The 144,179-nt window shown below is 38.3% G+C and overlaps 6 protein-coding genes across 8 annotated transcripts; 5 read left to right on the top strand and 1 right to left on the bottom strand.

The window, feature by feature from the left end:
• Nucleotides 1–606: 606 nt before the first annotated feature.
• On the top strand, nt 607–3,109 carry LOC121637486 (transmembrane protein 233). The gene is made up of 3 exons (XM_041981679.1): nt 607–1,259; nt 1,667–1,801; nt 2,059–3,109. The coding sequence occupies exons 1-3, from the start codon at nt 1,086–1,088 to the stop codon at nt 2,068–2,070; spliced, it is 321 nt and encodes a 106-aa protein (XP_041837613.1). The 5' UTR covers nt 607–1,085; the 3' UTR covers nt 2,071–3,109.
• Nucleotides 3,110–15,403: 12,294 nt separating this feature from the next.
• On the bottom strand, nt 15,404–38,627 carry dnai1.2 (dynein, axonemal, intermediate chain 1, paralog 2). Of its 2 annotated transcripts, XM_041981678.1 has the most exons (21): nt 38,591–38,627; nt 38,439–38,508; nt 38,212–38,271; nt 38,029–38,124; nt 37,256–37,336; nt 35,690–35,816; nt 35,359–35,414; nt 35,046–35,201; nt 34,815–34,874; nt 34,566–34,694; nt 34,211–34,295; nt 33,991–34,108; nt 33,682–33,725; nt 33,324–33,571; nt 32,787–32,876; nt 32,533–32,620; nt 32,331–32,410; nt 29,902–30,050; nt 27,264–27,363; nt 18,467–18,652; nt 15,404–15,710 (listed from the first exon to the last, which is right to left on the bottom strand). In XM_041981678.1, exons 2-21 carry the CDS (start codon nt 38,478–38,480, stop codon nt 15,609–15,611), a joined length of 2,097 nt encoding a protein of 698 aa, XP_041837612.1. In that variant the 5' UTR covers nt 38,481–38,508; nt 38,591–38,627; the 3' UTR covers nt 15,404–15,608. The 2 variants fall into 2 exon arrangements, with proteins under 2 accessions (XP_041837612.1, XP_041837611.1); XM_041981677.1 differs by having other exon boundaries at nt 38,439–38,627.
• A 471-nt stretch (nt 38,628–39,098) lies between these two features.
• fam219aa (family with sequence similarity 219 member Aa) lies at nt 39,099–51,235 on the top strand. 2 transcript variants are annotated; one of them, XM_041981224.1, is made up of 6 exons: nt 39,099–39,317; nt 44,105–44,201; nt 44,920–45,013; nt 45,650–45,730; nt 48,040–48,115; nt 48,533–51,235. In XM_041981224.1, the coding sequence occupies exons 1-6, from the start codon at nt 39,258–39,260 to the stop codon at nt 48,689–48,691; spliced, it is 567 nt and encodes a 188-aa protein (XP_041837158.1). In that variant the 5' UTR covers nt 39,099–39,257; the 3' UTR covers nt 48,692–51,235. The 2 variants fall into 2 exon arrangements, with proteins under 2 accessions (XP_041837158.1, XP_041837160.1); XM_041981226.1 differs by having other exon boundaries at nt 48,040–48,094.
• Nucleotides 51,236–51,604: 369 nt separating this feature from the next.
• zgc:109965 (uncharacterized protein LOC619266 homolog) lies at nt 51,605–59,968 on the top strand. The gene is made up of 16 exons (XM_041980800.1): nt 51,605–51,639; nt 51,915–52,077; nt 53,841–54,031; nt 54,248–54,392; nt 54,602–54,699; nt 54,828–54,905; nt 55,004–55,107; nt 55,333–55,421; nt 55,528–55,667; nt 55,766–55,944; nt 58,118–58,205; nt 58,307–58,345; nt 58,652–58,824; nt 58,919–58,972; nt 59,057–59,135; nt 59,597–59,968. Exons 2-16 carry the CDS (start codon nt 51,939–51,941, stop codon nt 59,651–59,653), a joined length of 1,653 nt encoding a protein of 550 aa, XP_041836734.1. The 5' UTR covers nt 51,605–51,639; nt 51,915–51,938; the 3' UTR covers nt 59,654–59,968.
• Nucleotides 59,969–60,876: 908 nt separating this feature from the next.
• On the top strand, nt 60,877–62,847 carry LOC121636985. Its single transcript, XM_041980849.1, has 5 exons — nt 60,877–60,996; nt 61,880–62,040; nt 62,117–62,167; nt 62,305–62,424; nt 62,514–62,847. The coding sequence occupies exons 1-5, from the start codon at nt 60,877–60,879 to the stop codon at nt 62,605–62,607; spliced, it is 546 nt and encodes a 181-aa protein (XP_041836783.1). The 3' UTR covers nt 62,608–62,847.
• Nucleotides 62,848–63,216: 369 nt separating this feature from the next.
• myorg (myogenesis regulating glycosidase (putative)) lies at nt 63,217–70,014 on the top strand. Its single transcript, XM_041980600.1, has 3 exons — nt 63,217–63,322; nt 65,697–66,062; nt 66,224–70,014. The coding sequence occupies exons 2-3, from the start codon at nt 65,800–65,802 to the stop codon at nt 68,013–68,015; spliced, it is 2,055 nt and encodes a 684-aa protein (XP_041836534.1). The 5' UTR covers nt 63,217–63,322; nt 65,697–65,799; the 3' UTR covers nt 68,016–70,014.
• The last annotated feature ends 74,165 nt before the right edge of the window (nt 70,015–144,179 follow it).

Below are 144,179 nucleotides of genomic sequence, written 5' to 3' on the forward strand. Positions count from 1 at the left end.
ACCTCAGGCCACTGGATCCACTCGCAGATGTCTGGAAGAATTTTCGTCACTGACAGCCACCGTACATTAACAACTGCACTTGGCATTTGTAGTAATTTCTATACCCATCTTTACCACAAGATGTCAGAAACTGTTACACACTGTACCTGTAAAGCAAAAAGTATGCATTGAGGAGATGTTATTGTGTGTTACCTTAAATTTACATTTAGTAGTAATTACATTTAAAATACATAATTTATTTGTATGTGTAATTCTACGTGGAACATTGGAGTGGGTGCTGGCCTGAGCCAGGTGCGGGGGTGGGGGTATTGCTGCTGATCGCTCGGGTCTCTGGGCTGCCCTAGTCTGCCTCTAGCCTCCATAGAGGTGTGGTTGCATTTGCATGATCACACTTATCTCTGATCACTCCTCATTCCTCATATTCTGCATGCTGACACAGTCACTGAGTTGTCCAGTGGGTTTATGCACTAAGAGCTACTTTTTTCTTTTTCTTTTGTGTGTGTGTGTGTGTGTGTGTTTCTGGTACTTTGATTGTTGTGATACATGTTGTTACTGTCTTGTTTTTTTTTTTTTTTTTTTTTTTTAGGAACTCCTGATGATTGTCAGCTTAGTTTACCTGTAAAAGCAGTAGGAAATTCTCTGTTGTGTTTCTGTTGAGAAACATTGTTTTGAAAATCTTAACAGACATACAAAAAGAGGGTTGCATATGCTGCATCCAGTATATACTTAATGTGGTGTTCTAACAAGATACATCATTCAGCACTGGTGTGAGGTGCCAGGCCAGCAGTGGTAAACAGAATCTGATCCCTCACAGTTGTACTCAGGTCCTGGATGGAGGCCAGAAAGGTTAGTGATCCTCTCCCACCTCTCTGCTTCTTCCTGGCTGTCTACAAAATTATAATTTTCCATCATGGAAGGAGGTGTAGAACCAAAGGACAAGATCAGATTTACTAAGCAGATTTTCAAGCTTCTGATTATTTATTGTAGTTTATAGCTGGACTTTGGCTTGATTTATCTCCTTAACTTTTCATCTTTTTCATTTTAGTTTTTTTTTCCTTTTTTTTCATCCCTTGGCATCAGGCTCAATGGCACAAACAAAAGAGAAAAGCTCCTTAAGTGGGAGTACATTTTTTGACAGGGTTTCTATAGAAGTCCAGGAACCTCCGCCTCCGCTCCATAGCTACCTTTGTTTGGCCATGTTTGCTTGTTTTTGTCCAGCATATCCCATTAACATTGTGGCCCTGGTCTTCTCTGTCATGGTAAGCACAAACTATGCCATTTAGCTAAGCTAGCTTTCATAGATTATTTCAGACATAACGTATCAGAGAAAAAAACACATTCTCATTCAGGGTAATTTGAATGTTAGTGACAGTGTTCTGATTTGTTGTGGGTGAATGTGTTGAACACTAAGATCAAATCTAACCTTATCTTCCATTTTTGATACTTTTATTTTTGAATACTTTTACAGGAAAACTATCAACTAGGATTTGGCCAGTTTTAGAAGACTGGAATAACTTAGATTAGTAACAGGACAGAGAGCTGCAGTGTCATGACAACTAACTAACACATTAAGTTTTTCTTTTTCTTTTTTTTTTTTGTGCCAAACATTTAGATCCTAAAATGTCTTCATGAAATTTTACGGTTTACAATGATTTCTTTGTTTCAGTCTAGAAGCAGCTATTACCAAGGGGACTACGACGGCTCCCGGCGACTGGGCAGGAACGCCCTCTATGTTGCTGTTGCTTCCATCATCATCGGCTTTCTCATCATCACCATCAGCTGCATTGTTCATTTTACTACGGTAAGGCCGAGTGCTTGGGTTGATGAGCATGAGATCATATTTTGTGTCTATAACCCTGTGATTCTTTTTCAAGGATTCTGCATTGAGAAAATTTACACCTACATGAGATCTGTTTCAAACAAGACAACTTTAAATAGAACTTTGATCCATCTGTAAAAAAACACTCATTGTCTTTGTGGACACTGACCACTATAAATATTTTTTTATTATTTATTTATGGGAGTCTTTTGTTTAACGTGATTCTCTCTGTGTTTCAGATGGAGTATTAGGCCTGAGGGAGCAGAGAGCAAGGAAAAAGCTATAAGACACTTAATGAAAACTTTGGATGATATTCTCTGGATTGGCTCAGGTGATGCCAGTGAAAGGATTTAAATCATGTTTACTTCACTCTGTCCATCAGCTTCTTATTTATTTATTTATTTTTTAAATATTTTATATGTACAGTTAGTAATTATGAATTATCGTGGGTATAAACATTGTAATATTTGATGTCACTGATGCTTTAACTAAAAGGCAGCTCTCTTGGAAAATGTAGGAAATACATGGATTTTTATTTGGCTGTAAATGTGAGAAACACATCTTTCACTGTTTATGTTTCAGTAGAAGCAGAATAAGAAGTAGAATTTTTCATAGAACTCAAGAGTTCTTTTCTATTATCAGATAACTCCTTTAAACTGTAAAAATAAATACAGTGGCAAACTGTTCAAAATGCTTGGGGTGAAAAGCTGTCGTCATGTCATATTTAAAAAGTACAGCGCCTGAAGCAAATATTAGTGCATCCTGCACAATCAGTTCTTAGTAACACCCTTTTTGGCACATATTGTAGCTCGTAAATGCTTTTGTAGCTAGCTAAGAGTCTTTTAGTTCTTCTTTGGGGGATTTTAATCACTTCTTCCAGCAGAAGGCTCCTAATGATCCTGCATGCACTGCAATATTGAGGTCTTAAAAATGGGGTGATGTTTGTTTCATCTGATATTTAACTTAATCTAATCTTCACACTATCAGTGGGAAAAATGTTCTTTTTCTGTAATTAACAACAATTTTTTTACTCATTGCAGGCTAATATATATATTTAACCTCATCAGTCTACAAGAATGGTTGGCTAAATGTTTATAAAATTGATTATTTGTAAACTACTAACACAAAATTTGTGGCAAGGAAACAGGAAATGTGTTTTTTTTCCCCCCTCTGATGACTCTCTTATGAAGATGATATCTATGCAGGTGTTGCTCTGGAGCAACGGCGTACTGTTCAACTGCACTCCAGCATCAGCTAAAAATACCTGAAGAAAGTCAGTGTTTGTTTATTATATATATATATATATATATATATATATATATATATATATATATATATATATATATATATATATATATATATATATATATATATATACACACATCTGATACCATACATTTTGCATATGCATTGCATACCTGTACTGTTAGACAATCTATTTGAAAGCATAACATTCTTCCCTTTGCTGGTTCTGGCATTCTTAATTATGTAGAGCAAATATCTGCCCAATGATACACAGTCAGTAGTTCTTTTACTGACTTTGTGAATCTATTTTACTTTGGCTGTAGTAGCCAGTTTTTTTGGAATGTGATGGATGTTTTGTGAGTCCCTTAACTAATCCATCCCTCCAAAAACATAATAAAACCTATTTCAGAACTTTTGGTGAACATGCTGAATTGATTCCATCAGCGCTATTGCGGCAGTCATGTGCAAAGCTGTTTCCTGTGTGGATTGCGATGCATGCAAGACACAAGTCTGTTCCAAATGTGGCTTCAGGGCTATCATTTAAAGTCAAACCAAAATATTATATTACATGTGTGGGACATCTCTACACCTGTTGTCTATTAGAGCCCCACAACTCAGCTCTTTTGATTAATTTAAAATGAGGATTTAAAATTCTCGTCGACTTTTTATCGCTAGAAACATTTTTAGAAACAAGCAGTAATGCCTGTTTAAAATGTGTCCCTTATACCTTTTTCTTCACCTGGGTACTTCCTTGAGCCTTGGATTACAAACTGCCTTAGTGGGACATTTTCTTGTAGTTTGATATGTCATAGTATATCTCAGACTAAATATAGCACATTTCCCATCCAACTTGCAGGCTGCCCACTCTGTCACATGGTCAAATAAAACTGACACTGCTGCGGGGGGACTGAAACATGCGAAAAGTGGCTGAGAAGGTAGGAGGAAATAAAGTGATGACTCAGATGGGTTCAAGCAGGAGAGTCATGATCCTGTACGTCCATTTCAGTCTCATCTCATGACTCATCTCAGTTTTCTTATTGTTGCTGTTGAAAACAGCACTTTCAGGCTTTATGTATTTCACGCCTCTCCGTGAGCTAACAATGTGCCTGGTGGACCTTGATGCCATACAAATTACACCTACATGCAATGCACAAACCAAAACAAGAATGTCTTTCACATTTCATTTGTAGTAGGTATGATTCTCCATCAAACCTGTCTCCTTAATGCAGGTGCAATTCAAAGCAGTTCATCTGATGAATTTGGCTTGATGCCACGTTCCAGTAGTAGTCGTAATGCATTGGACCAATCAGTTTTGGCAGTAATCTTGCACTATTATCTCCCATTAGTTGAAAGAAGACTGCAGTGTGGTTGTTGTGCCACCTCTTTGATGTCACACTAAAGCAAAAGAAAAAAAAAAAAAAGAACAAAAAAACTTGAGAGGTTGAGATGAAAAATGAGTGCAGGGATTAGGCGACTTGAAAGCATTCATTGAGATTATCAAGAGATCAAGGTAGGCTTTCTGGCAGGAAACTGATTACTGTACTATGTGAAGAAGAAAATTTCACACAAACAAAACTAATTGAAAGTGTCTGAATTTTAATTTTTCATGCTACATGAAAACAAGATGTCTATCTTTGCGAGAGAATTATTTTTATAAAATTTTCCAGTTTGTATTCCCAACAAATCACCTGTTGCTGTGTTGTGCTATTGCCAATATCTTTGGAGAGCAGAACATGACTCATATGAAGAGCTCATAAATAGGCCACTCAAACAAGCTGCCTCCATTAGCGGCAGATAGTCTCCATGCTCACATATCCCATGACACATTCCTCCTATTGAGCACTTTCATCCAGTCTGAATAAATGAAAGAAGATAACTGTGGGACGTATGCAGACCAAGAAAAGAAACAGAAACATCTATCTAGGTATCTGAATTCCAAGACTAAAAACCTTTAAAGATTTTTTTTGCATACAGGAAAAATGAGATTTTTCCATGTTTTTAAATTTAGCCAGTTTATCTTTTGAACAGATGTTTTTTCTTCTGTAACTGAACAGTGTGCACAGCAGTGACTAATCATCTGAATTGAGATGTATTGTCAAACAACTGTTACATATTCAGACAATCCAGAGCAACATTAAAATTAATTTGGTCACATTTCTGGCCATTAAATCAAACACTGATTTGTTTTTAAGGATGATTTTTCAAAGTAGTGATATAAATGTCTGTTTATTCATTTTTGAAATGGTCCACTATGTTCACCTGGCAGTTGCTAAAATTGTCTTTCAGCCATCTGATGCAGGAGGGCAGAGTGGAGAGGAAAGTTATTTTAGAGCCTGCTTCTGGAAATGGTGACACTCACTCTCTGTGAGAGTGAACCAAAAACACTTAATGGCCTGAAAGTCACATCACTGAGCAGAAAGATTAAAAAACTCTCTGCAGACTTGAAGGAAGCTGCAGAAGCAAAGAGTAATCTGTATGTACACTTTTTGTTTAACAACCATTTAAATTAGCATCTGTTTTAATCCACATCCAAACTACTATAATAATTTCCTTCTTAGATTCATAACGTATTTGTCTGTCTCTGTAAAACAGTCCTACATAGCAGTTGTGTCAGTCACAAATGCTAATGCTGAGATGTCCCTGATACTGAAATCAGAGCTGCTGTTATACAGTAATTTCTGAGACTGAGGCTTGCCTCTAATCAGCTAATCCTCATTAGAGCCAGGTTCATCACAGCATTCCACCCTTTCCTGCAGCGGCACTTGAAGACATTATTGACCTTCATAGTTTTTAAGGTAGATTGTAGTTTTTCTTCTTTAGTGGGGCAAGTTTTGACATGATATGGATTATTGCAGAATAATTTTAACAACCTTGACATAATGCAAATGATGGTGTAAAATGCATTAAGAATGCAAGAGGCTCAACTAAAGGGGTGTTTCATTGTTTAGTTGTTTTCACTTTTGCTCTAAAATTTTAAAATAATCTAAATAAAGGAAAACTTCATTGGAGAAAGTGAGCAGATGTGTCAACATGATTTAAAGGTAATGTATTTAAAACCACTGTGCTATTAATAGAAACTTATTAGAAGTCCCTGTGTCTGACCTGATGCCATTTTACTTTATCATCACAGGAATGCCCTTTAAAAACACACATGTGGTAAGAAAATGGGTCAGGACTTCTGGCTGTGCACATAAGAAAGGCTTGGATGATCAGCAAATCATAGCTCTAAAAGTCTGAGAGCACCCTGAAAACTTGTTATAATCAAAAAAGACCTGAAAACATCTAAAAGCACAATATGCTCTGATATGCAAAATGGCTTTGCAGAAATAGTCAACTTCATCTGAATCGTACCCTATTAATGAACCAACATCCAGATCAAACAAAGTGGGATGAGACCCTCAAAGGTCTGCTCAAGTAAAGCAGCTCATGGCTAGAGTGAAACTGAGAAGAAACTTCAACATACAATTAAGAATTTGCTAATAATAATAATAATAATAATAATAAAAAAATAGATTCTTGTAAAAAAAAAAAAAAAAAAGGCCATCAAGTAGCCTCTGTAGAAGATGACCTCTGAGGAGAGAAAGAGCTAGAATGGACTAAAAAAAACTAACAAGATCTTTGCAAAAATGTTATTTGCTGATACATCCAAGTTCAGGCACTAACAGAAATGAAACAAATTGGAAAGAAAATTAAACTATCAAACAGAAAGTGAATCGTGGTGAGTGGGAACCCTTTTTTTCCGGGTGTTCTGCTACTCTGGAGACTGAACCGGGGAAGGAGTCACATCACAACAGACTAATGAGACCAAACACACATCAAAACGCTCCAAGAACTCCTCCACAAACAAAGACTAGCATAGAGTGCTGCATGCCATTGATGTTCCCCTGCAGCCACCTGACCTCAACACTGCTGAACATTCCTGACATCAAAAGAAGCTGCTTGGATCATTGTCATTAAATGTGTAGAGTCCGAAAGGAATCAACTTTTTTTCCAGAGACTCCACTTCCAATTCAGCTGAAATATAAAAGCTACAAGCTTCAGTTATGGGTTCAGTTCAATTTCTCCTGAACATTTTATATATATATGCAAGATATATGCGTGAAAAATACAATACAGCCACATTTTTCAGTCTTAAGTTTGTTGTATGAGCCATTTCCAGCAGCTGCTGAAAGAAATTCAAAACAGTACAATGCAAAGACATCCACACTCTTAAAAGAAACTATAGGGATGACAAAGTAATCAATGAAAATGATAGTGTTCTTAGAAACAACCAAATTAATTATTTATTATCTTATAATCGGTGGAAAATAAGACCACTGTGAAAAAAAGAGTATCAGGTCGTATAAATTATACAAACGGATCATATAAATATATATATATATATATATATATATTTATTAACCTTTTGGGGGTGATCTGGATCACCACCTGAATACAGCATTTTTTTAAAGATAGGGATAATTTTGCCATTTGACCTTCTAAGCCAAAAATAAAGTCTTCATTCATTCTCTCTACCGCTTAGTCCAAATCAGGGATGCTTAGTGCTGGAGCCTATCCCAGCAATTAGCAGGCGAGAGGCCGGGTACACCCTGGACAGGTCGCCAGTCCATCGCAGGGCCGACGCAGAGACACAAAAGAAAGAAGAGAGTTAACAGAAGAGGAGGGTGAAATGGAGCGTGAAGAGAAGAAAAAAGAGATAAAAATACACTAAATAGAAAGCAACAACATCAGCTGTTCAGTCAACACAGAAAAATCAGAAAACCAGTAAGGGAGAAAACAACCTAGTGTCTCTGCAAGAAAATAAAGCTGGCAATCGTTGGGAGCAAGAAGAAAGCTGAAGAAAAACATGAATCACAACAAGAACATCAGCAGCACAAAAAAAAACAAAAAACAAAACAAAAAACAAACAAACAAAAAAACTAACAAAAAAACAACAACAAAAATACAAAAAACAAAAACAGAACTGCAGTTATTGGTAATTAAACCCACAGAAAAACACAATCACTCTTTAAGCAGGATAGTGAGTGTGGGTGCAAAATATCAGGAATAAAAAGTGTTCAGAGATGAGTGTGATGCGACTGCGCCCCTGCAAAGATCCAGAGGCGAGCAGAGTGCAGAGACCCACCAGTTAACATAAATGAGCACCAAAATCACTGAGTCTGAGAAATTGTAATTAAGTGTTTTTTCTTTTTTTATTTACAAGTGACAAAGATAACAAACAAACAAACAAACAAACACAAAACAAAAAAAAAAACAAAGAAACAGAAGGGTTAGAAAATGTCTATGATGTTTAAAAGAGGAAATTAGATAAAAATTAGTCTTTTTTTTTAAATCGATGACATATAAGTGAGATATATTTTAATAACAAGTAGCATTTTGCCAACAACTGGCCATGCTATGAGCAGAGTGACAGGTCTTTAATATTTATCTGCTTCACAGACTGTGTTGTTGCTTCTGTTTCTCTGTAATGATACCTTTGGCCACTAGAGGGGCTTCAAGCTAAACTTTCTACTGTCCCTTGTACTTAACAGGAATGAAATTAATGAAAATATTAACATCAAATTTCTTCTAAGAGTTTTTTTTATTGGACTAAATTAGCTTCTGTAGACTACAATCATGTAGTTTGCTGTATAAATGCAGATGAAGATTTGTCTGTCAGTAATAACACAAACCTGCTTTGTAAATGATCAAAGTCCCTCAGGGTTTTTTTCCATTTTACGTGCACCTGAAACAGCAGTAATCCTTTTAATTTCTCAGAGGACTGTGCTTTGGTTTGAACTGACTTGGATTATACCTGACATAATCAGGCACGTCTGAGTCTTGCCTACGTGACGGTTTTAAAGCAGCTTATTTGATAGTTTAACTAGACTGCCACTGTGATGACGCTGCAGCCCACTTATATTGTAGTATTGATTTAAGCAGCTGAAGAGAGGACCTTATGCTCTAATTTAAAGTTTAAATGCATAACGTGTTTATTGTAACCTTACAATGATGACTGATTTTTCATTCTACTGTTATCTGTCAGCAGAAAACAAACAACCCCAAAAATGCTATATGCTTTACTGCAGCTTTGTCGCACCCAGAAAGGTACAGTACATCATTAGTCTGATCAAAGCAGACAGAGAATGGCAGAAGAAAACAAACGCAGCATCAGGATGACGAGCAGAACAGAAACTACAGGATTCGGCTACTTTCTTGAATTATATTAAGGGTACCCCGGTAACAAATACCTTCTCTTCAAATGAGTCATAATTTAGTTTCTTTTACCTAGTAACTTATCATGGTCCCCATCTGTTTCCAATCATGTGTTGAATGACTGAAATGTATTGTTTTGTCATCCTCTAAACTGGCGCAAGTCATTGTTTTGTCTGACAGGCAGCTTTGGTTGCTTTCCTTCCTCCTGACTGCAGCAGGAGACCTGTGTAATTGCATCCAAAGCGTTCCCCTCTCCCCTACGCTTGATATCACTGCTGACATCCACATGCACAGCCCCTCCTCTCTCTGTCTCCCTGCATCTCTTCGATTGGAGAGCTCTTGTGCTGGCAGTGTGCGGTCCTGCCTTGTCATGTGTATAGAGCATTGGAGCAGATGGAAAACCGAAGGAAGAGGCAGAGATGGGAGAACACGAAGAGTGTGGCAGACAGCTAAAGAGGGATCTGTGATGTGACTGGAAATGGAGAAAGGGAGATGCCCGAATTATACACTGGGACATTTATTCAAGGACCAAACTGTTGGCTGAGTCTGCCAGGTAAGTGTGGAACTAGTATGACTATAAGACTTATCTGTCAGGTTTCAGCACAACCAAAAAATTCAAGAGTCTAAACATTTCTGTGACACAAACTTAACACTGTTATAGGAACTGTGTTATTTCAAAGGACTGAAAGCAGTCTGTCCTTAAAATGGGACATGATGAGACTGTGAGTTCACAGATGTTGCATAACAGAGATCTCAACTATGATTTCAACATCCTCCTTAATCACTAAAGGGTGAAAAATAGGACCTTCCTCATTACCTGAGGGAAGAAGGCTGAATCTAGGCTAGATCAAACACTGGGTGACTGTATCAGATTCACAGTCGATCACGTTCTCTGGTCTGCATGGCTTCCTATTGTGGAGATTTTCATACCTCCACAGTTGTGAGATTATAGCATTCGGTGAGGCAGTGAAATCTGATAAGAGATGATTGTGAGTTTGTCTGTGACAATGCCAGCACTTATACACAGATAATGGAGTTTGTTTTCTTGAAGCCCTTCAAACTCAAAATGCTTCTCAACAGTGAGATGGAGTTTCATGTTTGAGGCGATGTGGAAGCCAGTGAAGGAAGGATAAGCTCTTATACTATTTATCACATTTTTAAGAATGTTGGACAACAAATCTGGTAAACTAATTCACAGAGTAATAAGATCAGCTGTTAGTTAATATGCATTATTCCTAGCAAAGGTAAACTTAACTAAAAAATGTTTAGCTGTTACCGGGACACAAACGGAGAACATATCAGGAGCAAACTGTAAGTTGACCAATAATCAACGAGTAACTCCAAACTATTTTTTAATAAATAACATTAATCAAGAAGTGATGAATCAGGAATGGCATTACAAATGATGAACTAACAAACTGGCCATAGCAACTGTTCTTATTTTGTGATTTGATCAGTCAGAGGGATTGACTGATGAAAAAAAGTCTCAAGTAATAACCTGTTCTTCTGACATTTTACCTGGTTAATATTTTTAAGAAAATTAGGAACCAAAATGTTAAAAATGTTTTAATATATTTGTGAAATAGTAACAGAGGGTGTAAAGAACTTTATTTTCAGACATTTGTGTGGCATTCTTTTCTCCAGGGGCTCATGTTTTGTTATTAAAAACACAACATTAATAACTTTGTACTTTTGCAGTTATCATTGTCAAACCTTACCTGCAGATGCCAGTTTAACTTGATATTAATTTATAGATTTTCATTTGCACTACAAGTTACAGAAAGAATAATTGTGTAAAAAACACAAAATATTATTAACTGAATTATAAAAAAAACATAACATCACACAAAATCGTTTTTCAGGTGGCGTGTCAAGGTTTTTATGGATTTAAAATGATGAAAGCTCATTATAAAATTAAAGAAAATACTCACGGGAACTAAAGTGCATCTTCACCTGTTCACACTGCTGAGTGCTTTTCACATGTAAATGTTCTAATATGCTAATTCGCCAAATGGTAAACTAATGAGAATGAGTTTTACTTGAGTATTTGATGGTGTTTCCACATTAGCATACAGCCTGTATGTATTACAGATGTAAATTAGAAGGACTATGAGGATTACGAGCACTCTAATGGCAGCCCACTGCTCCTAGTGTAACTAGTGACGGGTTAAAAGCAGAGGACTAATTTAAGTGTGATTTTTTTTTATATATATATATACTGACAAATAAAGATTACATTTCATTCATTCACATCAAGTTTGCAAATGTGTGTGTGGAAGAGTGGGCTAGGGGATAAAAACAGTAACAGGCAGTTTTACAAAAACACACATTAAACTCAGTGAATAAAAGGGCACAGTGCAGCATTTTTGAGTGTCTGTAGCCCTAAATTGAACTATACTAAAAAAAGAAACCAATAACAAATGCAGCACACTGTCCTAGGTTGACTTCATGAAGCCACAAACAGACGTCTAAAAGAGTCAGACTAGTCATTTTTACCAGGGTTTGCCAAATGATCTAATTTATTCCTGTAGTGGAATGTTGCTTAATTTGAGTTAATTTGTGGAAATTTGATGAAATACTATTTTTTCTGGCATATTAAGTTTAGATAGTTTAAATGGTTTAGTTTAGATTTTTTCCTTCTTATTCCTGTTGGATAAGTAGAATGTGAAAAGAATAGAAACAAAATATATAATGTTCATTCTTTGCTCTGAATTCATGGTATGCACCATGTTTTATAACCCTAATGTTACAAAAAAAATACCTGGTTTTCTGAAGCCCATTTTTTAAAGGGGTTGCAACAATAAACACAAATCCCATTTCTAGAGATGTGCAAAAAGATCTATCATTTGTAATTTGTCTGAACATTTTACAAACATACACAAGAACAAAGGAAATTATTTGTTTGTCACTGACAAAGTAAACTGTGTTTCTATAATTTGAACAAATCTGAATGCCAGCAACAGATTCACATTCATACCCAAATATGAGATGGCATCTTAATGCTGCACTTTGCTTTGAATTGGAAAAGCTGAATTTCTTCAGGGAATTTAAAAAAGTATCAGCAATTATTTCTTTGTTTTTTTTAAATATGAGTTTAACTGAGGTCTTGGATATGAATAATTTACAATTACCAGAATGGTTGTTTGAGCAAAAGAACCTTTAGGATGCAAAAATGGATGAACATAAAAGTTAATAATATTCACCACTACTGAAATAATAATAATAAAAACAACTGGACTAGAATCTTGATCAATACATGGGCGCTCAGGATGATGCTCTTGAATCAGTAATAAGTAAATGATGATCTAATGATTCTTAGTAGGTTTCTAGTTTGTATTATTTAAATCTAAGCTCTAGAAATCAACCTGATTTGAATAAATTCAGTTCAATGTGAACCAAAGAGCCAACATCATAAAACTATAGAATATTTTTTAATATAATGATGTAAAGCAATGGTTGTCAAACGTTTTGAGACACAATTTCACAGCCCTAAAAAAATGACCAAATTTATTTGATAAATATAGTATATAAATATAGCTATACTATATATATACATATATATATATATATATATATATATATAAATAATCTGATGACTCCTGAAATTCTCTTGGGTTTGAGTTACTTGGCCAGTTTGAGAAAGGCTGATGAAAAATATATTCATACAAATGAGAATGATCTATGGGGAAATAGTGATTTTCAAACAATAAAAATAAATTAATACATGAAAGAAAGAATGAATGAATGAAACTACTGACATGCAAATTATATAATGATGCAGTATATGTCACATTTACTAAGCTACATATGTGCTCAGTCATTCATAACTGTTTTTTTATTCCTCTTTCAGACACTGGCAGGCATTTGCTGGAAAATAAGCTCGTTTTCATGGAGCAGACCACACTGAAAACATCACTGCCAGAGAATACTGCAAGGCTTATCTGTATCATGGCATGGTGATGCGACATATTAAAGAAGCTATCAAGATAAATGAAGTCAACATTCATCTCTGCAGGAAGACGTACAGACAGATGCTTCCTCACCTAAATATAAATCACGGTGGACAACGTGTGACCGAATCCTTAAAATAATCATACTATATACAAATATGTGTGCAGAAATATGCAAAAGAAAATGAATTAAGAAAATGTATTAGTGAAGTCAATTTGTAGCTGTGAGTAATTGTGATCCAATGGATTCAAGTTTCTATAAATAAGTTTCAAGAGAAAAAAATATTGTTGATACTGTCTCTGATGAACTGACAACATCATGGATCCGACTTAAAATCTATTGTGTAAATTGCCAGTCATTAGAAGCAGAAGCTAGTCTTTGTTATGGAATCTGTAAGCACGACAGGACTGTCAACAGCTGCCTTGGTGGCTATAGCCTGCAACACATTTCTTGCTGTCCTCCTTCTCCTGCTTTGTGTAATTGTCTACCGAGCCTGCAGAGTCCCTTCTAGCCCAGAGAGGCTGCCAGTGTTGGCGCCGAGTGAAGCGGGAACCCAGCAGATGAGTGAGCACAAGTACCTCTTGACCTCCTGACTGCTGAATGATGAGTCAAATGTAGCAACAAGTGATGGTTTCGGTGTGCACCTCCACGTCAGTGGAGCTTGAAAAAGCACGAGGACTAAGTGCAAGAAATAATAAGACATGCCATTTACTAGTTCTTTAAGCCGATCTAATGTCAGAAGTGGCTGTGCCTCACAAAGATGGCAAAGATGAACTGTGGTGAAGAAACTATTTTTAAGCACCCATCACTTGTCAAACTAGCCCTTGGTTTGACAAAGGACGCTGGAGAATGCCAGTCTGAATGTATGGTTAACACAGAAAAAGGCTCCAGGACACACACAGAAGGACTGATGCAGATTAACCAGCGATGGAGGAAAAACTACCAGCATGCTGTTGAAGAATTCTAAATATATCACCTAATTTTGAATGGTGGCCTGAAAAGGAGAAGGAGAAGACACCAGTCTATTGCAAATAACAGGGACTTGAACTTGTGTTAAATGTGTGTGTGTCATTGTCACTCACAAATATCAGTGAACTGTGAGGCATGACGCCTTGCTGAGGGTGTTACATAAGAACTAGAGAGGTTTATTTGAAATTTTGTCCTCTTTAATACAACCCTCACACTCACACCTGCTTCTGGCACTTGGCAATGAGCCATTTGCTTTGGACTGAGTCAAGGATACTCACATACAGATCGATTAAATCTACTGGACCCTGAAGATTGAAACAGAAGCATGTGATCAAAAATAGTTATTTAGCCAACATCACTGGTGCTGCATGTTGAGACTTAATAAGGCATTTTCTGGAGGTTAGAGCTTGTATGACATGTACTTTAAATTTTACAACCTTTCAGACATTCAGGTGACATCAGAGATGCAGCCAATGAGATGAAATAAAAAAATGGGTTTCACAATATATTACAATTCACCTCCATATCAGAAGCTTTTGAACAAATATATCACTCTACTGCTCAACCCGATTATAAAACATGGAGCTATAATATACCAGAAAAGTTCAAGATAAAGAACTTTAGCAGTTTTTAGTCAGCACAGCAGTATGTTCCTTGTTACTGCCATAATGATTTGAATGTTTAACTGCTGCTGTATTTCCATTACAACCACAGAGGACTGAACAGCTCTCTCTTACTGAAGTTGAGGGAAATGCTCATTTAATGAATCACACGAGAGGGAGAAGCTGCTGTGTGTGATCACAGCAGGACATGAAAGGCAGAGAAGCTCCCTGTGGCATTGAGAAATCAAGCAAGTTTGGGTCACTGTGGCAACATTTGATGCCAGTTATGTATTAAAGCTCTGGGTGGTACTTTAATGAAGGATTCAATGCAAAATTCTCACTGTGGATGGGATATTAAATGGCCTCTAGTTCATCCCTGGACAGGTGCCCAAGAAAGTGTATGCTTGCCAAGATGAGTTGTCTGGATGAGGTCCACAAGCGCTCAGTCAATTATGCTGATTTATCTCTCCGTTCACTTGCAGCAACTTTCTGCCTTACTTTTTAGCTCAGTCAACTTGTACAGTGCATATGGAAGGAGTTAAAGAGATCCTTGTAGAAAAGCTCAGCCAAGTCATTTGAATTCCAAGGTTGTCTCTGTGATGTGTATCAAGTAGTGCAGAAACAACGAGTGGGTTTTTATTTGAATATGAATAATTAATCAACATTTAATGTTACATCCAGAGAAAGCATCCTAATAAACATACACAAATACTTCCCTTGTCATGTTGATGTCATTTACTTCAAACACTGAATGGAAGAAGTGGGGCTTTCATGAATGAAAATTGTACCATGCTGCAATGCTGAGCAGAGACGCCATGCTGGCCACCTTAAACTGTGATGTTCTCCGGTTCTCTCAGCAGACTGAGAAGCTTCTCCATCTTGGCTACTTCCACTTCTGGACCCTTAGGCAGCTCCTGACCCTTCTTGCTCTACACACACACACAGGTACATGAACACACAAGAATGAGAAGTTACTTGGCCTTTTGCTTACCATGTAATATGGAAAAACTAACCTCAGTGGTAGGCAGCAGACAAAAGGACAGTAAAAAAAAACAAGATGTTTAGATGAAGATTGCGTTATTACTTTATTGCTTAATGTTTTTTTTTATCTGCATTTTGTTAAATCTGCTCCAACGTCACGGGCCTAAAAATTATGGTGTGAACAGATAAAAAGCAATGAGTGATTAAAGAAGAAAAGCCTCATAAGAGTTCTGGCTCAGCATTACTAGACATTGCTGTAGGTGTTCATTCCACCTCTGTAATAGAATAATTTAATAAGCCTATCATTATCAAAGCTCCTTTACTACAATTACAGTTTTTTGTCCTACTGAACTAGACTTTGATTTAAGAAGCTCAATAAAATCAAACAAGTTCAAAAGCCTCTAGTGATTTTAACTGTCTTGATCAGGAAATAAATTTGAGTTTAAGCTTTACGAGGGGACACACATTATATCTTATAAGAATTAATTAACACAGTCACAAATACATTTATAAATATATGGATAAACTGCAAAAAAATCATTTTAGTTTCTATTTTAAAGAACAAATAGGTGTTTGGGTGTTTGCAGATACAGATTTATTAGAGTAATAAGAAAAAGAAGATAGTTTCTTTTTCTAAAAATAAAAACAGGAGGTTTTTATAGAAGTTACAACACCAAGAAACAAGAAGCACAGCTTATGCTGTAAGGAATGTTCCCGGTTGTCCTGTCTTCTGCAGTAGATTCAAGATAAATTGTTCAAGAAATCAAGAAAAGACAGCAAATTTCCAAATTTGGTTTGGTTTAAAAAAATCCTACTGCTCTGGGCTTACTGACAACAAATAAAACGAGCATTAGCTGGTAAAAAGGTCTCCTAGCCACTCATGCTGAACAAGTTTACAAAAAATAATCTGAAACTAGAGCTTCTGAATGCAATGCAGCCATTTTGATGTTAATGTTCACAGCTGTGCTTTTCTTGCTAAGACATCATGTCTGCAGGGAAAATTTAATTCAGATAAAGTTACTGCATTGTGTATACTATGTTTATCATGAAAAAGAGACAAATGTATTACATTTCTAAGTCCTGTATCAGTATCAATATTAGCTGTAAAAAATATTAATGAAGATTATCTATATTGCAAATGTATGGGAGTTAAACACAGAAACTATGGCATATTCAGAGCTAACTACTCATTTAAAGCATGAAAAAGATGCATTTTATGACAGTGTAATTATTTCAAGGTTAATAAGACAAAAGGTGATCCAAATAGATCCTGAACAAATTCACATAAACTCTTGATGCAGCATAACTGGCAATCTTCTCTTTAGATAGAAAGGCTAACTGCACATCACATCATAAACAAAACACTACATACCTTCAGGTTTAAAGAATTCTGCATCCAGAATAACAGCACATAACAGCATATTATGGTTCACTGCCATTATGGTACAACAATAAACACAGAGCTCAGAGTATTTCCAAACATATTTTCTAATTTCTCATACAGCTCATTTACAAAAAATTCCTTAATCAGTAATCAGAAGAAATACATATATTTAAGGAGCATCACATAACAATACAAGCAATGTTGTGCTTCCTTAAGTGTGAAAGGCAAAATGACCTTGTTAACTTTAGAATTATTTCCAAACAGGAAAATACAACACACTTGAATTGTTAAACATTTTGATTCCTTAGATACTAACTGAATTTTTCAGTTTGACTATTGACTCCGGTGCTAACTGTAGCTTATTTAACAGGCTTAAATGTTAACTTGGTAAGATATTGGTAAAAAAAAAAAATAGTTGTGGGTTTTGTCTCCTGATGCTCATGTGCCATGCTGTATCCAAAAATGCACTAAGCACTTCAGTGGTGCTGAACTTTGCAATTATTTCCCAGTTGCACTCGTATGGACTACAGTCTGAGGTTGCTAATGAAGTAGAACGGTGTGTGTGTGTGTGTTAATGTGTTGTGTTGCAATTGTATAACTATGTTTGTGGTTGAGGGGGAACTGTTGCATGACACCGTGGCAACACCATGTACAATGAAGTGTGTGAATGCATTTTTTCTAGTCAGTAAAATTTCTCCGGGTTTACAAGCAGTGATGTGAACAACAGAAGAAGAAAATAGAAAGGCTGTAGTGCTAACTCTTAATGGGCCATGATTAAAGTGTTGTGACGCAGTGTGCCATTTGGTTTCCTCCTGTGCTCAGAAGGACTGCTGTGATTACTTCTCAGGTCAACTGAGCTTGCAGGCACTCATCAGCCACAGACGGATAAAAGTGGATTGTTTTTTTCTAATTGTGTCTTGGTATTTTATTTGGCAGAGGAACAGAGGAAAAAATATGGGTGATGCTAATTGCAATACTAATGGTGTGATTGGGAGTTGGGGGATTATGGTTTGGTAAAATTTACACGAGTTCAGGACTCTGCAATAATTGAATCATCTGATCTGCATTCACTGATGTGGATCAGTTGGCAGTCATAAATAATGCCAATGAGCTGTTATACTGTTCAAACGGTACAAGAAAGAAGTATTATAAGGTCAAAGGAAAATAAAATTCATGTGTTAAAACAATACTCAGAATAGTAAAACAGATAGCAGGACTACTGCTGGTATGTGCCAATCAAGCCTCATAACAACAAGAGAGTGAACAAACGACTTAAAACTGGTATCACAGATTAGCTTAACTGACTGTAAGGACTCTTACCTTGGGCTTCTTGCGGAGGTTAGGAGAGAGTTTGAGGCTGGTGACATACCCTCGGTCATCACCCACTATGATGACAGGATAGATGGGATTGAACTCGATCTGTGTCAGCTTGGTTTTCTTTTTGGACACCACTGCCTGCTGGCAAATAGCCTCATATTTGTTGATGTTGAGGTCAAAGACGTGAACCTGAGAGAGAAAGAGGACTCATTCTACCAGTTTACCAGTACCTCTTTGTTGTATACTTGTGTTTTTTATCATCTAAATAAATTAATGTTTCAGTGTTATTACAACAAATAGTACGAGTATAGGGTTTTTTTCTTATTTGAGAAAACTGAACACTTAATCTTCAGATTTATCTCCAAACTAATCTTGTATGGGTTATCTTATGTGAAAAAGAGGATGATGGTGAACAACTCAATGAGCATTCGGTGAAAAGAAGGGTGTTCCTGATAATGCAATGAGTGTCCACGAATATCCATTAGTTCACACACACGTGTTAGCAGTGTGTGTCTGTGTGTGTGTGCAAGCAGATCCAAGATGCTTGTGATCTTTTTAGGCATCTTTATTCAGTAGAGACCAGATGACAGATTTGCTGTTCTCAGCCTAAGTGCGTTCAGACAATCTGTTGACATCAAATGAGCCCATCACAAAGAACAGCCCATTTCTTTTATCAGAAAAATTACTGTGCCTGGCCTGCTAAGGTTAACACTGTCTTAGTCTATTAGCACCTAACAAAGCTTCACAGTTATCATTTGTAGGCAATCAGCAAACTGCTCTTCTCCCTACAGCCATTAACAACAGAGTTTTTGTCTTTCATATATAAAGACTAATGTAATAGTCACATGTAATAGTGCATTAGTCACGACTGATTGCAGTGCATCTGTCATGCATGCAAAACTTGGGAACAGAGAGACAATTTACTTTTGCTTAACTCACATTAACATATATATAAAGTCACTTATTACAGAATTTAGCCTTTTCATTTTAAGTTTCATAATTTAAGTTTCATGGCTAATGAATTTAATCCTTTAGAACATTTTGATATTAGGATTACGATGAGTCCCAGTAGACTAATAAAAAGTTTTGATACCTTTAGAACTAGATGCTTTCTCGTTATGTTTATGTGCTTAAATTAATGATAAGAGATGGAAATATTGACAAAAATCACAAAACAGCTTCTACAATAAAGAAAGAACACTTATAAAAGAGCTGAGCTTGATGTATGACTGAAAGCTGCCTACCATGTAATCTTATCTGGGCAACTTGTTGACCTATCTAATAGTTGGAATATATTAATTATGACTTATTCATATAAACCATCTGGTTTGCTGCAATGTTGTGTGGGTAATTATTTGATTATTGGTTATTTGGGCTGAAGTTCACAAACAAGGAGTTGAGGCAAAGACCAAAGAACAACAGATCCATTTGGGAAAATGAACAAGAACAATATTGCATTCCCAGCTTTTACAAAAAGTGTTTCGGTCCCCTTAAATGTTGAATTTGACTAAATTGTAAACAGCTTACTGGCATTCTTCCAACCATCCATAGAGGTTGCAGCATTTGGCACATTAAGCCATATTGCTCATAGAAGTCACCTCTCAAGCTGTGTACAGAAATTTTCATAAATGTTGCAGCTGGCATCATCATCCTAGAAACAACACCTCCAGGATCACACTATCAGTGGTAGGTCAACCTACCTCGTATTAAAAATACAACCCATATTAACAGAATTTCAGAGTCAAAGTTATGAGCAACTGACCAAACACTCACCTGCATGTCAATACAACCATCTCTGATGTGAAAAAACTCGATTTGGGACACAAGAAAAACAAATAAAAAAGGGAAAAATTCAACATGAAGCTAATGCTATAATGAATAAAACATTATTTATCTGCGCACATTTGTTAACAGAATGATATACTTGGAATATAAAATAACACTACTTTGCTCAACGTGAACAATAAAACGTTTTTACTAATTCTAGTACTTATTTTGGAGTATTCCTGATAAAAACCACAGCTGTGGTACTATGTTAAGGAAACACAGGTTGCTTTTGTACCGACCATGGGGTGGCAAAAAAAGGAACCATATAGATAAATGGTGCAGTGACTGTTTCACATGTTGATACAACACCTGCTATTTAACAGTTAAGACATCCAATGTGGAGTTGTGACTTTGTGCCATGAAATGTTTCCCACTTTAGGAATGCATCAAACCTACTAGCAGTGTGAGGTTGCTCCAAACAAGTCTGGCTTTGATTCTACTAAAGACAGCACTATTTTTAGTTTGTCTTTGTGAAGACATTTATTTATTATTTGTGCACACTTCCTGTATGTTTACTAGAAAGGATTTTGTACAGTCATGACTGAATCTCATAAGCCTTTCATTGTCATGTCTAGAGTAATTAACCTGAGGGCATTTTTCAGAGGGAGAACAGTTCACTGCAGCCTGTGTGTGTCTGTGTGTGTGTGGGTATATTTTTACGTCCATGTGTTGATAATATTTTTCTGGTTGATGTCTCAAGAGCCACCACATCTACGTACCTGTTCTGCCTCTGTGTTGACCTCCTGAACAGCCTTGCCTGAATGCCTTGCCCTTAGACCTTTCTGCCAGAAATTTTCATGGGTTTCGTGCTTTTATAACCACGCATCAATTTTTGGATACACATAACCTTGCAAAAAAAACTATCTCAATTACTTCCTGGAAGAGAGTATTTAGTTGTCAAATTTGGGGAGTTGTTGTTATGTGCATATACTCTGATATATATGTGTTTATAACTGCGCATTAGGGAGGTAATTATAAAAAAGGCAAAGCAGAAAACAGCCTTTGCCACAGACTTTTTAAAACATATTGAAGGTCAGTCTTGTACAATAGCTCTAAACTAAACTCCAGATATAATTGCAGAGTACATTGTAGTTACATGGTACAACATCTCAAACACATTTACTGGCCATCTAAGATGCACATCAGAGGGTTTTCTAATTTGGATTTTTTTCATCTATTAATTATAAATAACAGCTTAGAAAATGAAATATAATGAACATAAAATGAGAACTGAACTTTTGCATTTAATGTTTTTGTAGCAGGTAGTATTTGTAGGCTCTAGATGAAAACTGATATCATGACTAATAAATGAGATCACACACCCAATTTTCTAAGCTGATATTCCTGTGGACTATGAACTTTGACTACATACAGATAAAAATGCTTCAGACTTACATCATGCACAGTGTGCGTCTGTCTCTTAACAGTCACGCTGAGCTGAAAATTCAGTGTTTTATACTGCGCTGAATGGACTGGGTCTGTTATACTTGGGATGAATCTACTCGTGTTGTGTGTACTGCTGTCTGCCACCAGCTGCTTTGCTGAAAATGGTAAAACTTTTAAAAAATAGTTCTCTTTATCTATGAACAGAAAAATTATGTGTTTCTATATTTTCTAAGAGACAGTTATCTTAAAAGCTCTCTGGGACCCATAACTTACAATATCTAAGCCAGGGATGTCTAGTTCTGGTCCCAGAGGGATCTGTCCAGCAGATTCTAGATGTTTCCTGTTTCCTCATACCTGACTCAGACTAAAGGGTCATTTACAGGCTTGACAACAACCTGCTGAGGAGAGCAGTATAGTTCAGAGATGTCAAACTCCGGTCCTTGGGGGCCACAGTCATGCAGATTTTAATTGTTCTCTGCTTCAACACGCCTGACTTCTTGTTCTTACTCTCAAATGTAAGTCGCTTTGGATAAAAGCGTCTGCTAAATGACTGTAGAATAGAATACAATAGAATAGAATAGAAATAAAATCAACAGGTCATTGAGCAGAACTTGATAACAAACTGTTGGATCCATTGATTTTAATCAAGTGTGTTGGAGTAGGGAAACATCTAAAGTCCACAGGACGATGGCCCATTAGATATCCCCAATCTAAGCTGTTAAGCTGAATGTATTGTTACTGTGAAAAATAAAATAAAAAATAAATCAACTGAGAAAAGACTTTGGCCAAAACTAAACCAAAATCAACAGATTTTGTTGAAATTTTGAGTCAGAATAAAAAATATTTTTATATTAAACTGTCTCTTAATAAAGATTTAGATTATAAACAGTAAATTCTGCTAAATATGTTTCTGATTATCTTTAAATACCCTTCTTAATCATTTTTAATATCATTCACAGCAGCAGGATCTAAATCAGTGACTCTTAAACCGTGGTTGGTGGGTCTGACATGCGTTGCTGCTTTCCTCTTCATCGTCTTCATTATTGCAATCATTAAAAAACTTCTTAAAAGAAAAAGGTTTGTTGATGACACACAGTCTTACACATGCATGTCTACCCTGACCCCAACTGATATTTTCCATATTTCTCACTATATCTTTGTAACTGATGGTCTTAGGTGATAATCTGTTGCAGAAAAGAGCATTTTGTTATGGGCAGCAGATGATTTTAAATTGCCAACCTAATCTATACTTCCTTCTGGGATGGCAAACTTCAGGTGGAGCTGCAGGGAAATTCTAATTCCTTTTTGTAAAATACATAAACAATACAGTGTTGAGTTAAATTAAAAAAGTCAATTATTTTATTGGAATATTGGTTTAATTTCGTTTTTATTTGCCTCTATGTTTAAATAAAACTCTCAAATAAATAATAACTACAACATGGAGTAAGGGTGGAGGCATTTTCTCCTTTTGTTGTTTTATAACTTTGCACTTAATCTTTTTGTGTGTAGCTACCTGTTCTCTTAAAATGACACTACAGTTGGAATTCTGACACAGATACAGATGATCTACTTTTACAGAATCAAAGTTTGCAAATGTGAATGCATTATACTGTGAATTTCACTTTTTATGTTGTTGCTCTTCCGGTGCATCTGAGCTTTTAACTCAACAACCATTTTCTGACAATAAGAGCATACTTACACTGACATTCATGCTGTGGTAGCGTCACATAAAATGTAAAAGTAAAGGGAAGAAAAATTATACAAGAAATTATATAATATATTTAGAATAAAAAAATGTGACTTTGAGTGCTGGTTTATATAGCATATAAAAGTGTAGATTTCAAATCTAATTGGAATTTTAAAGAGTGGTGCACACTAATGTATGCATGCATACTATCTTACACCATTTGTTAAACCTCAAAGATTATCAGCTGGTGTCACCACTGAGTGTTCAAAGCATCAAGAAATGAACCCCTTTTCAAACATGTGGTTGAAAAGCCTCAGAAAGTACTTCAAGATGCTTCATCACATGTAAAAAATATATAATGCAAAGACCCTAAATGAGCTGGTTGATCAGAAAAATCAATTTTTCACTCATGGTTCCATTTAAGATTGTGATGTTGTCCTCTTGTGTAAGGATATATTATCCTGCTTCATAACATACTTTATTTCCATGCTAACTGCAACATAAACATCTAACCAGTCTGCTTATTGTTGTCTTGTGTTGCAGGGAGGTTGAAAGGGGATTACGTTATCAAAAGGCCCAAATGATGGATGAAAGTGATGCTAAGGAAACTAGCCTGTAGAAAACCATCTGAAAGCACCACTTTGCTGAGAACCCCAAGTCACCAGACCATGTGTGAAAAGTCTATCAGTACTTTCTTATATATGTGCATTAAGCTTACTGTCATATTAAGTTAAATGATAGCTACTGACTATGTCTGGTATCTTCTATAAACTATGAAGCTATTCCAGTTCACTTTGTTCTCTGTGGATCCTCATTCCTTTCTTTCAGGGACAACTGTGCTTTTCATTTTAAGATATAAAATACAGAACTTTGTGCTAGAATAGTTTGTTCAGTTCAAGGTCCTAGCTCTATCCTGTTCTTCACATTAATGAGCTGCTGTTGGATAGTTGGACATGTCATAATAACTACATGACTTTGGAATTCCAGCATGTTTTGCCTGAACTAACCCTCAGACACACCAAAATCAGATGAGGGTGACGAGACTATCTATATTAAGGGAGGTAAAATGATCTTTGTCAAGACAATTAGGTAGCTTTGAAGAGAGTATAGATGGATTTATCAGCTTCAGTTTCTTGTTTTCAAGGTAGCATGAAGCATTGACATACTCTAAATAGTACTACTTGCTATTTATTTTAGGTGGCTAAAATTATTTTGCTGTTGATTGTGTTCGCAGCACAGCACAAAAATTTATCCCGATTCAAAATGAAAAACAATGTAGATATTGTTTAGACTCAGATGGAAAAATGAGATTTTCTCTGAGTAATACTTACAATTAACTTTCACACTCCTTTGGATCATTGCTCTACAAGTATGAAATCTAGCATTGTAAAACATTAAATTAAATACAAAGCAGTCTCTTTGCAAAGGGTTCAAAGGACGTGCACTAGACGGAGGAAACATGGATCTGAAGACGAAGAAACTGGCTTCCCAGACAACTCATCATTTCATCCATACACTTGATTTCCTAAACGGTCAGCTCAGACGGAGGACAGAGACAGAAAGAATTTGTTGGCACCACACAACTGTGTGTTATTCTTACACCTCAGCCTACCAGGCAGTTCATTAACCTTCTGAACATGTGCACGCAATCATGCACAAACCCACACAACACTCACACCATTGTGTCTCTGACACTTTGCAGTGTGACAGAAGTAGCAGAAAGCCAGGATGTCATCAACAGTACACGTCAAGGAGCATGCATCTCATGATGAGTCAGTTGAGCTCTGTCAGATACTTGTCACAGAAAATGACAAATGTACTGCAACAAACATTTATGCTGGGAGGTTTTATGCTGATTAACATCATGCAACAAATGTGAGAACACTGACAGCACTCTGTCGTTCTTCAAAATCTGACCAGGCTTACAAATAAAACTCTCTTGTGATCTAGCTTTGAGAATAAATTACAACACACACACAACAATTAACAAGCTTTCTAGAGCATTTTGGTACATGATTTTAAGAAAGAAGATGTGTAAACACGCTGTTGGTTTTATTTATGCCGCTTGCAGTTTGTGTTCTATAAAATTGTTGTGGCTTATTTATGTCCTTATTTGTGTCCTCTCTTATTAACACACTAGCTTGGTTGTGAAATAATCTACATAACGAGTGATGAGTGTATCACGATGCATCTTGTGCCTCTGGTGACAAAGTGCTGGCACTGAAGAGGACATGACACACATACATGCACTATCACATAAGGTGTCTCTCAAAATTGCACAACTCTCATTTCCTCTCTCTCACTCGACTTCATTTGGCACACTGGACAGGAAACGTGTCAGACACAACACTCTGGACTTATATAGTGTGGCGCAGGCTGTGAAGACAAACAGATGGGGACAGCTTGCAGCCATTCTAAGAAAATATGTGGCGATAGGCAACAAAGCATCCACTAAAATTACTTTTTGGCTGAAATCAATAACTGCTGTCAGAGCATGAAGCTCATTTGTTACATGAAACAATGTTTGAACAAACTCGATTGCCTGAGGTTATTCAGAATTAATCTAAGGCTTACCCATGATTTGGCTAGCTGAGTCTATAACTATATTAGGATTATAATAAAAGGGTGGGGGTTGGGGGGGTTGCAGGTGGTAGATAGTGTGACTATTTGCTATTTCGCATGTTCAGTCAAATAAGCATCAAGCTCATGTTATTTTACACGGTGACTGTGTGATCACAGCGTTCAACCAACATCCTATGGGCCCAGATATAGGTGTGAGAATGGTTATAACATGGATTGATCTTCATACATTGTCTGCCATTCAGCTTTAGACATTGTGAAACATGATTAGTCCCGTATCCCCTTTTGTAGCCCAAATTAGGAAGCAAATAAAACAACATTTCAGATTTTACAATTACTAGGCTATCAATAATTAATTTAGTCTAATTCAACAGTTATGTCACAAATTCTGCTTTCATTAAGGTGATAAAATTAGGCTTTTAGTAAAACTGTTGATTGAATTTTTTTTTGTTAATTTTCAAAACTGCAATTATTGATGTAGTTGTAAAACATTACAGTTCTCAACAATAATGTTTGTATTCTTGCCCAGGGAGACTAAACTTTGTGTTTGGCCAAGTGGAATGTCTTGTCTTTATTTATTTCTTCATATTGAAAACTAGCATTAGCTATCAATCACAGAGCACCTTCATGACCAGTCGGAGTCTGTTTTTCTCACCCCTGGTGTTTGTGATACCACATAAAACAATGAAATAACACGCAACAGACTGGATTTGGGTTCAAAATGCGCCTCCAGCCACATACATCTGAGCAGGTTTCTGAAAAACAAAAAACAAAAAACCTGACAAAGAATAGGCCACTGAAGTTATGGGCTTGGGAGGCGACCAACGACAGTGACAGGCGACAGTCATCGCCACCCAGGTGAAACAGAACAGAAAAATACCCAAATATCAATGTTGGGGATTTTATTTTAGCACATTGTTCTTTCACAGCCATTGGTTGCTTTTTTATGTTAATGAATTATAATAAGTGCCACATTCCAGTTGGAATGTTAAAATTGAGTCTTGTTTAACACATTCAAACAAATTAAGAAATTTATGACAGAACAAAGTTTTTTTTTCAGAATAACATGTTATTATAAATTAATATAAATATGTGGCACAGAATTTGTTGGATGCAGAATGTGCAAAATCTAATTACAGCTAAAAATGCGAAACATTTAAATGCAGAAGGAAATGCAAGTGCTTGATAACTCTAAAAATATTCTTCACATGCAAAAGAAAAATCTGAAGGCCAAGACAACCAAAATAGTTTGGAAATTTTAAAAGTTAAGTTATGCTGTGATTTGTTAAAAGTAATACAAAAACAGAGAATTACTCTTACTGTTCCAACTGTTGTCACAGCAGCAAACACAGTAGAGGAATACGGAGACCAAGCTATGTCTCCAACGCCTGCACTCAGGTCAAAGGTGAACATTGGACTGCTGCAAACAGACACAGAGGAAAAAGAAAATGAAATCCTGTCCAAATTTATTTATAAAGCACTTTAAAACAACCACAGAGGACCAAAGCACTGTACAGAAGAATAAATGCAAAGTGAATAAAAGTTATCAAAGCATTAGGAAACAGAAAAATAAAAAAAATGTATTTATTTATTTATGGCTTCTATATATTATAAAAGCAAAATATCAACATTTCAAAAATGTCTAAAGGCCAAAGAGAACAGGTGGGCTTTAAGAAGAGATGTAAAAGCAGGCAACAAGGAGGCCTGTCTGATATGCAGAGGCAAGACACAATCTGGAACCAGCAACAACAAAGGCCTGATGTCCTCAGAGCTTCTGCTTCGTTCTCGCCACAGTTAAGAGAGGCTTGACCATGGAGGGATTTTAAAACAAATAAAAGAAACTTAAACTAGATTGCAAAATGACCAGATCTAAATCTTTAATTATATTGTTCTGATTATTGAATGCAATTTGGGATTTTGCAGAAAGATTAGCAGTCACAGTGCTTTTCTCTTTGCTTCCTACTGGTTGTATGCAATGTGGAACTCAGATCTGATTATCAGTGGTCACTGTAAACATTTTCAGAGATGTGTTTTAGTTTTAGGTGTAAGTTGAATTACTTAATGCTGCACTTTTGATCATATCATCCAAGACATGTTATTGCCAACTGTAGCCAGGACTTTAGAAACAACCCAAATACCTCTGTGTCCTGAATACAATACATATATACAATTGCATTTGAATGTTGCTTTTTCATGTTCAAGTTCTGTGTTTTATGTTTCTTCTTTAGCTTAAATAAATCCTCCTTTTGTATTTCAGCTCTGCTTCCCGTGTTCTGTTTTACTCAGTTTTCAGCCCTTGGTTCTTATCTGTTTTGTTTTTCCGCTTCCGTTTCCTTAGATGTCCTCAGTTACCTTTATCTTGTGTTTGTCTTGGATGACAAACCTGATTTTTTGTCACTCATCTGCGTATGTACATGCTCATGGTTTTCATTGTTCTGTATTTTGTTTGGTTATTTGTTTTTGGTCTTCCTCCTCCAGCAGTGCTTTTTGGCTTTCTTGTGGATTGTCTTCTCAACTTCTGAGAGCATGGTAATTTTAGTATATAATTATTACAATTAAATGAACTTTAATAAACAAACCAGAATGTATAATCGATCACAACATATGCAAGATATTAGAGCTTAAGTTTTGGGTTGGACCCAGAACATTACTTTCAAACTTCAGCCCTTTATAGAGATTGTGGCTAGTTATTTTCAACAGCTATAACCAACACTGTCCAACTGTCACTGGCAAAAAGAAAAGATTCTGGAGTCATCTCCAGTATGAGGCAGTTTATTTATGTGTAGCCTACTGCACACACCTTGAGCAAAAAAGAATATTTTTGTTTGCAGAACATTCCCAACTCTCACCCACTAATCTTACTCTCAGCGCAGCTAGTTTAATTGATTATAGTGGACATGTACGGTTCCAGCAGCCTTTTTTTAAACTTCTTTACATCTGCTCAAAGTGTTCAGCATTAGCAAATGACCAAAAATCACTCTTGCATTCAGTAACTCACAGCTCACAATGGGCACACAACACTTTCCTTAACAGAAAACACCAAATTGAGATTTTGGTCACTCTCTTATTGGTAAATTGCTTTCTCCTAGAAACAATGCATTTTTTATCTTTAGGATGCTGCAGATCACAGTTGAAAAACGTGTTTCTCATAATGGGCAAATGATTACTATCATTATTCAGTCAAGCTGCTGGTGCTGACAAGATGTGGGAGGCACTGTGGGTTAGTCAAATGAGCCAGGAAAATTATGCTGGACCCAGAACAAGTATAAGAAGGTAATAAAGACTAATACACTGCAATATAATGGGGAGATTATAGCAATAGTAATTATCTTGTACTTACTTCACAGTGTACATAAATATTTGCACAGAGTATTAGTGGTGTTAATAAAGACGATGATACAGCACTAAAAAGAAAATGTTGCCATTCTGTAACTAACAGCAACATTTGCTTTCCATAAAAAGTGAGATGTAAAATGTGTCTTCAATTTTCTTCCCACTAAATGACAGAGGAACAACAACTTTAATAACACTCAAATACAAAACTAACCATTCATATACATCTTACATGACACCAAAACATTAAAGGAGTCATTAAATGAAACTCTAATACTGAGTATTTCTCATTCCTTCAAGTTTTCACCCTCTACAGCAAATGCACTCGTGCCAAGCAAAATCCAAAGCGCAGCAACAAGTACATGATCTCTCAACAGCTTCATCGCTGCCACCTTTCTACAATGGGAAGCTCCTTTAAACCAGTGGTGTTGCAGCACCTCACTGCCACAAATGTTTGTTATAGACTTGTGTTTATACTGTTCCACACTTGACACTGTAATAATGTAGAACTAAACAACTGCACAGAAACTGAAATTGTATGTGACAGAAAGGTTACATATGGCAAAATGTATATTTTATGGTTACTGTGAGATAATATGTGCAAACCCGTTTACATGTCTCTTACTTTATGGTATGGTCCCAAATCTTGGCAGTCCAGTCTGCACTGCAAGAGAGGAAAACCTTTGGATGGAAGTGGTTCCATTTTACAGCATCTACTGCCATGGTGTGGGCATCATATGTCTCCAGGAACTGGCTTGAATAATTCTTGGAACACTGGGGAATAGACACAAAGTCTGTACTTTAATAAAACAAGTTGAAAAAACATCTAAAAAACCAATATTCCTGAGACAATGTTGTCTTCGGTTTCTGACAGAGGTTTGATATTAAAAATACACAATCTGTAAGCTGAGGCTGAGATAGGCCTGGGTTCATGTTGCTTCCTTTAGTGCAACAGAGAAGAATTTACCTTTGTTTTTATAGCTAGAGAACTGGTCTCTATGATAAATTAACATCTTTAAAAAGACATACCAAACGTAAGCCATATTTTGAAAAAATACCATGTGGAGGAACTAAAATCTAAGATTTTCTACTGAATGCTTAATTCATGTGGGCATAATTTTCCACTGACAGCTGTGGAAAAGTCTTGTGCTTAGACAAGCAGTAAACCAACCTGATAGTTTTAAACCAGCTTGTTTGCCATTAACAAAATAGGTTTCATGAAAGCAGCAGAGTTCCTCTGCAGGGATAAATAAATGACACAAACCAGGGTGAATATGTTAATAGGTTGTGGGGACAGCTGTTGAATTTCCAAACACTGACAATTTGATTTTTGACCTGTACCTAGGTGAAAGATTTATTAATTTATTAAGCTGTCTTTTATGAAGGTGTCTTAGCCACTGAAGCTTGAGGTATCAAATGGAGCAAATTGCATCACACATCTGTGTGTCGGCAAGTTGGCAGGGGCAGGAGGTAAGAAGGGCCTTGTTAATCATTTCTTAACAGATGGAGCAACATGGCTTTTTTAAAATATCAGTTCAAAGGTTGAATGTCTCAGAACAGAATTGTACAGACAAAAAATTGGTCCTTCGCATGGCCTAAAAACAGGTAAATAGAACTCAGATCAACAAGTCATATCAAATGGTGTCATTATTTACACAATAAAAACAAACCCAAATTACAGAAACAGTGTGATCCATTGCCACAACTCAAAACTCATGAAAGGAAAATTAAACGTGGAACATAGGAAAAAGACAGCACTCTAGTGACATCAGTAAACCGCTCTATCTAAGTGAAGCATGCAGTATATTTATCTGTTGCTGCATTGGGGATTAAACATTGTATTAGAAATATTTTACTGGTTGCAAGATTCAAATACATGAAATTTTTTAAATATTATTTTTAAATTAAGTAATAAATTTCCCATTGGTATGTTGTAGCTCTTTAATGTGATTTAACTTGTTTATTTGGAACAAAAAATAAAGATGGGGCACTATTTATAAAATCAGCAAGCAGATATAATCAGCTGTTGTATTTAACTAATTATGAGTGGCTCTTAATTAAGTTACACTAAATCACAAAATTGTCTCTAAGGCAGCATTTTTCATTTAATTTAATGAGTGTCACCTTTTTGTGTGCTTAAACAGATAAATGTTTGTTTATTTGGACACAGTCACACTTTAGGCAGCCAGTTTTTGCACTGCTTGCAAAACATGGACAAATTTATGAAAGTACTAATGGACAAATGATGGTCAACAACAGACACTTCAACAACCCAAAAAACAAAACAAAACAAACAAACAAACAAAACAAAAAACAAAAGACAAGAAAACATGATGAGGCATATCTCCTTGGACTTCCTCAGTACAACTGGGGGTTATGTGTTATATGTCTCAAAATATTATCATCTGACAGTATGAAACCAAACCAGTTACAAGCCCCCTTGTGGAATTCTTAAAGAGAATGCCCAACTTACCTCAGTGTGCAGAGTTTTTTAGTCTGTTTACTGAGTCAGTCTAAAAAGCCTCACACTATAGGAGGAATTAATACTTCCCTCCGCCACAGATATTGTATTAACTAAAGTAGCAGCCAGTAAATTAAAGACACCAGACTATTTCTCTGCCAAACTATACTTGTTTGTGTTGCATATAAAAAGGTTGGGCTTAAATTCATAGTTTATTATTATACAGTGACTTAAGAAAATGCAAAATAAGCAAAACTTTTGGCCACATTTCTTAGATGTTTTAACTATCATCATAAAGTTTGTTTTTGATCTGTAATCAAACCTGCTTGAAGAGTGTGACATTACAATATGTTGAAATAACAGAATTGTTCATATTTTTATTTATCTAAACAATACGTCAATGGTGTAAAACATTTTAGCCTTTGTGGTACTGCCAGGCACACCCAGTAAGCCAATTTAGCTAAAGGGAATTTTAGGTCTTTCTCTCTCACTGGAGGTACGACTGTCAAAATGAGTCATGTCAACAACATGCTTGATGCAATTTTAGAAGTGTCATCCAGCCAAACCAGTATGTTGAAATGTTTGCTACATACCTTGTGTATTTTCCCCTCCTCAGTGCCAACCAAGAACAGATAATCAATCTGCTTATGGAAGTCGAAGGATGTACCACAAGCTGTACACAAGAAGTGTCAGGACACACACTGTTAAAGACACCAGCCTGACCTGACCAGAGCAAATCAAAATAACTAGCAGATTACTACCAAAATGTTTTATAAGTTAGTTAGTGAGTCTTACCAATGCTGGGCAGCAGTGCACCCTCTGGGTCCTCTGAGACAGCACCATTCACTGACAGTCTGATAATGTCTGAAAAGACCAGCTCATTCTGCAGTCATGCAACACACAGTGATGCAGTTATGTATAAGTACAAATGCTGGGAAAACCAACACAAAAACAAACACACAAATACTTTTATCTGAAGTGCATATGAAAAAAAATTAATCTAAACTGTACAAACAGTATCAGTGATCAAATATATTTCTTTATATAACCTTGACTAGTGTCCAAGAGAGGACTCGGCCATCAGATGACACAGAATAAAAATTGTGATTGTTGTCCATGTCATCACTCTGCCAACGCACCTGAATAAAACATGCAAAAAGCCCAATGAAAAAACACATTTAAAACTTTTCATTTCTGAAAAAAATTAATATTTGACTAAAATATGTCATGCATTTCCATCATTCTCCAGCATCTGAAATTCTGTATTAAGACAGGATATTTACATAACTCAGCATCAGATTAGCATGTTTTACCAGCCTATTCTTTCTTCAAACTAAGTTTTACCATAAATCTTTTTAATTGTCCAACTTAATGCAAAAGCATAAACTACTAGTTAAATGTTTGGACACACGTATTCATTAATTTTAATGTGTAATGTGTGTCCAAGCTTTTGAGTGGTACTATATATGGACACAAAGCAAGCTAAGGTGAAGTGGCTGACATCTGCTCAAACAACACACCACACACACACACATACACAGAGTTCTCAGCACCTTGTCCACTTCTGCCATGCCCCCTACTCTCACCTGCCAGACAGGATCAGTGTGCTTGCCAGTCTTTGCAGTACTTTTGTAAACAGGCTCTACTCCTTCCACCTTCAAGTTGTAGACAGCCACACAACCATCATAGAAGCCTACTGCCACTAAGTAGGTGTGTTGCTCATGAATGTCCAGGCACAGGATGCCAGACGTTGTTGGGTAAATGTGTTCTGGGAAAGCAGAGTTCTTCATTGAGTAAAAGATGAGCATGCCATGACCTTGTTTGGTGAAGTCATCTATTCAGGCAGTAAGACAAGGCAGAAAATTGGAGGATGCAAAAACAGATTAATTTATCTAATGAAAACATTGGATGAAATTAGCCATGTTTACTATCAGTGGTACTTACATGATCCCATTCCCACAGCAAATAGATCCTGATACTTGTTATTCCTGTTAAGAACAGATTGCTCATATAGTCATTCTCCTCTTTTTTGTGACAGCAAAGGTGATATCTGCCAATATATATATATATATATATATATATATATATATATATATATATATATATATATATATATATATATATATATGTATATGTATATATATATATATATATATATATATATATATATATATATATATATATATATGTATATATATATATATACATATATAATTTGGTAGAGATTTTGGCAGAGTTGATAGCAGAACATACCAGCAGAGGGCAGTGACAGAAAGTCTTTTGGCTTTGTCGTACTGAAATTTCCACAAAGGCAAAAGGGTGCCCTCCTGGTCCCTAAACTCATCAGAAGCATCCTCAAAGTATTTAAAATCTAAAGGGGCATAAAAAGAGATAAATTATAAGAGAAAGGAGGATGTGTTTACCTATTCATCAAAAAGGATATTAGTTCACTTAGTGTATTAAAAGAAAATACCTTGCGCTATGTCGTCAAATGTATTTTGATTGATCATTCGTTCACAGATCTTGGACGCTTTGCCAACTCTACTGATATCATCAATCTGTAACAAAAATAAAAATATATATGGAAACTTTGAAAAAACTTAATATATTGCTACACAGTAATTCAATTTGATTTATAATAACATAATAACACAGAAATTATAATAAATCTAAAAAAACCGCCAAATAAAGGTTAGGACTTGGCATCTATTGCAATATAAAGATTAAATATTTGATGTGTAGGATCAGATGTAAATGTGATCAAATTAAATTATTAGATCATGCTATAATCATGCAGGAGTGTCAGTAAACAGATAACAATAATGTACCTGAGCCTCCGTCAGCATCACCTTTCTCTTAATTTTTTCACTATCTTTCTTCAGCTGTGGAGCTTTCTGCTTCTCTTTATTTTTTTCTTGCCTCTGTAGCTCCTCCAGGTAGGCATCATAGACCTCCCACTGTAGAGAGACCAGATATTGAAGTCATCCCACGCAAGAGCAAACTTTCACTGATGCTCAGCAATGAGGAAACAAGTCAAGCCAGAACAGATCTGTCGAACAAGTCGGGGACTGAAGTACCTGATTAGCAGTAGCAGAGAAATTGCTGCGTGGAGGAGGTTCAGTCTGGCACCCTCTTTCCTGGAAGAGAAAGAAAATTAGCTCATGTACTACAATCAACAACTGAGACTATGAATATTTGACTATATACATATTAAGTCAGTTTTTTTCAATCCCTTCAACATTAAAACTTCACATTTTAAAATATTAGTTCAGCGTTAGGAAAACACTAAATATTCTGCTCCTACCAACCCTTAAAGGATTATTGAGAGTTTGGGAGGCCCTCTCACTGAAATTGAACTGATTTTTAAGTTTCAGCTCTTCCTTGTCAGTTTTGGAGACAGCGCTGTCTGGTCTGTCTTCTTCTGCGGCTTCCTCAACCTCTCCTCCATCCTCTACAGGTGTAGCCTGTGGAGGTCAACAAAGTTCAAATCCAAGTTGGGATGTAATTACCTTGTGCATTAAAATTGTTCAGGCCTATTTAACACATTATATAAATGGAACAAAGACTATACGTGCAACACAAGACAGTGGTGTCAATCCTGTAAAAGAAGTATGTTTTTACCGGAGTCTCTTCATGATCTTCATCAGATCCTTCTCCAGTTTCAGTTGTTGTATTCTCTGAACACAGTGTACACATTTGACAATTTAGAAAACACTTTTTACATGCAAATTCTGTGGATATTTTCTTTTATCATTTCATCACACAACTTGAAGGTGACATCTAGTGTCTCAAAGAAAGCACTACAACATAGCAGAAATAAAGGAACCCATTTTGCAAAAACACTGCCTGGAGTTTATATGAAAGAAAATAGAGTCTTGTTCCTTTACATCTACAACAGTCATTATGTGCTCTGTTCACATAGACTAAAACTCTAGTATGCCTCATTAACTACCTTCAGTGAAATCCTCCTTGACCCTCCACCTTCGAGCTTCATCAGAGTCTTGATGCAAGAGGCTACCCTCCAACACAAAGTGAACAGCCAACTGATCCACAACACTGATTGCTTTGAAGGAACGTTCCTGAGACAAACATTAAACAAGCAAGCAGAGTTTGTTTAATTTGGTTTTATTTAAGTGATATTAAAAGCTACAATAATGGGTTAAAATAAGGAACTAAAAGTGAAGCAAGAATGTCTGCCTGCCTCAAATAAGCTACTGTATATACATTTATTCTAAGGCGACTAAATTTACGTTAGCAACTACAAACCTCGTTCCAGATAAGTTGGGATATTTTCTAAAATGCAAGAAAAATCTGCACATTTTTTCATAATCTTTTTAATTTAACTGTGGTCAGATACTCCTTCTATTTCATGTTGCAAAGATTTAGTGTTTCAACCCAAGGATGGGTTATTACTGCTTTTAGATGCAGTCTATCAGAGTCATTGACCACTTAAAACAAAGAATAATGAATAATATTTCCAAATTGCAAAAAAAGAGTTGTTATTTAAATACATTTACAGGGTATAATATTGTAGAAAAAAACATTCAGAAAGTCTGGAAAAATCTCCAGAAAATACATTACATGTGACCTTCGAGGCCTCAGCCAGCAACACATGAGAACCCATTACACAAATCAGTAAACCCACTCTGTCTCCAGAGTACCATGAAAAACTGTTATAACTCAATATAATTGATCCGTGGATCCGGAAATATAACCTGAAACAGTATTGCACAGGAAAGCAGCTTTATATCAACTCTGTTCAGAAACACCACTGAGGTTTGTGGACATATGCTCATCTTATTAAGTACCATAAATGACCATTGTGAAAGGTGCAAAATCAGCACCTGCGGCCGTATAATAGTGTATCAGTGTCTATAACATGTGATTGGCTTATGTGTGAAGGTATCGTTGATGTAGAGGCAGATATTAGAATTTTAGACATCGGTTAGACAGCTTTCCCCTGGGAGGCCTGTGTTTTTTTCAGGAGATTTCCTTCTGCAAGAACTTCCAACAGCATAGCTTCATATACACAGTGTGAGTGTGTGTGTGTGTATATGTGTCCTTTAATAACTTGCCTGCTGTGCAGATCTGTCTCGATTGAAAATATATGATGTATCATGAGGAAGAGAATCAGACAACAATGACCACAGACCATTGAGCAGCAAAAATCTTGTATTCAGAAAGAAATTATGTAGATGAATCTTGGACAATGTAATAGTATCCTCAGCTCCCACATTTAAGCAGTGTAGTTAGTAGGGAAGGGCGATGTAACATGATGACAAGGATCCCTCTATCAAAACCTTTTTGAGTGTGTTGCTGGCATCAAATTCAAGATTTGTTTAAACATGGTCAGTGAAGACACTAAAAAAATTTCCTTTATATTTGTAAATACAGGTTCAATCAAATTACATATTAGGGGTTTTGTAACATTTTAAAAATGTTTTTAGTTTTCTTTTTAAGAAAAAGGGATTCAAACTTTAATGGTGTGACTGCATGCATCAAGCTGCAACCTTCTTACCTTGAAGCTGTAGCGGACAATATTTTGTGGAGCATGTGGGTTGTTTGCTGTCAGGACTCTTGTAATTTCCTCTTTCAGCTCCTAGTCATATCAGTAGAGATGTTGGATATAAAAGGCAATGAATAAAATAACTCACAAAAAGAATGACTGAATAAAAGTCAATTAAAACAAAGTCCAAGATACATCAGTTAACACCATGTGTTTGTCTTAACGCAGGAAATAAATGTTTCTTTGGACAGATTATTGACCAGGAAAAATGTACCCAGGGTTTCAAGGAGTCACGGAACCCATGAATTTATCTCAGACATATAAAACATACCAATAACTAAATAAATAAATAAAACAGAATAAGAAAAAAAGAAACATTAAATGACATGATGAAAATGACAAATAAAGATAATCAAATTATCACAATAAGACAAAATGTGGGAGAAAAAGAAACATTTTTTAAAAAGCAATGATTGTCACTAGAAGGGAAAAACTTAAAATAGTTCAAAACTAGGTTAAAATTACCACACAGCTGGAAATAATTTAAAATGAGTTACAAAAATGCTAAGAAATTCTTGAAAATGTGGTAAATAAACCCAAAGTAATTAAAAATCTTATAAAAGCCTGTTGTAATTTTTATAACCATAAAAAGCATCTTGAGTTTGCATCGTAACTTCTTCTTTCTGGGTTTTTCGGTTCTATGTAGGACTACAGTAATGTCCTACATAGAACCGTCGGTCTATTATGTGATAATCCATCCATGAATATTCCTATCCTTCTCTTACAGTCTCAGTAAGTTCCAGCTGATCTGCAGGCTTAAGGAGTTTCCCAGGAGCCCACTCGTCCAATCCATCACCCACGTCCGCGGCCACGTCCTCATCCTAGAATGACTCACATAGAAAGATTTATGTCTGTAATTACATACTCTTCACGCAGTTCTATATTGTGAGCCATTGAGTAAAACGTACCTTTTTCTTACTTGGGGCTTTGGTTGACTTAGCGACGGGTCCCTTTTGAACACTTGGGCCCTGTGTTAAAATAAATAATAATAATAAAAAAATAAATAAAATAAAATAAAAAAGGCACATCTAACTACATGATTTGCAAAGTTAACGATAATGTTAAGAGCTGCTTTTTAACATCAAGACTAAGCTAGTTGGCTAATTAACGTTAGCAAAAATAAGATACCAGTTACCTTTTTTGCATGTGAAGCATTGTTATTATTAGTCACGGGCATTGTGAAAATCCGGTTTTAAACGCCTTCGCTTTATAAAAAAATAAAAAAATAATTGAGTCAGGCAAGTTTGTTTTGTCTATACAATGCAATTTTTAAAAAGAAACTTTTACGTCGTAGTGACGATTTTCCTCCAGCAGCAGCCGTGAGTTTATGGGTTGCCAGGGCAACCACTTGTACAGTTTTGTGTCGGTCCTCTCCAAAGAGCCAAAGGGAACAGTCAAGATAGTTCCCATTATGTTTTTCTGGTGATAGTTGACCGTAAACTATTACATTCTAACTTAATCATCTCATTATTTTTTTAAACTGGATATAAGAGCCACTCGCCACTTAAACATTTGAAGCAATTTTGTATTATACCGTCTAATTATTACTACTCTGTGTGTGGAGAGCACCATGTTACAAACTTAAAATCCACAGAAGTGAGTATGGCATTTTTTCAACAGATAACACAAATTAGCTGAAACAAGTTATGAACTCTTTAGGTGTCACTAGTTGATATTTTAACTAAAGGAGATTGAAACAGTTCACAACGTATTTCCGCGTGATCTCCTCTGTGATTGGATAGATATATTCATGAATATTCTTTAGACCCGGAAGTAGGGCGGTACTGCTGTTTTGCTGTCGAGTCACCTCTGTCAAGCAGGATGGAGGAAAGCGAGCTGCTAACATGCTGATGAACGAGGGATCCCGACAGCCGAGCATCATTAACCGGGGTAGTTAGATTAAACTCAACGTTTATTTTGAGTCACTATATCGTTTTTATAAAGCTTCGCCAAAATGATGGAAGAAATCGACAGGTTCCAAGTGCCTCCTGTCAACGGAGAGACTCAGCCTTTGGTAAGAGAGGAAAGACAAAAACACATCATATTATGCAAATCAGTCTTTATCGAATGCAGATTATAACATTCTTGTCTGGTCTGTATTTAATCGTGACAGCTGTGTCACATAATCTGCGCGTGAGCTAACGGATTGCTGTTTGCATCTTCGGAACAAACCGGATCTTTATGGTGTGTGTGTACAGGGATCAAATTAAGATGAAAGAATGGTTTCCCTATAGAATATTTAAATGGATACGCCTCTGACATATTAAAAATGAACAAGCCTTCACTTTATTGTATCGGAATAATTAAACTACGCACTTTGCCAAAATGGAGAGTCCGTTAAACCCACGTCAGTATGCGCTTGTTTGCATCAACTGCTGTCAAAGCTCACTGTTTTTACATTTCGTCATTTGGTGACGTGTTATTTGGGTCGGGATGGGTGTGAGACCAAAAGATCGCGTGAAGTGGATCCCTGTAAATCCCTGCCAGTGAACCGTTAAGAGGTCTCTGCTCCTACATGTCCAAGGATCTGTCAATAGCTGTTCAACACAAACCAGCCATTGCAGCAAAACGACTATTTCTCTGTTATATTTGAGTAAGTTATTCAGAGACAGTTGACCCCATTCCTTTAGTTTGCTTTCGTCTTGTTCTTAGATTTGAGGTATACACTTCCAGCTATAAATAATCCTGACAGCTGACCTTATTTTCTGTATTTTAAACCAAATCGTCTATAACTGCCGCCACTTTCTAAATGTTTGCCTCACTGATTTATGCAAAAGCAGACCTCCAACTTCTCCTGTTCATCCTATCCATGCTTCCCCTTGTCCTGCTAACATAGAGGGAAGATTTTCGCAGCTTTTTTTTCTTTTCCTTTTCTTTTTCTTTTGTTGAAAAACATTTTTTCCCCATGAAGTTTTATTATTATTGGTATTATTATTATTTGTATAGTCTCATTTTTTTTTTATCTGCCAAGATTTTGTGGAGTTCAATCTAAAACCAGAGATACTTGGGCTGTGCCTGCCAGTGATTAATTGTATTACGTAAAATGAAAATATTTTATTTTATTTAGAATATATTAAATATATAATATTTATATCTCAAACTGTAATACCCTGTGCCACTCCATGAGGATTGTGGGACATTCTGGTTGTATGTTTTACAATCACAACCTCTCAAACACTCCCTCCTGGCACATCTACATAGTATCTGGCTATATTAGGATCCCAGGTGCTGTGGCTGTGCATTTTAATGCTAATAACTTAATTATAATTCCCAAACAGGATGAACACTTCACACCTGCCAATTTTACTAAAATAAAACAGCACTGAGTGATACATTCAAATAATTGTCCCTTTTTGTTTTTCCCCTGTGAAATAATACATTTTATAAGCTGTTTTGTGTTTGCAAACAATCCCACATTGTTCAATATGAGGACATCTGAGATGGATAACTAAAGGCTGCATCTATTCGTGGCACAGCACCCTGTTCACACTGAGATTTCACTATGCATTGCCTTGTAGACATTGTCATGCATAAGGATAGTATTCAACAGTTTTAATGGTCACCTGATCTATCAGTCTTCACTGCTATTGGCCAGAGGGCAGCCATGATGCATAATCCTACCAATCGCTTGGTGTTTATGCCGTCTCAGCAGCCTTGTAGCCCTTCAACATCAGAGACAGGGAAGGAGTTACCAGTGGGACACAGATGAAACTGATAAGCTGAGCGGTCATTTCTCTAACCCACGGATGCATTGTGATCATGAATAAGTAGAGGCGTATGTGAACACATGCTGAAGGTCAGGCTGATGGGCCATGTTTTATTGCTACACATAAAATGTGTTGCCCCAAGGGTCATAGTTATAAGGCAGCACTTTATGATTTTTACAGGCTGTCAGCGCTCAGCATGTGGTCCTTTAGGAAAGTATAAGCTCTTCTTGAATATCTTAATCTGTATTGTTTAATTTGAGACATTTTCTTAATACCTCTTACCTGTTCAAAATGGCATAATCTTAATTTCATTAATTATTTTAGGGGCTACAATACGTTTCTCACAAATATGCTGCATTTAAAGACTCAGAAGGAGTCTTAGCTTTTTTTATTAGTACACATTTTTTGTTAATGGTTAAGTTCTGCTTCTTAGAAGTGGCAGAAAATTCTGTCACAAGCAGCATCATAAGGAATCCCTTTAATTTTTCACCGCTAGCGCTCCTGAAATTTCTTTCAAAAGAACTTAATTGACAGACGGTGTGATCCTGCATCATCACAATATCTTTCTGAAAAGGAGGGTGAAAAATCCAGAGGATAAGCCTAGTGATCTAAGGGAAAAGCCTGTCATGGAGCAGAAAAGGCTTGTGCTTGTTACAGTGAGAATACATCATCTGGGTGCTGTGATTTCACAGCATCTACTCTGCTAGTGTGTATTGTATTGACTGTTGGAGTCTTCATGAATGATCTCACTTAAATGAGCAATGCAGTGTCTCCAGATATAAATGAGGCTCTTGATAAAAGTGATATTAGTAATTCATCCCATGTTCTGAGAAGTGGAAAGAGGTAACTTTTCTGTTACAGTATGCAAATCGTTTTTAAAGGTTGTCCACTGACAATAGATGTTAAAAAAAGGAAGGCTTGTGCTTTACCTGGCCATACTTGCTGTTTTATCTGGATTTGTTGTCGTCAGGGTTTTTGTTTTTATTATTTGGGAGGTGAAATTAAAATCTGAATGCAAAATACTTCTGAATTTTTATCAACTGTCCTAAATTGTTGCAGTATTTCTCAGGAATTTGATGAAACTCATTCAGTCTTAAATAGGCTTCAGCTTACCCGCGACCCTTAATTGGACTAAGTGGTACAGAAAATGAATGAATGCATTCAGGCTTATCTGTTGTTGGATCCCTCTTTTATAATTATTATTTTTAAATCTGGATTTAAAATGTTGCCTGTAATATTTTTCATTCAAAGGACAAGTCTGAGCCTGTCTGAATGGAGCGTCTTCAGATATTAAATTACTTTAAGAGTCCTTTGTAAACAGAAGCAGAGATGCTGGATGTATTGAAAACTGAAAACCGAATGCCTGGCAGCTCTTGCCCATGTGACGTGTGAAGTTGCTCAGTGTGCAACAAGGGGAGGCCTGTAGGAGTGACATAATGTGGAGCTCTGTCAGTAGAGCAGGCCAAGCACGGCCCAGCTCCCTGCTCTTAGTCTGGGGAAACCATGGCTCCAACAGCAACCCCCTCTGTTCTCACACGGCCGCCTCTTTAAGCTATCACCACTTGCTTGCACATAAAAGACACCGAGCCACCAACACAGGCTGAACACTCGGGCCTATTGATGTGGCAGCCCAAGCAGCTATAGTAGGTTAGTGTGATCTTGCCAGGTCATACACAAACAGGTTCTGAAGCAAGCTGTTTTTTCCTGGCTGTGCTGGCTGGTGATAAATCGTATTGGGAACCTTACTTGTGAGTTTGTTGTGCCGCCAGAAATGGGTCCAGTTTTACTGACCCTATGGATGCAAAACACAATGTGATTGCAGAGAACTGCAGGCATTGAAATCCATGTTGCCCAGAAACAAAACCCTGGTGATAATAGTAATCATTTTTACTTTATTAATCCTGATTGGCAAATTAGTCTGTGTTTTATCTGTAGATATACTCGGAGAGTACATCCATGTTTTGGCATCCAGGGAGCAGTTTGGGTGGGGAGGGGGGTTAAAGGGCTTCTTATGGGACCCAGAGTGGGTCATATTATTGATACTATACCTTCTTCAGTCATTTAGCCTAATATATGATACTGTGGTTTATTTTATATATTAATCTATGATATACATCCCTACACTGATTAAGAATTGGAGCAGTATGTAAAATGTAAAAAACAAAACCAGAATGCAATGCTTTGAAACATTTAAAACTCAGCATTAATTAGGACATTACATTTAAAACAATTCTTGCAAAATAAAAGCTCTTTTATAATTTGATACCAGCAAGGATGGGGTAACAAAAACTGAAACGTTGTGTCTTCCTTAGACAAACACATGGGGGAAGATCTTGCAACTAATATAAATCAACATAAAATTAGCTTGGGTAAAACAAAAACAAAAGCATCTCAGAGTCTTTACGAAGTGAAAATGCAGTCGGATTTTGTGCATCATCTTTTTAAGAAACTCAGAGAATTTAGAAAAATCTATGTATACGTCTGACAAAGCTGAAAACCAGACTGAATGTCTGTTGGCTCAGGAGCACTAATGAAAATCATTGTCGGTGACCACAATTCATCGCTACATCCACAAAAACAAGATGCAACTCGGTCTTAAATGCAACATGGAAAACCTTTCTGTGGTCTTACAGATCAAAATGTAAACATCCTCTGGGCTAAAGCGGAGAGGCACTGCCCGGCCTGTCATCAACACATAGTTCAAAATCTGTCATACAAAAATGAAGGTGTTACATTAGTGCACATGGCATGAGTAACTGGTTTTATAGGGAGGATCCTGCAAATTACTACTCCGTAGTAAATGATTCGGGGTGTTAAAGTGGCCTGCATGCAGTCCAAACCTGTCACCCAATAAAAATATCTTGCATAGGAGGAATAGATCTGTGGTATAAACTGGAAACCTCTTTTGATTATAGTGTTTAAGCAGTTTGCAATCATGTTTTTATTTACATAACATATTCACTCTATGCTCCTTTTTGTAAACAGTGTTCATTGAGGTTCTATGTAAGTGAGATCAGGTTATACGATAGTGTTGAAAGCTGGAATGTTAGTGTACAAATTTAGTGTATTCTTAATTCTGTATTTCCTTTTCTAGGACCCAGCAGCATCCTCCACTTCAGAGGCACAGCCTGACACTAAGGGAGAGACTGTGGCCATGAACTACAAGCCCTCACCACTGCAGGTCCAGATAGGTATCTGAACCAACACACTACAAATGCACATCAATAGATGACATGACGTCACATATATCAAAGGTTCATTAATAAGCAGTGGCAAAGACCAGAAGGTTTGACTTACTGCATCTTACAAGGCTGGTATAAGAATAGAAAACAATCAGTGTCACATGATCAGAAATAAATTTATATGTCAGGAAATATCTGTTCCTTCTTTCATTCAGTCCTGTGCAGAAGGTTTGCTGTACAGAATGTTCCCTGAGTCTCACTATTCAGCATCTCAAAACTGTTTAGTAAAGCCATATTCATCCATCTTCTCAGACATATTTATTTCTAAAGACTTTGTGATGAACTTATTTCATCACTTGGTTTTATTATCAATTCCAGATTTTTCCTAATGTCATGAATAGTAATCCTGATGAGATTTAAAATGGTTATCAAAAGGCAACCACATCATTTAATGATATTAATACAGGTATATTCACATGATAATGGAGACTCACTGACTGATTGTTTCATCGGTATGAATTACCATAATGGGTCGATGCCACATTAAACCAGCCTGATACCAAATTGTTGCATCTGCTAGACACATTTTTGACAACAGCAATAAAAATAACTTCTTATAAACACTTGATATTTAAAGAAATAAAACTGTCTGACAATTCCTGTTATGGGAAATGGTTTTAGCTCAGCTGATGTATTTACTGATGACCTCATATCCTGTGTTGCCCAGAGAAACAGAGAGATCTCGCCAGGAAGGCATCAGTAAAGAATGGCACCGTGGGAAGTCCTGTCAATCAGCAACCCAAGAAGAATGCCAGGACAAGGTAACACCTTCCACTGCCTCTTTTCCTCTGTTATGTCCACTAATTCAACCACAAATGTTACATTCTGCATCTATTAGCATCACAAGCATTGTATTTTTGGACCCTCTGTTCACCATTCAGTTCAAAATACTGCAGCCGACTCAAATGCAAACAATGTGTCCTGCTTCTTTAAGCTTTAATTGCTGCCAGCCTGCCTGGGATGCCAACAGACTTCCTAATGTTACACACAAACACAGTCACTACTAAACAAGGCTTCTTAGAGAAAGGAAATTACATGATTTGTGAGCATGAATGCGGGAAGAAAGTCAAAACCATCAAACATAAACCCGGTTCAGCCTGCAGCTCATGTTTTAATCTCACTCCCTGGTGGATTAGCGGAAATAAAAGAAACGCTACCCACTGGTCTGAACCCTGAAACTCTGAGGCGGAAAGATAATTTAGCTCTGCCAACAGTGCGAAGGCTGCAGATTAATTTGGGGCGACTTAATGTCATATTTAGAGGAAACACAGTGTGCTGTGTTTTCTGATTTAATGATATACACATTTGTAAGAAATACTTTGTGTATCATCATGGAACTTTTTCACAGATGTGATGTTTGTTGGTTGTCTATTAATGTGTGCTGGGCTCTTTTATAGGCTGGTGGTACCAAACAAAGGCTACTCCTCTTTAGACCAGAGCCCAGACGAGAAGCCTCTGGTAGCGCTGGACACTGACAGGTAAGCACAACGCAGGCCATGACATAACTTCTATAACAGTGAAATATCACTCAGAAAAAAACAAACATATATTTTAGGAACAATGGAGATGACCTCAAGAGAGAAATTTGCTTGTTTCTGTAGACCTCTTTGTCTGTCTTCACGATGCATTAATCTAAAGAGCAACTTGACAGAGTTCTTAACAGAAGGGATCCTAAAAAGGGGGCAAAGCCTCTCCCAGGGCTCAGGATTAGAGGACAGCGGGGTGAGGATTTGGGCAGGCAAAAGCAGCTCAGAGAGAGAGCGCTCACTTCCCCCTCTGTACCAGCAGGTCTGTATTTGACACAGATGAGCCCCCCACCCACATGTCGCTATGAGGCAAACCCTCTCATGTAAAATCAGATCTCTGGGAGCCTACTAAGCTTACATCATGCATTGCATCATTTACACTCTGACAAGCTGCTTGACTCATAACACCTCATTATTTTGACATTTTTTCATTTGTTTATTGTTCATATTTTAAATTAAAGTGCAAGACTTTTGCACAATGTCTATTATTCTTGTTTATAGGTCAGGAAAGTCAGATTACTCGGTTATGGGGAAAAGACAATTAACTGAATTAACATGACTTCACAAAAACCTTAGAAAAATAGACTGTTCAATAGAATCTGGTCATTCATCCATTTTATTGAAGCTAATAATGTTCACAAAATCCCACTTGCACAAACAAATATGCTCTATATTGGCTGCTATGAATGAAGTTGTGGCTAATTTCCTGCATTTAGATTCTTAAATGCAGCTTTGACTCATGAGTGGTCGAGATCTGTTGTGCGACTGATGTGCAGTAAGTTTAACTTTGTCTTATGGAGGTAAAAATATTGATTTAACATAAAATAATAAGACTGCAGTCTGGAATAATTTAAAGTTTTTGCCTCACTTAGAAAATAACATATAAATAAAACAAACAAACAAAAAACTTCAAACTGAAATATTTTTAAACCACATAATGTATGTAATGCTTTCCATAATATGTCATCTGTGTCAGGGAAGTATTTTGAGAAAATTATTTAGATTTTTAGTGTAGTTAATGTAAGAGATTCCCCCCCTACCTCAGTTTTTTTCTTTTTCTTTTGCTGCACATCTCAGACTTGTTACACATTTGTACAGTATAGCACCATTTACTGTAGGCTTTGATCTTCTCTTTTCCTACATTTTTAGAGACAAATGCTTAAAAAAATGTCGGTTTTTTTTTTCTATTGTTTTTTCTATTAAATTCTATATGTGCTATGTGGGGTCAGTGTCTCTTGTTTTTAAGTATGACAACATGACATGACCACATGACATATTACACCTGCTTCACACTGGGAGTGGGAAATGTGTGTGGTGTGGGTAAAACGGGATAGTTTTCGTGTCAGCTCTGGTTTTAACAGATTTGAGCATCCACACCGGCTGTGTGAGTCTCAGCCACAGCTTGAGCCTCCCTTCAGCTGCAAAACCAAATGTTTTGGTGTGGCCCTTATTTTAGCAGCGCGAGTTAAGTGTCAGGAAAGCGGTTCTCAGCAATATACAGACCAGTAACGTTTATTAGTCATCATAACTACCTCATGTTCACAACAATACACCTTTCACCTTAGTTTTAGTCTTAAAGCATTATGCCGCAAACATTAAAAATGCAGCTCATCTGTTATGATGGGGATTAATCTTTAGTTCATTTTGACAACTGTTCTGATGGTGCAGCGAAGCAAATTTTATGCTTTCTCTTTGAGTGATCTCAATCCCAGATTACACAGAAAGCTATGTCTATGCAGGGACTTTGCTGCAGCAGCGATGCAGCAGAAAGATTTTCTGCTGCATCTCAAGCCTCAATGCTAAAGTTCAACAAAGTGCTTTCAGCGCTCCTTCTATGTCCCTGGTGTGAAGCCAGCCTTGGCCACTTTGCTTAAGGAAGATGCTTGATTTCCAAAACTCTGAATCTTAAACAGATTCCTTAATTTTTTTTAGCCCATCTAAGAGCTTTACTATTCTCTTAAATTTCTACTGACACTGCAACACATTTTTTCTTCTTAGATTTTTTTTGTAGTAGTGTAGAAATTGGTTATTATGTAACAGTTAGTCTTGTGAATGTGCCTCGCCTCGTGAGCAGCTGATGATAATGTAACTGAAATCAGTATGTTTAGGAATTTTCTTTATTTATTCATGTTTGCATACAGTTCCAATGACTGCTTCAAAACTAAGACAAAGTTCTCAACCAATATATTAACGTTTTTGATACAGTATATGTAACGACCATCGTCTTTCGAGTCTAACTTAAAATGTCACTTGTCTTTCAGTGATGATGACTTCGACATGTCCAGATACTCTTCATCAGGATACTCCTCAGCCGAGGTGAGATGTCTGAGGGACCAGGTATCTATACACATATTATATTGTTTCACAGCGTCATCTGGCAAAACCACAAACATCACCATGTGAACACCTCCTTCCTCTGTCACACCAGGTCTATGTACACTCATTGAAATAGTGTATTCTGTCCCCGCAAGGCATTTGTAGTCAGTTCTCCATAATTTCCATTTAAATAAATCATTCTTCATCTCTTGTTGAAGTGGCATATTTTTGTTTTTTGCCTCTTTCCTTCACCCATTGCCATCAACAGCCTGATTGTTTGACAGTATGTCTCTGCTTTTTGTTAAGTTTTATTGATTTGATCGAATATCAAATATTTCATGAATCAGGACAGTAACTACTTTGAAACTAAGCTCGTTGCTAGTGGTAAGTTTTGATAGAACTGTCCCGCTCATACTTTTTGTTTTTTGGCTTCTGCAGCAAATCAACCAGGACCTGAACATCCAGCTCCTGAAGGATGGGTACCGGCTCGATGAGATTCCCGATGATGAAGACCTGGATCTGATCCCGCCTAAAGCAGTCAATCCCACCTGCATGTGCTGCCAGGCGGCCCCCTCCACAGCCTGCCAAATCCAGTAGCACCTCCCTGCACTTTGTCCTTCCTGCCACCTGCCCTCAGGCCAACTGCTGACCAGAGTGGCATTAAGGAAGATAAAAAAAAAAAAAAAAACTACTAGCTGGCCGAGGCACAAAGGGGTAAACAAAAACAAGAGTTTATAAATGAAGAAAATGAGAAACAGAATATGTACAGTACCTGTGCATGTTCCTCCTATGGCAGGATCTGTGCGTCTTACTTCTGCGATGTTGGTTCAGCGGGGACTCGACTGATGGCAGAAACATTACCTCTAGGGAAAATATGCTACTTCTGCTTCTCCTTCATTTAAATTTCATCTAATGCTTGTGGATTTTCTGGTTTACAAGGACCATAAAGGATTGTATGATGTTGTGGAAGAAGAGAAACAACACAATGGGATGAGGAGAAATCTGCAAACGGCCAGCTGTCATTTCTGTCTCAGTGGACCATCCAGGCCGTCGACTTCCTTCGCTGGTGGATAATTGATGGTCATTAACAATGGACAAACCTCCTTTTCCTCCTTTCTTTCAGCCAGTCTGCTTCGTCTTCCTGTGTATATATGTGTCAGACTTGAAAACGTATGTCTGGTCATGCCCAGGAACATAGTGTAAAACCATTGAGCTGCTCATAAAACAGTAGTGCTAACACTCTCTACACCAAGTAATACTCCATCTGTTACACTGAGATTGTACTGCTTATACCTGTTTTATATTCATTTAAAATAAGGTGAAAAAAATGCATGTTGCCTGTTAACGCTGCGTCCTGATGTCAGATGTGCAGATAATTTATCAGTTTCTATTGAGCCACAGTCACAGGAGACATTATGTGCTTTGTAAAACAGAATAAGTCATATTTAGGATCACTTACTGCAATGTCAGTAGATCTAGATAAAAAAAAAATCAGCAATGGAAGAGGTGAGCTCATGAATTAGTGTGTAGTTTGTGTGTTTGTCCATGTTAGCCTCCACTGCAGATAATTACAATATCGTTCAAATACATGAGGGAATGAACAGATGGACAAAAAGGCTTCGAATCAGAAAGTTCTGCTGGTCCAGCCGGCTTATGAGGAATGTGTATGAAGTGATGCCAAATTGCTTGTTTGGGAATGTTTTTAATGTTATTTTCTTTTGTTTGTGTTAAATAAGACTTTCCTATCTGCATAGCAAAGTTCAAATTTGTTGTTTTTTTTCTTAAAATCTACTTTAAGTTTTTGTTTTTCTAGAATTAGAATGTGTTTATACCCCACCAGAGTTAAAATACGACTTGTGTCTAACGTGCAGACGAGAGCTGTACATGTAGCTGAAGCAGCTGTGTGCTGTTAATGCTTCATAGTGTGCTATTCACTGTTATTAATAGAAAGTCATTCTTCTTGTTTAGAAGCACTGATTGTTTATTTTTCTTATTTTAATGTTTGCATTACTCTAAAGATATTTGTTGAGCTTCCTAGAGAGATATAGCAGTTCAGTGCTGCCATCAAGAAAAGTATAATGGAAAGTTGGGTCACTCAACAACACTTAGTGAGTTTTAGGAGTGAACCACATCCTTGAAAAATGCTCCCCCTAAACAACTTTACTAAACTAACTAGGTCTTATCAAACTAATAACAGAGGCGGCTTATAAACAGTGTGTGTGCACCTTGCAGTGCATGTCGTTTTCTCTGAATTCAATGTTCTGATGTTTAAGGGATCCAAAATACTGTTCGCATGTACAATACACTAATTTTTTATTTATTTTGATACCTTTTTTTTGATAGACCTTACATTAACCTGCCATAACGTATAGTATACTGATTTAGGACACTTTTTACAGTTTAATATTGACAAACTGTAACAGGCAACAGAAACAACAACAAAAGCAACTTCAGTGAGTTGCTGAGTGGAAATGCAGGAGTACAAATACACAAAGGAATGCTTTTGTATTTACAGCATGAAAATGATTTTCAAAATGTTCTCAGATCAGTCTTAGTAGGTTGAAGAAGCCAAATTTCTGACAGAAAATTGATTGTGTCAAAGAAATTCCTGCAGCACTTGGGTTAAAAAAGTGCACACACATTAAAAAATAGTTTACAATTCTATTACAAAACGGTGCCATGAGTGTAGTCGATAAACTGAACAGCTTAAAGTGGAAAAATGACACTAACAGCACAGTTTTTTTTATTTAAATGTCACTAATGCAGCTACCATCTGAGGGGATTGTGTACAGATAGCATAAACACTGTGGGACTAACTGTGTGATCGACTACGTTGCTGTGTTTCTCTACCATCAGCCGACTGGATTTGCACACACGTCCTCGACGAAGTGCAACGGAGAAATGGCTTGACTAAGTTTTTGAGTTTTGAATGATTTGTTGTAATACAAGCTATTTATATGCAGTTGTGTTTTTATTTTCTTTTATTTTTTTCATGTGAGAAATGATTCATATTCAGGCAGAAACTTTTCTGTTGTCGGATGCTTGTCATGATAATTGTGAACTGGTTCCATTTAGATTTTAACAGTGTTACAGTTCTGTGTATAGTGCAACATATCAAAAAATAAACATTCGATATCTCAAGTTTGTTATAGTGTCATTAAATATTGTTTTTTTTTCCTGCCCAACACTTTTGCAGATTCAATCAGTTGTCTCTGCAGAAGATGAAACGTGAACGTTTGCTTGTCTTCCACATCCTCATGCTTGTGTTAAAAGACTGAAGTAAGTGACATTATGCTCAGAGCAGGTATGATGGAGACAGATAGATTGATGGACAGAAATGAGAGGAGTAGAGAGTGTGAGGAGTAGGGGGTGGGGCACTTGTGATTAGCCTTGAGTTGATCCCCTGGGAGCAGATGGTGAATGGTGGCTTACCTAGATGCCTTGAATCCAAGGAGTTAACAGTAGTGTGTGTCCACGTTTGCATGAAGACTGAATTAGAAGAAGACAGAGAAACAGGCTGATGAGATTCAATCAGAGGGAGGCAGGTGAGCAAATGCATAAAATAATGCATCTATGACGTAGTCTGTTATAGTAAAAGTTTGTATTACTGTGGTAGTATTTCTCTGGAAGTCCAAGACGATTGGGAAAGTGTTAATATTGCTCGCCAAAATTTGCTTGTGTTGTAACTGCCTTGCTGTTTCATATACTCTATCCTGCTGAATCCCCTCTACCTACCAACTCTGGGAAAGACATATTTGCTCTTCATGTGTACGTAGTAGTCTGGCCTCATATAAAATCTCACATCTACCTTTCCTCACAGACTGAGGCTACAACTGGACAAGACATGATGTTGCTTAGCAGAGTTACTGTAGTGCTGTTGCTCTGTGTGCAGCATCTGCATGGCTCTGCTCTTCCTGCCGTGTCCTCCTACGAGTTCACTGCCTACAGGATGCAACAGTACAACCTGGCACAGCAGAAGCACGGTAAGATCAGACCTTGGATGCTATGATTTCACAAAAGTAGAAACAAACATTAAAAAGAGATGTATGAAAGAATTAGGAGATCTTTTGCCCAACAGTCATATATTTGAATCTTTGTAGTTTCGCAAAAGTTTGATATAAGATGGAGTAGATGGAATTTCTAATAAAGGCTTGATAATTACAGAAAATAATAGTAAAGACATTTTATTATTCGAAAGTTTGGTCACCTTGATATTCTTTTTCTTTTTTTGTCATGACAAGTGATTAAAATATAACCTGCACCCCCTAAAAATGTAAAAAAAAAATTACTCTTCTCCAGAATATATAAATTAAGTTTACTTTTTATTTCATATTGTTTTACCTAGTTAAAAGAATAAAATAAAAGTATGTCCATAGTATCACTTCCTGTGGTAAGTAGGATAACTGATAAGAGTCCTGTACCCAGTTTACTGTTTTGACCGATTCCTCCTGCGTGAAAAGGTTTGTAGTCCTGAGATTCTTGGGTTGTTTTGCTTGAACTGCTTTTTTTATTTTCTTCTTTTTTACACCTTAACCCTGGAAGTTTTAGGTTGGTGGGCTGTGAGAGTCATGTCAAAACCTTTATCTCTCTTTACAGTTGCAGAGTTTGAAGTTTGTTTATGATAATTTTAAAATTATAAATGACCTTTTCTTTTGTGCACATATGTGACATTGCTGCTACAATTGAAGGTTATTCAAAACCTCTTGATTCTATTCCTCCATCTACATGTAAAATACTGTAAATGCTGCAAATCCAAAGCTTGACTGAGTGATTTGTTCATGTTCATTTGCAAACTTCTGATCTTGTGGGAGAATACAGGAAAGTATTTTTTTTTCCTGATGAATCATCTGAAAGTTATATTTCTGCAGGTATGATTATGTATAAAAACCACCAGCTGAGTCAGTTACATGCCTGAAGACCTGTTTCCTTTCTGACAATCATAAGAGCAATCCCCTCTGAAAGTTTTGTTAGTCTTCTGATCTAAACATGAATTCCATCGTTTCTTTTAGCTGCCATGTCTTACATATATACATTATGAACAGTTTAATTCCTTTAAAATCTTCTATTTATGCCTCGTTTTAATGGATAAGAGACTTGTGAACCAATTAATTTAATGGACTACTTTTACTGAACCCTTGCAGATTTACTAGAGCAGTTTTTTGTTGCAGTATCATCTGCTACTAGAGGAGAGTATGGCTTCAAAGCTTTGATTTGCCACTGGTCTGAAATAAGTATTTACTGAGTGTTTGTAGTCTGGAATGGTAGACATAGTTTCAACCTTAAGGATTTTCCAATGGTGTATGAACTTGGAATGAAGTAAAATACGTATTTATTTGTCACGCCCTGCTCACAGGACATCTGGTACCAATGCGTTAATCAGAAAAAGTCTTACTTCTTCTTCTTCTTCTTCAAGTTTTAACTTTCTAGGGTTCCAGGCAGCTGCTTAGCTATTGTTCGGATGAGGTTTGCGAGTCTGAGTATTTTGAAAGTTTTTGAATTTGCATTATCTGGCCTCTTACAATGTGTGTGAGCATGCTGATTAAACATTTCTTTGCTGCTTTTGCTCTCAGGCTACTTCTAAATAATAAAAGTTTCTACTTATCTTATTTCTCACAGTTAAGTTTACTTGGACCAGAGATTTTCAAACTTTTGCAATCCACTCTGTTTTTTCTCTTTACCTAAAAGAACTCTGTCTTTTAAGTGAAATGTTTGATTAAATATTTCTGTTTTATCTGGCTTTTTTTAGGCTGCCGTGGAGCTATTGTAGTGGCAGAGGCACGATCAGCAGACGAGCCATCGCTCACTCGCCGCTGTGTCATTATGAAGGTGCATGACTTCACTACAGAAAAATACCTAGAGGCCCAGAAACAAAATGCAGCTGCCATACTGATTCTGCTGCCCAAGAACATCTCCAGCATCCCTCATGAAACCATGCAGGTAATAATTTAGCTGCTCCAAAACAACCTCAGAGGAACGAATGATCACACCGGACTCTATTCAGTGATCCATTTTTATGTGAACATACCGTAATGCTTCAATTTATTACTCTTAGAACAACACACTGAGCAACTGCAATGGAAAGAAATATAAAAGAAAGAGAAAAAGGGAAGTCGAAGCAGCTTTAATCAGTAACAGGCTTGTTTTCACTTTCAGACCTTTATGGTGAGTGAGAGTGAGGCTTTGCAGAGGGAGATCCTTATTCCAGTGTACGTAGCACCTGAGGATGAACAGCTGCTTTACATGTACGAGGAGGTCAAGCAGGCTGCAGCAACACGGACCTCATCCATATTTGTCAGAGGTAGGACACTCACCAGAATACATGAATGTACCGTATGGTGAATGGTATATTTGAACCCTAAGTGAGAATGGCAGAAAAAGATTAGTGGCCTGCAAAGATGGGAACACTAAAGGTATAATTGATACATTGTATTAAACTTAAACTTAGGTAATAGAAAATAGAAAAGGAACACTTTTTCCATCAAGAATGCCTGTTTTTACTGTTGGCAGTCCTCCGGAGTATGGTCACAGCTACAGCTTTTCAGATCTTAGTGAGCAACAACGCCCCCATTAAGGCCATTACTGACAATGCAATAGTGACGTTGGAGGTAAGTGTGCAACTCCATGTTTTCATTATTATTATTATTATTATTATTAGTTACCTGGGAGACACAAACGTTTTTAGGTTACAAATCTTTTGGTGCTCAGATCTGCATCATGGTGATGTTTATTTCAGGGAGTGCTTCCCGGAGCTGGAGAGGATGCACCCACCATTGTCCTCACTGCCCACTATGACTCCTATGGGCTGGCCCCAGTGAGTGGAGGATTTGACCCTTTTTCTCCCCTCTTAAAATATCACCTGTTTAAGTGTAGGGCTGTACTAATGCATGGATATGTTTGTGTGTAACACAGTGGTTGTCATATGGAGCTGACTCTAATGGCAGTGGAGTCACCATCCTGCTGGAGCTAGCACGCCTCTTCCAGAAACTTTATAGTAGCTCCAGCACCAGACCACAGTGAGTTGTTTTTGTTTGTACAGAACATTCATTTAACAAGTAATGCTAGATTACAGCAATTTGACAATGTACGTGTTCATTATGAGCAGTACTAATCAGAAATATCTGCATACTGCAGATGTCGAACAAAAACACTAATATTAGATTTTCTTGTCATTATCTTGATGAACATCCAATTAACAAGCCACAATGGATAAAATAAAGATAATTTTTTTGTTGTTTTAGATATAATTTAATGTTCTCTTTGACCGGTGGAGGAAAATACAACTTCCTTGGCACAAAGAGATGGATTGAAGAGAATCTAGACCATGCTGGTGAGTTTTTTTCTGTTGCAATCCTCTGAATGTGCCAAACGTGAACTGCATGTGAATTAAAACACAATCTGCCCTGTTTCATTTGAACCAAACCTTTTCCTTGCAGAGTCCAGCCTCCTCCATGACAATGTGGCATTTGTTTTGTGTTTGGATGCGCTGGCCAAGGGTGATGAACTGTATGCACATGTGTCCCGTCCCCCGAAGCCAGACACTCCTGTGCACTCTTTCATTCAACTGCTGGAGGAGGTAAGTAAGTAGTTTAACTCTCACTCTAAGAGCAAGCATGAACGTGTCTTGTCAGTATTAATGATCTTATGTGCTACTATTTTGTCTTTCCCCTCCAGGTGGTTTCCTCCAGATTTCCCTGGGTGAAGGTGGGATTGGTTCACAAGAAAATCAATCTGGTAGAGTCCACAGTAGCCTGGGAGCATGAACGCTACAGCTTACGGAGGATCCTGGGCTTTACTCTGTCTCATCTAGAAGATCCAAAATCCGAGCTTCGGGGTTCTGTGCTGGACACAATGTAAGCTCAAAATGAAATTCTGTTTATGACTATTATGATTAAATATTTAAGATGAAGCACTGGAAAATGATTGAAGCACCATTTATTTCTTTGTATTACTCTTACAAGCAGCCAAACTTCCTTATAACATTTTAAAGTGGCCTTAAACAGTCGTTCTCCAGGCTTTTTGTGGGTGGAATGTGTTATTTGCTTGGTAAGCCACATAACACTGAGCTGTGAATCATTTAAGCGTAATAAAGGCACCTAACTAAAGGTATGAACCAGTGTTATGTCCACAATTAATAGACACATTAGGAAAGAACTAATTTTAAATAATGCCTTTAGTTACTTTCTTATAATCAGTCTCCTATATAGACACATCATTTATTGCCTTTTTTGTTATAGATGCAAAAAATATCAAAGAAAGTACAGTTTGAGTGGAATAAAATGGTCATTTTGCATCAACAAAGTTATTCCCAAAATGCTATTTGCCAAAAACTTGACATATCTCATATTGGCTACATGGTGGTGGTGTGGTTAGCGCTGCAGAAGGCTGCTGGTTTGAACCTCAGCTGGGATTTGAACAGTGGCCTTTCTGTGTGGAGTTCTACCGGTGTAAGCGTGGGCTCTCTCCGGGTACTCTGGCTTCCTCCCACCATCCAAAACCATGTATGTTAGGTTAGTTGGTCACTCTAAATTCTCCCTAGGAGTGAATGTGAGTGTGAGTGGTTGTTTGTCTCTCTGTGTTGGGCCTGGGATGGACTGGTGACCTGTCCTAAGGGTACCCTGCCTCTTTCTTGCTAATTGCTGAGATAGGGTTCAGGCCTCCATGACCGTGAATTTGAATGAGCACTATAGAAAATGAATGGACTGATATATCTAAGTGTGGTGTGCAATGCGTCCTCAAAATATTTGAGTGCACTTCACAAGTGAGGACAGAAGAAGTGGCAGACCTGTCCACAGCAGGTTAACTGTTTGCAAGTGATCTCCTTGAGAAAAAGGAGAAAAAAGTACAGTGGGATCTGACACTGGACCTGAAGGATAAATATGTTCCTTTAGTTGATTTACCAGTCATTGGAGCCTTATTAGAAATGCGGTGAATGTCAAGAAGCCATTCTTAATGAAGAGGAACTAGCAGACAAGGCTGAGAAATGCCAAGAACTTGACTTTAAATTATTACATTGTGATGAATGCTCCCCAGAGCTCAGAGTTCACATTATTGAAGCAATGTGGGATCCTCTTGATGGAGAACAGAACAAAAAAGAAGCCAACATCCAAAGAGTTTTGGAAAGTTCTTTAAAAAGCCTGGAGAACTACAGTATTCCCAAAGACTACTTAAAAAGAATACAGAAAAGCTTGTGTCCAAAGGTTTTTTCAATTCAATTCAATTCAAGTATTTATTGTCATTGTCACAGAAGAACAACGAAATTACGTTTGGAGCATCCACATGCATAGTTTATAAAGTGAAATACCTAAGTAACCCCTAAAAACCCTAGTGTAAACATTTAGCACAGTATGACATCAGTACAGTAACAGTATTGGCAGCAGCATAAGGGCATGTTGTTGATAAAGTGCATTTGAGAGCAGGGACATTCAGACAAATACATGAGAATAGTGACATTATGCAGCAATGCAAAACCAGTTCAGTGCTATTGATGGTGGGTGTTGTTATTGTCCATGAGAGGGGGGCAGAAGGGGGAGGGGGGCAGTGTTCAGTAATCTCACAGCCTGAGGATACAGGCTGTTGGCCAGTCTGGATGTTCTGGCCTTTATGGCCCTGTACCTTCTCCCTGAGGGCAGCAGGGGGAAAAGGTGATGAGCAGGGTGGTGCTGGTCCCGCAGGATGTTACGCGCTCTTCTCAAACAGCGAGTGGGATAGATGGTGCTGATCTCTGGGAGAGTTGTCCCAGTGATTCTCCCTGCTGTTTTCACCACCCGCTGAAGTGCCTGCTGGTCAGCCTTAGTGCAGCTGGAGAACCACACTAGAAATCCATATGTTTCTATTAAATACAGACTTTCAGGCCTGTTAAAATTGTACATGCCTGCCTATGTTTTCAATATATAGCTGCACCTATTTCCTGCTACCCATATGTAATGTATTTGAAAAAATGAGGAGTACCTGAGAAAAAAAGTACTATGTTTATAATTACATCTATTAATTAATTAATTAACTAATGTGAATCTCACCTCACAGGTCACACGTGGATTTTAGGAAACTTAAACGTAATGGCATCATCATTGCAGAAGCACTGGCGCGGTTTATGTACAATCTCTCTGACAAGGTGACTACATGCAAGAAAAAAGAAAACACTTCATATAAATGATGGCAAAAACTGCATATTCACCATATGAGCATTTTAATTTGTGATTACTTTCCGTTAAGGGTTCACCAAGAGATGTGCAGGTCTTCAAGGGTCAGATGGTAAGTTCCTGGTTACGTTGGCCAGTGTGCTGCCCTCTGGTGTTCATTCATAGACATTACACAATGCTGCAGCAGCCTGGATCTACTAAAGTCCAGCAAAAATGAACTTTATTAGAAAATTAAGAACATTTGAGTCAGTTATATATTATTTTTTTTACAGCTTGATGTCACATTTATTAAAATATTCATGTGTAGTATATTTCAAACAATCTCTTTTACATGCAGTAACTTTTCTTTATGTGATGGTACATAAGATTCTTCCCATATTCTCTCATTTGTAAACCCACATCTATATTTTGAATGCAGGACTTTCAGGATAGCCGTATGTCCAGTTTGATGTCCTTCTTGACATCAGTCCCTCGGGCCACCCAGCTACTAGATAAGGAACCCAGCCAAATCCTGCTGGTCAACTCTCTGGAACACGAATTCAAACGTTACCTGCAGCAAGTCTACAGACACACCTTTCGACAGGACAAGAGGTGACACTTGCAGTACACCTCTTCAATGTTCTCAACTGCACTGAAGGAAAATCTAAAACATTGTGAAGATCAATGAATTATTTTCCTCATGCAGGGATCCTGATATCACCTTTTATGATCAAATGAACCAGCCGGTAGTGATGTACAGGTAAATCTCTGTGCTCCTGTGACTTTTTGTACATGGACTGAATTTCAATAAGACATCTGGGACTGATACACATTTCCTTTTTAGGGTGAAGCCAGCAGCCTTTGATCTCTTTCTGGGCGGCTGCATCGCTGCTTATTTGGGAATCGTTTATTACACAATCCAGGTTTGTTAATGTACTTTGTTTTATTATGCATCATTAAGTAACACTGCTATAGTTATTTGAAATTTACTTGAGCCTTTTCATTTCACGACACAGCTGTGCTTCACTACTTGGAGGAAGAGATTGTAGTTTAGTTACTGCTTACTTTACATATTAGGTTTTATGCACACAAAAAATACAAATAACTTAATCTTCCCAACTTTTTATTCAAGAGCTGAGACGATCAATCAGTCATTTTGAAATCTCTTCAAAATGACCTCCACCTCAGTTAACTGCAACAGTAAAATTCAGCTTTACATTAGTGCAATAATGAGAATCACATGTGGCATCTTTATGCTTTCAGCTCTTTTACACTGTGGCATCTAAATAAAACTGAATACTTTCTCCATCATTGAATATATGTTTTATACTTGCAGCACTTACATTTATAAAAATAAAAAAAAAACGTGTTTTGTCTCTTACAGAATTTCGGGTATCTGTACACAAAGCTGAAAGTGACAGTGAAAACCAAGCACCAGTAAAATCTGTAAGCTTACTATATGAATACTCAGGCTAGGACGAGGGCTTTGAAGTCCTCTCTGCACACGTTGGACGTTGCTTCACTGGCTGTGCAGAACAGGAAAGCCACTCAACATGAAACTTCTCAGACTGATCATCATTCAACATGAAACTTCTCAGACTGATCATATGCATATCCTCTGAAGTGTGCATTTGCTTTGAAATGTATATGATTTTAAATATGTTTGTACCTTTCATCTTACACCAAGTCTCTGAACTGTGTGTGAACAGACATAGAATTTGTTATTTGTAATTATAAGAAATAAAGGAATTTGTCATCAAAGCTGGAACACAAAGCACAACCTGGATCTGATTTGAGCCCCCCCATGAAGGAAGTTTCTGTCACATCATGACTATGATTCCACATACCCTCTGCTCTGCATCTGTTGACACGGATTTCACCGGGCTTCACTTGGCTCTCAAATGAGCCCCAACCACTGCAGTGGATCAGCGGCCAGTTGCTGTCACAGAAAACTCAGTGAGAGCGCACCAGACACAATGGCACCCTACAGAGCTCGGTGAATTATTAATCAGTGTGTGGCATGCTGACAGTGAGTGGCTGTAGATTTTTTTTAAAAGTTGAGTTAATCCATTGATTTGTTCCAGTTCTGGAGAACCGATAAGACTTCTTTAACGACAAGGTCACCGTGTTTGAGATCAGCGCTATCTCAAAGCTTCCGGACCCTGAAAAGGAAGCAGGTCAAGGATGGTGACCCCAGGCATGTGTGTCTCTGTAGGGGGGCTTGAAGCTCAGGGGGATTAGTGACTAAGTGCTCAGGTAGCACAACGAGGTGTTCTGCTTCAGCAAGGATGCTCTTAACCTGTCCCAGCAGACTAGATTCATCATCATCACAGCAACAGGTTAAACAAAAAGTTTGATCTATTTGGAAACTGTCAAGAATATCCATGCAGGATTTATAAATGCTGATGCAAACAAAATATTGTGCTATGATACATTAGACACAGAGTGATATAGCAGTAAAATAAATTATATTTACAACTCACACACGATAAAACACATTAAACATTATTCCCAATAATAACAAAATAAGGTAAAAACAGGAGCTACACAGATAAGAGGGAAGGGGTGGAGCTTACAGGTGGCAGGGAGGAGAAAGATGCTGCATGAGTTTAAGGCACACTGGAGGCAAGCTGTGGAAAAAACACAGGAAGATCATTAGTGAAAATGGTTCCCCAGCTGTACATTACAATGTACAATGAGCAGTTCCGCTCACCCGGCAGAGTGAAAAGAACAGAACTTCGACCAACTTCAGCCCACCGTAGGAACAACCCTCAGCCACGGCCGGTAAGATGCACAGCCCTTTCTATCACATGTATGAACTGGGAGGCTATCATGACAGAGTAACTGCTCATGAACATGCAAAGATGTAGTTTTTGGGAAATAAGTCTTTAGAACAAATAGAAGTATTTTACTGCATTATAAGTGAAAAATGAAGACTGGGATTTATTTAAGGTCATTCAAGACAAAACAGTTCTCTATCAGTTTTACTGCTTTTCATGTAGGCATTAAGGAGTCTTAATTGGCAGCTAGTGTTTAAATTTCCCTTTGAATTGTGAGAACTGTATCCCATTTATTATTCAGCACTTCCTGAATGCCTATTTAGTCATCCAGTACACAGAACTACTGAAAGAAGGCATATAATCACCCTGCCGTGAAGGAAAAAACCTGGGAGAACAAAAAATGAATGCAGGATAAAGATGATTAATGCACAGTTTGTGCAACACTTTATTGCCTTTCAAAAGGCTTTAATTTTATTGTGAGTATAATAAATAAAAGATAAAACTATATGAAAGAGATCTAAGTGGTTTTTTAAATAGTAAATCTTTATTATTTCTTGCATAGACTACTGAGGTGTAAGAATAATTTCAGACAAGTAAAAACAATATATGCATGAAAGTTGTTAAATCTGGTGTCTGACTCATAAAATTATTAAAATTATGCACAAAAAGTCTCTAGCAGATCAACTTGGCGTTATGTCTGACTTTTAAAAAGATGTTTTACCTATTTCTTCCTCTTTTCACTGGCTCCCCAGGACTTTCTGTTTCCCCACAGTCTTCAGTCCACCAATAGGCCATCACGTGCACTATCGCACCTCTTGCCTCCTGTGGACACTGGTCGTCCTCTCCTCCCCCCTGTGAGACATTTCTCATCTCATAATCCTGCTAAGACTTGTACTGAAAATGCAGGAAAACCACAGCACATGCCTGCTGTCAATGGATCCACAGCACAAGACCTGCCCTCTGCTGAGGGAGTGCAGAAACTACAGCTGATGGAGTTCCCTGCTGGCACTGACATTCAGCTTAGCACCACTTTGAGGAATCCCCCAAAGTAATTATTTACAGCTCAATCTGTGGTTCAGAGGCAACTATGCACAAACACTGATTAAGATGGATTCTTTTTGCAGGATAATGGATAATCAAAGGAATGCCAGTCCACTCTCAGCACTGCAACTCATGTAAGTAAACAACCTTTGAACTCTTCTTGAGGCCTCTGAACCCTGAGAACACTGGATAGGCTGTAAACACAAGTGAGTGAAGCTATAAGTGATGCTTTATATTTATATAAAGAATAGACTAACACTGATTTTTGCAGGCAACAAGCAGGAGCTCACCTACGATCAAGACCCCAAACTAGCAACCTCCCTGCAGCTGCACGCCGTTTTCATCAGCCACAATACCGCAGGTGTTGTTCTAACAGCACCCTGGATTATAGGTGCACATTCACTCACATGTAATATTTTTTAATTTTGTGTCATCAGCAATGCCACTGAGGTCTGATTTGTGGCTCCTGTGGTTTCTCAGCAGTGGCTGCTACAGTTGCTTTCAAGTGGTGAGGCCTTACCAAGCTGGACACTACATCATACATCCAGAATTTGTGTCTGAAAGTCTTTATTAGGACCAGTAGAGGACTGGCTTCTAAAGTGGAGATTTGATACCCACCTACAGAGATGCTTCAGGGAACCTGCAGGCATTCCCATACATAATAACTGGTTGAAATTGTGGTTTAATTCTGTCACCACTCTTATTTCCATGCAAACAGCAGTCAGCTGGAATTATTAGTAATTATTAATATTCTATGAGAAATATGTGATGATCAAATCATATGTTTTTCTGAGTCTGATATTTTAATCTACAATTAGTTTTATTTTTCCACATTTAGGTTTAAGTTTTTTAATATTAGAAGGGTAAAAACTGTAACCTAACATTAAAGCAATGAGTGAGCATCATGTTGAGGGCAATAAGAATATTATTTGTGATAACATATGGCAGGTGTAAATGAAGTAATTAAAATGCAGCTGCAAAACACATGTTGCTTCCGTAGTATTTGTCTAACTTAGTTTTTTCGGTTTTCTGTCTGTTAATATAAAACAATTTTATGTGAAGTAATTTAATCAGTGTTTTGCTTAAACTGTACAGCATTGTGTGTAAACTGCAGATTGAGCAAATAAAGTGGACTACTATTCCTGCTTCTGGACTACATTTCCCGTGATTTTGTGGGCGTAGCTAAGACGGAGACGTGACGCAACGACACCCTGTGATTCCCCCTTTCGGGGTGCTTTTGTGGATTGTGCTAAACAAACTTGTTCTTCCGAGGACAACACTGCTAAACGGTAGGCAGAAACTATTTTTTAACGAAAAGAGATAACGAAAGAAGATAAATATAAAATGTGCGCGCGCATGGGCTCTGACTTGTGTTCCTCCGGTTAACTTTCACCAGCCACGGGGCAGAAAACGTTAACGGTTTCTCCACACGTCGACATATATTTATCTTGAAGTTTAGGATGAGCCCATATTAGAAAAGATAAGCTATACTATTTCCTTTATGAGCCTAGAAGCTACATTTGTATGCAGTGAGCGTACTTAGAAAAACGCTCTCATAAACAACAGCATTATAAGAGAACATATTGTCTTTCTTGGGTTGCGCCTTGCACGTGCCTTCTCACGTCGTTGTAGTTTGTCAACTAGTATATAACCATAATAAGCATGCATAGGTTTCACACGCGCGCGCAGTAACTGAAACAGCTGTCCTGACCACATCAGGGCATGTTTGTTTATTTTTCCACTCGTCAGATAATGAATGAGCTGAAATGGCAGAACTCAAATCTCCTGACCACATTATAAACAAACAGAAAAAAGATAAAGATTTCCCTTGTCTATTGTGATGCTCAGGAGTTTATTTTCTTTAACTGACTCCATTAATTGATTATCTCAGCAACAGAAAACAGCCATCTTCAGTAGGTAAGCGGATGAATGTACAGATTTGTGTTTGATTTATCTTGTGAGAGATAGAGAAAAATACTGTGCGAGAATGGGAGTTTTGTGTTTGTGTTTTAACTTGTACTTATAATATTATACTCCAACTTCCTGCACTTGCAATATTATTATACATTACATTGATTTTAGCAGACACTTTTCTCCAAAGTGACTTACAGTGGTTAGGCAGTAGCGATAAGGGTCTTGTCTAAGGACCCAACTGGTAGGTGTTAATATTCGTCCCCTTCAAACCCTGGTCTTCCCAATGGGAGACAGAGGATTTGCCAACTGAGTCAACCAGCAGACAATATGCGCTTTAAATTGATGCATTTTATACAATTTTTACTGCATCAGCTTTACACTTAACTTTTAATTGTCTGTACCTGCTTTTGTGTATTTTTGTGACCTGCAAAGGGACAATCTGATGCAAAATAGCTGCTAGGCTAACACTATTGCATTTTTACATTTGTGTTTTTGTAGGTATGTTCAGTAATGAGAAATATTGTCTCTTTTTACATAAATAAATAAATAAAATTAAAATAAAAAGATAATCTCAACACATGGTTGGCATTGTCATCTCACAGCAAGAAAGGTCCCAGTTTGTTTTTTTTTTCTGTGTGGAGTTTGGGATGAATGATCTCGACATTGATTTATTCTAATATGAGCTGAGTTTGATTTTTCTTCACAGTCCGTAGTTTCGTGTACAGTCCAGACTGCAGCAGCTTGTGTTGACCTCTGAGGAACTAACAGTTACTTCTCTGTTAATTAATAGTTGGCTTACGTTATTACCGCTGTTGTTGTGGAAAATCTATACTAAGTGTGGTGGTACACAGAATTAGTCAATTAGATTGCTATTTAATAGCCAGCATTTTTTACTATCGACCACTACTGCCAGTGCAAAGCATGAAGGTCAGCAGCAGTCAAGACTAGCCAGCAAAGAACTAAGTTGGAGGGGACTGAACTGCCCCCAGTCCTCAGTACAGTCTAAACAGATGTATTCTGATTAGCTAAAGCCAGAGTAACTAATGCCAACTAGTTAATTAGTCTGCAAGTTTGCATGCACTGGAAATGGATGTCTTTTCCTGAAGTTATTTTCTTGGATGTGCTGCCAGTGTTGTCACACTTAAGTGGAATGATCAAGGTTATATCCAGTTTGTTTTATTGGTCTTGATGGAGCACAACATTTAGTATTCATTCCCTTCCCTCTTGGAATTGGCAGAAGTTTAAGGCCAGAAACCCCTTTTCTGGTTCTCTTCACTTCCTTACATACAAATGAATCTTCTTTCAATTTGAACTCGTAAGTTAGAATTACTGCCGGGAACATCCACCTATGCTTAGGACTAATTGTCAGAAGATTTGTTTAGTTAAATCCCAAACACATCTTTAAAGTTTACACCCAAATTGCTAATAGCTTGAAACAATGTGAAATCAGTTTGTTTAGCAATGCAAAGCATTAAGGAATGTATTTGAAATGCAACAGAAGCTCTGTCCTTGTGCTAATCAAAGACCTTGTTTCATGTGGTTCATGTTTTCCTGAATAACAGAAACTTAACTCAATATTTTCTGCTATACACTACAGTTATTAAATTAGTGTACCATGTTATTGTATAATAATTATATCTCGGCCAAACTTCCCTCTAAAACCTAGTTTTGACAAAGGCTGCAAATACTTTGTGGAAACCTCAATATTAACTTTTTAAAGTCTTTTCTTTAATTTCATTCTGATGGCAGGCAAGCAAACAGATGTGACGGTGGGGCCAGAGTCCAACTTCCTACATTTTATTGATCTGTGGGGACATCACCTCAGGGATTTGACCACTGACCAGCACAAACCATGTACCAAGTGGTACCAGGAGGAGCTGGGGGCACGATTACAGATGCTATCCCCAAACAGAAACATACCAAGGACACTCGACCCTTAGTTGGAGCTGGAGTAATTGGCCTAGTGCTGGTGATTGCAGCTGTAACTGCCTGGTGTTACTACATAGCTTCTCTACGCAAAGCTGAACTGCTAAAGACTCAGCTACTGGATCTGAATAAAGATGGCTACATTATTCGCAACCAGGGAGGATCTATTGTTTTCAGAATGGATTTCAGGTTGGTCATTTCACATAGCTAATAAAATCTGTTTTCTTTGGTTTGGTGAATGTTTTAGATGTATTAAACTGAAATGCCATTTTGTTTATTTGAAATATAAGATTTGTGTAAGTTAAATAAAAGTAGAAACCAAATCCTAATCTTGAACTTAATCTTGGCAGATCTGGGACGCTTGATTTGGACTCCTGCTCTAAAGAAGGGGAGATTCTTAGGTGTGGAAGCACCACTGACAGAAAACTTAACTTCTTCATTGAGACTGTGCGACCGAAGGACACAGTGCAGTGCTACCGTGTACGTTGGGAGGAACTGGTTCCTGACATATCTGTTGAGCACGCCATGACCTACAAGTTTGCTCACTGGTATGGAGGTGCAGTGTCAGCAGTTCAGCACTGGCCCATTTCTATTTCTGGCCAACAGGCTCCCAAGCCCTTTGTTACAAGTGACATCTACTCAAACCGTGAGGAATTTGGTGGCATTTTGGAGAGTTACTGGCTTTCATCCAATGCCACTGCCATCAAGATCAATAATTCTGTTCCCTTTCACCTTGGCTGGAATGACACAGAGAAGACCATGTACTTCCAGGCAAGATACAATGATAGCCCCTTCAAACCGAACCCAGGAGAAGCGCCATGTGCTGAACTTAGCTACAGAGTCTGCGTAGGCTTGGACGTAACCTCCATACACAAGTACATGGTCCGCAGGTACTTTAACAAACCATACAAAGTACCAGCCAAAGCCATGTTCCGACATCCTATTTGGTCAACTTGGGCATTACACAAAACTGATATAGACCAAGAGAAACTCTTGGCTTATGCTGCCAACATCCGCAAGCATAACTTTAACTGTAGCCACCTGGAACTAGATGACCGCTACACCAGTCGCTATGGAGAATTTGAGTTTGACCCAATTAAGTTCCCCAACGCCTCAGCCATGTTCCATAAGCTAAAATCAGATGGATTTCTGGTCTCACTCTGGATTCACCCTTTTGTTAACTACGACTCTGCAAACTTCCATTCTTGTGTGGAGAGGGGTTTGTTTGTCCGAGAGCCTACAGGCCGACTGCCGGCTTTGGTGCGTTGGTGGCATGGCATTGGTGGCATTGTGGACTTCACAAACCCAGAAGCCTGTGATTGGTTTGCCTCCCAGTTACGCTCTTTGCGTTCAAGGTACGGTGTGACCTCATTCAAATTTGATGCAGGGGAGACAAACTACCTACCATGGAAATTTAGCACAAGGACTCCCATTCGGGACCCTAGTTTTTTCACGAGGCGTTACACAGAAATGGCGATTCCCTACAATGACCGAGCTGAGCTGCGCAGTGGTTATCAATCCCAGAACATATCCTGTTTCTTCAGACCAATTGACAGAGATTCTGTGTGGGGCTATGAGTTGGGTCTTAAATCTCTTATTCCCACAGTGCTCACCATCAGCATCCTGGGCTATCAGTTCATTTTACCAGACATGATTGGAGGGAATGCCTATCTGAACCATACAAGTGGAAATCGTGTTTTACCTGATCGAGAACTCTATATTCGCTGGTTGGAACTGTCAGCCTTCATGCCATCCATGCAGTTTTCTATTCCACCTTGGGAATATGACAATGAGGTGGTTGAAATTGCTCGGAAATACACAGCCCTCCATGAAAGCATCGTTGCACCTCGGGTCCTTGAGCTGGCAGGAGAGGTGCTCGACACTGGGGACCCAATCATACGTCCCCTGTGGTGGATTGCCACAGGTGATGAGACGGCTTATAAAATCGACTCCCAGTTTCTGATTGGGGATGACCTCATGGTGGCTCCAGTTCTGGAACCTGGAAAGCAAGAGCGTGACATCTACCTCCCTGCTGGCCATTGGAGAAGCTATAAAGGAGAGAGATTTGACATCAAGGAGCCACTGCATCTTACAGACTATCCTGTGGACCTGGATGAAATTGCCTACTTTGTTTGGGCATAATAAGAAGGAATTTGATTATCCTACGTTCCAATTTACTTGTGGGACAAGCCAATTAAGCCTATCTGTTATTTTTGACAGGAAAGAGATTGTGTGAGAAAATTTATTTATGGAAAATGTTAAAAAATATAAAGGCTTATGGCACATTCACACCAGCCTTTTTGATTCGAATCCTGGTCTGGGGGTAGTAGGGAATTGTGAATGCGCAAACGAACCCTGATGCGGATTAAAACCGTGGACTTGGTCTGTCTACAAATGCAAGTCTCTGTCCACTTCAGGTGATCCAATTGCAGGAAGCGGACTACAAAGTAAAGCACATTGTGGGCTCAGCGTTCAGCATTGTAGCTAAACACAACCAAAACAAGCAAGTGTGGGATGGCAGGCAGGAAACGGGAGAAATGGCTTGCAGTTGGATGTGGAGGAACTCGGTAAAAGCTGAGTCTGATTTAAGGATCTGATACAGCTGCATATATAGGTGTTATGTGATCAGAAACGGAAGTCCTCCTGTAGTAACCAATAGATGAATGAGTTTTCTTCCTCGGTTTGTGTCTTATCTTGTCCTTCAGTAATTTTTGGTGGAGCGCCACCTCTGGTAGAGAGTGGAACTCATTATTTAAAAGGCCTAATTCATTTGAGTAGTGCAACACAGACTTGGTCCAGAAGAATGTTGCACCCCCCAACTGAACCGAGACACCAATCATATCGAGTCCAGCAGACTATCCTGGTGTGAAAGTGCTCTTAAAAAAACAACAAACTCTAACACCAAATTACTTATGTTTTATCACACAGAAGCTTAAAACATTGTCTTAAGTTTTCATTATATTTCATTTTAATACACCATATGCCTTAACATTTTCCTACATAACAATAAATGGAAAAGTGTACAGCAGTAACTCGAAGCCAAGGGGCAAGAAGCAAACAAGCAGATAATCATAAGCATCAGTATCTCTTATAATCTGCAACATCAGCTTCCTCCTCTTTCCTGCATCATCCCACACCCACAAAGTCTGTAGCACCACAAACCCAAAGTGTGCTGAAACTCTTAAAGCTTATTAAATAACTTAGTTTTTTTTTTGTGTAATTTTATTTGTCACAAGTTGCATAGTGATGCTTCAAGCATTAATACATGTGGTGAAAAGGGAAAATATAAACTGAATTTCATGCCATAAAACTATTATATTTCTGACTTTCACAGCACTATGAATGTAAGGTTAAGCCAGAAAACCGAAGGTTTGTCATTGCCATTAAGTGGACTGTTGTAAGTGTATGCGACAGCTTGTGATGTCCTGCTTTCCTGTGACGCTAATGACTTCCTATCCTTTTGTTCCGGATACCAGGTTTTATGCTTCACTTAGCGGTACAAATGCTTGAGGGTCAACATGCACATGTTCATGTTCATGTAACACGGTGTCATATAACTACTTTTAAACAAGAAGAAGATGCCTCTTTCTCTCTTATGAATATTTAATTCTCTCCCTCAGGTAATGGCTTTTCTCAGGCTGTGGTATGTTTGAGGCATTTGCTATTAATGACCCTTGAATGCAGTTAAACAGCTAGTAATGCCATGATGTCTAATATTTAGTGTAACATCAAAAAGGAGCTTCTCTGTAGCATTTTTAATATTTGAAACATGCCGAAATAAGTGAAATTAAGACTATATGTTAGATATAGCTTAATCACATTAAATCGTTCTAATCAGAGTTTTTGGTACTTGTTTTTAATTGGGTGTTTGTGTTTTAACTTCAACCTGATTTATTTCTCTTATTGCCATTTGCAACAACCATTGGCACAATATATATATATATATATATATAAACAGTATATATATATATATATATTCTCTTTTGATGTAATGCATTTATTGTTTGTGATTATTTTCTAACAGCCAAATCTATGGAATAAATTTAATCTGTTATTGATTATAAATTTTCCTTTTTATAAAGGAATGATTTATGTAATATAATGACATCCATCTTTGACATTCTTTGATTCTAGATATATTAAGAAAAAGTTTAGATGGATTCTGGTGGCTTTGAAGATGCATTAAAAAGATTTCTTGTGACGAACGGCTAAGGAGCTGTCCACTCATATTCTCTGTGCAATTTCCTGCTTTTAAAATATATTCATGCTGTTTGCCTTTGATCCATTATGCAGCCTCAACCTGACTTTTGCCTTTAAATTACAGCCTCTGTGTTGACCTCAGTGACTTTTGTTTTTGCCTTTTAACACCGTGTCAACTCATTTTTATCTATTTATAGCAGTTCTCATTTAACATCTTGGCCACACCAATCCCTGAGGTTATTTCTGTCTCAGACTTTCTTGCTTCATGGAAAGACAGGCCATTTCCTGAGTTGATGGTTCCTCTATCTTTGTTTTTTCTCTACATGTTTTCTTTAAGTAAAAACAACTGCATGCAAATTATTTTTTTCAAATGTATTTTGTATGAATGGATTAAAAACTAAATCAACTGTGTGATTTTTTTTTATACTTAATTTGTAAGATAATACCAAGCTTTTTCTTTTTTTTTTTTTTTTTTTTTTTTTAAATGGCGTCTCAATTTGTTATACTTGCTTGACTGTGATAGCAAGAAACATGCAATTTAGGTTAGGTTTAGGTTTATTCAGTCATCATCCATAATACAGAGCAAAAATACAAACAATGAAGGTGATTTTTTATGTCAACCAACTATGAATTCTACTGGGACTGATTAGGTTGATGCAGAAAAATGCTTATAAATGCCACGCCTACATTCAAATTAAAAATCAGTTTTATTTCCCAACTCAAAACTTAAGAATAAGAGAAAAAAATTCCTTCTGAAACCTCTGAGTCTTGTAAAAGTTACTTCAGAGTTTAACTTTTTTCAACCACCCCCAATAAATACCAGAAAAAAACCAATAGATGTGAAACATACCAGTCAGCTGCCCATGCAATCAGCGAGCCACTAACAACCTATAACCTCTTATGAGTCTGCAATACATGAAAAGTAATGCGCCAATCTGTGCAATATTGAAAAAGACACCATTGAGGGACTCCTCCAACCCTTTTTTTATACCAAACTCATCATGGGGCAATAATGACAAGGTGATGAAACAATTGTGCAGGTTATTTGGAGATTGTCTTGAGATCAATAAATCATCTGTTGGTTCATGATGTGAGGCCAGAGAGCAAGCGAAATAAAAGTGTATGCCCAGACACCAGGAATAAGAAAGATAAAGTTACTACTGTAGGAGACACCGCAACATTTATTACAGTTATGGCATTAAACATGGTTGTTCATTCTAAGTTCATCTGGCATCGTTCCTCATAGCTGTAGTCAATCTTTCATATATTTAGGGAATTTATTTCATTTCACAACAGTGGCATATGGTTGAGAACTACTTCATTTTATGGGCAGATGTCTCATCTGTCTTCAAAATTGATCTTGACTTGCAGCCTGTGCGGGGAGGACATACATTCATTGATTACCTGTCTCTGTGTTGCTGGGATCAATATTATTTGCCAGTATGCTTTCTGCAATCACATTGTTTGGTTCTGCCCAGCTTTTCATGGACTGAGCAAATAATTTATGTAAGATCCTGAGAAGATGGGAGAGTTTTGGTAGAACTACAGAATAAAAAAAGGATGGTTATGAGCCAAAATACTCCCCAGACAAGATTATTTCAGTGCAGGGAGGCGGATGTTTTACTCTGTCCACTACACCTTTTGTTAAATTAAGAAAAAAGACCATTCCTATTTCTTGTTGATTGCAGTGGTATTTCAGTTAGAAAAAAGATTTTAGATTTGATACATCAGCTTGCAGCCTCTCCGTTAAAAGTTTCAGTCTAAAAATAATTAAATGAGACATGAAATTTCTGTTGGTTGGGCCGTGTGATGCTGCAGCTGCCCAGAAGGGTGCAGTGTAGCTTCATTGATTAATTCTTTTGCTGACATGTTAGTGGACCATGGTCCAGATGTTGCACACATACACACACACTCTCCAGGCAGGACATATTACTGGCATCGTACTTCCCCCGTCCTCCACCTGTGAACACACCTGTGTGTCCATCTGCAAAGGAAAGATGCCAGTTGTTCTGGTTAGGAGCCACTGTGTCTCAAGTACCTTTCCATATCGTCAGTAAATGACTTTAGTATGTGTGTCTTTCGTCATGCAAGGTACGGCACATATACAGAGGTTTGTACTTTGAGGAGAAGAGCAAAAATGCAACGCTTACATCCCCCAAAATAAAAATATAGTATTTTTTTTTTTTAAACTTTGTTTTAATAAGTAAATGCTACAGATAAAATAGCTGATATCAGATCAGATGGACAACAGTATATCAGTAATAATAACCAAACTGAAGAGGTGACACACAATGACAAATAAGCTTCAGTTGTATTAAAAAAAAGCTTTCTGGCTCCTTGAAGCTAAATTCAGAATGAGCATTTATCGGACACGACCACTGGGGAAATAAAAGCTCATGGCCATCTCTTGTGTGAAGGGAGAATCTTTGTCCTTAACCCAAGATTTTCACTGCGTAACTGAAATGACCTCGCATCTGGTGTTGCCACGGCTTGTCTGACAGGAATATGTCTGTCCTCGGTAGGTAACAAATGAACCCAACACTCCGGAGACTGGCCTCGCATCTGTTTATCTCTTTCACCTGTCTGTTCAGTGCTCTGCATCAGGCTGACACTCCTCTGCAGCCTATACATTTCAGAGCATGCTTCACTACAGGGACAGAGTCAGTGCAGCAACCTTTGTTAACGTCAGGGTGACATCATATAGTGCAACGTGTTGATGTTGTAGTAAAAAAGTTAATATACTAGGTTTCTGACTATTCTTTTTTATATTCTCTTTTTATTTACAGGGTATTGTTTTACTTTTGATTCTTCTCCGTGAAATCACAAAAAAAAAAATCATATTGTGTGAAATGTGTGTTTATCTGCTGTTATTTCTTATACAGTGTAAATAGATGAAAAAACTCATAAATAATAATACAATGTACAGTGTTTTTGCTTGACATTTCTGGTCATAGCTCAGATTTTAGCACTACAGTTGCTACAAAACTTCCACTCAAATTAAGTCTAATTGGAGGAGATGGTGAAATAAGCATTTACCAGATTCAAAAGTCTAAAGTTCAGCTTCACTGGGTTGTCATAATTTTCTGCAAAAATACTTTCCAGGACACTATTCAAAGCCATAACTCAGGAACAGAAGGCAAGATGGATATATATTGCAACTTGAATGGTTGGCGGAGGCATACAACCACAAGATGGTAATTCTGCTTTATTGTTGTTGGAAACAGTGGCAATAAAGCTGTCTTGAATCTTGAGTTTAGGGTAATGTATTGTAGCATATTGGAATGTCGCATAAAGTAATGGAATCTAAGAAATTGGACAGAGAAATGCAGGTACACTAAAAAAGTACAAGTGAAGACTTAGGTCAGGACAACAGGCAAAGCACTTCCTCTGTGAGTTGGAGGGGCTGAAAGGTTGGATAAAATGTCGGGTGTCGAAGAACAGGTGCATAATTGAAACACTGCGTTATCGCTGCAGCCGTGCACAAGGCTGTTTGATTGATACTGTTTTAGAGCACTCCTGTCCTCTCATGCTCATGGGGATTACCTGGGGAGAAACCAGGGGATTGGGAAAGGTGCTTGGGTGGCTCATCTGGGTTTTGGAGGAAAATTGGTGTCATCCATCAAACACTGCATTTAACAAATGCTAACGTAGGCCTGGCCAACAAAGGATTCGTATATAAGGCAGCGAACTGGGAAACATGTGAGGTGCAGGGACTGCTGAGGGTCTATCAATCAGCCAGTCAGCTCTTTTATTTAACAAGCGAGGGCCACAGACCCTGAGGGCCACACTCCATATTCTGGCTGGTTGGGCGTGCAGTCTTGCCCTGTGAAAGGAAGGGGGAAAAAAAACAGGAAGAGAGGGATGAAGGGAGGAAGGAAAGAGGAGCACGAAGGGATTGAGGATGGGGGTGATGGAGGTGCAGGAGGGTTTGGCCAGTGTCCCCTGGCGCGCCGGTGCTCTTCATCTTCTCAGTGCAAGGGCCTGGAACTGCTGCTTGATGGGATTTTCAGCCCTGTGGCCTCCGCTGTCCCAGTATCCATATGGAGAGCTGCCGTGCGCACAGCAGAGAGCCAGCCATTCAGCGGCACAGCCATAAAGAACAACCCGTAGGCCAAGCAGTGCCACTGATCTGAGGCTCGCAGCTCTGTTCAGTGGACAGGCCAACACTCAGTGGCATACATTCATGTCAGGGACACAGGCTGATCCCTAAGCCACTGTGTGCTCAGTGGAACAGAAGACACGCTCTGAGAGGCAGCCCACATCCAACCAGTGACTCCTTCAAAGCTGGGAATATTGGAATGGAAAGGGGACTTCACTATTCAACATCTTTAATGACACATTGAGGATCTCTCTTTCTCTCTCTCATTTTATCTGTTTATATCTGTGGCACTAAAGTAGCATGTATATGCTTCATCATTTTTCTTGAGTGTCTCTTCTAGAAGAGCAGCTGATCTTTCAGGGACAACGTACAAACAATGGTTAAATAGATTTCTGATCTGAATAAAGCTGCTGTCAGGTTGGCCATAATAAAACCTTGTGTGAAATCAATGTTTCCTTTGCATGTTCAGAAAGACACAGAACCCATTACTACAGAGGTAGTTCAGTTTAATACCGCACAGCAGCCCCAACAATAATATCAGAGTTTTATAATTGAAAATCAAGACCAAATATGCAAAGACAATCATTACTGCCTCTCATTATTGGATCCAATTTATGTATGCCCTTGGGAACACAGTAGCGAAAAATGGATTGGTACATCAGAGAAGCAAGTTGCTCTTTGCTTCATATAGGTGCCGAGCATGCATGATATCTCGACTGAAGTAAATGATACGAGTGTGGAAAGTATGGACAGAAAAGGTTTTTGTTTCTCTCCAGGGCTACACAGTATCATTACCATATTTTTTTCCCTCCTGACGACTGTAAATTCAATGAATGTAGCCCTGTGGTGGGTAAGGTGGGCAGACGGCAGACTGTATAAATAAACAGAGTCTGTCTGAGGGCAGCACTGTGGCCCCCACCTGCCCACCATCAATCAATATTACAGCGGCCACTGGCAGCCCAATCGCCCTTTTATAGGCCTCTGAAATGATCAAACATCTGCTCATAACCATACTTTATATATAGATGGATCACACATATAATATCAAATCCTACAAGAAGACATTACAATTACAATGCATTTCGACTGTGGGGTAATGTGGAAGGCCTCGAGACAGAGCTCATTAATAACTGAATCAAGTGTCCCCAACTAATGAAGCCCAATCTCACCCGTTTCATTGTTTAGACCACTGTTTTAAAGTAAGTCATGTTGATGGAAGTTTAATGATAAAAGTTGAGGCCATAACTAGTTTGGCAGCTGTGGTGGACAAAGGTTGCAGGGGCCTGGTCCATGGAGAGGAGGAATGAATCCAAGTGGTCCAAGGTTAATGGTGGCTTGAAACAAAATGGATTCAGTGCCAGGGGCGTGCTGACAGGTGATTTGACATGAGTGAAGGTGGGCCATCAATCTCCTCTTGGCCCCTTTGACCCTCCCCTGCCCGTTCACAGCAGCTAGGGGGCGCCAGGTGTCATGGTGCTCTGACCTGAACAGGTCTCCAGATAGCCCACCTGCTGTCTGCCTAAAGCTCCCCCTACGGCTAGAAGAGACTCCCATCTCTTCACGCCTGGCTGGCATAATGAAACTGTGATTGGAAGATAGTGAACTGTGACAGGCAGTAGTAGACTCAAAGTCTTCTAGCCAAATTCAAAACTCTGGCTCCAGGTTTCCTTTTACAGCCCTCTCTTCACTTCAATCGCTCTGACAATTTAATGGTGCAAAAAATGATAATCTGGAGACCAATCTTTAATATGCTTTCATACGCTTTTTCAAACCCTGTCGTGTGCTGTAGAATGAAGGAATTTAGCACTTCACTCAACCTGAGGAGAAATACTGGGTAGGGTATGCTTTGACAAAAACTACTTTGTGCAGTGCTATTACATGCATGTGTGTACACACCCTCCCCAATTCAAAGTCCACCCCAGGCAGATTCAGCCTCAGTTTAAAACCTGACATAAATTCCCTGTCACAAATCCCTGGGGGCAGGTGGGCTTGAAGGCACAAAAGCAAATATTTCCGTTCCTGATCGTGGCCAATCCCTTTAAACATCCACACCCACTGAGCACCCTCCTCCCCAGCCTCCTCTGAACCTACCCCAGCACCGCAAGCCAGCCATTTGTCACAAAGTAATTATAGAATTATCGATTGGCAAGCAATTAACACCTTTCTTCTCTTTTTCCACCCTCCTCTCACCCCATCCACCCGGTCCTTTAGTTTGAACTTCTAGAGAAAAAGAATAAGAGGTGGGTAAAAAAAAAGCTGTTGCAGTAACACGTTTAATCCCACTAGTTCTCCTCAAATTAATAGGACAACAGGGACAAAAAGGCTTTTCTCTTTCTTACCCTGTTTCCTGTGTTATTCTCTCTTCCTCGTCTTTCCTGCTGATCTATCTTGAAAGACAGGTAGCAGCTTAGAACACAGCCAAACACTCTATTCAAGCTGTGATGACTGAATACACTACTAAACCTTATTTCAGAAAGAACACTTAACATGCTTTTAACAACCACATGGCTCCTTTTGTGATGGCATCACTGCTGCAGAGAAATAACGAGCCAGTACACACTGTTCTCTTCTTATTTGGCAATCTTCTACATCTTCTTCCTGCTCTGTTTTCCAGCTGCCACTGGTAGTAGTGGTCCAGATGGACGTGAAGGGGAACAGTGTTAGAATCTCTCTCTGGCAGGTGTCTGAGTCAGGATGGATGTCATGGAACATCACTGTAGCAACATATGGATAGGGACAGAGGAGTTGATTCTCCTTCTGGTGAGTTTAATATATCTTCTCTTTCTTTTCAAAGCTTTCTCCTGCATTTATCTCTCTTCTAAATTTGGGATTATATTCACCATGTCCACTAATATCAGACATTTTTTTTCTGTGAACATCTTTTTATTCTTAATACCCAGCTATTTTGTCATGTCTGAAATGGAGCATAATCTGTATTCTTAAATTGTGGATGAGACCTGAAGTGGGTCACAGCTCTACTTTTAGTGTGTTCCACCAAGTAAAAGCAGCAATAAATATTAATGAGTCTGAATTGTAGGATGAGAAACTAAATTTCTAATTTGGGGTTTTGCACTGAAAAAGAGTTCCAAGATATAATTTTTCTCTGCTTACCCAAGTTGTAGGGAGGGGGTTATAAAGCTACTTGTAAACTGCAGTTCATGTCGTCACACCAGCTTGTTATTGTGTTATTTATTTATTTTGCTTCTGTAGGGAGCAGATAAGATAAGATGTTGTTGTTGCCATTCACCGGAGCGATGACAGAATTAGTCATATTAATAAGAAATGACAGTAACAAAGCTAATTTATCACTACCGTGACAAAATAGAAAGTAAATAGTTGCATAAAGCATTTATTTTGATATATGCCCTTGTTTTGCTTAGGTCCTAATGAAATGTATGTGACATGCTTTGATCAAAATACTACAGGACTCTTAAATTCACACATCTGTTCACACCAGCAAGTTTTAAGGTGTAAATGAGCCCTTCAAATCCTTTCTTTTGCAAGTTATGCATCTTTTGAGGTTGGTGATACACCATTTTGCTACCATTCAAACATAAATTTGGACACAATAACCTTTGAAGTGTCAATGTATGAGACAAAATTGAGTCCCTGGTTTGAGAGCTCACACTAGTGCCTCCATACTGACAAAAACAAACAAACAGTAAACAAACAAAACAACAAAACAAAGAGGCCTTACTGGAAATTTTTGTTCAAAAACTTTACATTTCTCCCATCTGCAATTTATTCATGGACAGCTGGAGCAGATCCCTTTTTGTAAACACTCTTTTAGAGTCAGTTTTAAAACTGGCCCACATTTCAGCATAGATGGGATTACTAGAAGTAACAACAGATAATAATACTCCAGTCTATGCTGTTCCTGTATTGTATGTTGTATGTAACCTTGGGCTTCACTGTGAGTCCGTTCCTTTATGTTTTGTTTAAGGTTTTACAACTGAATGAACTTAGAAGCTGTTAGTTTTGTACATCTTCATGTCAACTATTGCAATTTTATTTTTAAAATTGTGGGTTTAGGTGCTTCTCTGATGATAATGCTTTCCATGACTAATGGAAATTCTGAATTTCCAACTTTTGTCTGGAAAAAAAATAAATTCATATTTGGGGAAATCAGATAAGCTTTGTCTGCATCACTTTAGCTTACCAAGCAAACACAATATCAATAATTATTTATTTTGATTTGGTGAAAGATTGGAAACGATTGACAGATAACTAGTTGTTCTCTGCTTTCTTAAGTAAAATGAGCTATAAACTTAATTATGACAAAAAAGAGCAAAAACAAGAACAACAAAAATAATTTTCACATTACCTGAAACTTCACATAGTAAAAAAATAAAAACCTTGCAAATGTTCCACAAATTACACGTTTTCACCCCTAGGTCTATGTTATATCTGTTCATTAGTTCTTAGTCACTTAAGACCTAAATTTAAGCTTTTTTATTGAATATGTCTCCTTTAAAAAAAATATTGCACACACAGCACATTAAATTCCACCCATGAAATCTCTCTTCCCCCCTAAAACATGCCTCTAACTTAATGAGAGTGGCATAAATTTGACAGCATTTTAGGAACGATTTGAAATCATTTAGGGACCTTTCTGTTTTGTGCTGTAGTGCTAATCAATTATTCCCCCAGGGCGTTATTCAAAAACACATGCAGCAATATTCCTTCCTGAATAAACACTGTGATATTGACCTGTTTTTCTTCCCTGCAGCTCTTCTTATTTAGTCAAAGACGAGTTAGCTCAAAAGCCAGACATTGTTTGAGCCATTTGCTCAGAACAGGTTTTCTGCTTTGTGTGGGTCTATCACCATGACTCTGAAGGCATGGGCATTTTTGTATGTTTTAAATCAGAGATTATTTGTCCATCTGCCATTTGTTTGGAAATTAATTTTGGTAAACAACAGATTTGTGTTAGAGTTATTCTCTTTGTCTAAATTTAAACATCATGATTATCATATTGCACACTACAAGTGCAAACAGGAAATAAATAAACGTAGTGGCTGGAAAAAAAATCACGAGTTTGTGGAGACCTAAGCAAAACAAAAACAAGATTGACTATGACATTAATCTGTTGGTGACTGAAAAAATATGACCCATATATGCCTTGTTTTTGTTCTCCAATTAATCAATTCTCTTGCAATTTTCCAAAGAGGTCAAGAGGAAATAAGTTGTTTCATGTTGAAGCTGCATGAAGCAATGAACCACCATGATACAGAGAGATGAAGTCTTCTAACATGAATGCAAAACAATAAACCTTTTCCACAGCAAACACTTTAATACATGTTGAACAGCTCTAAAAAGATCAGCTGTAGCATTTTGCAGTAGTGTGATCAGGAGTATGATCTTACTATCCCTTCCCCCTCCTCCAAGTTTTTTATTCATTTCTTCTACACAATCACACAATTATCCAGGCTCAAATAGGACATATAGCAGTTTATATTAATTAGCTAATTCTCTTGATTTGCTTCTTTCCTTTGCCACCCACTTGATGAATCAATATCCTCCTCGTGGTTCAGTAGAGATGGAAATATGTAAATACCAATGGTATCAGAATCAATAAAATATTGGAAAGATTTTTCCCTGCAATAAAAGAAAAATGAAAAGAAAGTGAATCTGAGCACAATTAACCAAAAGATTTACCTTTCGTGATGTCTCATTAAGGACTATTTCAAGTATTTAAAACCATGTGGAGCTTCATTCACACTGAGGTGTGAATATGTCTGCTTGGTGTTGCATAAAATTTGGGGTATTTGGAAGTAGATGTGGAAATCAAACTGAAGCACTGATATAGCTGCTCAGTTTCACGTATATCCCCCCAACCCCCCGTTTTTTAAGGGGGGCGTCAGCCAGCAGGGCCAGCAACCTTTGACATGCCCCTGTAATACAACTCATCATTTTATGGAAGCTTTGGGGGCCATTTTTCTTAAAGACACTATAGAAGCAACAACACTTAAAGCCCAGGCTATATCCTTGTCAATTTCAGCAAACAGTGAGTAGGACTAGCATCTGATGGTGGGAAATGTGACGGCGACAACTCATTCAAGGATGGCAACACGTGCATAACCCTGAGACCAATTGTATAAACAACTGCCTTGACTGGTTGGTAGAGCAAAGCTAGTAACCTACTGAAACAACTTCCAGCTGGCCACTAGCATGCAGAGGTAGCAACTAACATAACAAAGTTGAGATTAAAGGGTTAAACTAACTGCAGCTAAATTTGGGCCGCATCATTCTTACATCTGGTCTCAGTCCGATGTTCACGTGTGTCCTATCTCTTGCTCTGTCAATCTTTCTCTCTTTCTTTCCCTCACTTCTTTCTTTCAACTTCTTTTCTTTCGATGTCCTCTTGCATTTCTTTGCTAAATCAATCCTGCTGTGTGTTCAAAGACAGCCAATGCGCTGCTGTCAAATTGCTGGTATGTTTGCCATAAAGCAAAACGCAGCTGTCAAATGATGTTCCGGGTTGTAAAAAAACTGTTGTGAACTGCAGTTTTTAAGTCTTAGGACACTACAGGGCAATGGCTGCTCCAAGAATGTCCATAATGACTGTCAGAGTGCTGTCAAAATGAGTCAGAAGCACCGAATTCTAAGGTAAAAATCTTATGTTATGTTGCTTTATAGTAGATTAATTGAAACTTAACTATGCACTGAAGTCTGAGTAAGTGTAAACATCCACATTCCTTATTTAGGGATGGTTGGTTTTACCATGTAAAAGTAGTTGCTTGTTTCAACATACCAAAGTTTAGCCAGATAGTAGCTGATGCTGGGCTACACTAAAGTGACCACCTAGTTTGTATGAGTAGTTGCATCATCCCCACTAGTTACCAATTTTGGCTTACTGGACTCACTAGTCAGCTGTGGTCATGGTCACTGTCAGTCTTGAGAAAGTCCATTTTTTATTCTTTTTTAGGCTGTGTGAGCTGCACTTGAAAATTCTTCCAGGGTAACATATTTTATGTCCATAGGTTACACTATCAACAAGAACAATCTTGTTAACATCCTGGTGGAATGTGTGAGCTACATGTCAAAGGAGACCAGCAACACTCATGGCCTTTTTCTTGTTTTTCTTTGTCCTGGAGAGTGATAGTACATAAAATTGGCTACTGTGAGAACAATGTAATATGAGAGCTGCTATGATTTTAGCTCTGAACTCTACATTACTCCTAATACATAAAGTCTCAATTAGACAGTGACAAAGCTCTGACTAAAAACAGTTCAGCAGCAATTAGTTGAACAGTGAAGGTTAAGCATCAATACTGATCAGTCTGCGGCATGGGCTTTGTATAATGACTTGTTGATTTTGCTGTGTGTAATTAATAATGAAAACTGTGAAAGTATACTGACCAGAAAGGTTGGTTGGTTAAAATACCATACATCCACTTTATCTCAGTATAATGACTTAATGAGGCGGTGTCCTGTGAATTTGGTTAATGAGGGTGACAAAATGAGATTAGAAAATGCTGCTGAAGCAACAGGTTGTCTTTGGATGGATGCTATGGTTGTGGGAATGTTGGGTGTTAAGGGGGCTTGCTGGCAGACACAGTAGAGGAGTGTGGTGCTGGTCTTGTTCCCAGTCGGTCCAGGACCTATGAGCACAAGGTGGACACCTCTCATCAGGCTCCATCCCCACCCCTGCACTTACCTTCCAGCCTCTTATTTTCCACATGATTAGCTAGCCACCTGTCCTCAGGCTGGCCCTTGGCCTGCAGGCCATCCCTGTCACAGCATCATTTAGCACTGGAAAGATTTTCACTGAGACATGCTTCATCACGGATGAAAAAACGCTGTCAGAAATTATTCATGAAAATGTGTGTTAATAAAGTTTCTTCAGTGTGATGTTATAAAAGTTTTCAACAATTTTGATTGGTTTCTGTCTCATGTCTATTCATGTACTATCTCCCTTGCAAACAGATGTATGAATCATGATTTGATAAGTTTATAGAATCACAAATGATTCTATAAACATTATAATGAACTCTAGCCCCCAGATATAGAGTTTCTTGTGTTTTACATATTTTTTTAAGTGTAATTTCCATAAGAATCAGTAGAAGGCGCTGTTTACTACAAAATGCCTGCTGTATGGCTGTAAGGCACAGTTCACTGCTGTGCAGTCATGACTCCTAAACCTGCACAGATGATAAATGTAAATGGAGTGATTGGCTTTTAGTAACATCACAGTGGCTGTGTACTCTGAAGATATTAACATTGGAGGATTTTAAATAACAACCCAGATGACCCAGCAAAATTATTTAGAAATATATCTCAATGAGTAAACATTCCTATTATTAAAGATGTTTGATTAATCGTAACCCTGATCTCTAACTGTCAAACTACTGCTCCCAGTTGGTCTCCCCATATGACTTATGGTTATTATGGATGTATGATGTGTTTCTAGCAAAAACTGACAGAGGCTGGTTTTATCTGTCTTCTCTGAATACATTTTCCACCTGTTTGAACCTGTCGTGTGATGCACAGTGGCACGGTGCGACACACTGTGTTACCCTTTGGTAATTCAGCCCTGTGGTAATACATTTATGCTCCGTCAGAGCAAGGGATTGGCCCTGACCCATGACCTCACCTCTGATGTTGGTGGCTTTAGACAGCAATGAAAAAAAGGTTACTAAAGAGCAGTGCACCATTAGGTGTAAAAGACAAACCACTTAAAATTATTATGAGGCACTACATTAATAAATCATTGATCTCCATGTTTGTATAGTACATGATCACACGTGTAATAAACCACTGAAATTCTATCAGTATACTTTCCATTAACACAATGGTCTTCATGAATATTTGAAAAGGTTATTTGTGTGCTGTTTTAAAAAAAGTCATAGAGCATTTCAAATTATTCTTAATATAAATTTAATATGTTGAGGAATCTTTGAAAGGATGCATAGGCACGTTGAAGGTATGCAATGGGTGAGAGGAATAAAAATGCAGTAGTATTTGTGATCATCGTATAATACAGCTCCACTAAACCGTAATATTCCAAAGGTTCTTGTTAAAGTCATGTTTCTGAGTTTGCCCTTGTCAGTTCTTCAGGCCATTAGATTCTCCGCATTACATGACACAGCACGGATTCTCACATGAGACTGTTCAATAGAGATCCAGGCCTAATTGAAGGCAGGTGAGAGTTTAGCAGCAGGGACAAGGAAAAAAAGAGAGAAGAAGCAAAAGGTGTGAGACAGAGTAAAGTTTTTCAAGTCTTTGTCCCTCCTCAATTTGCATGCCTAATGAAGCTGAGCAGGAGTTAATAGTGGGTGTAATGACTTCTGACTGACTGGGCTGTGGGTTGCTGGGCCACGAAAGGGCTCAGACTGGCTAGCCATGGAGTAAGGTGGAGTAAGCAGGTATGAATGCACTACTGTTGAAGAAAGAGCAGAAATAAACCAGATTCACTGCTCGTATGAAATGCAGGAGCTTTACTCAGCAATGCATTCACTTTTCTTTTCACTGCATAGGCGCAGACAAAGAAGAGTATTTGAAGGAATAAAGTAAAGACAGAGTAAAGGTTACTGTTAACTTCTAGAGCAGATGTCTCAAAGCTTTTTCACTGTATGGTTAATAAAAATACCAAACACAAAATTAGGTATAGCATGGAGTTTAAGACAGGCTCTGGTGTCTTACAAATGAAAAACAGTGAGTCAAAATAAGCATGCAAATGGATAAAATTAGGACAGACTGGCTTCCATCTTTATCTGATATGGTGACTGAAAGCTAGTTTGTGTGCTGCATTTGTTTTAACAATTAATTTTCCATTATTTTTTTTTTCAATGATTATAATTTATAATATTCAGGACAAAGAAGTCTATTGTCATGCTGCTGATGTAAAGTAACACTTTCACATTAGCAATACAGTTGCACTCCGTGTAGAAAATACTTGTAATTTATAGCACAGCTGGTATGCTGCATCTTAAATTATGCATTACTCGGTTATTTGAATTCCCCTCACAACTTCTTGATATTTTTCAAACTTTTATTTCATTATAGCTATATATACATTTTCTTTGATCATGGATGCATGTAGGATACAGTCTGTCTGCACTTTAACTGAATATAAAATCTATTTAACCCTGTTTCAGCCTGTGATATGATAAAAAATTAATGCAAACTAAATGAAGGCAACCTAGACATTTGCTCAAATTGGAACTGGTAAGGAGACCATTAAAAAAATGTAATTAATTTTAACTTTGTCACAGCTAACATCACAATCAGGCAGGTTAAAGTGAATGATGAGCATGCCCCAGATCCCCTCGTATAATAACAGAACATGCAGGTTCTTCAGAAAAGCTATTTCTGTGCATTACTTCTCAGTGACCCATGCAATATGAATAGGGCAAGTATTTTTACTGCTTTACCCAATACAACTTACAGTACAGACAACACTTGGACAACGTGCTTTGAAATTTTTACCATACAGAGACTAAAAAATGGATAATTAAAACATAAAAATTTGGTAATTGTTTCCACAACTACAGTATCTATGTGTGTTGTCTTTTTTTTATATATTTCTTTTGTCAAAATCTTCAAGCTGATATGTTTTCCTGCTTTTCTGGCACATTTCACAAAGAATTCAAGCTGGCACCATCACCCACACTGGTCACGGTGTGCCAACACTTCTGCTGGCCGCAGGACACACACACATGTTCAGGCACACCCGTGCACAGTCGCTGTCCTGATGGCCACAGATGTAGCTGTGACCAGCCCGTCTCCACCAGGTGTTACTTTATAGCTGTGTCACTTTGAGCCTGACTCCATCTGCCACAGTCAGCAGGAGAAAAAAAATCCTAAAACAAACTGCTTTTTACAGCATGTGAACATGAACAGAAACACACAAACATAGATAAACTGAGCATTCTGTCGTTCAGTATAATTTTCTTCGCTTTAGTATAATTATTTTGTAAAGTTTGATAGAAACTGAATGTGCTCTCTGAAAAAATTTTTTTTCAAACATGATTTTTTATTTTATTTTGCCTTCAATTCAATTTTAATTTATCTTGGCTCTTTATTAAGCTCTATGTGTTAATAAAAAAAAATAGTGTTATGAATAAATTTGTATCCCCTTCTTCAGCCCTCTACAACAACTATAATCCTTGATCACCTATGGTGACTTCCTTTCAAATATTATTGTTCTGTCCGTCCGTCCATCCATCCATCCATTTCTTTGCTGCTTATTCAGGGTCAGGTTGTGGGGGCAGCTGCTTTCTCCATGGCCACATTTGCCAGGGTGTCCGGGGGGATCCCGAGGCGTTACCAGGCCAGCCGAGAGATGTAGTCCCTCCAGTGTATCCTGGGTCTTCCCCGGGGTCTCCTCCTGGTGGGACGTGCCCAAGGAGTCGTCCAGGGGGCACCCTAAGCAGATGCTCAAGGCACCTCATTTGGTTCCTCTCGATGCAGAGGAGCAGGGGCCCTACTCTGAGCCCCTTCCAGATAACCGTGCTTATTACCCTATCTCTAAGGGAGAGCGTGGCCACTCTGCGGAGGAAACTCATTTCAGATGCTTTTATATTAATGATATTGTTCTTGCTAGGAACGATTTTGTTTCAGACCTTTTAAACTCTGTGTTTCTTACTCATTTTGATGCCACACTGACTGCACATACCTGGAGCTGAAGCTGCTCTACAGCGTACTCTAAGAAATTGCAGTTCACAACTTTTTTCCCCAGCCCACATTATCACGTGCTGCTTTTTGCTTTACAGTATCACATTTGCTATTGGATAATATTTACCTTTTTGAACTTGTGCCACCCAATAGGACATTATCAGAGTAAACAAGGAAAGAAACAGAAAGTTTAAGAGCAAGAAGTAAGACAACACTGACTTTAACTGGCTGGAGGGAGTTCAGAGAAGAGACAGGATGCAAGATGGATGCTGAATTGGCCTTTGTTAGGGGGCCCACAGTGTGAAATCTTCCAAACTGTTATTTCATCTTGTTTAGTCTAACTACATTTTATTATTTTTATATTTATTTTACTTTACTTAACCATGTACTTATTTATTTAAAAACTACTTGTTTGTGTGTGTTTCTCACTTTTGTTTTTTATGACTTTGTTTTGCCAAGGCACATTGTTTTTATGAGTTCTTTTAACTAACTTTCATACTTCTCACTCTTGTTCTTTTTGTTTTTAGGTTTATCTGTTTTCCTTCTTTTAACAACTCCAGTGTTTTCCTCATGGGGATCCTCAACACCGGGACCTTTGCCCTCTTGGTTTGCAGCATTGTTGCCATGGGGATGGTTGTGGTCTAGGTGGCTGAGGGACCTGGCACTGCAGCCCTACTTGCTGTTGTGTGGGCCTCAGCCTGCCTGGACCTGGGCTGTCCCTGTGCTGGCAACCTCAATGGTCATCGTGGCTCCTGGTGTGGACGGTTCCCAAAGATATTGTTTCCTCACAGAAGTGTCAAACCATATTATATTCTTTTATGTTTAGAGATGGGGTGATGGGGGAGTGCTTTGGGTGTTAGGGGGTTGTTTTGGTTGTGAGTGTGAGAAAGAGTAGGTGTGGATTTTTAATACCTATTTTATATTCTTTTCTATTTACAAACATTATTTTAGTGTGCATTTTATTATGTAAAGCACTTTCTGCTACTTATTTATGAAAAGTGCTTTATAAATAAGTTTAATTTGATTTGAAAGTTCAGTAGTGCTACTTATTAGGTGTAATGTGTAACATAAATAAACAAAAACACTGAGTGTCACATTGGAGCAGTAGACTCTTACTTCAAAACACAGCAAAAACAAAATTGAAACCCAACTTGAGCCCCCAAAAATAACTAATACATATCTATATTTAGGTCAAACCTCACCTGTTTGGACTGAAATTAGATACTTTTCTTCTCTTTGTTGTGATCTTTTTAATCAAAAAAGATGTGTCGTTTGATGTGAAACAGCTAGCGAGATCTCAGATAGCAAAAAATGTTTGACCCACATATGGTCCAAATGGGCAGTTTTGTTTGGCCCAAATTTGGCCTTGACTGCCAACACTCAGCCACATCACCGCCATGTGGCCTACAAGGAAATGACATAAGGAAGGCTTCCCGTAATCAATGTCCAACCCAAAAACTGACATCTGGACCACATGTGGCCCAAAGGAGACTTGCCATAATCCAAGCCAGGCTGGCAACTGACGTCTGGCCCACTTCTGGCCCACATAACACTTGCCAGTACTGTAACTGAGCCATAAGGGCTGAAAGTAACCTGGATTTGGCCCGAACAAGCCTGTTATCTGGAATACCTGTTTTAAAAGATCCAGGCATGCACAAAGATAGTCATTCTGGACAAAAAAAAAACAAAAAACAAAACAAAACAAAAAAAAAAAAAACTACAACAACAACAAAAAAGGAAGCCTGAAAGCAGGGAATTTGAGGCAGGCATAGGAAGAGGCTACATGCTCAGTTAAGAAAAACAAAGCAGTGCTCTACATTCACAGGTAGTCATTTGCTGCTGTTTTGGGCCTATTATTGGAACTTAAAAGATGGACTGCTAAGCTTTTGTTGGTCAAATGTTTGAGTCATGACAACCCCAAGCTCATCCTCTTCTAAGCCTAAAATAATTATATCTGGGACAAACATGAATGTATAAGGGTGAGCTGAAAAATAACTATGACTTATCTGTAGGCCATAACTGAAGAGTGAAAGCAATTATCATAACAGAAATAAAATGAAGCGGTAGTCATCTTTTAAGTCCAGTGTTCAAAATCCACTGTGACATTATCATTTCCCTTGAAAACACATTCAAAACCACAACTCAGGAGCAGAAGAAGTTTGGTTTTTGGGCATACAAGGAACGATAACTCCAGTTTTTCCATTATTTTTTGTCATTATGGATTCAGGATCCCATCAAGTGTTCTGATGCATTGTTATAGCATTGCATCTTTTATAATCATAATTGTATAATCATAATTAATCACACTCTCTAGCATCAGAATAATGTTGTTTACTTGGAAAACCAAACCTGGCATTGAGTCACTGGCATTGAATCCTAATAGCATTGTTTGGGCTCAGTGATCTGTCATCCCACCAACAGGTAATGTGATAGTGGAGGAAACAGGCAGCGCAATTAGATTTGTGTTGAACAGTGGGGCGTGTTTTTCTCCACCGCATGCTTTAATTTTTAATCACAGTTGTTCTATTTCGGATCACACCTGAATTGACACAGCGTTCCAGAGTTTGCGAAAGAGCAAAAGGTCGACCCCCTAAAAGTGATCAAGAGATGAAGATGCTCATCGCTGCTTCATGCATATTTATACTTTATTTAATTATATATAATGAGGGGGTGTATTTGATGTGCACACTGTTCTTAATCAAGAGCTCAGGGTGGTTTTTCAGTCTTCCAGAGACAGACATCTTCCAAGCATTTATGGTAATTTGGTATTTGAGATGCAGACTCTGGGACTGTGTGAGACTAATTGCTCACATTCCTGATACAATGAAGCTCCTAATACTTGATGTCATATATAATAAATTGTCCTATTGTTTTTTTCTGTCTGTATTCTATCTTTACTGCTTTAAACAATGCAATCATATCTCAACCATTAGAGGCCACATTATGCAAAGAAACTTGGAAGTACAAGCTAGCAATAATGGATGTAAACAACTGCAGTTTCACCTATCCACAAATCGGCTTTCAATATGTTTTATGAGGAAGGAAATGCATACCTTGCTTGTTAGACCTTGAGATTATACACACCGTTGTGGTCAGAATCACTGAGCAGAAACAAAACTATGATTGTGTACAAGGAATCTCCACAGGGCACCTTAAGTATATTTCATAGTATATTGTATATTGTTTTTAATCTAAAGTAAAATCTTTTTAGAGAGAAAAAAACGGCTGCATTCATGGAATCAAACGCTGTTTTATTACAAGCCAGAAACATCACAGAAAAAGCAGGGATGTTCACTTATTGAAAATAAGACCTGAATTTGGAGCAGGTGAAAAAAATGACTAATTATTGCCCTATGAAAAGATTTTCAAGTAAATAATTTAGAAGTATATATCATTAAATCTGATACTGGGCCTTTAGCTGTGTAATGAACTGCTCTGATAATCTTTTAATAACATGCTTTATAAAAGTAGCTACAAAACTTTCCTCCCTCTCATGGCTGAATTTTCCGTCCATCTGCAAACACTGCATTGTGGTGAATACCAGTGTAGGGAGTAAAGCCCATGCACAGTAGAAACAAGATGTAATGGGAGGGTTAGGGGTTGAATTCATGGCTCCTTGTGTCAAGTTGTCCTTGAGCAAGACGCTGATTACTAGTAAATTATAAACTGTTTTGCTCATTAGGGTAGAAAAGAACTTAACATACAGTTATTTTGCAATGACATAAAATACAAAATCATATTATTTTTTAACTTTTACTGTTGGAGAGATGTTAACTTGTGGGCTGCACGGTGGTGTGGTGGTTAGCACTGCAGCTTCACAGCAAAAAGGTCACCGGTACAAGCTTTGGCTGGGGGAGGTTTGACCCTGGGGGCGGTGGCCTTTCTGTATGGAGTTTGCACGTTCTCCCCGTGTAACATGTAACACGCGTGGGTTCTCTCCGGGTCCTCCGGCATCCTCCCACCGTCCAAAGACATGCATGTTATGTTAATTGGTTATTCTAAATTCTTCCTAGGAATCCCTAGGAGTGTGAATGGTTGTTTGTCCATATCTATGTTGGCCCTGCGACAGACTGGTGACCTGTCCAGGGTGTACCCTGCCTCTCACATGCTAAAATGCTGGGATAGTCTGAAATGAACTAAGCGGCTGAGATAATGAATGAATGAGATGTAAACTCAAGACTTCTAACACTGTTTCAGCCAACACTGATGATGAGTTGACACAAACCATGAGATCAACAATTAAAAATGACTTTACTCATCCATTCTTCATATGGTGTCGTAATAATAATAATAATAATAATAATAATAATAATAATAATAATAATAATAATAATAATAAACTTGGTTTGTAAAGCTTCTCTTCTTTGATTAAAGAAAAGTATCAGTGATACCTGACACTGTCCCATCATCTCTTGCAGATACTGGACTCTGAAAGATAAAGTTTCTGATTTTGAATCAGAACCAATCATTTCTCCACAGAGGTTGTCTTGTACATATATACTTCACTGTTAAATGTTTCTTGAGATAAGGGACAGAATCTACCACAATCTCCACAATAATTTCAGATTAGTTTTTTCTCACAATAGCATTCTATCTTAATGTGTTGCCGTGTTAACAGTAACATTGCATCTATACTGGTGGTGTGGCAGTCAAATAGTAAGTTCTTTCTGACTTTGCCTGCAGGTGAGAACTCCCCCAAAATGCCATCATCTATTTATTTGGGCATCAGTCTGTGAAGTGTTGTTATTGCCAGAAGCATCTCAGCACTATTGTGTTGTTACATGGATTTAATGCCATCAAAATATTTCAAGTTGTAAGTGCAACGCAATCTGTAAAATCCAGTTTAAGTTGCCAGAGGCCAGTCATAGTATGGATCAGACTGACATAAAATATGATTATATCTAGATTTTTGAAGATGTTTGAAATGTTTAATCTGGATATTTAAAAAGCGTTAAGTTGACTCAGCTAGTTGAGTCCTGTTCACAAGCGGAAGAACAGAATATATTTTATTAATCTCTGAAAGGAAATTATATAGCTCCAGTACATTTATCATTTAATTATGCTATAGACAGGAATCTCCTAAACTGGTCCTAATTACAATGGAACAGAAGAAGCCTCTGACTGAACACGCTGTTGTATGATCAATAGCTGTGTCTCAATTCAGGGTCTGCACACTTTGGAGCGCGCAGACTACATAGGCTACAGAGTAGAGATGTGACGTTCATGAACAAAACGATTCTTTTGAACGACAGGGCAGAGATTATTGTTTGGAAACAAATACTGTGAGTTCTATCTAAAACATATACTAGAATTTGCACTGACTGCTCAGGTTTATCCTTTTTTATCTGTATTTTTCCTATAAGTTTTTAATCTTGTATAGTAGATTTCTTATAGGTACATATTTTGATTGTTTGTCATTCTTATATGTTGTGAAATTTTGTAAGATATTGTGAGAACGAGCCAGTCTTTTGAATGGCACTTTGAAAGGAATGACTCCTCAAGATCCGGCTCCCTTCAAAGAGCCATAAATCCCATCTCTATTACAGAGTGTCCTACAAAGTCTGCTCACTCTGAAATCCGCTTAACGTTCGTGAAATGGGACAGCCTACCTAGCCAATGAGAATTAGAGTTCTAATTAGAACTTGAATAACTTAAACCTCTGAAATTGCTGTTTGCTTATCATAGGAAACTTCACTAAATGTTAACACAGACGAGTAATAATGTAAATAAAAACAAACAACAACAACAACAACAAAAAAACCTGCTATTTTCCAGCCAGTAGACACTTCCATTAACCCCTTAAAAAACCCACAAATATCATATATTACATAATTTTAATGCTACCATTTAACAAACATGTTTTTAATGTACTTGGTTTTATCACGTTTCGATTAAAGTTAATTGAAAAAAAAAATGTATAAAAAATACAAACAAAAAAACTTGTTTGCTCATTCGCCTCTGTCTTGTGCACAATGAATTCTGGGAGTAAAGAAGCCACGAAGGATGCATCACCAGCAGCCTTCATTTGAGGCCAAACATATGCGAATTTGTAGAGTGGATTTGGAGGCTCCTTCAAATTGAGACAGTGCTTGGAGCGTTCCTCACCACGATTACGTATGCAGCCGACAAATCTGCACTTCGAAGTGTGCAGACCCTGAATTGGGACAGAGCTTACATGTTGTTTAGGGGATGTGCAGCCTTGTCCGTTATGTTTGGTGAATACGACTTTTTAATCACTAAAAATAATATGTTTTTCTTCTTATCTTTCAGACATTTTAACCCCTTAAAGTCTTTCAATTATAAAGCTGTTTTTAATGGATAAAAGAACTATTTTACTGGACTCCTTTTACTGGAACTTTGCTGATGTAACAGGAGCATGTTTGTTGCAGTATCATTTGTTACTGGAGTTACTGGCCAGAAATAAGTGCTTACTGAATCTACCGTTATGATTGTAGCCTTTACTTAGCTTTACAATGGTATATAACGTGTAGTTTCTTGGAAGCAAGACTGAGTAAAATACATATTTATTTGTTGTGTCCTGCCCACAGAATGTCTGGTACAAACAGGTTGAATACTATGAGCCCTCCAGACCCCTCAGGCCTTCTAAAAGTTGACTGTTAGATTTACCAAACATTCACTCAAAGACTCACAGTGAATCCTCTTTCAGTTTTTTTTGCTCCACATTTGTGGAAAAGTCAGCCGGAGGACCTGAGGGTGGCTGACATTTGTGAAGTTTTTAAAACTAGACTCCAGACCTGCTGGCTTTTCTTGATTAAATTCATTAAATAAAGGTCATTTAACTCTTCTTGTGATGCTTTCATTGCTTTTTAAAATGTTTTTTTTTTTTTTAAATTTGATTACTGTCATTATTTTAGAACAATTTTAATTTAATATACAGACAGTTTTCTTTGTTTTTCCTTTTGAATGTGTAATTTCACCTCTTTTATACTGATTTTACTCTGAACCTTTATGTGGTTCAGTTATCAATGATAACTTAATTTTATGGATTTTCTCTGCTTAATATTTCTTATCGTTCTGGAGCACTTTTATTTTCCTTTAACCTTTGTTAATTTAATTTTTTCCCTTCATTGTCATAACCTTACCAAACATTTATTCCAGTGTTTCCTTAACCAATTAAATTGGTGTCTCCACGGACATTTTTACCGCCCTTTGTGGAGAATGTTTGCCTTTGACACACAATTCTGTTTGTGTGAGCCTGCATGTAAATATTTGTTTTTAACATGTAAACACTCCCTAATGCATTCTTTTTAATTAAAATTGCTATATAAATAGTACACGGGTATACAGTATTTTTGCCAATCACTCATAATACAGTGTTCCATAATTTTCTGCATTAGTTTCAAAACATTAAATATTTTATAAAGAACCAAAAAAAAAAAAAAAAAAAAAAAAATACACCTGTCGTATCTTTTGCATTATGTAGGAGATCATATTTCTACTTTTCTACACTTTTACAGACCATGTTAACATAGGAACCCGTCTTTGATATCACCATAACAACCCTCATCCATTTAACTTGGAAGTCCATGGGTAGTTTCTGCCTGTATCTGACTGAGGAGAGTAGGACTGCCTTTCAAGGCTGCAGTTTGAAGGTTTGCTGCAGCTCACTCTCATAGATCTTTCTTTTGAGGATGCTCCACAGGTTCTCAATAAGGTTAAGGTCAAGGGATATGTGTGGCCACACCATGAGTTTTTCCCTGCCTTTACACCCAAAGCAGCCACAGATTCAATAGTAGTTTTGCAGTATGGGATGGCGTGGTGTCTTGCATGAAAATTATTTTACTGCAAAAAGCACAGTTGTGGTCAGTAAGAAACTGCCAGTATTTTGCAGAGGCCATTTTAACACCCTCAGGCATTCTCAAGGGACCAACCCTCTCAGTCCCCATAATTCCAGCCCAAAACATAATTTCACCACTATCTTGCTGCTTTGCTGGGACATGGTGGCCTTCCACCAAGCACCCAGAACTCCATCCGTCTGGAACATCCAGTGTAGCATGGCATTTATCAGTGGAAAAAAGAAAATTAATCTTCATAATCTCCTTAAAAAAAACAAAACTATTGCAACATTGCAGTTTCCTCTGGGATTCAAACAACCCTGTTTACTTCCTGAATCTTTCAGGAGACATGTTTTTCTTTGGCTTTTATGTTATTATGTCTGTTTTTTGCTTCTTCTGTGGCTTAGGGACTTCTTGCTTGGTGTGGTGGTGGTGCTAATGGGAGATTAGATTCTTAGATTCACCTGCTGCAGATTACCTCAGTCTACCTTAAGCTCCAGTCTGCAGTATGCTCACCACTAGATCGTTGCCTTCAGCCTGGTACACACATAACAAGTTCTGGGCTGTTTTTGTCCTGATTTTGCCTCTTCCCGACCTCAGATGGTAAACGCCCGATCATCGTGAAATTTCCCTGTACAATTATCATTTGGTGTGTGGTGTGTTACGAGCCGATTTGTCCCGATAATCCGCTCTGAAACGGGTTGTAGTCGATAATTGGGAATATTGAACATGTTCAATATTTCAGAGCCGATTTTCGAGGAACGCCGACGACTCGTGCATTGTGACTGCGTGGATGGTGACGTGGTACAGAATGTAGCCAATGAGAGAGTGAGCTGGCTGGGGAACAAGGAAGTAAATAAAGTCTGTGTTCACGCCGTCTCCAGTCTGTTAATTTTTTCATTTCTGTATTTGTCTGTTAACAATAGTCACAAGACCTCCATCATTCCCTTGTCCTATATATCCTCTTCCATGCTGTGTGTTGTGTTTTCTGGTTGTTGTTGTTTCTTCTTTTTTGCTTTTTGCCGATTGATTCTTCTTATATGTTTCCACGTCTGTCCGATTTGGAGGACTAGATTGTAGATGAGTTGCAGGACAACATCGATATGTGTGTGTTGTTCTGTGATTACATTTTCGGAGCACACCACACACAATACGATCAAAACTGATTCTTTTTATCTTCACGTCTCGACCAGATAAAAAATCTCATAAGATTAAAAAAATCGTTATGTGTGTATCAGGCCTTACCGAGTGGTACAACTCTGGCCAAACACACTTTTTATTGTTTTCCCTATAATTAAGCTCACCTGGGAAACTAATTATCAAACCTGGCTGAGATTGTTGGTAGTGGTCTAAACAGACAGGAGAAATGACACGAACAAAATTACCCACTAATTAACTACAATGAAATTCCACGTGCATTAAAACTTGGAATACAGTGTATATGGGGAGATGTTTAAGCATTGTATAGACTCTGACTTTATGTAAACATAAAACAGATGGTTAATTCCTCTAAATCATCATGGCTACAATATGTTCAGGAGAGAAAATATTAAAGTTTTTATTAGCTGGCTGAAGTTTTAAATCTATGGTTTTGATCAAAGATGGAAAATTTTGACCAGAACAGACTTATTGATTTAATTCCTGGTTCATTTGGCATTAGAGCTGTTTGGCACATCAGAAAAAGAGAAAAGATACTCCTGCCCCATCTGTGGTGTTCATTTCCTCCCTCTAATGCGCTTTCATCTCTTACCTGTTCCCACTGTTAGAAGTGGTTCTCAATCCAGCCTTGCTTGCAACCTGTCTCCATCTCTTTCTTCCCCTGCATCTGTCCACATGTCCGTCTGCCAGCCCAACCTCCCACACTAACCCCACCCCCCACCTCCAACCCGTCCTCCGTCATGAGGAGATGAATGGTGCTCTGTCACTCGCCAGACTCTTCAGAGGGCCGGTGCTCTGTATGAGGAAAGTGCCAGTCATTAACAGAAGGGGGAGGAGGGAGAGAGGCAGGATGAAAAATGAGTTCATTTACGGGCAAGTCCTGTGAGCCGCGTAACGTCAGCAGCAGCAACCCCCCCTTCACCTTCTCCTCCCCTCTCTCTCCCATCACTTTCTGTATGTGTGTGTGTCTGCTTGAGAGGCTGGGGCGAGGACGAGGTAGTGGGGGGAGTTACTCAGCAGATTTTACCCCCTGTAAAAAAAAGAAGCCACTGCCAGTGAAAAGAACAAGATTAAGGAAGGTATGTTGGGAGTGGAAGGAGACAGAGAGGAAACTGGGGGAGAGCATTAGCAATGGAGGGATTAGATGATGCCTCATTATTCAGATTGGAAGGGCCAGGATGAATTTTAGCCCAAGATTAACGCCTCTAGTCACAGTATAGAAATCTAAAGAGCTAAGTTAAACTGTTTTAATTAAAGGTTGAACTAGTGTCATCTGTTGGAGAATCAAAATGAATGCAGTGACATAAAGTCATGTGTATTCTTTAGCTGATGTAAAACCCAAACTAAACCACATCACTGGGTGTTAGAAAAGTCTTTCAGCATTTAAGTATTTCAGCCATAATGAAAGCAAAAATTGTTAATCTGTGGAAGGAAGATAAAGCAAAGAATGGAAAGTATGAAGCTGTTTTAGAAACAGGGCAAAAGTAGTGACTTGTATGTGGCAACCGCTAAAGAAAATGATAAAAGCTAATCTTTTGTTTTGTGTTTGGTAGTTTATTGTTTATTGCCACAGTATTGTAAAGGTACAGATTTTTTTTTTACCAATGACAAAGCCCATAAACTAAACATGTAGCTTCTTTATTGGTAGACTAAGCTGTAGACAACATCCAAACACTTCTTTGATTTAAATGCATGTACTGTAGCATATCACTGCAAACCCACAGTCTACTCTTTCATACACACTAAGGATGCATTCACATCAGGAAAGTGTGGAGCACTCGGTTCAGTTGAGAGGGGAATTTGCCAGGAAATTTGGTTTTGTTTGCTTTTAACCCCCAAACTTAATGAAAACAAGCCATATGCACAACGTCACACAGTTATAACAACTGCTCGCTAGGGGGCGATATTCCCTGAAACAACCGCTGACCAATAAGAAAGAAGAAGAAAATCCAACTCATTGATTGGCTGTGACTGAAAACAGTTCATTTACCGTAAGTCAGGGGTCTCCAACTCCGGACCTCGTGAGCTACTGTCCTGCAGGTTTTAGATGTCTCCTACTACAACACACTTCGAGTGATTTGAGTCTGGTGTATTGCATCAGGGTAGAATCCAAAACCTGCAGGACAGCAGCTCACGAGGACCGGAGTTGGAGATTCCTACAATGGAGTAAACCAAGTTTGTGCAGCCTTGGGGTTTCTCTTTTACTTTGGTGTTCAAACCTAATGTAGTGTTGAGTAGAATCTGTCCAGTAGCAGGAGAGGCAGCGATTTATCTGACACGTTGTGCTACGATGTTTCCTACTTTACTTTTTCCTCTTTGGTTGGTCTGTTTGCTTTCACATTGCAAATGAACTAAAGCAGGATTCACTTGAAAGTAAACCAAGACCCACGGTTTTTAAATGCACCAGAGTTTGCTTCTTTGGTCCACACCAGAATTCAAATGTGGGTTCATAAAGCTCCAAGTGAACCATGTGATCAGGAAACAGACCAGGGTTTGTTTAAACTAGGCTAAACAGTGCCAGTGTGAATGTGCCCTGAGTCATTGAATCATAACTGACAGAAATCAGCATTAAGTCAGTTTTGTTTGTTGACTCCAAGCGGGTTCGTTAGATCATTGCTGGCATGGTTTGGGTTGACTTGTCTCCTTACGCCAGCAGTCACAAATGTCTGTGCATGTTCACATCACTGACCTTTCTGATGCAGAAACAAAATTACTGCATGCACAGCTGTTTTACATCACAATGACTTTGTGATCTTAAATTGCTACACTGAGTTTTGTGATTGACATGACTGAAAAGTTGCCAAGTTATGACCTAAACCCAATGAGGCGATATCTTTTGGATGAACGATGTTCCTCCATTCAGTAGAACCTGAGAGATGCAGAATTAATGCCAGAATGCAGTGAGATGTTTTAGTGGTGGTCCAACTCCGTACTAACGTGGCTGTTGTGCTAAGTGCATCCAAGAGTATACCAGTCTCTTGTGGGGTGCTCTTGACGTAAATGCTAAATGTCAAATAGTGTACACATGGCTCTCTGTAGACAGCTTGGTACTTGGCAATTTGCACAGACTTGTCCACACACTTGATTTATTCAAGCAGCTTACCTTTCTTTGTAGATGCTGATCTGGGGTACATGCGAAAACTAAAAGAAACAAGAATGCCTCCACAGGAAAGAAAGTTGTAAAGAGTATAACTGACCTTTAAGATACAACATGTTTTTGTCCTTTAGTCTTTTGTGCCTGAATGCATCTTGTGTAGATACACACAGAGACAAAATGAGCTGCTGCTTGATGACTACAGAGATGCTAGCTGCTAAATGACACCATGACATGTGGAGTAAAGTCGCCCACCCTATGATTAGTGGGCTACAGCAGGTACATCTAATGTTGATGGGAGAATGTTTTTTTTTGTGTGTGTGTGTGCAAGTATTCAGCCACAAACCAGTTATTCAGCGAAGAAAAACGTTGATTATGACGATGGTTGTAAAAACGAAACAAGGTGACCACGGTGGACATTCGTTCACAGCCCTGGTATTTACACATTGATTTTGACTCAATTTGAGTATATAAAAGTGTTTTTTCCCCTGACTGTAGTAGCACTGAACTGTATCTGACCCTCTGCTTTGAATCACCTGCAAGTAAAGAACATAAAGAGAATTTCTCAGCTGGGATTCATAAACTGAACATTATTATTTATGTAGAGGTTTGGTCTTTACTGCAAACTCCCCACCAGGCCACTGTTGCTCTGGCCACTAGAAAGAGGAGTCGTAGTTGGCATATTCACTGTATTCACATCGATTTCTCACAGTCAAATAGATAATTTATACATTTCAATCCCTTTTTTCTATTTTCATATTTTTGATATTTGAGGCAGAATTGTTCAAATGTGAGATTCAGCTGTTTATGATGGCTAAAGCTTATAGTTAATCCTTGAAAGCAGCAGATTGTGAAGAAACTGGCAAAATGAGAGGAATGAAGCAACTGAGGTAAGAAAACATTGCATGTGCGCTCTGTGTGTGGTGTTATTCCCCTGTAATTTAATTTCATACATCATAAATGCCACTTTGACACAGTCAGGCATATGGCAACATGAAGGCAGAAACCATCAATTAAATCAAAGCCATTTTCTCTTTTCTCTCTGTCCAACTTCCTCCTGATTTACTCTGCTTGGCTGGAGAAGACCAAGGTGTTGGAGTGCTGATTAATGTGCTCTGAGTGTTGAGCCCGGTCATGGTCTTATGTATTAGTTAGAGCTTGCACATTTGCCTGTGCACAGTCAGACTGACAGAAGATAAAAAGGCAACAAAGAATAAAAGATCAAATCTTGATCCAATACTGAATAAAAAAACATCCTTGGCTTCACATTAACCCCAGCCTGAATCAATGTGTTCTATTCCTTTGTGTTTGTAAATCCTCAAAGAAAATTTTTTATCTAATGTAAATGCAATGCAGAGTTTGGAGTGCAAGTCTACGATATCTTTCTTTGCTGATGTACATGTAACAGCACATCAATTAAGTTACACTTTTGTAAAAAAAATGTGAAAGCTTCTAGTTGCTCAACTAATTGCAATATGCTTCAATGTTGGTCTTGAGTGCTTTAAAGATCTTTGGTTTATCACCTCTGTCTTCACAAGGACTTTTTTTTGCCACTCATAAGCCAATACTCCTCCCCTGCAGGAATGGCAAACCTTTGTTTATGACTAAATTTCCCCCCAGGGCTCTGCCATAATGTGCTACTGATTTCCTCCAGCACTGTTTAATTTCAAGCTCCAATTGGAAGTACACATTAAAAGTTAACGAGTGAGATGACTATTGATTTTAAAATAAATAACACACATAACAATATAGGCCAGTGTTTGATTTTCATTTATCTGTTTAATGCTTAATATTTCCTCAAAGTTTGTGAAATCCTTTCTTGTTAGAAATATCCTCTGCTCCTTTCTTCCTTGCATATATCCTTTGTGTTTTTCACAGGCTACAGTTCATCTTCACTATTTAATAGTTTCTTCTGTTTTCCCTTATTTCACTGGAGTATTGGCGAGATGGACCTGCTGTGAAGAAAATCTGCCCCAAAGCACTGAGGCTGCATATGTGTCCTGGGTGGTGCAGCTGCGCCTCAGCTTGTATTGCTGGCTGCTCCCTGTACCCAGTGGTCTGTCAGGCAACGAAGCAGGGGAAACGGTGGGATAAATGATTATTTATGATCTGCCACCTCCCATCCTCTCAGCTATCCCCAGGCTCCATTCATTACTGCTGCAGGCTGCCACTGCGTGGGAGAAAACATGTGCACACGTATGCACACATACAAAAGCTAAACAGCTTATGGATTCTTGAAAGCAATGCACAAGAACAACAAATATGCACACAAAGTCTGTTTTTCTTATATCTCATTCTTTCCACTTAAAGGCAACGGATCTCAGGTGCAGTTTGCTGTCATGTCGTATCCACCGTCATGCACAACAGAACTGGAGACTGAACTCGCCAAACTTTCCACTGCGAAGCTCTCTTTTGAGAAGCAAAGACATCATCACCCCCCCCCCCCCCCAACAACGGCTTTGAAAATCCAATCTTGGCTTCTCATGTTCGATGTTTGGCATTTAGTGGCACGTAGCTGATGAGTCTCTGTGGTATTTGTCTCTTTCTTCATGCATCATGTTTTTCATTGTGCCAGCACCTGGACCTAATAAATCTTGGGAAAACCCAGAAAGCTCAAGGTAGTCTAAATAATTGATCAGATTGAACATGGAGCTTGGCAGCCAGCTTGCTTAAACTACAAGGAAATCACACAAAGATAGAGAACACTATATGTCCATGTTTGTTTGTGTTTTTGAGCGACAGTGAAAGCATGGGGTTGTCTATTCTTTTGGAGGCTTTGCCAGAAAATCAATAACACAGGCAGACTTTTGCAATACAAATTTTAAAGCAGCATGTACGCATAGAAATAAACCCAAAACATATACAAAGTGAATGAATCACACTTTTTCTCTCTGCCTTTCGACATACACAAAGACGCACACATCAGCTTCTCTGCTTTCCCTCGATCTTTATGGAAAACGAGGGAAAGCAGTCCCTGAGCGGAGCTTTGCGGTGTCAGTGTATTTGTCAGTGAGACCTGCAGAACACAGTCTATTTCGTGTTTTAAAAGCTCCATCTGACATTTTGTCTATAAAGAAGAGAGTTAGGAGGTGCTTTAAATGGAATATACATCACATATATCAAGAACTTGTTAAGAGAATGTACATATAAGTCCCCAAGCTAAAGTGATATGTTACTGCAAGTCCATTTAGCTGAGAATACATTGTTGCACGCTGGACACTGTAATTGTCCACTGGGCTTTGGAAACCCTAGTCTGTTGAGTCTGTAGGTGGAACCCTACCCTGATAACTCACATTAATTGTCCACAGCAGACCATTTAACAAGGGGAGTGAGAGTGACGTCTTGGAAAGTAGTGTGTGCAGATGATGAATCAATATATTGGCTGATAATATATGAAGGGGAGGAGACATGTGCAAAATGACATTCCATTAGGAGGCTATGGGCAGGGTCTTTCCCAGAGAGGAGAAATTGGGAAGCATTCATCAAGTTCTGTAGATTGATTGGGCTCTATATAGCCTATATAAGGCTAGTGCTTGTTCAACCCAGAAAAATTCTGTATCCAAGACAAGTGACAAAGAAATAAGCCAGTGGCCTGGTTTGCATATCTTCTGCTAAACTTGTTTTGCTCTCTTTTGCTACTTGTTAGCACCGGAACACCAAAATTAGCTCAGTTTATGCAACAAACCGGTTAAGTTTATGCAGAAAAACTGCTTTGGTTATATGTTTATATGCGGTTTATGCTTGAGGATTGATATATTGGTCAACAAAAAATGGATTTGGAATTGATTTCTTTCCTGTTTTCCGTGTAAGTCAGACCAAATACAACAAATGTCTCCCCTTTTCAGATCTGGTGCTATAACATGGCTTAGTGAGATAACTTCAAATGCAACTCTGGGTTTTCACTTGCATGCTGGAGTGTATGCTCCACAGCAGTTTAGAGCCAACATAGGGAACGTGACATGTGAAAGAACCACATCTCAACCAATAAACTGTCTCAGAAAATGAAAAGATAAATAAAGCATGGGAACTCTTTAACCAGCAACAGTCTCTCCCCGAGGTTCCTTTCGCACATGCAAGACAATAGATGCTGAAATGAGAGTCCCGAGTCTGGATCAGGGCTTCTTAATTTGGTCCTGGAAGGGCCACAATCTAGGAGTTTTTCCATGTATCCCTGCTCCAACACACCTGACTCAAATTAAAGAGTAATTTTGCAGAACTAAATAGTTTGTTAGATCCACTTAATTTGATTCAGGTGTGTTGAAGCAGGGATACATTGAAAACCTGCTGGATTACAGCCCTTGTAGGTAAGTTGAGTAGCCCTGGTCAAGAGAGCCTTAAAAGCGGTTCCATGTAATAATGTAAATATCCATGGCAGTAAACTCTCTGAACCATCAGTGGATCAGATTATGTATGAATGGATCAGCAAATTTACTGCCCCTGTGTGTGAGCATGTGTCTGCTGGTGACTCAAAAATTTGCAAAACTGATTTGATTTGCAGTGAAAGTTTACATTTTATGTCCATCAAGAGGGTTTAAAGACTGTTTTAAATATGGATTAGGTTTTAGAAAGCTTAAGTATTTTAAAATGTGCCTTCAGTGTGAAAGGTCAACCACAATTATGTAGTCATTATAATGAACTACATCCAACCTTTGCATGATAGCGCCTTTTGTGCTTAAACCCTCTAAACGTTAAACATTATGAAAGATCAGGAGTGTATTAAGTGAGTAGTAAAATTCCCCAAACTAGTATCCAGTAATAATTTTCTCCTCTAAAATACAGGTGTTCATTTTACAAGATGTATCCATATTTTGCTCCAATCACAGGTGTGCTAATTCTATAGGGCTTCGCACATAGTTACACCACAGAAGTTTCCTCAAAGTGATGCCATGAAAAAGCTTCCATAATTACCCATTTATGACATTCTTTCGAAGTTAACGACACTTGCTAATGCCTGTTGAAAACACCTGGCTGTGAGTGATACAGTAAAGCAATAGGCGGTGGGGAGAATAGCCTCACTGTCACCTTTTCTTGTTTATATCTTTGTTCCCTACCAGGACGACCCATCGATAATTACACACAAATTCCCTCTGGCTAGAAATCTTTTTCCCCCTCTCACTTTCTGTCTCTCCTTTGATTTTCTCAGTTCGGCATGTCAACACTGTCAGGTCCCTTGGCACCGACAGAGCTATCCTCTGTCGCACCCTCCCTCCCTCTGCCCTGTCCCATTACAATGACAATAACAGATAAGAATATTTATTATGTTGGCTCACCACTCCCCGTTCCTCCAAACATCTCTCAGGGGAGCGGCTTCTCACTATCACCCTCAAAAGCCTCATTCAGTTAACGGAAAAAAACCACAACCAACCCTGGCCTTGATGCTTTCCTTTATCAGTCCAATGAAAGGAGAGCCAGAGCATGAAGGCGTCTCATCTCCTCAGCTCCTTTTCTTCTCTCAGAGCTCCCCCTCCCCACTTTTAATTTTCATCTCTCTTTTCCTGCTCATTTCAGAAAAAGGGGAAGGAAAAGAAGAAGGGGGGTAGTGGAGGGTGAGCAAATGAGAGTGGGACGCTGGCTTGTGATAACTGCCATGCAGAATGGACATCTCCCTTGTTTATTGGCTTTTGAAATTCAATCCATTGTCTGGGACGGGAAGTGATAAAGGGAGTGGAAATACAGACGCTCTTATCATGCCAGCTCAGTGAAAGGAACTTTTTTTTCCTCCTCCAGATGCCTCAGTTTGTTGTGGGGTACGTTTGTTGTGTGCGCATCGGCAAATCCGAATAATGGGGTCTGAAAAATGCATTCATTCAGCTGATTATTTGGACCCAGCTATGCCACTTACTATTGTGCTGCATTGTTGTGTGTAGTCATCACATTTAGAGGAAGCACACAATTGAGTGTGGTCACACTTGTCTCATAGGCTTTTCCTTGGATGTGTCATATTTAAAGGGTGAAAATGCTCTTGTCCCCCAAATACGTTGTAGCTGATGTTGAACAGAGAATTGTGGCCATTTGGTTGACCATTCTGGCCTTTCAGCTCCTTTATTGTGTGGAATTAAATGTCTACCTCATCATATTATGGTGACCACTGCCTTAAACAGAAAAGGTACAATCGAACAGATCAACGTATCATCCAACCATTAAGTTCTGCAAAAGATTGTTAACAACCTTTATTTTAAACCAGGTTTCATTGGATCATCAATCATTTTTGCATTAAAACATACAGGGAGGTGAGTCCTAAAGAACATAACAATACATAAAAAAAAAAAAATAAAAAAAAAGTGGAGTGAACTTAAGAAAGTAAGACAACCAGCTGCAAATCTTTGTTGAGTAAACTCTACTAAGGTGTTCTGGTGTTGTGTGAACCTAAATTGAGAATGTAGCTCAAAGATGAATCTTAAATTTAACAAAGTTAGAACAGATATTCAGGTCTACTCATGTCTTTGAGCTGAAACAACTTATGCTGTTAAGTTGAAAATATCTCTGAACAAGTTAACTTAATTATGTGATATATCTGAATAATATGTTTGTCCAACTTAATATTTTGATTTTGATTTACACTCTTTATTGTAAGTTGATACAACAGATATTTTTATTGAGCTTATTTAACAAACTTAAGTCCATCCTTTGTATGAAGCACTTTGTGCTTAAAAGGTGGGATATAATGACCTTCTGATGGCAGCTGATTCCGGCCTCATCACCATCCTTATTCTCCTTGATCTTACTGCAGCATTTGACACCATTTCTCACAGCACCCTCCTTAATAGACTGGCATCCATCGGCGTCTCTCATACTCCTCTTACCTGGTTCACTTCATACCTGTCCGACCGCACACAGTTCATTCACATTAAGGATCATTCATCACAATCACTCCCCGTAACAGCCGGTGTACCCCAAGGTTCTGTCCTGGGGCCTCTTCTGTTTATCATTTATATCCTCCCGCTTGGTCACATTTTCCGCAAATACAATATCAACTTTCACTCTTATGCAGACGATACACAGCTCTACATCTCATCAAAACCAAATTCTTCTGTTCCGCCTTCATCCCTCTCTGACTGTCTTCTTGAAATCAAGACATGGTTCTCTTCCAATTTTCTTAAACTCAACAGCAGCAAAACAGAAGTTCTCCTTGTCGGCACACCCACCACTTTAACCAAATCTCACAGTTTCTCTGTTAACATTGACAGCTCTTCTATTCTCCCCTCCCCTCAGGTAAAAAGTCTCGGCGTCATTTTCGATAGCACCCTTTCATTTCATTCACACATTAATAGCATCACTCGGTCTGCCTACTTCCACCTCCGAAATATCAACCGCTTGCGTTCATCTCTCACTCCACATGCTGCAGCTATCCTCGTCCACAGTCTGGTCACCTCAAGAATCGATTATTGCAATTCACTTCTTTTTGGTCTCCCCGATAAATCACTTCATAAACTACAGCTTCTTCAGAACTCTGCTGCCCGGATTATCACTTGCACACCTTCTTTTCAACACATCACACCGGTTCTCAAACAACTTCACTGGCTCCCAATAAAATTCAGAATCAACTACAAGATCCTGCTTTTCACCTTCAAATGTCTCCATAATCTGGCCCCTCCATATCTGTCAGACCTACTCCATATAGCTACTCCCTCCCGCACTCTCAGATCATCTTCCTCCATTCACCTTTCTGTGCCCCGTGCCCGTCTCACCACCATGGGGAGCAGAGCCTTCAGTCGCTCTGCTCCCCAGCTCTGGAACACACTCCCACCTGAACTCCGTAACATCGACTCACTTCCATCATTCAAATCACAACTTAAAACTCATCTGTTTAAACTGGCCTTCTCACCTTAATGTTTTTAACTGTCTGCTGCATGATGTTTGTTTTGATGTTTTGTTTTATGTTTTAACTGATTTTAATTGTCTTTTGTGAGGTGACCTTGGGTCTTGAAAGGCGCCTTGAAATAAAATTTATTATTATTATTATTATTATTATAAATAAAGAAATTACTTATTGACTTACTCAAAAACACTTTACAGAACAGTATAGCCATTTCTGACCACAGCCCCGTACAGTTAGATATTATTCCTGAATGTCCTAAACCCAGACGTACCTGGTGATTTGACCCATTACTTATTTCTAAGGACACCTTCCAAAAGATGATTTCCGAACAGATAGATTATTTAATGGCACTGAATCAAACGCCGGATATGCAAATGACGGTGGTTTGGGAAGCCTTAAAGGCCTACCTCCGTGGTCAAATAATCTCATATACAGCATTTCAGAGGAAGAAATAAAGACAGCGCCTTGTAGACTTGTCAGAAAGTATACAAGAGATTGATCGTTTATATTCAGAAGCCCCAACACCAGACCTATATATGAGGAAATTATTGTTAAATACTGAATATGAAAATCTTTCTATTAAACAAACGTCTTTTTTTCAAATCGAGACAAACTTTTTATGAGCATGGAGAGAGAATGGGGAAACTCCTTGCACATCAAATTAGACAATCTGCAGCTGCCAATACTATTCCTGAAATTTGCAAAATCACAGGGGAGAAAACTACTGATCCAGAAGACATCAATGATCAATTTAAGCAGTTTTATTCTAATCTTTACAGCTCGGACTCCGGCAGTGACATAAACCAGATGACTTTCTTGATGGCCTACCCATTCCAGAGATAGTTCCTGAAGATAGGGTATGAATTAATCAGGAAATATCAACAGCAGAAGTAATACAAGCTATTAGGCCAATGCAGAGTAATAAGGCGCCCGGGCCGGACGGCTTTCCAATTGAACTCTATAAAGTATTTACTGATAAATTAGCCCTGATACTCCAAATAGTTTTCAGAGAAATTTTTAACAATTTTAAATGACCACCTACTCAGGCAATAATTTCAGTGTTACATAAGAAAGGAAAAGACCCCTTACAATGTTGCTCATATAGACCAGTCAGCCTTTTGAACTGCGACTATAAAATCCTTACCAAGATTTTGGCCAATCGTATTGATACAGATCATTGACCCTGACCAAACTGGCTTGTTTACAAATCCCAGAATGGTTTAGGCCCAGAATACATCTGTGATATGTTCAGAGAATATAAACCTAGCAGAGCTCTTAGGTCCAAAGACTCTGGTCAACTAGTCCAGGCCAGAGTCCAGACTAAACATGGAGAAGCAGCATTTAGCTGTTATGCTGCAAACAAATAGAACAAACTGCCAGTGGAGATTAAACTTTCCCCAAATGTAGACATTTTTAAATCCAGGTTAAAAACATTTCTTTTCTTATGTGCCTATGCATGAAATCTGCACGGTAACTTTTTTTTTTTTTTTTTTTTTTACTTTTTTTTTTTTTTTAAACTTATCTTGCTTTTAATCATTTTAATGTAATTTATTATTTTATTGTGATTATGTGTTGATTATGTGTTGATGCCTTTTACTATTCTAGATATCTGTAATATCTTTGTTTTATGTAAAGCACTTTGAATTGTCCTGTACATGAAATGTGCTATACAAATAAACTGCCTTGCCTTGCCTTGCCTTCATATCAGGCAGGCGGTCTTTTTACAACGTGCGTCGCTTACTCAATGTGTTATACATGCCAACATCCACAGGAGGGTCAGAAGCGATCATTTACTTAGACGCGGAAAAAGCCTTTGACCGTGTCGAATGGCAATACCTGTTTGCGGTCTTAGAAAAGTTTCACTTTGGCCCTTCATTTCAGAAATGGATCAAAATATTATATCAATCCCCTGTTGCTGCTGTACGGACAAATAGTGTAATTTCAGACTTTTGTAGGCTTGGCAGGGGGTGTCGACAGGGCTGCAGCCTTTCTTCTGTTCGACCTCGCAATTGAACCGCTTGCAATAGCCCTCAGAGTCGACAATGAGGTCAAAGGTATCTCCCTGGGTGGTAAAATACATAAGGTGTCGCTTTACGCTGACAATCTTTTGCTATATGTATCCAACCCAATTAAATCAGTACCCAAATTGCTTCATATATTGGATAACTTCAGACAACCTTCAGGATACAAATTAAATTACTCCAAAAGTCTTCTTTTTCCAGTAAAAAAAAAAAAAAAAAAGACGATTTTTCCACTTTTCCTTTCAAAGTAGAACCAAATGTTTTCAAGTATTTAGGGATAAATGTTGCACGGACAATGGTAGGACTGCGCACTCAAAATTTTGATCCTTTATTACAACAGACGACACAAGACTTTAAAAGATGGGCCACAATGCCTATCTCATTAGCGGGTCGTATAAATATAGTAAAAATGACAATATTGTCTAGGTTTCTTTACCTTTTTCAAATGATTCCTGTTTTTATAACTAAATCTGTTTTTCAGAGTTTGGATAAAGTAATAGCAACATTCATTTGGAACAATTCAAACCCCAGGATGAAAAAAACATATCTGGAGGTGCCCAAGGAAGCAGGAGGTTTAGGCTTGCCTAATTTTGTTTTTTACTACTGAGCAGCAAACATTGTTAAGCTATTGCATTGGAAATTAGTAAATGAGAATGGTGAGGGTGAGCTGTGGACACAAATGGAACTGCTGTCTAATCCAATACCTTTCCTCACTTCTCCATTACCTTCCGCTCTTAAAGAGTCAATTATTAACCCAGTAGTGAAGACTTCGCTTAAAATTTGGTTGCAGTTCAGGAAACATTTCTCTTTTAAACAGACAAGTAGATACTTACCGGTGGCTAATAACCCTTTATTTTTGCTGTCCACAACAGATAAAGCATTTCAGCTCTGGCACAATAATGATCTAAAGTTCTATAATGACTTGTTTATAAATTATACATTTTGCACGTTTGACTTGCTAACTAAAGATCATCAAATACCTTTGGCACATATGTTTAGATATTTTCAAATATGTAGCTTTGCTAAGAAAATTTTTCTCTCATTCCCCTATTTACCCTGTTTAACTCGTATACACACATCCTCTTTATGTATTCGCCATGGTGTGATCCAGTTTAAAGTGTTGCACCAACTTCACTGCTCGTGAGGTGCAGTCATAGCCCAGCCACAGTAGGTCATATGTTTTGGACCTGTCCCCGTCTTGACAACTATTTTTGAAGTATTGTCTTGTATAAGTGGACAAGACTTGCCCCCTGATTTCCGTATGGGTATCTTCGGCGTTGTGTCACCAATTTACAAAATGAATAGTTGCCAGACTAATGCTGTTGCATTTGCCTCATTGCTAGCCCATAGACTTAGATATCGAGTGATGGCATCACAACAGGTTTTCTATAACCTGGAATTCTTTTATGGAGTTTGTAAAGTTTTTCCCTTTTGATGTTTATGGCCAACTATGTGGTTATATGCACTAGTTTTACCTGTCTATTTTTGTTTTTTTGTTCTTTTTTTTGTCTTGTAAGAGCCAGGGGTGGGGTTATTTTGTTTCTATTCTTTGTATATTGTTGAATTATATATTGTGAAATTCAAAAATAAAGTTTAAAAAAAAAACCAAAACAAACACTTTACAGCTGGTTGCCTTACTTTTAAAACGTTTTCTCCACTACTAACTGTTTTGTAAGGAAGTCTGTGTTCCATTCATCCATGGTCTACACCCGCCTGGAGTTTATCCCAGCAGCTACGAGGCAAGAGGCAGGGTACAGTCTGGACAGGTCATCAATGCATCACAAGGCCAACACAGAGAGATAAACACCCACTCATGCTTACACCTCAGGTGAATTTAGAGTTACCAATTAACCTACCATACATGTCTTTGGACTGGGGAGAAAGCCAGACTACCCAGAGAGAAACCACGCATACACGGGGAAAACATGAAAATTCCACACAGAGAAACCAAGACTCAAGCCAGGAACCTTTTTGCTGTGAGGTAACAATGCTAAGCACCACTGTGCAGGTCAGGAAGTGTATATTAGCAAATACAAATATCCTTTAAAAATCATCTTATAAGAAAAATCAAACAAATTCCATTGCATCATCATTGCAGGGTATTTCAAAGCAACTATCAGTTATATCAGCTGACAAACTGTAGTAACAGGTTTGCCTTACATGTGCTCTAAACCTGAACTGTCCAAAGGACTTCAAGAAGCTTTTGAGTCAGTTCCAAAGTTGTTCGTGAGCCTGTCCAGGTTGTACCGTGAGGTACACTCCAGCCCCCTGAAACCCTGCATTAATATAAACAGGTATAGAAAATAGATGGATGGAAAACAGATTTCCCAACTAAAGTACGAGTAGTTGAGAAAATGTACTTTTTCAGTGCGTAAAATACTGATCTGAGATGACTTATTGCATCCTGCAATTGTGGATGTTATGTTTTGGTTAGGGTTACATATTAAATCCCTGCTTCTGAAGTGGCATCCACACATAGACTGGTACACTTGAAGCATAATGACAGATTGACATAATCAGTCAATCCAGAGTGAAATATAAGTACTCTGTGCATTCATTAAATTTTAGAAGTTTTCAGAAAAGCTCAAACAAAATGACAGCTATTCAAATACTTTTAAATAATTCATGGCTTCTGCATGAATCAGCATACTGTACATAGTTTATTTCACTTTTGTGATTTTTATTTTATTTTTTGCTGTGAAGTTCAAAGATGGTTGGAAGTATTAGCTCGAGGTAAACAAACTTCTCTGTGTTTGTTTGATCCACAAGGCACACACACACACACAAACAAACACCCACACATACACAAAACTAAACAGAACAAATATGCAAGTATGGAAAATACTCTTTATTCAGAGAAGTATATGTTTAAATGTTTAAATGTATGAATACACCTGCTCCTGAATGAATAAGCAGATGTGTCAAAATTTTGACCAGCACTGACTAAAAGACAGATGTAGCCTCTCAGCTTGAAATGAAATGACTGTCAGAGAGCTTTAAACGTGCACTCCCCCTGATGACTAGCAGGGTCAGATCTGTGACTGAAGCCCAGCTACATGCTGCGATGGACAGATTTACGTTGGTAATGATTCTTAAAAATGCTATCATTCTGCTTCTTGGGTCCTGAGATGCATATGGAAATGACACGTGCCACCTACAAAAACATTTAATTTTTGCAGACGAAACCCACAATCTCATACTGATGGCGGCAGCCTTTTCCAGCAGGACAGCAAAAACTCTTTAGAAATTGGATGAGGTACATGACTTAAAGCCCAAGGCTTTGACCCAACCTCCAAACTCCCAGGATCCCAGTCCAATCGAGCGTCTGCAGAATGTGCCAGATCAAACCAGATCCATGGAGACTTACATCCCACAAAATTCAAAGAGTCACTGTCAAGGTTCCAGTCCAAGGCATCATAGTGCATCTTGTCATTCTCCTGAAGGAGCAGAGCTGTTTTGGTGGCAGAAGCACCTGCACTGCATTACCTTCCATATTATGTTTTTAATGTTGTTGGTGCTAGATTTATACAGATGTGATGCTATGATGTGGTTCTTTAGATCTAATGTCGACATTCTTTTAACAGGAGTATCGTCATAATTGGGTAAAATGAATATTTTTGAGGGATTTTTACGTGGCTTTAGCTTGTGTTTCTTAATCTTCAAATCTTAATTTGTCAACACTAAATGAAAATGGAAGAATTTAATGCAAACAAGCCAAAAACAAAACTACCAACAATACCATTTATCCTGTTGACAAGATATGGACTACACTAGACATTACATAGGTAGGGTAATTTTAGTGTTTCAGTTACATGTAAAATATTGTAATATTTCTAGAGACTAGGCATATGGAAATAAGTTAACTGAGAAAAAAAAATTAAACTAATCAGATTTCAATTTGATGTTTATGCAGCACTTTGTAATGCTCCTCAGTCAGCCATTCAGACACAACACAGTAAGCTACTATGCATTAAGCCAGATTTTGGTGTGAAAAATGATGTAGAAAGTTGTGCTTATTTTTCAAGAACACCACTTTTTCTTTTACATCTACAGTGTGTAAGTAGACATGCTACAGATGCATAAACAATGCAATTAATCTTTGCTTTGTTTATGCATTTAACTGTGTCCATCAAACAAATGATCTTCTCCATATATGTTTCTCTATCTGTTAACCCTTCAGTCAACCCTTAACCTGCTGCCATCAATTAGATAGTATTCATGATGCAGTCACTACAAGGTTATTTACATGAACTCTTCTATTCAAACTAGCAAGGCTTACAAAAAGATTATTTTATATTGGCAAATTTGAAATTTTTTCCTTTAACTGAGCCACAGAATAAATGCCTTCAATCTTAATTTTATACATACTGTAATATTCAAATTGCATGATACACCTTCTTGCACCATAAACAAGCCAACAGTTAAATTAATCGTGTGTATCATATTGCTTTAAGAAACAACCATGAGGTAATGCAGTGCAGTCAGCATGCAGCAATGAATATTTAACTGTTCACCTGTGGAGATCAGAAACAAAAGAACAACACACAATAAAGTATTCATGAATACTTTTAGATCGACAGTCTAAGACTTTTGCAGACAGATCGTAAGCATGAACATCTAGTTTGAAAAATAAAGAGAACATTGTAGAGAACAGCGGATTTATTTCAGTCGCCCTTCTTATTGGCTTTATTCCTACTGAACAAGGTCTGATAATGTTTCAAGCTGACATATTATGAGACATTTTTAGTAACTTTCTTGGCCTGGTCTGTCAACTACTGGTGTCTAAAACCATCTGATGAATGCTATTGACAAATAATCTTTGATGCAATCACTATTCCTATACCAGGATGGACTCCAGAAAGAAGAGTTTTCCTGAGTTTATCTTTACCTGTTATTTTGGGATAAACAAGGGGTTTTTCCACAAAAGGCAGCCACACAGGATAAAGTGATGTGAAAAGGTAGTAACAGCAGCACTTAGCTTCTCTTCACTGTGCTGGTTACCTGCTATTCCCTCTGTGTCTGCTGTGGGGCTCTGTCGCACAGCAAATAACACCCCGCCCTCTCTCTCTCTCTCTCTCTCTCTCTCTCTCTCTCGCTCCCTCCCTCTCTCTGCCTTTCACCTTCTCTTCCTCACCCTCATTCTCTCTCTTTTCCACTACCGTTTTTCTGTCACCCATCCTTCTGATAAGAGGGGCTTTTAGCTACTTCCTCCTTTATGCAAGTTCTTGACATGTTACTCTTTACCCTATACAGACATCAGATTGGACATCACACAGTGAAATATGATAAAGTAGAATAATTTCAAGCTTTGATTAGTATGAGAAAAAGTTAGTATGTTTTTTTTTAAAAGCCTTTACTGCAAGGTGATAATTTTGAATAATCCTTTAAGAAATCTATATGTTGCCATATTAAGCAGCCAAATGCAATGTATTTAAAACTGCTCTCCAATAGGATGGTTAAGATGAGATTCACACAAAATCCCTTGATGCCCTTCCTGGACATAAGGTGTTGTGTCACAGTATTGTGGAAAATGGTACAGTGTTAAGAGGACTTAAGTATTAATTACCCTATTAACTACATAGGATTCACTGTCTCTATCAGGTCAGCCTCTTGTGGTGAAGCAGGCTGTGGAATTAACGGAGGGCTGCATTAATCCCCTCTTATTTTCCACATCAGCACTGGTGCATCTGAAAAACATGCTCCATTCAGGCGTTAATTACATAAAGTTCAATGATGTGTGTGTGTGTAGGTGTGTGAGTGTGTGGTGAAAGCCATTTGTTTTCTAGACGACATCAGAAACACATTAATCAATTAGTCTTAGGTGATAAACACACAAAGCACACTGTCACGTTTCACATGGGACTCCCAGGTTTCAAGGTTGCTGCTGTCCACTGTAAACCATGTGGTCCTAAAAACACAGAAACACACAGCAGTGTACACACTTACACATACACACAGATCTAATTAAAACCATTGTTGTGAATAGATCTGATTCTATTTCAGTGTGGTTAACAGTCCTTCATGGATAAGTAATGAGCTGGTGTCGACAGAGGGAGAGCACCTCAACCCTTAAACTCTGCAGCTCTGCAGCAAGACTACTTCAAGGGTTTCTATGGCGATAATCAAATGAACATAAGGGTAAAAAAATTTTTTTCAGCTGTTTGTGATGCTTACATTTGTTATTTGAGTGATGAAGCAGAATTAAAATTGAACAAATATAAATCATTACTTTAATTATTCTGTATACAGGACAGAAGCAAAGGAAGCAAAAAAAAAGCAAAAAAAAAAAAAGACCATCCTCTAAACTCACTCTGGTAATACTAGCTTTAAAAATGGCAGAAAAATAAATTTTCTCTTGTGAATATGCTCATGCAGTCACAGTGACCCAGGCTTTTTTATAGTATAAAGAACAAAAAAATCTGTCAAATTTTAAATAGAGGAAACACTCACAGTGTCAGTACAGTTATAATAGTAAAGTAACCAAATGAATGATCAATAACAACATTATTCTCTGACTGACATAAGAAAAAAAACATTAACCTTACAGCGTTATGGACAAGTACAATTATCCTAAAATCTCTTCTAAATTTGGCGTAGCTTTTGTGGTGTGAGAGACATGTCTATTTTTCTTGTACAAAATACCTGGCTGCAGCATTCTGAATTAGCTGTAATTAGCTGTAATTTTCCATTGGTCATTTTCCAGTGGTTGTAATAAAAGGGTGCATTAGCACTTCAGCATCATTCTAAACTAAAAATGGTCTGACCTTGGCTATGTTCCTGATTCTGAAATTTTGTTCTTGTAACAGCTGTTTAAAATAGAAAGAAAATTTACTCCCATGTTGGAAAAATATACTGATCAGCCCCAATGTTAACACCCCAGACAGGTGAAATGAATAATATCGATTATCTTGCTATGATTTCAGGCTGTGGATAACGTTTCTGATGTAAAAGTTAATGTGACACGTAAAACCAAACTTGATACTGTTGGAGACCTGGTACACTTATGGATGGCAGCAGTCTGGATAACTGGGACAGTGAACCAAGCTAGACTTACTTCATTGGAGCAACTCTTTTCAGATTGCTTGATTTTGAAATGATAATGAATGAATGTGTTTTGGCAATGAAAAGAATAATGGGGGCAGAACTTTGTTTAGAAGCTTTATTTTCAGTTTTTTAGCACGTAGCATAGTGTTGCACCCTCAGGGTTGAGAGTACATTCACTCTTTAACCTTGTGGTGAGGCAGACAACCAAATTAGTGAAATGCTATTTAGACACCTGTAACTGGCTGTCAGTTACAGTTGTTACCAGAAGATTTCACTAGGGGGCACATCAGGAAACTCAGTGTGTGCAAAATTTCTGGTCTTTTTCAGAATATAAATTATGAACATGGAGCATGGAAATAACTAACATGAGAGCAGAAAGCAACAACTGTGGCAATGAAGACTGTATTTACACACATAAACTAAAGATGTTGCAGATGCGGTTACAAGCTACCTCTGCTAACACCTGAAAAGACCCAACCTCCCTACTGCATCATCTGTCCATCCATCCATCCATTTTCTGCCGCTTATTCAATGGGGTTGCAGGAGCAGCTGCCTGAGCAGGGAAGCAGAGACTTCCCTCTCCCTGGCCACATTCCTCAACTCATCTGGGGGATCCCAAGGCATTCCCAGGTCAGCTGAGGTGGAGGCGTCCAAGAGGCATCCTGACCAGATGCCCGAGCCACCTCATCTGGTTCTTTTCAATGTGGAGGAGCAGCGACTCTACTCTGAGCCCCTCCCGGATCATAGAACTTCTCACCCTATCTCTAAGGGAGAGCCCGGCCACCCCAAGGAGAAAACTAACTTCGGCCGCTTGTATTTGTGATCTTGTTCTTTTGGTCACTACCCAGAACTCGTGACCATAGGTGAGGGTACGGACGTAGATCGACCCGTTAATCAAGAGTTTTGCCTTTTGGCTCAGCTCCTTTTTTACCACACTCTGCAGTGATGCAGAGTCCGCATCACTGCAGACGTTGCACCGATTTGCCTGTCGATCTCCCGCTCCATCCTTCCCTTCCTTCCCTCACTCGTGAACAAGACCCCAAGATACTTGAACTCTTCAACTTGGGGCAGAACTTCATTCCTGACCTGGAAATGAAGTGTCCCTGAGCAAGACACCGAACCCCTACTTTGTCAATCTGAGGTTCAACTATCCAATGGACCCTCGTCTCCAGGACCCTGAATAGTCCTTAGCAGGGAAGCTGAGGAGTGTGAACCCCCCTGTAGTCTCCCTTTTTGAACGAATGCAGCCCTACAGCATCCAGAGCCTTAAGGTACTCTGGCGGACCTCATCCACCCCTGGGGTCTTGCCAGTGAGGAGCTTTTTAACCATCTCAGCAACTTCAGCCTCAGAGATAGGGGAGCCCATGACAAGATCCCTGGATTTTGCTTCCTCGTCAGAAGACATGTTGGTGGGAATTAGGAAATGATTTTCGAAATATTCCCTTCACTGACCCACAACGTCCTGAGTTGAGGTCAGCAGCCCCCAATCCCTACAGTGTTAATGGAGCACTGCTTCACCCTCCTGAGCCGCCGGATAGTGGACCAGAATCTCCTCAAAGCCATCCAGAAATCCTTCTCCATGGCCTCTCCAAACTCCTCCCATACCTGAGTTTCTGCCTCAGTGACCGCCAAAGTCACGTTCTGCTTAGCCTGCCGATACCCATCAGCTGCCTCAGAAGTCCCAGAGGCAAGAAAAGGCCCGATAGGACTCCTTCTTCAGCTTGACGGCATCCCTTACTGCTGGTGTCTACCAACGAATTCTGGGATTTCCACCGTGACAGGCACAGATGACCTTATAGCCACAGCTCCAGTTGGCAACAGCCCACTCGGACTCAATGTCCCCCACCTCACCCGGGACATGGTTGAAGCGCTGCTGGAGATGGGAGTCGAAACTCTTTCTGACAGGGGACTTCACCAGACATTCCCAACAGACCCTCACAACATGTTTGGGTTTGCCAGGCCTGACGGACATCCTCCCCCACCATCTGAGCCAACACACCACCAGGTGGTGATCAGTTGACAGCTCCGCCCCTCTCTTCACTCGAGTGTCCAAGTCATGTGGCCACAAGTCACACTTTTGGGCTGAACCTACCTGGGCCCCATGTGCAAATTCCCGGCCACCAGGCGCTCTGCTCCATTTCCCATCTCCAGGCCTGGCTCCAGAGAGGGGCCTCAGTGACCCATTGTTTTTCATTATCAAAGGATGTGCAAACTTCTCCACCGTGGTAAGGTGCGCTCAGGGAGGAGCCCTACTGCATCATTACAGCTGAGATTTGAAATTCAGCTTTAACCATATACTTATGACTAGCATATGCTCCTGGGTGCAGTATAAGACACCATGATCTTCCAATCCTTGGATAGATGATGACACTTATCTTGATTTCATGTGAACTACTAATAGAAACATGTTTTGTTTACTCACTCAACAGATCAAGAAAGTATGTGGTGAATGTAACCTGTAATTACAAAGCACAGTTTAAATTCAAAGCTGTGATATGAGAGTCTATAAAGACAGGTTTAGTGTGTGGATAACATAAGCAAAGATTTAGGGATGATAAACAAAGTGACACATTGTACAGTAGAATGGACATTATCAGCAGTTTACAGTACTGTTTTCAAAGACAGTATAAAAGAAAAGCTCAGAAGTGAGTTAGTATGCCCCATTAGGGGAGGAAGAGGATTTTCTTCTTGGTCTCAGCGACCTCGATGAACCGTGCCAGGACTGACTAGAGAGAATTCTCTTCCCTGCTATCGACAGCAGAGCTGTCAGAAAATAAGAAAATAAAACAGGACAATCTCTGTCTGTCTGTCTGCTGGTTGAGATAGAAAGCATGTGACTTAGGATGTGTGAGTGCAGAGCCTCTTCCTTTAACTTATTTTCCTCTCTGTGCCTGTCGGAGCAGCGGGGCCACTTTGATCAGAGTGTTATCTGCACTGCTGCGGCCTAATCCGTGTATTTGCTCCGAGTCTTAGCTGGATCACCGCGCTCAAATCAAAGCACTACAGAGTCAGACCAGGAGAGAACGAAGACATGCTGGAACACACACTCATACAGTATGCATGTATACTCTCAAAAATACAAAACAAATTGACAGTGGTTCCCTTACAGAAAATCCACATGTGATCCACATGTACATGCGCATGTGAACTGCATGTACAAATACCTTGTTTTTGAATGTTTTCATGTGACCCTGTGACAGTATGACCCACGTGACATGTTTTTGGACCACATTGAATGACATGTGAATCACATGTGCTCCACATATTGATATGGAACATTTCCATGTTGTCCATATGTGAAATACATGTAAGGCACATGTGGTCCACATGTGCAAACATGTTGTTTTGAAATATTTTCATGTGATCCACATGCGATTGAAGGGCAACACAGGAAAGCCAGTCAGTTTATAAAATAAGTTTACTTTCTGCATAATCTCCAAAAATAGTGAAGATTTAGGCTTTAATTTCATAAATGATTTCAACAAAGCACCTCTGAAGCTGCTGTTACCACGTTAGTGCTCAATGAGGCTGTATCAAGAGATGCTTAGGAAAAAAGTTTTCTCTATCACAGATTACTGAATACTGCTAATTACAAGACAACTGCCTCCAAAACATTATAAGACAATCAAAAGATGATTTTGTGTAGCTCCTCACATTCAACAGCTCCTCGTTATTTCGACTGTTTGCATCCTAATGACACTCAAAAGTCATTAAGCATTTCCCACCAAAGAGTCGCGTGGATTATTTAGCTATGAAATAACAAAGTAGCCAAATTTATGGAGCCCTGTCAGGATTTAATAAATATCTTTTTAAATGAAACTTCACTTGTATCATTGACTATTTGATTCTTGACTGTTTTAGAGTCAGTGCTCACACATTTCACTAGCAGACATTAACTTGCTCTACATCCTTGTATTAACTCAATTCCAGCAAATACCATCTTCTGATTGAATCAAATTCTGGACATTAATACAGAAATAAGAGGGATAAGAAGTTGTGACAAAAAGGAATTAATTCAGGAAGCATCTTGTAAATGCTGTAGACATGAGTCAGCTCTTATTTTTCAGACATTTAGACTGAAAAATCATTTTTGTAATGCCCCCTATTTAGTAGATAACCCTTTTATTTGACCTCGCACAGGAAGCAATACTCACATGGAGAGGAAAAAGCTGGTGTAATAATGAAATAACACACAGGGAACTCTTCTTTCTTGCACAGAGTGAGTAAAGGAATATAAAGAGATAGAGGTGATTGCTTAGAGTATATGCCTCCTGGAGTTTGATTCAGACTGGGGGGGAGGGATGTTTCATAAGATCTCCTCCTGTTGGACACAGGTTAGTGGAAATACAGACACGATGGAGGCATTATCATGTGAAAGGTGGAGTTGTGAGTTTTCTGCTTCAGCTGATTATTGAGTTTGTGAATTTATAACAAAATAGATATTCTGCAAGAGTTCAGAAAAAGTCCACTCAAAGCTGTGAGTAAGTGCCTTAAAAAGTGCATTTTACCATACCATACCATACCACACCATACCATACCATACCATACCACACCACACCATACCATACCATACCATACCATACCACACCACACCATACCATACCACACCATACCACACCACAGCGCACCACACCACACCATACCATACCACACCATACCATACCATACCATACCACACCACACCACACCATACCATACCATACCATACCATACCATACCATACCACACCATACCATACCACACCACACCACACCACACAACACCATACCACACCATACCACACCATACCATACCATACCATACCACACCACACCACAGCGCACCACACCATACCATACCATACCACACCACACCACACCACACCACACCATACCATACCATACCACACCAGACCATACCATACCATACCATACCATACCATACCATATCATACCACACCATACCATACCATACCATACCATACCATACCATACCATAACACACCACACCACACCACACCACACCACACCATACCATACCACACCACACCACAGCCGACCACACCATACCATACCATACCATACCACACCACACCATACCATACCATACCATACCATATCATACCATACCATACCATACCATACCATACCATACCATACTATACCATACCATACCATAACACACCACACCACACCACACCACACCATACCATACCATACCATACCATACAGTACCATTCCATTCCATTCCATATCATACTATACCATACCACACCACACCACACCACACCATACTATACCATACCATACCATACCATACCATACCATACCATACCATACCATATCACACCACACCATACTACCATATTCATAAAGCACATTTAAAACAGTAAGTTTTATGTGCTTTCTCTTTTGGTAGACCTTGTGAATCAGATCTATTCACAAGGCCAACCAAAAATCAAAGCCAAAATAGATTAAAGATAAAATACATGAATAAAAAGCACAGTAAAATTAGTAAATAAAATACATAAAAGTAGTCTCTTTTTTTGCCTTTTAAAAAAAAAAAAAACAATATGATAAACACCGGACTGGCAAGATGTACAATGATGGAGTCATAAATTCATGATTATGTGTGTTGCAATCCAAGCTTTTTTGTTCTATGCTGAGGAAACTCATCCAGTTGCAAGTACACATTCAACATTATTGGTCATGTAATGTAATTATTTGGTTTGTGTCCTGGGACAGGGTTTGCTGTCGAATATGTGCATAAACAGAAAAGCAAGTGGGGAATCCAGTCTGTCTGCATTCATTGAAATGCAACGTATGTTTATTTTAAAGGACACAAAAAAGTCCATGACTGCAGCCCTGATGGGTTTGGTGTTGGAATAATATATTGTCTTCCTGGAGACCCCACTTTGTTTTATCATCCATGTCAGCAATTTTCATATCTACTGTAGTGTTTCTAAGTAACTATGCTTAGCTTTTGTTTTCAATTGTTATATAGGCATTAAACATTTCCTAAGATTACTGACTCTTACTTTTATTATGTACCACTTTCACTGAAACACTTTTACATGTTAAAGAGTATTTGTACAGTCTTAATAGTAATAACTAGAATTAATGCTGAAATTTTCAATTTTTCTTAATCAAAGCATCTGACTACCTATTCCATCAGTGACAAATTGAGAGCTGAATTTATTAGCCCTGTGTCTCTCAATCCAGGTCCTGAGGACCCACTGTCCTGCATGTTTTAGATGTGTTTCTACTCCAACACACCTGATTCCAACTGATGAACTTCATCATAAGGTTATTTAAAAGCCTGTTAAAGAGCCTTATATTTTGTTCAGGTCTGTTAAAGTAGGGTTATCTCTAAAACATGCCGGCCAGTGGTTCCTGAGGACCCGGATTGAGAAACACTGTATTAGCCTAACCTGACTGACTGGTGATGCACATGAGGCATTTCAAATTTCAGAGCATGTGAGGATGCAAATATCCTGCTTACTACATAAATATATGCAGAAAGCAAAGATATTTTCTGAATCTAATTTATGTAATTTAAAACATTAATATAGCACTAGCAAGCACCCATAGAAAGCCCTGAAAACAATCCAAGACCGTTACCTGTAAGGCTTCAACTTCCTGATATATGTAGATTGTAGACTACATCTGGTGAAATCTACTGAACCATAAAGCTCTTACTCGATGTGCTTCTTGCCATTTTAATTTTGGCATTCTATGTTATCTGTTCATGCAACTGACACAGCAACCTGACACCAGTTTTAGGTTGGAAGTGTTACTTTTAGGAAAACGCTTACAAAATTAATTTTATATTTGTCATTTTACCCATAAAATGCTACTTTCCCTATTAAAGATAGTAAAAATGTCATTTTAAATCAAGTGATCACGTAAGAATAATTATTCTAGATCTACCTGTTGATAGAAACCCCATGTGCTTTCTAGTGATGATGAGAGCAGTGCTCAGCTAAACCTTGATGCTGAGCTCTCTGATCCCCCTGAGACTTCCATGTTAATAAATGAGATCTGCTGCAAAGCAATACTGCTTTAAACCTATGTATTATGTATGAGGTAACGGAGAACGGCACTAAAAAGGAGGAATCATCTCAGCACACATAAGTGCCAGAATCCAATCTCAGCTCCATTAGTGCAGGACAAATCCTATACAGTGAGAAGGGGTCTCCATACGTTTCCATGAGGGAGCTCAAGAAGCCATTATGGAAATGAAAGGGGACAAATCACACGTTACAGATCACTGCGTAAAGCAGGAACAAAATCATGGTGCAGTTCACTTTGGAGTGGTTGGTTCGACAAAAGACGGTTGAAACCTGCACAGCTTCTTCTGAAGACTTCTAATAAACTCTCACAGCAAGGAGGACGACAGCCCGAGAATTCCATTAGCTCACAATGGTGTCTTCATGTATCTACAAATGATGCATTTTTGTTGTTCTGCAGATCAAAGATTACGGCTCCCTCCTTATTTTTTCATAACATCGTTATCCTTTTTGTGTCATGCTAAGGTATAGCAGCACGGCATATTATTTGATCATGTGTCAACACATTATCACTAACTCTCCATCTGAGCAAAGCGTAGAACTCATTCTGAGTGCGCTCAGAGACACAACTACTGCAGAAGGTTATAGTGGAAGACAATTTGTCTGTGTTTTCCAATGAGTTAGCATCCCCTCTGAGCGTATGCTCCATCACTGTAGATACAGATCCTTACAAACAATCTCCCAAATGCTAATTGAGGTAATTAAAGCCGCAGCATCCAGAGGAAACAGGTGCAGGTGGTAGGCATTATTCATGTCCCCCTGCCCTTGGAGGTAACACTCTCAATCTAGTGAGGTAAACAAGACAGACAAGGGTGCAGTTTTCAATGTTTTCTTTGTTAAGGTGGGCACACAAGAAGCTATATTTCCCACTGGTGTTAGAGAGTCCTTGTGAGTGTGTATGACAACAACAGATAAGTAATCTTCCCTCTCAATGCCAATATCATTTCACTCAGAGACACACGCATTTGCCTTGAGCTGGATGTGCAGTAACTTTATTATGACTTATACAGACTTTCATTGAGGAATGTACTTTCTTTCTTTATAATGTAGGCATGATAACCCTGCAAATATCACTACTCCTATTCAGTTCCTAAAAGAAGAAGAAAGAAAAACAGCAGCATAACTACTGAATGACAGGTTGCTACATTCAGAGTCAAACACTGTGGAGATGAGAAAGGTAATTTTTCAAGCTATCATTGACCCCCCCTCCCAGCCTCTACAGCGTCCTTCAATTTATCAAAACATTTTTCTTCCATTTCATTTTAGAAAATGCAAATAACCTCTGCCTAAATGCCAGAGTTAGGTAGTGATGGCAGTGAAGGTCTGACATCATTACAGAGGCCTTGTTTACATCAGACAATGATTAGATTAATACTCATTAGAGAATATTTGTGTCTGCACCCTTCCTGTCCCCCAAAGGCAACCAGGCAACAGGAATCATAGCAATTAAAAATGGAAAAACTGTCATCCTCCATCACCCCTATGATGAGGAAAAAGACGAGAAAGAAACATACACACATACATCCTCCGCTTTGTAATATACACATTATTAGGACAGAAACAAACTCTCTGATCAAACAGCTATTAGATTATATGTAAACTCATACAGTAAACATAAAGTAGTTTTCTCCAACTTCTTTTTCTATTTTCTATCATCACTTCTTCATTGTTGCAAACACCATGTGGACCAAAGAAAAGGATGACATTATTATACACTGCTGTATCACTTACAAAGTCTAGACTCATGAGAAATGGTAATAATAACAACCATTACAGTTTCATTAGGCTGGTTTTGTTCAGCAGTAAATGGAGAATTTACAGATGCCAGCGTTTATTTTCTTCCTGCACTAGTTTCTTAATGCAGCAATTCTTTGTCATGGCATGACAACGTCTTCCATATCCTCCATTACTATAAACTCCTCTCCCAAATCCACATCACTTTAAAGAATAAGATGAAAGGCTCTTTGATGGACTGGCTACCTGTTCAGGGTTTACCCGTCCTTTCCCCCGATTGGCAGGCTCCAGTCCCTCCTATTTCTGTGCCATTTTAAGAGAATAAGAATAGGAAAAATCTTTATTAGTCCCTCAGTGGGAAAATTGCTTAGTTGTTTAGGTCTGACAGGGTAAGTGTGTACATGTATAAATATGTACATAAACATAGATATAAATATGTAAACACAGTTTCCAGCCACAAAGACCTGCAGTATCTCTCCTTCGCACTGCGAGGATCGATCAGTCTGTCACTGAAGCTGCTCTTCAGAGCAGGCAGAGTTTCCTGCAGGGGGTGGGACTCATGGTCCAGCATGGAGATCAGTTTTGCCAGGACCCTTTTGTCGCCTACCTCCTGCACTGAATCCAGAGAACACCTACGCTGCAGGTCAGCAGGCCAAACACACAGTCCCGAGCTCTCACAAACTGGTACCAGTTTGTGCAGAATCCACTCTGCCAGATGAGGGACCACATTGGAGCATTGGAGAAATCAAAAATCAAGATTCTCATAGTGAACATGAAACTGTCTTTAAATTTTAGTTATAATAATAATCAGTTATTCTAAGAATAATTAGGCTTCAAAAGCTCATTTTGAATGTTTAGCTATACAGTCCTTTTCAAAAGAGGCTACTCGAGCTTGTTGTTTAGTAAATGCAAATGTCTTATGTTTCTTAAAATGGTGAAATTCTCATTTAATTGACAAGTCATACAGTAAGTATCATCCCATCGCAGACATCACAGCTATCCACACTAATAAGCAACCCACTGTTTCAGAAACAGACAGAACTTAACTGAATTGGCCTCAAGGTAGATTTGAAAACTATCCCTTTTCTGGTAAGCTGCTATATTCAATTTTCAATTATATTTAAATTAAATTTAAATAAAAAAATCAGGCAAAGCTGCCATATCAAACTTATGCAACCGTAGCCACAGTTCACCTTTGGCTCTGTGTAATTCCAGTTAATTATGATGATAGATGGAGTCTGAACAGTATGTTAAGCTAAGAGAATTTAAATAAATCAGCAACAAAATTTAACTGCTGCAAAAGCTAAACTGAACCAAGACTGGGAGAATTCCAAGGGATTGTCATGCCTCGGACAGACAGCAGAGATGGGAAGACTCTAGTGCCTTGTTTCCACCAACGGGTTGGGATGCATTTTTTTTGTGTGTCCACACGTGAAAACCGGGTAGGGTACCCTAATATCTGACCCAACCTGTCCTCCTGTTTTGGGACATTTCCATTGGGGTACCAATCTAACCGATCTGACTCAAAAGGGTTGATCTTGACACACCGCAATCTGTTGATTGGTTGAGAAAAAAGTGACTTCCCATGCGACCTGGCATAAAAACAAGGCAGGAATGGCTGCTGGTTTAGATCAACATATTTTCTTTTTGTTGATTAAATCTCCATTAAAAATGATGTTACGAAACACCATTTCATGGATGTCCAAGAAGGTCAGCACTTTACTCTGGATCATCGGGGAGGAAGATGTCCAGAGAGAACTTAGTGGGGCCATTCGAAAAGAAATGTTTCGGTTATACTTTAGGGAAGGCGTCAGAGCTGCGATGGCAACATGCTATTACGTAGCTGAGGCATCTATCGCTATCTGGGTGATACTCCGCCTCTCAAGTAAGGATACAGTTGGCTGTGGGAACGCAACAAGATTACAGTTTATAAATCATATCTGCACTCTTACTCTTGTCCCGACCTGCACTTGTTGGTGGCAATAAGGCTTAGGTCAGTAGTTCCCAACTTATTTTCCTCGAGGACCTCCGTTATGCTACAACCAAAAATCCCTCACCCACCCCGTGTTAAAACCATACTTGATTTTATGATTTCATTAACTTTTTCTCACCAGAAATGATGCATTCTGGCTGATTTATTTCCTTTGATAAAACCAAAATAAAGGTATTTAAAGTAATGTTGCAAAGTAAGTGTTTTCTGGCTCTTAAAACACTTGTTTCATGTGAATGAAACACCCAAATGATAAAAAAAAAAAAAAAAAAAACCTAAGCGAGTACAACTCACCTGTGTGAACATAGTGTTGATTTAAAGCACACTGGCCCTGAACAGTCATAGCCTCAGGGACCCCTTCTGTTCTTTGGGGGACCCCCTCGGGGAGTCGAGAGACCCCAGGTTGGGCGCCACTGCTCTAGGTAAAGGACACTATTTTCAAATCCTGTTCTTTTGTGTTTTTCTTTTCAGACAGCCTGGCGTAACTTAAATCATGCTAAAATATATATTCACAACGAGTGTATCCATAATCTCAATGTGCCTTTGATTCTTATTATGTCCTGCTTTCCATCTCTCGAGGCTCATGGGAAAAATAATGATCTTGATGAACAAACCACAGCTACAGCCTGAAAGGTTCCCTTTTCTTAGCTTTACAAAGCAGACTCTGTTATTATAAATGAAAATATTAAAACACCTTTTCAGTAATTCCAGCTGGTGTTTGGTTCTCCATTAGCGACGAGTTAAGGTTGTTAGGATAAAATGGCTTGCCCAAAGGGAAGGGCTTTAGATAACAGGGCTCACTCTGAGACACAGGACATGGAAAAATACTGAGTTTTAGGCAGCTTTAATTATGCCCGTCATAAAGCTCCCACCTCTCTTTGCTATGAAGGAGGCCGAACTCTGATCTCATCTGTGTAGAAAAGGGCTCCTCAGATGTTTTGGCATGAGATGGCTTCTGGCAGCTGCTTCCAGTGAGGATGTGAATCAGCTGGTTTCTGCCTGTGTCCCAGTCTCTCTGTCTCTCTCCCTTCTCTGCCTAATTATCTGAGGTACCAGCCCCTCTGCTGTGCATCCCCTCTGTTTTTCCTTTTTCCATTCCCTTTCTGCGCACCCTTCTTCCTCATAGAAATGTCAGGAACACCTAAGCTAAAAACAAACTAATTTTAGGCTCTGTGGTGGGTAGAAAGATGATAAATACACTGCATTTATATAGTGCTTTTCTTGTCTGGTTGACTTCTCAAAGCACTTTTATAGCACATGCCGCTTTGCCAGCGTTCCGTAGTCTATACTGTCTTCACAGTGTTTTTCCTTTTTCATAAACATTTGGCAGACAAAGCTCGGCTTGTTTTCTTGTCTTTGGACACTTCATCATGTGGACTGAAGAAACCAAGGATTTAACTGACTACTAGTCCTCCTGAGCTATAGCTGCCTTTTGGATATTCTGGCCCAAAGAGACCAGATGCAGTGAAATGCAAAAGAAACTGAGATAAAACACAGCAAAAGTATAATTGCTGTTACATAATTTCCAAACTGACACAGTGACAGTGACAATGATAATGGTGACAACTTAACCCAGTTTGACTGTCAGCATCTATGAAAGAGACACGACTAAGTTAGTTCTTCAAAGAGGTTGACCCATGTTCTATTCTATTCTATTCTATTCTACAGTCATTTAGCAGACGCTTTTATCCAAAGCGACTTACATTTGAGAGGAAGAACAACACAAGCATGAATTCAAACAAGATGGGATGTCATAATTAAGTGATAGTCAGACCGCTTTTGAGTCCAGTTGGACCCAGGTGCTGTCATGTAGTGCTAGTGCAGTGCATATAATTTTTTTTTTTTTTTTTTTTTTTAGTCATTTTATTTAAATACAGGATCACGATTTCATCAAACAATATCAACTAGGTCATAAGTGCATGATTTCATCACATAATATCAAATTGGGCATAAGTGCATGATTTCATCACACAATATCATCTTGGGCATAAGTGCACACAGCTTCTTCAGTACTTGGTTGAGCCAAAAAGCTGGACAAATCTTTCTGACTCATTTAGTTAAGCTAAATGTGGAAATGCTCTTTAAACAACTGAGTCTTTAGCTTGGTCTTAAAAGTGGATACGGACTCTGCGGATCGGACGGAGTTTGGTAGATCGTTCCACCACCGGGGAACAACAGAGGAGAAGAGTCTAGCTACTGATTTTGCGCCACGTTGTGGTGGGAGCACTAGGCGTCTTTCGCTGGTAAATGTGATTTTAATATTTGGCCTTGTTGTATATGTATTCTTTCGGGGAGTTTCCATTCAAGAGGACTAATTTGGGCAGTATTTAAATGATTAATACAGAGTAACTGACTAAGCTTTGCTTGGTGTAATTAACAGTCATTAGCTGTGTTTAAATGGAGTTCTTTTGATCTGATCAAACGTCTAACCAGAATAAAAATGCATCATGTAAACACCTTCGATCACCCTCGATCATAAAGAATCCTCAATCCAATTGAAAGGGGTGGTTTGTACCTTTTCACGATCGGATCAGTAGGAAAAAATGATCATGTATACCCTCGTTCGGATTGATTCTGTGGTAGATATTGTTTTTGTGCATGCTTGAACCAAGTTGGGGTTAGTTGATGTAAGGAGTTTCAGGCAAGGCTTGACAAATGGTGGCAACAAAACAGAACTGGACGGTGGTGGATACAGTTTTGTTGGAAACTGAACAAGTTAAGGACTATTGAGCATCTTGACATTAAAAAGGTTAAAAACAACAATAAAAAAAATCTTCTTTATCTTCTTCCAAAATAGCTTATATTGTGAATATCAAAAGCGTTACGATTGCATTACGTTTTTCCATCGTGTAAACACACAACTGTTGGACCATCATCTAAAAATCCCAGATAACAAAAAATGTTTGGCCCAAATGTACATTTTTGTTTGGCCCAGATTTGGCCTTCACTTACGGTGTTGACTAAATGTGAGTGTGTCTGCCAACACTCAGCCACATGACCACCACACATGGCCCACAAAGAAATGGCATGAGGAAGGCCTCCTGTATTAGGACCAGTTCTGGCCCACAAAATACTTTCTGTTATCAATGTCCAGGCTAAAAACTGACATCTGGACCACATGTAGCCCAAAGAAGACTTGCCATAATCCAAACCAGGCTGGCAACTGACATCAGATCCACTTCTGGCCCACACAAGCCTTGCCAGTTCCGTAACTAAGCTAAACATTGCTCTAATTTTGCCAAAAACATGTCTGCTTTCTGGGATGTGAGCTGGAATCTCCCATCAGATAGATTTCAGTCAGTTAGATGAATGTAAACATTGATATTGATGCATTGATGCTGCACCAAAGCTTTTTGTAGTTTTCATAAATTTTCTTGGTTGGTTTTGTTTCATTCATCCATCTTCTATACTGCTTAGTCCAATGAGAGTCAAGGGAAAGCTGACAGATGAGAGGTTGACAGTACACCATGGACAGGTTGCCAGTCCATCGCAGGGCCAATTTAGAGAGACAAACACCCACTCACACCTAGGCAGAATTAGAGTAACCAATTAACCTAACATGTATGCTTTTGGACAGTGGGAGGAAGCCGGAGTACGTGGAGAGAACCCACGCATACACAAGACAACATGCAAACTCCACACAGAAAGGCCAATGTTCGAACTTCCCCCAAGCCAAGGCTCAAACCAATGACCTTCTTGCTGTGAGGCCATGGTGCAAACCACTACACCACCATGCAGCCTGGTTTTGTCTTAATAGACACAAAACAACTTGACTGTCTGTTATTATTCATGTTATCACTGGTGTTATGTTTGAGTGAAAAGTAATATGATGATACTGTGTGTCCAAAGAGCTGTGATACAGCAGGAGATGTACATTCACATGCCATAATCATTCAAAATAATAGCTGTTTAAAGATATGCATGATCACAAGTGTTTCCTTATTATTCTTCGGCTCCATGTTAGGCCTTAATAACTCTTTTTTCTCTGTGTGGAACTGATGTCATGACGTCATGGAGTTTACTTATCAAAGATAAGCCTACCATCATTTGATTATATGAGCCAGAGGGTACCCTGGCTTCCTCCCACAGTCCAAAACATGCATGTTAAGTTATTTGGTGACTCTAAATTGGCCTATAGGAGTGAGTTTCAGTGATTTTTTGCCTCACTTATCTTTGTGCTGGTGACCTGCCTAGGTTTTTGATGGGATAACTGATGATTAGAATGGGCTGGTGTAGGGTTAGGAAAACATCAGAAGTTTGCTTTGACAACAGTCCCTGGGGATTAATTTACTAGAGATGTTATCTCAGGTAATGAATGAAATGAATTTTGGCCTCAAAGGTTCACTTACAGTCATTTGATGTAACAGCTTTGCTTATAAGTCTGCTAAAAGTTTTTGTTGTTGTTATATGGTAAAGTGCTGTCATTAGTGCCTCTTGGATCAATATGCTCTTAACACAAAGTCCATATTCACCTAAGAGCAGGGGGCTTTAAGAGAGGTGTTACTGAAGTACAGGCAGCCAAAAAGACACATCATGCATCTTCGAAAATCCCACTGGGTAAAGCCTGTGATGTGAGGTGAGATTTTTTTCAAGCCAAACTTGCGCACAATTATTTGGTGATGGGAAGTTAGGATGCTGAATCAAAGCTTTGTTTCCCTTCTTCATTTGTACTTGGCTTAAGGCAGTCATTCCTTCTTTCCAAGAGTGAATTAGGTTGAAAGTCAAAGAGGCTCAGGTTGTTGTCAATACTCATTAGAGCTGGCCACTGGCCTTGGGTTAAGACATGTCCCACTCTGCTGTCAGGCTCAATACGGACACATGTGTCCCCATCACTTTTTTTCACAGCTTCTGGTGTAAAAAGAGATATGTACAAAGCTTGCTGGTGTTTCTTATTTTATTATATGTCATTTATGTTAAGCTTTCTGTTTCTGGGACTTTAAACAGAACCAAAAGCTAGGAGCACTGCTGTATTATTGAGCTGTGGAAATAAATTATGAAGAAATTCATACAAATCTTTTGCTGAGCCAGCAGAGGGGGCAGTGTCTGTCAATACAACCTTTTGCAAAAGATGGAAATATCTAAACAACTATTGGAATATCCTGCCATGGATCAAAACAATGATGATGAAAAAAAAAGAAAAAAAGAAAAAATAACAAGTATAATTCATATGTTGAATTTAAATACCTTTTAATTCTTTTAATTGATGATGATCAATTAGTTGTTATCATTAAATTAAATTAAATTCATTTAATTATCATTAAATGAATTTCAGTCAGTGTGTTTTCTGCCTATTGGCAAAACATATGTATACATTCTACTGCCCAGTTATGCTCCCTTTATGTACACAAACAGGTCACTGCCCTTATACCTTTATGTGTCCCTTATGTTAACATGGTTGTTAGCCAATACATCCACCAGAAGGCAGAGTTAAGAGTTAACCTCCTAGTTCTGATGACAGTAAACAAACAGTTTACATGGGGACAGATACTGCAGATCTGTTCTAGATTCCAGACTTTTTGTAATAAACCTTTTTTTTTATTATTCATCAAACTGGTGTCCAGAGACTGTTTCACCTCCCAACCACCTTTCCCACATCAAGAAATATAGATCAGTTTCTTTCATGGATTCTTAGTGTAGATAAAAAAAGAGCCCTTAAAATCAGCATGTTAGCCTTGTCACAGATCATGTTTCGTTAACCTAACGGTTGTTTGGAAACGACTAAATAAATGAATTAGTGGGGTATACTGAGCATAACATATGTGACACTCTTGCAAGAGCACCATGCTACTTATACCAAACACTCAACTTGCTCTGAATGAGGTTTTGCTCAGTATTGGATTAAAATCAGCGTTTAAATAAGCATGTCAGCCTTTCGTTAATTTTTCTGATGATACCGCGTCATTTTACCATTTATTCAAAAACCACCTGGTATACGTATGCCTGGCATAGAAACCAAACTGAGAGTGCTTTTTATGATTAATGTTTAGTTATCACTAGATTTTGAGCCTCAGCTGACAGTAAATCTATATTTACTCAACCTAATAAGTCCTTCAGTATTGTGAATGGTTGTGAAATGTTGATGTTTCATCAGACTTAACCAAAAATTTGACTGACAGCTGATCTACCAAGGACTGTCAACCAGAAAATGAAGCCTTTGACCATAACTTAGAGCTGAGTAACAATGCATGGCGATGTAGATTGTTATATTTATGCATATACATATATGTGTGTGTGTATTTAATCACTCTGCAAAGATTGATAATTTCAGTATTAGATTTTTCCATCAGCATTGTGCATTCATGATTCTACATATTCCTTATCATCAACATTAACTCAGGCAATGAAAAAGTTCAGATTTTTAGAAGAGAAAGTTTAGAGGGCAGATGTGAACTGCACTTATCAGACCTGCAGACACATTGATAGGAATCTTGGTACAAACTGAGGTTGGTCCACTGGGTATAACTAGACCTTCCTCCTGCTCCACCAGATATAATTAGCTTTCGTGTGGGGATGAACTGACAAACAGTGTTCTTTTATAGTCTTTCTCCATGTGTCCTTCCCCTTCACTTCTTCCTTTCCCTTTCTTCTTCACTTTTTTCCTCTGAATTGCTGCCAAGCCCTGTTTGCCTCTGTAATTAGGAACCAGAGCGGGCTTTCACAACTCCATTATGAAAACAGCAAACGGTCCAGTGGTTTATTGATAAAGCATTGGACTCTGCTGCAATACTGTATGGCAAAGTACACAGAGCCTGCAGCCTTTTCAGGTGGACATAGAACAGAACCCCCACTGCCTGATGAAATATCATGATAGTGTAATAGCCCTATCATATACCCCCTATAAAACAAGACTGAAATGTCAGAAAGAGCACACCAAGTGTATTAGTTAAATCTAATGCAAAAAAAGAAAAGAAAAGAAAGGAAAAGAAAAGAAAAACAAACACGAGCTATGCCATACTCTGTCAAATGGAGAAAAAGACCACGGAAAAAATACAGCCAATCTAATCTGCAGCAGGCAGAGATAGTTGAGAAGGTAATTACGCTCAGCAATATGCAAGGACAGCTATGTAAATGTGTTGTTGGTGCTCCAATCAGGTTTCCCAGGGTGCTGTGATATTTAAAAGTGACACGGGTGACCCTCCACATTTGCGAGGTGTCATCATGCATCAATCGGCAAGGTGTATATCAAAGCTGCCTGTAATGGTTTGCGCGCTGGGATTTATATTTCCAATTAAATCTGCAAATTATATGATTATCCTCTGCACCATGCCGAGGCCATTTTGGAAACGGATTGTGCTGGTCATTTTGTTTTTCTACAGAGATAATAGCGCCAGTGACAAACCTGCTTACGCAGTGAGAATATTAATGTCTGTGGCCTTGTCACAGAGCTACTTGAGCGTGCACATACAAAAATATACACAAATCATCACATTCCTGCAGAAAGATTTTGGGTTATGTGGTGAACTAACAGATCTGTATTTTTTTTTCTCTACTTTTCTGTCACTTAACCTTACAGACATGGTCTATGCAAGTCCTTGTTAGCTGAGATCCAACACCTGCTGCAGACTTTAACTGGCAGTAAAAAAGAATAAAAAAATAAGCTATCTCAAATAGGATCTGCCTGATAAACCTACGTGTCAATCTATCAGACACACAGAGCACAGAAACGTTTTTTTGATGGATGACATGGGTCTCAAAAATAATTACATGCATGTGGACAAACTCACACAATCACACACATACACACAGAAACACCAACACCCACTGGATGTGAATTATTGATTAGAACATGTCAGATAAAAGACAGTGCAGACCTCCACTGTGGGAAAAGGAAGGATATTTTGATATTGTTTTGCTATGCTTGACTGCCAAGACAGTATTCACCAAAAAGTTTCTACTTCCTGAATGTTTAGAGAATGATGCCTAACAATGTCTTAAGACAGAGACAGTAACTACAAGAATTTAAGGATTTTGGGAGAATGAAGGAGAAGCAGTATAGAACATCACTTAAGGCTGCGAGAGTTGAATCTAAGACTAGAAACAAAGAGATGTAGAGAAGAGAGGAAGAGAGGAGAGAAAGTGAAAACTTTTTCTCTTAACAGGCTATTTGTACATGCATCTCTGGGGTGCCATTTTAGCTTACAGTATTTTATACTGACTAAAATGCTGTGGGGGAATATTAACTGAGTTGCCATTACCTTCACTCCTTTATTACTTCTCAGCTTTGCACCGTAAGAGAAAAAAAACAAAGTGTTGTGGATGTAATTTGGTGAGGGTGAGAATGCTGCAAAAGCAGAAATGTACCCCTATCTTTTTAAGATGCACTTTTCATGGTGCAATTTCCCTCCAAAGTGCAAATTTTGCTACATGGTAAATGAGTAAAATTTATTTATTTCAAGCAAATACTGGCTTGAGATCAAAATTTCTTGCATAAGTAAACAAGGAAATAGGTTTGCAATAATTAATTTTACTCAGACAGTACAGTCTTCCAAATCATTGTTTCTTTTTATGTGATGAACGAAAATAGAGCATTTGAAGTAAACCTCACTTCTCCCTTAGCTAGTTTTGGGTATTACAGATCCTGATGGAAATATCTATCTCCAGTTTCTACGTAAAACTCTAAAGCTCATCACAAATAGGGATGTATAACATTACATTGTTGCTAATAACTAGTGTTCAGACTGTTGCCAGATATGTTTATAAATCTTTTCTGTAAAAGAATGTTTTTATTTTTATTATTACGGACTAAATTTACAGAGTCACAGGTGGAAAAGAATAAAAAAAATGATATAACAATTGTAAGCAAAAAAGATATCCTACTTGGATAATCAATCCACTCAAATTTAACCTTGTGTGCACATAGGCAAAAACGCTTTGACCAGTGACCTTAATCTAAATATTCTGTTTATGTTGTTAGTATGAGTTGCAGATTGGATGTTAAATTCATATTCACTGTTACATGTTACAGAGAATAGTCTGATTAATAAATCATGTCCACAGTTTGTACCCCTACACATCCATGATTACACCCATCCATTGCTTGTACCCCTCAGAATGAGGAGCTTTAGCCTACTCAGGTTTCTCCCTTCTCCCAAAAGTGTGTGCTATTTTTATTGCACCTTTCCTGTTTTACACAATATTTCACCGGAGTTCAACTTACCAGATCTTGTGATAGAATCAAGTAACCTGATTTGTGAAAACAATCCCAAAAGTGGCCGTGTTTTTAAAACACACAAGTCCCAAGTTGCTTCTAAAAAGCAAACCAGGCAACTCAGGAACTTAAATGTCGTAAAAACTTGTGTTATAATCCTGCAATTAAGGTGAATAAATGTCTACAATTTGTCCAGTTCTGATTTTGACATGCTGATATCATTATTCATCCCTTATCACAAACTTACAGAGGGTTTTTAAATGTTAATTCATTTATTTATTACTGAAAGCATTTGCTTACTACTGCTGAAAGAAACAGTAAGAGTAACGTTGTGAGATGAAAAGCCAAAACATTACATGCAGACTACAAAGCCCCACAGAGCTGAGGACTGAGTCAGAATTCTTTCTGGCTTTGTCACTATGAGCAGCACATTTATTACTTACAAGAAAAAAAAAATCAAAAATCAAAAAAAGTAGTTTTAATTTGATCAAACATGTGGAACTCAGGGGAACTATTTATGTCTAAAAAGCTGAGTAACTTCACCATAAGTATAGTTAACATCTACATGTAGCTGCACACAAAATCCAAAGAATGCATGCTGAAGCCTCTCATGAAGTGCTGAGTTAAAAAGCCTCGTTCAAAACTTTTTTGCTGAAGAACCTCTTGGCACATCTTCTGTTTATGCAACAGAAGTGATTTGTCAAGTAGAAGATTTGAATGCACAAGTGACTAAATGAGAGAACAGGGGAGAGAAACAGCTTGCCATCCTTCATGATGATAATCTCCTTCGTGCTAACGCACATCTCAATATCCACAACAACACATGTCAGATTGTAGTTTATGACAAATATGAATTGCATGGCAACAGCTGGCTAATCCTCAACCTACAGGAGCACAAGCATATCTTTGGTATAATTAGATTCACTTGATGCTTTCAAGGGACTTGTCTTTACCATTACCATTAGATTCTTGAGTTGAATGATGCCATCGAAATTCTCTTCTAAGTTTAGTAAATATCCGCTTATTTCTATGGACACACATGAAGGATGTCTGAGAGGGAAGATGAAAATTGGAGGTAGAGGACGAAAAAACACAAGAAGATAATCTGGCCATGTGGTCTAAATGTGGTGCCCATTAATGTTTAGTCACAAACCAGATCAAAGAAACCTTACGGTTGAATTGCTGACTTTTAGTTTTAATAGTATATAAGGATATTCATATGTACATTAGATAAACAGTCCATTTTAGAGGAATATGTTAAAAAAAAGAAAAAAAAATGCAAGCTCTATATGATTAATCAGATGTAAACATATACCAGTTTATCCCAGCTTACAATGAAGACTTCAGAGCTGAAACACTGGTATCGTAACCCTTTCAGACATCACAGTGAATTATTCCATACTTAACCCTAATCTGCTCCATACTTATGGAACAAATTAGACTTGTGGGAGAGTGGTTTATTGAAACCTATGGACTAAAAGACACTTGGCCAGGTCAGTATGGTTAGAAAGAAAATTAATAGACAGAGCTGTGAATGAGACCCTGTGGCTTATGTTTCCAGAAAGATAAAATGTCTAAAGCAGAAATGTCTGATTTGCATGCAGATATATATAGACATGCTCAGAAGGGGAAGGTTTAAGTTTGGTATATAATCTGCTTTTCAGAGTTGTCCGACAAATTCTGTAATTAAATAAAACAATAACAACCCTTGTCCAAGCTTTTGCTCTGTGCATTTTCTCAGTGTTTTTTTTTTGTAATCCCAGAGCAGAAGAACAATGATTACTGTTAACTTTCTGGTGTCTTCCTTCAGACCTTAAAAATAGTCGTCATCAACATCAACAGACCAATATCAAACCTCCCAGCTTATTTAATATTTAATGAGAAACTTTATCTGTGGTTTTGCAAGTGGTGGTGTCTTTAAATCCCACACGTGTTGCATACATTTAGGCTACATACTTTCTCAGCTTAGTCTTGATTAGCTGCTCATTAAAACTATCTATTCAACCTTGCATCGGGGAAATGCAGAAGCCAAAACTTTCCGCTTAATTTTTTTCACGTTAACAACACCTACCAATCACACAATACTTCTTGAAGCCCCACAAGGAGAAAGTTCTGCTTGGCTGATGTGTTGAGAACAAGCCGCAAGCTGTCCTCATTCACGTCTGCAAAAGCAAAATTACATTGTTTTGTTCTTGTGGCCTTGAGAACAAGAAAAAAGTTCTTGCTTCTCACAGAGTATGTAAAAGCCTTTAGTAAGATTATAGAAAAAGTTGTCTTTCAACAGCTACACAACTTCTTGACACTAAGTAACTGTTCTGATTTCTGCAAGTCAGGTTTTCGGCCACAGCACAGCAGTGAGACTGCTCTAGGTAAGGTCTTTAATGACATCTGCTTGAACACAGATAACGGAACATTTCAGTCCGAGTACTGCTAGATGCCAGTGCTGCATCTGACATGGTCGACCATAACATCTTATTAGACCGGTTGAAAAACTGGGTAGGACTTTGTGTCACTGCCATTGGTTTGAGTCCTATTTAAAAATATTGGGACTACTTTGTGACTATAAGTAACTATAAATCTGAGCGAACTAAAATAATCTGTGGAGTTCCCCAAGGTTCCATCCTGGGGCCACTGCTGGTCAACATCTACATGCTGCCACTCACTCAAATTATGAAAAACTAAAATGAAAACTGAAAAACTAAATATGTTACTACAGTTATGCTGATGACACACAGATTTACATAACCATCTCACCAGGAGACTATAGTCTGATCCAAACACGGATCAACTGCATTGATCAAATTAAAGACTGGATGTGCCAGAAGTTCCTTCAGCTCAATGAAGACAAAACTGAAATAATAGTTTTTGAAGCCAATGAACAAATGAATGAATTTATTGTCACTGCACAACAATTGGCAGTGAAATTCTTAGATCCCAGGCTCTCCTAACAATACTAAAAAGAATATAAACCACAATAAAATAGTCAAACACAAAAAGCAAGAATACTACAAATATGTTATACATTAAGAAGAAAGATTATAAGTCAGCATTCAGCTTCAAACACCTAAGTTCAAAACTAACACCTAAGCCAGAAATCTGGAAGTTGTCATGGACTCAGACCTGAATTTTAGCAGTTATATTAAGACAGTTGTGAAGTCAGCCTATTATCACTTAAACAACATATCAAAGATTAAAGGACTGATGACTCTGCAGGATTTAGAAAAACTTGTTCATGCATTTATCTTCAGTAGAATACACTACTGTAATACTGTCCTCACAAGTCTCCTTATAAAGTCCATCAGACAGCTGCAATTAGTCCAGAACGCTGCCACTCAAGTCCACACTAAAACCAAGAAAGTAGAGCATATAACTCCAGTTCTCAGATCTTTACACTGGGTTCTTGTCTGTCAAAGAAATGACTTTGAAATCCCACTGTTAGTTCACAAAGCACTGAATGGTTTAGGACCAAAATACATTCAGGATCTTCTGGTTTGTTATGAAGCAACCAGATCCCTCAGGTCATCAGGGTCAAATCTACTTTCTGTTCCCAGAGTCAGAACTAAACGTGGAGAGGCAGCGTTCAGCTTTTATGCTCCTCAAATGTGAAACAAACTCCCAGAAAACTGCAGGTCTGCTGAAACTCTCAGGAGTTTTAAATCAGGGTAAAAAACCTTTCTGTTCCTTTTATCAAAAGAACTGTTAATTCCTCCCACTTGAACTTTTATTTAATATTTTTAAATTTATTTGAAGTTTGCTTTTAATGCACTTTTATTGCTTCCTGCTGTAATGCTTTTAATGTTTTATGTAATGCACTTTGAATAGTCTTGTATATGAAATGTGCCATGCAAATAAACTTGCCTTGCTTTGCCTAGTGACTTGAATATTTGAATATACTGACATACTTTTTGACTATATGGTTGTTATAATTCCATATTATTAAAACAACAACAACAACAAAACCTGTTCATATTTCCTGTTCAAAGTGAAAGTGATAGACCTTTGCCTCTCCTTACTGACCTTCGTGTAAGGTATGGAGACGGAATAGGGGTCAAGGTTGATGTGCCTCTGAACTTGCAGTAGAAGCAGTCCCAGTTTGTGTGTAAGACACAGGCAGACTATTAGAAAACCACTCTAAAATTATTTGAACAATATTTTCTCATTACCTGTTTGTAGAATATCATACAAAAAGTTATGCACAACATTTCATGGATTTGCTACGTATTTGTAGCAACACAATAGATCAGTGTGCACAGCCTACATGTTCTTTCATTCTGTCCATGGTTTTAGTCATAAAATTTTCTACAGTGACAGCAAACTATGAATAGTATGCATTCACTTGACAAAGTTTGAGAAAAATGTTGCAGTTTCTTGGAAAACTATGAAAGTTTTGCTGTCTAATAACTTTAATTTTGTGTGTGTGTGTGTGTGTGTGTGTGTGTGTGAATTTATTGCTAATGTACCTCCACCCAACAATTTTTTTTAACTTATACCAGGTTGGGTTGCAGGGGCGGCAGCCAAAACAGGGAAGCCTAGACTTTCCTTTTCCTCAGCCACTTCTTCCAGTTCATCCGGGGGGATCCAGTCGCCTGATTGGTGAGTCACAATCTTGCCTCCCTGTATAGTAAACAGGTACTAAGGTTTTATTTAGTTTCTATTATATTGTGTTTTTTTATTTATTTATTTTCAGCTACCTTGATCTTGTTTATTGTGTTTTATCTTTTTATTTGTCCTTGCTGTTATATTGATTTATAGCAGAACAGTCAGCACTTTTTGTTTTAGTCACTCGATCAAGTACCTTCTTGTCAAGTTCAAAGTTTTTTTTTTTTTGCTGTTTTTTTTTTGTCAGGGAACGCCAAATAACACCATTGTTTTTGCAAAACAAATGTACACATAAAAATAACACTAACCCTTGAACCTTAATTTGTTTGAGGATCATTAAGAAAGACAAGCAGGATTTTGCTTATTAAGTTTAAATGTCTTAACTGTACGTCGTTTTTTTTTCAAAATGTGACATGATGCTGAGAATTTGAGGTCTGCCAGCGGACTGGATTACTGTGGGATGGGATTGGGAGTCTTCAGGTATCACTGCTGCTGATCAGGGATAAATGATAACGGCCCACTGTCCCGTACAATGGGCTGACAACCACTGATAATGTAGATTCAATCAAGTGAGAACGTCTGAAGTAAAGCAAAGTAACTTTGTTGTCCTAATAGAGAAATTAGTTTGCAGCCAAGATTACAAACAACACAGACGTGATCACACAGACTATTAAAATTTAAATATGTATAATAAAATAAAATAAACACCTGCCATTTAGCATTTTCATGGCACAGGGGAGAAAAAAAAAACTTTTCTATCTATTTGTCCTGATAAAAGGCAGCTTCATCCGTTGCTATTACAAACTGACTGATGATTATGACACTCTGAGATGGCTGAAGCTTTCCTGAGTACTGTATAAGCAGGGTTGCTCCTGAATCCTCCCAGAAATCTTACTAGCTACTTTGACCTGACTACTTAGTCTGTTTTTATCAGCTACTGTCTAGTTTCTATACCAAGCAACAATACAAAACATAAAAACTTCTACAAAAAAAAAAAAAAAAAAAAGAGTCATCATCCTTGCAGAAACATTAAAAGTTCTCATTCACCTCAAGAACTAAAGTCTGTTGGACTATTTTAGAGGTAAAACTGTCATGTTCCTCAAAACAAAGCTTATTGTCAATCATAGCATCCAGGTATTTATGGGCGTCCACCAACTCAATGTCAGAAACTTTAATATCGGTCACCAGGACATGGAGTGGACTTCCTGAAACTAATTAACATGTCCTTGGTCTTACATATGTTTAGCTGAAGGAAGGACTCATCACCAAGATATAAAGTTGTCCAACACAGGCCAATGATGTTGTTCATCCTCATTAAGACGGCTCATAATAACCGAGTCATCTGCAAACTTTAGGGTGTGCCTATTTAAAACGTTTGCTGTAGCAGTTATTAGTATAAAGAATATAGAGTAAGGGTGAGCACCAGCATCCTTGGGGGAATCAGTGGAAGAGTCCAGCCCTCACACTGGGTTCTGTCAGTTAAAAAAAAACCTTTAGAATATTAAGATCTAATTTAAAAAAGGCTAATGAGCTTCTCTGCTAAAAGATTGGACTGAACAGTATTAAAGCCAAGAAAAGGTCTACAAACAGCAGTCTAGCATGAATTCTCAATCCTTCAAAGTGGCCATATATAAAAAATGTAACAAGGTAATGAAGTGGCCCTCCTGTCACGCATAGACCTCACGGAGAACGGAGTTGGATTAAACAGACACGGAGAGACATGGAAAATGATCTTATGACAGCCTGGTATGGAAGAGTAGACGACTCATCCTGGATCCATGGAGCAGGGAAGGAAAAGAGGGGTAGTCAATGTATACTGCAACAAGGTCCGACCGGGAATGGGCTTGGTTCTGGGGTATATAAGGACTGGTTAAGAGATCCGGAGAGTGATTGACTGTCGTGCAGAACTGGAGTGACTGTGGCAGGGTGAGAAGATCAGGAAGAGGTGTAGATGATTAGGGGAGTGATTACTGGGGAGTTTGGCTGGGCAGAATGTGACGAGGACTGGTGCGGGTGTGACACCTCCACACCTCTGCTAGATCTGTAGGCAAATTGTAATAGATCCAGTTTATCTTCCATCTGTGATAAAATTTTATTTTTAATGAGTTTCTCAAATTTCTTTATAACTAGTGATTTTAATGCTACTGGTCTAAAATCATTCGCTGTTTTTCTGACTTGGCATCTGGAACAACAATGGCGTGCTTCCATACTTTGGGCACTTTCTGTTGTTGTTCCAGAGATGAAGAGATAATAATATGGAAAATACTACTCAACTGTTCAGCACAGGTAGCAAGAACTCAACCACAGATTTTATCAAGCCCAGAACTCTTCCTTTTTCTGGACGACTTCTGTTATTACCAGTATAAGTGGTGAATTGATAATGGGAGAATAAGCATTATTATCAATCGTGTAAATAAAACTATTTAAGAGTCAGTGATCAGGTTTTATTCGAAATAATATGATGACATAAAGAAAACAAAAAATAAACAAAACACCTACACATAAATTATGTCATTATTCAAGAACAAAACTTTAAGTAAAATTATGAAGATATTGTTTTTGTTGTTGTTTCGGAGCCAGAAAAGTCCTGCAGAGTGTTATGACCCCTTTTTAAAACAAGGGGAATCGGGGTCAATAACAAAAAACCCACCGGACTCAAACTAAAAGATATTCCAATATTTATTTACAAATTCCAGGGTTAGGCAAATAAAAATATCAATACATAAAAATAAATAACCAAAAGTGTCCTAGGTATTTTCAGTCTGGTTTTCAGTTATCCAAACAATTAACAAAACAAATTAAAGCCGCAAGTGGCATCCATCGGGTCCGAGCTTCATGGCCCCCGACACCCGTCTCATGCACCTTTTCCTAGCATGTTAGCTAACCTGCTAACATGCTATGTAACATGGTAAAATGTCCAGCTGAAATCTGAAATGTTGATATACGTAGTTAGCATTTTTTGCTAGCATGCTAATATTGCCAGCTAACATGCTATGTTGCCATGGCAACAGGTGTTGGAATGTGTTAAGGACCCAACAAGTATGAATACTGTCAACTTTGGTGCAGATCCCATGTATTTCTATATTCTTTATATGAGCAAACCATGTTTCATGGCGAGAAGGCTTTTTTCCATCTGTTGCCACGGTTACACGCTTTTTCCTATTAGAAAGATTTGAACAGCGTTTGGTCCCCAACTTGTCAGGAAGCTTCCCACCAAGTTTGGAGTCAATCGCATTGTGGTCTATATTGACCTGTCTAGTGACCATCGATGCTCACTACTTTTCAAGATGCATTGTGGGTAATTTTTAATGCCCTACTTTTTTCTCTCTGGACATTCGGACACCCCTCCAAAATGGCGTGACCCCTGTATAGGGTACTATATAGGAAGTAAGGTGCACATTCAGACCCAGCAAATGTGATTGGGCAGTTTATGGTTGTGATTGTTGGACTAACATTATGAACATGTTCTGATGGTTTGTGAACTTTTTGCAGTTTGTTCATATTAAATAATGAAACAGCTGATTTTTTAAAATGTTTGTTGGATCGTTTTAAAATAAAATGTTCAAGTTTCCAGTTGTTTGTCATGTGCAAGATGGAGGTGAAATGCAGTCAAACATGCATCTGAAGCCCAGTTACTACTAGTAAAAGAAAGAAAGATAAATTAAAGCCGCAAGCGGCATCCATCGGGTCCAGGCCTCCTGGACCCCGCCACCCGATGCTAATATGTTGCCATGACAACAGGTGGTGTAATGCGCTAAGGACCCAACAAGTATGAATACTTTCAACTTTGGTGCAGTCCCCATGTATTCCTATGGAGATATGAGCAAACCGTGTTTGATGGCGAGAAAGCTTTTTTCCATCGGTTGCCACGGTTACACGCTTTTTCCTATTAGAAAGATTTGAACAGCGTTTGGTCCCCAACTTGTCAGGAAGCTTCCCACCAAGTTTGGAGTCAATCGCACGAATCCCCTCAGACTAGTTCGTTCAAATACGATGTGTGTAAAGTGCAAAAAATGGCCGCACACGCCAAGATGGCGGGCACGCCGTTGCCATGGCAACAGGTGTTCTATTGACTTTTTTGGTCGACTTGGGGTGTTACACGTGTGTGCCGAGTTTCGTGTTCCTATGTCGAAGTAGACTTTCGGGGCCCCATTCATTTGGGCATTTTTTTGGTGTCTAGGTGGCGCTGTTGAGCCAATTTTGCATTGAAGTGTATGCGGACCTTAGAATATTGCAATTTTCGCTGGGCTTGAGGTGTGTGCCAAATTTCACAACTTTTCATGGGTGTTTAGGGGGTCATATTTGGGGTCGAAGCGCTTAGGAGGAGGAGAATAAACATTTCAGGAACAATAGGGTCCTTCCATACTTCATATGGCTCGGACCCTAATAACAAAAGGTGTCCTTATTTCAAGGTTAACAATTTACAACTTAACACAACAAATCTAGAGCTTTTATAAAACAACCAAAGCAATTAACTTTACAAACAAAATGTCTTATCTCCAAAATACAAACAAAAGATCTCCTATTGAGACTATACTTAATACTACAAACTTAAATCAGCTACTCAAAATTATGAGAGCGTCTCTTCTCAGTTCACTAAAACAAAACACAATCGTGTATCCAAACTAACGAAGGGAAATCTAAAGGCTTTTACCACCAATTTTCAATAACACAGGCCAGCGTCTCTCCAACAATCCTAAGGCAAACTGTGGGCCACAATGGATCACAGCTGCCACGAATGAAGCCTCATTCAGTCTTTTAAGGATCCAGGTGTTCTTGGATAGGTCTTGAGGCAGGAAGTGCGGGAGTGGCAGCGTCCAATCCTGACGAAGGAGGGTTGGTCTGCAGATGGAGGAAGAAGCGGCCAATCACAAAGGAGGATGGTGTAGAGGGTGTTAACCGGCTTCACAGCCAATGGAAGACGTGTTCCTGTTTAA

The sequence above is a fragment of the Melanotaenia boesemani genome, chromosome 3 (assembly GCF_017639745.1).
Source record: "Melanotaenia boesemani isolate fMelBoe1 chromosome 3, fMelBoe1.pri, whole genome shotgun sequence".
In the NCBI taxonomy this organism is placed as follows: Eukaryota; Metazoa; Chordata; class Actinopteri; order Atheriniformes; family Melanotaeniidae; genus Melanotaenia; species Melanotaenia boesemani.

Excerpts from the sequence above, each read along its gene's own strand:
- dnai1.2 (XM_041981678.1), bottom strand. The coding sequence starts at position 38,480 with ATGCCCGTGACTAATAATAACAATGCTTCACATGCAAAAAAG. Across the intron at positions 34,296-34,565 it reads TGATGCTGACGGAGGCTCAG|ATTGATGATATCAGTAGAGT; the intron begins GTACATTATTGT and ends TTTTTGTTACAG. Across the intron at positions 15,711-18,466 it reads ACCTCCGCAAGAAGCCCAAG|AGCAAGAAGGGTCAGGAGCT; the intron begins GTAAGAGTCCTT and ends GTGTGTGTGTAG.
- LOC121637486 (XM_041981679.1), top strand. The coding sequence starts at position 1,086 with ATGGCACAAACAAAAGAGAAAAGCTCCTTAAGTGGGAGTACATTTTTT. Across the intron at positions 1,260-1,666 it reads CCCTGGTCTTCTCTGTCATG|TCTAGAAGCAGCTATTACCA; the intron begins GTAAGCACAAAC and ends TCTTTGTTTCAG.
- fam219aa (XM_041981224.1), top strand. The coding sequence starts at position 39,258 with ATGATGGAAGAAATCGACAGGTTCCAAGTGCCTCCTGTCAACGGAGAG. Across the intron at positions 44,202-44,919 it reads ACCACTGCAGGTCCAGATAG|AGAAACAGAGAGATCTCGCC; the intron begins GTATCTGAACCA and ends TGTGTTGCCCAG. Across the intron at positions 45,014-45,649 it reads AAGAAGAATGCCAGGACAAG|GCTGGTGGTACCAAACAAAG; the intron begins GTAACACCTTCC and ends GCTCTTTTATAG.
- zgc:109965 (XM_041980800.1), top strand. The coding sequence starts at position 51,939 with ATGATGTTGCTTAGCAGAGTTACTGTAGTGCTGTTGCTCTGTGTGCAG. Across the intron at positions 55,945-58,117 it reads GGTTCTGTGCTGGACACAAT|GTCACACGTGGATTTTAGGA; the intron begins GTAAGCTCAAAA and ends CTCACCTCACAG. Across the intron at positions 59,136-59,596 it reads TCGTTTATTACACAATCCAG|AATTTCGGGTATCTGTACAC; the intron begins GTTTGTTAATGT and ends TGTCTCTTACAG.
- myorg (XM_041980600.1), top strand. The coding sequence starts at position 65,800 with ATGTACCAAGTGGTACCAGGAGGAGCTGGGGGCACGATTACAGATGCT. Across the intron at positions 66,063-66,223 it reads GTTTTCAGAATGGATTTCAG|ATCTGGGACGCTTGATTTGG; the intron begins GTTGGTCATTTC and ends TAATCTTGGCAG.
- LOC121636985 (XM_041980849.1), top strand. The coding sequence starts at position 60,877 with ATGGTTCCCCAGCTGTACATTACAATGTACAATGAGCAGTTCCGCTCA. Across the intron at positions 62,041-62,116 it reads ACTTTGAGGAATCCCCCAAA|GATAATGGATAATCAAAGGA; the intron begins GTAATTATTTAC and ends TTCTTTTTGCAG. Across the intron at positions 62,168-62,304 it reads CTCTCAGCACTGCAACTCAT|GCAACAAGCAGGAGCTCACC; the intron begins GTAAGTAAACAA and ends TGATTTTTGCAG.